A 143,240-nucleotide genomic window follows, 5' to 3' on the forward strand; every position below is an offset into this window, starting at 1 on the left:
TGTGACTGGGAATATGCACACAATTGCACACACAAACACAAAAGCTGATGCCCGTAATTGCAACTCAAGCAATATGAACGAAAACTAGTGGCATGCACATCCTTCTCTGTCTCTTTTTCACCTCATGTATTGTACCTTTGTCCTATCGTCAACGTGTTTACAGTCACAGATAGATAATTATTGTTGGGAGGACTGAAGGAGTCATATTTCCTGTGTCGAAATAGTTACGCTATTTGATTATGTGATATTCTCCTTGGGAATATATGACTCAAATTGGGATTTATTTATCTTTTCGTCAGTTCATTAAAACTTTTTTTTTTCTGCTGTGTATAACCCCCCCCCCCCCCCCCCTCTCTCTCTCTGAGACGCTAATAAAATTCAACCTTGTGGTTATGTAAGCAGCTGATTGTGCAGTTGGCTTGTAGTTCTTATCTTTGTGCGGGGCTTGAATGTGTTGCTTTGTGGAGTTTGCTCCACGGTTTTAAGAGTTGTAAGGAAACTTAATACTACAATGGGAAAGAAGCTATCCTGACTGAAGGAAACACTTACTGGGAAATGATTCAGAGAACCTGCTATATGTGCAATGAGGAACATGTCTGATGACTGAATATAGTGTGTGTGTGTGTGTGTGTGTGTTAATGAGTGTTTTGTTTTCTTTCTCCTCAGGGTAGAGACACTCTGGACCTGGTCATTGGGAATACTCTAGGAATACTGGGAATATTCCATGCTTGAGATGGTCATTCCTTGCTCTCTGTAAAATCTTTGTGAGATTGTGCTTGAAGATCTGACCCTGAATCTGTTCCATATGAAACCTAAAGTCGTGATGTCATCGTCCACCAGTTGGGTCTGTTGGAGTTCTCTTTGACTGGACTGTCTTCTCTTCTCTTCTCTTCTCTTCTCTTCTCTTCTCTTCTCTTCTCTTCTCTTCTCTTCTCTTCTCTTCTCACACTGTTGCAAGGTCTCTTTCTCTGCTGTTCGGGAGGGACACATCGGGAAATGTCCACTAAAGCTCCCATTTACCTGAAGCGGCGGTCCCGGAAGGGCAAGAAGGAGAAACTCCGTGATCTTCTTTCCTCCGATATGATTAGTCCTCCACTAGGTGACTTCCGTCACACCATCCACATCGGGAGCAGTGGTGGAGCTGACGACCTCTTTGGCGACCTCTCCTTCCTGCAGGGAAAGTTCCACCTGTTACCTGGGCAACAGGGGGATGAGTTCCAGTTCAGCCGCACAGCCAGCGTCAGCAGGCATCCACCCTCCACTGAGAGCTCTCCACTCCTGAAAAATGCTCTCTCACTCCCTGTCATTGGAGGTGTACAAGCTCTCACCCTGCCTGTCTCCACCCAGAATCCTACTCCTGTCCCCGCCTCCACTCCCATCCACACTTCCCCCAACCTACAAGCCCCTCCTCCCAAACCTCCCAGACTGCACCTGGAAGATCGGACCTTAGGCCCTCAGGGCACCTGCTCAACCCCGTCCTGTCTACCCTCCCCGCCGAAAAATTCGACCCCCCATGTCAGCTCTCCGGACCCTGAGGACGGGGGGCGCAATCAAGACACGGCACAGGACGAGGAGAGTACGCAGGAGAAACCTTACCTATCCCACGCCGGGTCCTTACTTTCCCTCCATCTGGACCTGGGCCCCTCTATACTGGAGGAGGTGCTGCAGATCATGGATAGCCAGAAGATTGGAGGGCTTAATGGTGGTTTCACATCCGGGGGACGACAGGAGATCTACACCTGAGAGGGCCTTAAGTTGCAGGTCTTTCTGACTGTATGATAATATGGATAAGTGACTGAACACTCAAAGTGTAAAAGTGCTCTCTGTCCTGAGAGACTGTTTCCTTATTGAACATTACTTTTACTCTAGACTGTGAAAGACTTTGTGTTGCCTCTCCATGAGTCTTCTGTTCTCTCTAAAGGTTCAGAGATAATTGAATATTGTGTGATTGGCACAGAATGAACCAGCTGTGTACGCTCTACAAAACCAGTCGTCCTTGACATGTCAGTCTTCTCACAAAGGACTGTAAATTTATCATACTCGGATTACAATCGGACCTGTTCGACAAAATAGAGACGCTGGATCGAGATTGAGATTTCGGTTGGAAAGGAGACTTGTATTACCTGTTATGATCCTTTTCAGTAGGAGGGAACAACGTATTGCAACAGCTTTTAACTAAAGTTTAACCTTTCCTGCCTGTAATGCATCTGGTTTTGCAACTCTCAAATCTGGAGGCGTGTGAATGAGAGAGTGTGAGGAGGTCTATTTTAACAACGCTGCAGCATGCTGGATCAGGAATCTGTCCACCCTGGCTTGGATCAGGTTGTTTGAGGCTCATGTGAAGAACACACTGCAGGAAAAATAAATGGCCTCTTTTCAAAGTAAGGGTGACGTCATCCTTTTTTTTTTTCTTCCTTTTTTTCTTTCTTTTTTTTTTGTTGCTGCTGAGCCAGATTGCGTGAGGGGGTAAAAATGTGTACCTCCGCCCTATTATCTGGGCCATTCACTGTATAAGGGTGTAACCTTAATTATCTATGTGCAAGACAAAAGAAAACAAACCATAAAAAAAAATTTTAAGCTTCATTTGTTTGTCATTGAAGTCACAAAGTCATGATTGGAAACAAATGTTTAGACAGCTTGATGGAATAGATAGAACAACACTAGTTAATAAAATTCTTTCTTTAGAATCCTATCAACTTCAGAGAGACATGTTTTTTTCAGTGGATTAGTTTTACTTTTTTTAATTTTTTCATTTTATTTATTTTTTTTCTGAATGTATGGTTTCCACATTCCCGTAGCCTGTGAAAGCAAATCCCCCTTCTTTTGTTTTTATGACAACAATTCTCTCGTCTGTCAAATGGAGGAGGAGTACCATTCTGTCAAGACGTAAAGCTTGGATTGTTTTTTTTTTTTTTTTTCCAGAGTTATCCGGCCTTGACCTGCCTGTTAAAAACTGAACCCCCCCCCCCCTTCTGCTGCAGAGCAGGATGTCAGAGAACCATAGAGTATCAGAGATACTCTCTGTGAACGCAGAGCAAGATGCAATAACACGGGGCTGTAAAACTATGCCTCCACACACCACACTGCAGTGAGACGCTCGCTGTGATTTACGTCACTTCTAGGAAAAGTCAGTTTGTGAATACAGCATCTGAGATTACACTTTCTAGTAGTTTTGTTTATGTGAACTATAGCAATTCATTTGGGTATGGTGAAATATTTTCATTTTTTTTTTTTTTTTATCAGAGTAACACAAATTTATGCTTATTCTATGATGAAAGGATACTTTGCACTTGACTCTTACTGTACCAATAAAACTTATGTACTTATTGTAAATGGTGAAAGTAAATATAGATAAGGACATGAACACTTGTCTTTTTTTCCCTTTTCTTTACAAAATATGCATGCGTTATAGTAACTTTAGTCTTACCTCAGCAATGCAGAACACAGAGCCCACCTAAATCCAGAGGACAAAACCATACTGATTCAAAATGAGCCTCTCATAGGAACCCTGTATCAATTACAGTGGAAGTGAATCCTTTAAACAAGAAACATGTAAAGCCAAGCAACAGAATATCATTATCACAGAATGTTGAATCTCTATAGTTTGTGTATTTGAAGTGAGGTGTGTCCTAAGTGGTTTTGTAGACACAGAAACGGAGAATCATATTGATGAACCAGGTGCATTGACATGTATTACTCTAAACAGCCACTCCGCGTCTCTTAGTTTCTCCACGCCTCAACTGAACAGATCAAATTTAGGAGTTAGTTACAACATATCTTCTGACCTTCTGTCTATAGTACACCCAACTACTGGCATTTTCTCCCCTACTTCCCTGTATAAACAATTTCATCTTCTGTTACCAACACAGAACCAATTCCATTAGCGATGACGTTTGCATAACACACATTTCTGTTGTTGCTAACGTCAAAGCCTCTGGACTACCTTATCCCAACACTCTCTCTGAAGTAGTTTCCTTTGGCCGCGGAATGAACACTGAATGCTTGTATTAATAGCCTGTTATGACACAAATGCTATATTTTTCCTCGTGATTAGAGGTGCAGCACGAGAGAGAGGAGTTGGCTGAAGTCTGGCCACTTGTGTTAGCAACCTGGCCAGAATAATAGCATACGTCTCCACGGAGACTGCTGCCATGGAAGGCTGAACCTGTTGGCCTCCACAATGCAGTCCAGAGACAGTGAATGCCAGTGTTCCCATGTTCCCCTGGTTCTTCCTTTCAGCACTGAAGGCTTAAAAAGTTTTACAAGACAGCTTTTCATAGGGTTATTTTTCCTAAATATTTCTCATCAGTAAACGTCACATACATACGATAATCCAAACGATGATTCCTGATAACCAGATACTTCCTAACATTTGTTTTAAAGCTGTGAAGATAGTGTATTTCTTTAGAGGAATGGGACTATTTATCATTTTTTTTTTCTCGTAGCACTGCTTTTTATTGACTTTCTCAACTGGGACCTGGACTTTTCATTTCTCTCTTTTTTTTTTTTAATTTCATTTGCTTTGTCAGTAGAAACACTTCTGACCTTTGTGTTGTGCCTTTGACAAAACTCTTTCAAAAAAGTTTCCTTTAAGCAATAAAGTAGAGGAGCAATTTCTTGTTTGGACATATATTTGTGCTGTAAAATGTTAAACAGAAATTGTAACTGTGACCTTTCACTTGGATTCTCTTGACCAAACCCAGCTGTCTTCTGACCACCTTCCCCTCAAAGACTTCTGACATTACTCTAGACCTCCACAACTCATACTACTGCTACTGTATAAATCAACTGATAGATTTTTAGGTACTACATTGACCTTTGCACTTACTTTGAAAGACAAACAAGTAGGCCAGAGTTAAATGACATTGAATAAACGTCTATTTTTATTTGTCGAGAACTACTACAAGTTTTTTAGGGTCTTTTCATTCAGTGGGAAACTCAAGGAGGGGAAACACAATGGGTGTCTGTATTGAGAGCTTGTTTATTTTGAAAGCTTTTCATTTGACCTGTTGTATGTGCCTTGTCTTTTAATGAGCTTGATTATTAATTGATGGCAACTGATACTAAGCGATAATTCTAATTATGGTGTTAGGGGCAGTTCCACTGGTATCTTAATCTCAACTCACCCATAACATAACAAGTTACACCTATGTTCTCAGCTTCTTAGAACAAAATATCAATGAATGCAAATTTGTTTAGGTGAGAAAAATGTTAAACCTACATCAGAATCAACACAGCTAAACCCTGGTGCTGTAACACTATATTTGACCATGGAAATGCACATGAATAAACTTTTATTATTTCAAGCTCTGGTTTCTTTGACAGTTAATCTCTTTGTACAGCTGTACAGCCTTTAAACTAGAAATGACACAGTTGTTTTCCAGATGCGTCATAAAAGGAGACGAATGTTCTTGAACATGGAGAGAAATATTGTTTGTTCTTTAAGCACTGCCTGACACGTGTTTAACTGTCTCAGCTGTGTGTATATAATTGTCAATCTCTTAAGCTATTGCAAGAAAAATATGTGTCATCTAAATTCCCCTTGTGTATCTGAGATGTCTGTCTTCATGGTTTCTGTGTGTGTATATATGTGTGTGTGTGTGTGTGTGTGTGTGTGCGAACTGCTGTCTGTGCTCTGGGACAGCATGTGGCCATGTCTGCTCCCTATAAGTGTGTCTTTGTGGCTTCCCTGTGTGTGTGGTGTGTACATTTGCTCTTTTCTTGTTTGCAATGGCCTGTGAGCAGCCCTGGGAAAGGTTCCAACTGCCTTTATTAACACAGAGAACAGCCCCCCCCCCCCACCATTGACCCCTCTAGCACCGCAACCATGGGAACAAGACAGAGGGGGGAAAAGGAAGGGGGGGGGGCAGTGAGCAACAGGATGAGGAGACAGTGAAAGAGATTGATTAAAATACCAGGGATAAGTTTCATCTCAAGTTTTCCCAGGAGGTGAGTTTTGCTCCAGAGGGCCTGTTATTTTACTGCTAGAGAAAAGTGTTAGAGAAAAGTTATAAAAATGTATGGAATACTTTGATGTCATCATAATATTCCATAATTAACTAAATAGAGGAAGTTTGTCTCCTCCACAAGGTGTTCATTTTGATAAAGCAAAACTGGTTTGAAAGTCCATGTATAATTTAGTCATCCTGGATTGTTTCTCATACATGAGCCAAGTTTAGGGCTTGTATCAGCATTGCAAAACATAAACGTAAAACAGAAACTGTGTAACCAAACTTTCCAATCACTCAAGTATGGCTTCTGTTTATCTATGTTGACCTTGGAATAATCTCAGTGTTTCTTTGTTTCATAGTCAAGAGGCAGTCTCTGAATAGATTAATCATACATGTGAAGGCTAATTAAGTAACCACCAACACAAAACAGAGCCACTGGTTGTAAAATACTCATTCTGTGTGTGTGTGTGTGTGTATGTATGTATGTATTTCTATGAGCAGGGAGAGAGTTGGAGGGAGATTTGAAACACCTGCCACCCACCCTTTACAGTTTGTAGGCAGGAGTGAAGAAAGGTCTAAATGAAGAAAAGTTTTTATTCCTTCTAAGGTGTGTGTGTGTGTGTGCGTGTGAGGCAGCAAGAGAGAAAATTTTACACTCCCAATGACCAGTGACCTCTCTTTCTCTCTGTCTCTGTCCCTGTGTGTGTGTGTGTGTTTGTGTGTTAAATAACTCTCTGTGTGAGCAGCAACCTGTTAGTGTTCTTTGAAGAGAATTTATGAAAAGACCAGAGTGATTATGCATCCATTTAAATTGTCATATCCATTAAACCTATATATTAGGCATACACATTTTTAGAAATTTCTAATTTCAAGTCCAATACTAGAAAAGAGGACAGTTGATTTTGGCTGTTTAGCTAGTAGGAGACACTGGCGTGTTCGTGTATGGGTATGCATAAGACTGGAACTGAACCATGTTCACTCTCTACAGGCTCGTAGAGGGAAGTCTCTTCTTGGCCCTTGCTAAGCCAACCTAAACAAACAGGATGTTGCAAAAGAAAGCTTCTGGAGAGTCGGTTCCTAGAGAAAGCTCAGTCTTTCCATCTGTATTTCCCAATTCAAACAAACGAGTAGGAGTGGAAAGATCTGAACGCTCATGTTAACGTTGCCATCTACTGGGCGATAAGTGCAATCACACCACTGTAACAAAGTGGAACTATACTAAGCAGGCACGTCGCGGGTGTACAGAATATACTCTGTGGTCGTTTCTTATTGTTGTGTCCATCATGTCAAATTGTCATTCTTGGTTGATTTCAATATGCACCCCTGCTGTGTGGTTCGTCCCTAATTATAGTCTAAGTTTCAAACGTGTTGAATTTTTAAAGGGATGTCATACTCCCAAATGAAATTCACACGCGCTTAACTTAGCTTTAAATATGAACACAACTTTCCATGTGTGCGTAGCAGTCTTGGTAAGTTTAGTGATTTCTCTAAAAAAAAAAAGTTTTGGTACTTCGTGTCAAAGTAGAAGCTGGCGAACCGTTCCGGTCCCCGACCTCATCCTATCACGTTTGACCTTTCTCACTTCTCTGCGCTGTCCTTCCATTGGCGCATGCGCGAAGCATCAACTGAGTAGCGTAGGCGAACGAAGATGGCGGCCGTAGTGGAGAATGTTGTCAAACTGTGAGTGTTTTTCTATTTTTTTGTCGTTGAAATCAACGCACCGCCTTTAAATATAAGTTACAAGAAAGCATATAGTAATTAGGAGCTACATGCGTTCGTTTTAGTTGTCCATACTATCACATGAAATACACCAGCGGTCGACTAACACATTTAGCTGGCTACTACTAGCCAAGTTAGCATTACTAGCTAGCTATCAGCTGCTGGCACTTAACTTATTTGCTTGCCACCTCACTAGACAGCTAACTTGTCAGATAACATTTGAATTGCGTCTTAGAGAAGTCATGTCAGAATTTTAGCCACTTATGTGTAAAGCGACCGTGACTTATAATGGTCTGGGTCATCGAGAATAGATCCTTAAACGGAGCTCTCTGATCGTCTTAGTCTTGGAAAGTGCTGTCAAATGCTTTTCTGACCACATTGCTGGGTGTGTGGTGGTTCTCTCCCAGAAGTAACGAAGAAGAAATCAACCCGACTTCGCGTGAAGCTACTTTCCATCTATTTGTACACATTTGAAACACTGTCTTGATCATGGTACGGCTGAGACGTAGTTTTGATGTTGTGTATTCGTCTTCAACCTTTCATGCCTTTGCTAACGATGGGTCGCTTGCTAGCTCTCTGGTTCACGTGAACCTCTTCACAACAGTTCGCGGGTGGGATTGACACTGTCCGATTGCTTCTTGCAAAGAAAACGGTTGCTTTATTTGAATGTTGTTATATTAGTTATTGGTTAATAACCTTCTTTTTGACGTATCGTTTGTGTTTAAGTACAAGAGTCATTTATTTTTCAAGACACCAAAGTCACCAACAGCAGGAAGTAGCTTTTCCAGGGCAAGCGTTTCTGCTTTCTGCCCCCTCCCTTTACTTTCAATCATGCTTCTGTGTGAAGATAATAAGTTACTGATGCTAGGCAGCCGGTGTCATGACAGCTTTCTACTTCGCCTTGCGTTTATCGAATAGATTATTTAAACCCTTGATGCTTTATTTTTTAATGCAGCCAGCATGCGGATACACAAAGCTTGTTAATGAAGGGTCCTTCCTCTTTCATACCAGTCTGTTGTCTACTGGAGAGTGACATAATCAGCACAATGTCTATCATTACTTTTAACAATGTTTTGAAAGGTTAAACCAACAGGTTACATGGCTTGGGTGTAGAAGATATTGCTTTATTGGACATGTTATTCTCTAAACTTTGTTAGTGAATAGGGTCTTTTTAGTAATTATAATTAAGCTGTAGGCAGCATGGTTAACCATAACATATCTTGTTCCTTTAGAGACGTTGCTGACCAAGCCATCCACCGTTAATTGGTATTCTGAAGGCACCAGAGAAACGAGAAGATAGCAGTAAGGTTAGAGAGTGTCTGTGAGAGACAAAGATGGAGCCTTGGGTATCTACACTCATAAACATTAATGTTTGCTATCAGTATGTCCTCTGAAATATTTCCATTTGTTTGGAGGCATGGAGACAGACAGTGTCTCTAGATGACTTTGTGCTTCAGTCCAGTTCTGTTACTAGGGGTGCAACCTACGTAATATGCCCTTTTCAAAGACATAGGCCTCCAGCTAATGTAACACTCACAGACTTTTTTTTTAAAGAGTCAGCACTTTATATTTCACAACTCAATCATTTAAATCAGGCTGTCTGGTTTTTGTCCATCTGTGTTGACTAGTCCAGTCTCAGCTGCAGCTCAGCTCAGCTGCCCTGGAAAAAAAAGAGAGAGAGAGTGTGTTGAAAGCCAGAACTGGCTGCAGTGTTCTCTTCCAGGCAGTTAACTGTTGCCGGGACAACAAAGGAACACCTGCTGACGCATTCCGTGCCTGTGAGCTGAGTGCGGAACCACAATGACACTGCTCGCCTCCCACTGACCAGAGCTAGCCACACACAAAAGCCTGATAAAGCCCGCCTGCAGGGTTTCCACACAGTCCCGCCACACTGCCTTTGAAGCAGAATCATCGTAAGCTGATTCTAGGAGCTGGGTGAGATTGCCGAACCCCCCCAGCCCACCCCTCCTGGTTAAACTGTTGTGGAAGATTGAGGTGGGCAGATTTAATCTGCAAAGTCAGGGTGACGTTGTGACGTCGTTCCACTGCTCTGAAAAAAAGTCACAGGGGATCTCATTGTTAAGGCCAAATGTAAGGACGAAGCAGGCAGCCAGCTTTTCTCGATGCTCCCTCTTTTTGTTTATTGCGTGTTTGCCTTACTCTTTCTCTCTGTGTCTCTCTTTCTTTCCCTGTCTCTTGTTTGTGTGTGTGTGTGTATGTGTGTGTGTGCTTGTGTTAACTAGGCTGGGGGAGCAGTATTACAGGGATGCTTTGGAGCAGTGCCATAACTATAACGCCCGACTGTGTGCAGAGAGGAGTGTCAGAATGCCCTTCCTTGACTCGCAGACCGGAGTCGCCCAGAGCAACTGCTACATCTGGATGGAGAAGAGACACAGAGGACCAGGTGAAGACCATTAAAAAAGCCATGTGCAGCTGCAGCCCCTGAGAGAGAGGACACAATAGTGTTTGTCCCTCAGTGGTCATTGGGCATTCACATCACAGCACTTGCTTGTCTGACTTCCCCCAGAGCTAAAAAAAAAAAGATTATCTCTCTCTTCAGAAAAAAAAGCCAAACCAGGGGCCAACATGTCACCCCCATCCTGATAAAAAATTAAAAGATTGTTAGAATGTTCCTCCTTCCCCTCGTCTTAAAAATAATCAACTGTTTGCTGGTTAATTTGAAGCTGCGCTGATTTATAGATACGTCAATTATATAATATGATGTCCCAAACATAGAGTGAGGAGTCTGAATGCCTGTTTGTCTCTGGGAGCATGCGCTTCATCTAGTGTGATACATGAAAAAGCTGTTTGTGATGGTTGGAGTGGTTAACGTGTAGAAGGACATGTCATTTGTAAAGAGTAGTTTCATTGCAGTTCTGACTGTGTCTGTGGTTATTAACTGGTGTGTTGGGTTGTCCTGAGTCATCCACTGTGTTATCCAGTGTGAATTCTCTGTAGTAGTGATACGCTCAATCTGAGAGTAGACGTGAAGGCGGGTGTGAAGTAGGTGTGAAGGCTCATTAATGTCATCAGGGGTGTTACGCTATGCTGACATCAGCTTACGCCTCATTCTCACATCGAGAGATGCGCTCCAGTCAAAGCCAAATCGTTTTTGACAGCAGTGAACCCCTGACTGGATTCAGGAGAGAGTCTGTGTCATTTGCACTGCGTCTCCTCCCTTTTCTACAGGTATGGCTCCTGGGCAGCTCTACACATACCCCGCCCGCAGGTGGAGGAAGAAACGACGGGCTAACCCACCTGAGGACCCCCGCCTGGCCTTCCCTACTCTTAAGTCAGGTACCCCCCCCCACCCCCGGCAACAAACACACACACCCCACCCCAATCCCCTTAGGTACAGCTTAGCCTGCTCCTTCATTAAGTCAGAACATGGATGATGGGTCCTGTATTCAGTTTGACAGGACCTAGACCAAGAACCTGTCATCCCAGCCTTACAGGTGACTGTGTAATAGAAACAAACCATCAGTGAGGGAATCCTTGAGTGCATAAATGTACCCAGGCAAGATTGGTTCAGTTTGTCACAGAATACCATACACTTCAGTTTAAGCAACAACAGTTCTATGTCTGCACCTGTTTGTCAGTTATGTATTCACTTATGTCCTGTACACATGAAGGATTTTGTTCCACTGCACTGACGTCTGGCTAAGTGTGTGTGTTGTGTCTTTCTGTTCTGTGTGTGCTTGTGTGTGTGTTTTTTTCTGATCTTTGTGTATGTGTGTGTTTCTGCCCTGTCTGTGCTTGTGTGTTTGTGTATCTGATCTGTGTGTGTGTACGTGCATGTGTGTGTTTCTGCTCTGTGTGCGTGTGTGTGTGTGTGTGTGTGTGTAGAACTGGACCTGGGGCTGAAGAGGGACCCTCTGTCGTCCAGTGACGGCAGCAGCCTGGAGGCTCTGCTAAAGGCCGAGCCGTTGGATAAGAGAGGCACACTGGAGCTGCGAGGGCCTGATGACGAGTCCTCTGCCGCCGAATACTCCACAGGGAGCCTCAACCCTGCCACGCGAGTCCGCAAGGTACTGCTGACACATCCAACCCCCCTAACCAGTACTGGCTGTGAACCAGGATGTTTCAGGGCCGAGCTCGTCTACACAGAGTCGTTCAAACCTTTATTATGAACATAGTCACTGGGAAGCTGATGTGCTATTACTTGTGCCAAAGCTTGTAAGGTAGCATGTAGCGCTATGCTAATGCCTGTACGTGGAAATTGTTTTTGGCTAACTGGCCAACATATGATTCAAGAGAAGCAGTTTTATCTTGCTCAGATCCTGAGGTTGGTCCTAATCCTAATAGTGGAAATACATACTACACCAGTTAAGTGAAATGTACCTGTATGGTGAGCAAAGGGTCTGAATAGTTCTCAGTAGTTTACAGTGGAGAGGGGGACCAGAGCGTCCCTGTGGTCATTGGCAGTCTGGTCCAGGGAGAGAATCTTAACCTCTGCCATTAGGTCTAAAAGACTTCAAGTGAAGAGGCCTCGCGAGTCAAGTTCAAGTTTAAGTTTATTTAGAGCCCAATATCACTGTTTACAGTCTCAAAGGGCTTTACATGCCCACAGGATTACAACAAAACAGAGCAGGGTGGCACCCCCTGACTTGATCCTCATAGTGGGCAAGAAAAAACTCCTCAAAAAACCCAGACGCTAGGGAAAAATAGGAGAAATCTGGAGAAGGACCACAAAGAGAGGAGACCCCTTCTAGGCCAGCCAGGTGTGCAGTAGGTGCCAGCCCAGAGGGCAAATTACAAAGCAACACAGTGATAATAAAAATGAAAACACAACTAGTAGGCAGTATGAAGAATGACAAGACAGCATGAGTCCCATTAGACAGAGTCCCATATCTTTGCAGTATTTTACTTTGTTGTAATAAGAGTTGAGGAAACTGCATAGGCAGTGAAAATCTGTTGTTGTACTGAGTCTGGTGCTTTTCCCTCCTCTCCCCAGCGAATCCTGGAGCCTGACGACTATCTGGATGACTTGGACGATGAAGACTATGAGGAAGACACCCCCAAAAGACGAGGCAAAGGCAAGGGCAAGGTGAGACCTCACATGTTGAAAGACAGGGCTGAAAATAAGATGTCTCACACAGACACAGTGTGTTTTCCTTTATGTGGTATTGATCTCAACCTGCACATGCTCACTGGTGTGGACCGTAATCACTGTGCCAGGAATGTTGATTAGGATGGTTGTGGAGATCACGGTCCTGATGATAACAATGCTTTTCCTCACCTCAGGGTCGTGGGGTCGGCACCGCTCGGAAAAAGCTTGATGCAGCCGCGTTGGAGGACCGGGACAAACCCTATGCCTGCGACAGTGAGTCAAAGCACAGTATTCTGGGAAACGTAGTCAGCAGTGTTATAGTCAAGAATTTTTGGGGGGAAAGTCCAAAGATGTTATTTTTTTCTTTACCCAAATAAGGACACACATCAGAGCTCTGGAGAGAGAAAATGACTCCAAAGATGCTAATGACTGTGAACCAACGATCATATGACTTAGGGAATTATGGGAGATGAAGTTTTACTGGGGAATGGCAAAGGAAACTGAGAGAGAGGGGATGAGGGACAGTGTTAGCAGAAAAGCCCAAGAATTGGGGTTAAGGAGTCTTAACATTTCCAATATAACCCCCTCCCCAACTCTGCTCTCTCTGCGTTAAAACTGTTCTGTTTTAAACTATGAAATTTCCATGATGAGAACTGTACTGGACAGAACCAAAGACTTGTCATTCCGTCTATGTGTTTGTTCTGGGGTAGCCACAGTTACCCTGCCTCTCTCTCTCTCTCTCTCTCTCTTTCTCTTTCTTTCTTTCTCTCTCTCTCTCTTTCTCTTTGTCCATTAATCTGTCTGTCTGCACTGTCCCAATAGAAAACCTACATTTAGGCTCTTAGGAGGACACATGTAATAAATCAGTACCTTCAAGTTCTTAACCATTGGCCTGAAAATGTACTGAAAAAAAATCCATCCGCTTGCTTCTGCTATACATGCAGGTAGTCATTAAAACATATCCCACCCAAGTATTGCCAGTGTGGTATCACACCAGTTACCCAAATTCATTCAAATATTTCTTTTAAAGTGATATAAGCTTATTTTTCTAACACACAACACTGCTTTATTTATTTATCTGATAGCCTGCATTGTTGTCAATGCATTGTTCTCTATAGGATAGTTGAGTTCTGTACATCTGTATGTCCCTTAAACATGTCATTAGACTGTCATAAGTTTTTAATTTCTCTTACTTCAACTGATTCTCAGTGTCAGTGTGTGAGCCTCTCTGTCTCTGCTCTCTCTCTTTTTTTCTTTCTCTCTCTCTCTCTGCCTCTCTCTCTCTCTCTCTCTCTCTCTCTCTTTCAGACACTTTCAAACAAAAGCATATTTCAAAAACTTCTGAACGAGGTATATTTCTCTCTCTCACTCCTGTTTTTCCTCTGCCTCTTGTCTGCTCATTGCTTGTTCTTTTTTTTCCTGTGTCCTTTCTTTTGTGAATGTCTCTGTGTTTGATGTATAGAAGGCTAACAGGACTTTTGGCTTTAATTTTTTGTAGAGTTCCATCTATTAGAGGCACCCCCACGCCATCTCAGTGCTGTCCCAGGGCTTTAGCATCCTCACGTCTTTACTGGTCTGGACAACCAGTTAAAACCTTCCCTCTAAGTCCCATCCACAGTTAGTCATTACTCAAGGCAAAATTTCTGTCCAAACGCCTGCCTTCAGTTGAGGTTAAAAAAAAAAAAGAAAAGAAAAGTCAGGTAATCCAAAGTGTTAATGCTGATGTTAATGACTGCAGGACATTTTTCAAGATCTCCAGTTTCAGTTTTAATCCAGTTTTGTGTTGGTGTTGACTTTAACCAAGCACCCGTAAGCAGAGCCTAACGCCGCGGAAGGTGGCGCGGCATGTAGTGAAAAAGTACCAGTGGGGTACGACAGGAAGGACGCCAAAAGATCGACATGGTGCTTGCTATTCAGGCGTCACGAGTGTTTTTCTTCCCGCGAATTCTTTTTGTTTGTTTCAGTTTTTTTTTTTTTTTGATGAGTTGTCTGCTCCACACCCACGGCTCAGTGGAAATCGGTCATGCGGTTATGCATGACAGCAGAAAAGCTGAGTGAACTTCTCAGGAAAGTCGAGCGTGCCGCCACATGACCGCTGACGCTGAATTGAGAGCAGTTTATTTTGTAGTCTGATGCGTTTGGTGCAAGTCCTGTGCGTAGAAGATCGGATCTGTTTGCACTGCAGGATTAGGAAAGTAAAATGATTGGTTCTCTGTCGCAGTACCGGCGTCTGGCCCAGAGAAGAGGGCCATTTTCATAGAGAAGATCGTCCTTGCTACGTCGAGAAACCAGTATCTTTTTAGGCCTGACCTGGTGGCTTAAGTCAGTAACTGGACAGGCCAGGTGGGAGATGGGACATCATCCAGAACACCATGTTTCTTTTCCCTCCTCCCTCTCTCTATTCTGCTCTCGTTACTTCCCTCAGCAAGACGTCCTCTGTCTTTGACTGTGTCTCGTTTTAGTTAGTATTCCCCATAGTTTGTGTGGTTGTTTACATTTGTTGTCTCTTGTCCTGTTTTTTGTTTTGTCTTGTTTGCGTTTTGGCTTGTCAGTGCCTTACCACTCTCCTCTTGTTTTGGTCTCACCTTCATCCTTTGTTTTTCCCCACTCTCCTTTCCCTTTTGTAGAGTGAAATAGTGCCTCTGCTTTTGTTTTAAGCCGGTTTGAGATGTAGTGTTCTTTTGGATTGCTCTCTGCATCTCTCAGCTTGGCTTTCATGGGTAACAAAATCGGAAGAGAAGATCAAATATGGGCATCGCACGACATACTGCTGTTTTATTAAACGGTGCCGATTTTATAAACCTCGGTAATAAGTGGGACAGAAATGTGTGCGTGTTTCTGATGTCTTTCTTGCATGCTACCGCTCTAATACATCCTTCAGTTTTCCAGCTGAAACACTCTTGGTTGATTGGATGGAGAGTGAATGAGTGAATGACAGAAGGAGGTGAGGGGGGCAGAGGAGAAGAGCGAGGGAACTCCAGTTAGCTTGAAGGAGAGGACTGGCCACGGGACCGTGTCATGTTGGCGCAGAATGGTAGAGCGCACGATGAAAAAGTGGAGGAGAGATTGAGCATGAAGGTGTGAGAGAAGAGGAGGATTTTACAGAGCACAGTCAGGAGGGGGCATTTGCCACCAAAGACGCGCCTGTACTCACCTAACCTGTAAACACTGTCTGAAACGTTAGTCATGTGTATTTTCATAGCATCTGCTCAGTAGTGTTTTGAAGCTGGAATGGATTGTCCTTTGGGCACTGTCATGTTGGCAAACCAGCTCTTCTGATTTCGGCTGGCAGTGTTCCCCTGCCAGGACATCCATCTCAGAACCCGCCTGGCGTACGGATATGTCACGTTTGCCATACCGAGACCTGTGCCAGCCTACACAAAACTTGAGGGTCTATGTGTTAGACAAAGAAAACAAGTATAGTTAACTTGAAATCCCTCAAGCAGTGTCACCTGGGGATTATGAAGGATAGACCAGAGACCAGTGCCCTGTATCAGTGGCTACTTGAGTACCTCCTCACTCCTTGGTTAGATAACATGTCTGTCCTGAGGTTACCAGCCTACACACACACATGTTATTGTCTAAGTTAAACATGCCATGGCGCTTGCTGTAACCTGTTGTTTTTTGCTGTTGTTGTTTCTACCACATACTGAAACTGTTTACGAAAGTAACCGTGGATGAATTTGTGAATGTAATGACTTTAATTTGTTGAATGTGTGTCTCAAAATGACTCACAGTGAATAACCTGATTACTAACGATAAATTGTAAAGGATTTATCAGGTTTGATGTGACAAGTTCACCATCAGATTTTCCCCTTCGTTGCATATGCAGTGGTAGAGAAGGACTTTTTAACTTGGCGTTGGTGATTGTTTAGCAGCAAAAATCGCCTGTCGCATTTTCAGTTTTATTTGCAGTAATTGAAGCCATAGCGTTTGTGAGGCTGCAGGTCCGTGGGGTCAGGCGCATTAGTGGCTGTGCCGTTGCTGTCTGCAGCTGGGGTCACTGCAGGTCATTCCCATCACTCACACACCTGCACATTTTAACTCGCATTCAGACTCTCAGCTCGCTGCCGCAGACGGTCGGGAAGGATTCGGAAAATTTCATTTATTGTAATGTGCCGTTAGATGGAAACGGATCAAATGTTTTAATGAGGTCACCTTTTCTTTTTTTAAACATCGGTTTATGCCTCCAGATCTCACCCACGGATAAAACTGTAAATATTTCCTAAGCAGAGAGACTAGCGTTACTTATTTTAACAGCGTGAGTAAGTGCAGGAGCACAACGCTGCATGGAATCTCAGTGGGTTTGCCAGGTCGGAGAGAAGCATTCGCCTCACTTCCTTAGCAACCAATAGTAACAATAGTAACATAACTTCTGACAGTCTGATTAACCTCCCTGTCCTGTACACACTTGTCAGATCTTTGTGATTACCGTGGCGTGACAGGGACGTTTTTACCACATCAAAGGAGGAGCAGAACTGCTGTCTGTCTGTTTCTCTCTCTCTCTCTCTCTCTCTCTCTCTCTCTCTCTCTCTCTCAAAATAGTATGGTCATTTTTTCCCCAAACCATTAAAGTTTATGACATACTAATACTAAGCTGGGTGAGATTGCGGAGCGGTACGGAGACTGGATTATTTAGTGAACTGATACAGAACGTTGCCCTGATCTGTGCTACCCGTCCCCCCCCCCTCAAATGCTCGCGCATTGCACTGCACCGCACCAGGAAACTGTCCCTCCTACAGCTGCAAGCTTTTAATTATCTGCATTGTGTGGAAATGTAACATTTTTTGAACTGTGTGTAATGTTTGTACTTGTGTGTGACCTATTTTTGTGTGTGTGTGTGTTTATGGTGTGTGTGTGTGTGTGTGCACGCGCATGTGCTTGTGGTGTGTGTTTATGGTGTGCGCGCGCGTGGGTGTGTCTTGACAGTCTGTGGGAAGCGATATAAAAACAGACCAGGGCTCAGTTACCATTATGCTCATTCTCATCTGGCTGAAGAAGAGGGTGAGGACAAAGAGGAGGCGGACATTCACACGCCAACGCCACCTCAACAGGAGGAGCCTAAGAGTGAGCAGCCAGTCACCTTTACATCACAAACATTACACACTAACCAAAACTTCAACTATTTCTTGATTTCTTCCATTCAAATGGTCTCATTCTCAAACTTCAGGGCTTCCAATTGGAGCTCTTTATGAAACCTGCGTGTACTTTTGCAAGAGGTTGTTTTTTCTTTAATCCTGGTACTTTCTGTTTGTTCCTAGCTCCTAAGAAAGGTCCGGATGGTCTGGCTTTGCCCAATAACTACTGTGATTTCTGCCTGGGTGATTCTAACTTGAATCAGAAGACAGGACAGTCAGAGGAACTGGTGTCCTGCTCAGACTGTGGACGCTCAGGTGACACACGCCCACGGAAACACACTTTCTCTCTCACACACACACACACACACACACACACACACTTGCAGTCTTTCTGTCTGTCTCTGTCACACACCATGTCCTCCTCCACTCTGTCTCCCTCATTTTCTCTCCTTAACCCCATACTCAGCTTCTCCCTGTAACTCAGCTCCATCTCTATCACTGATCTTTTCCCAGAGTTTTCACCATCTCATTATTATTCTTCCTTAATCATTTCTTCATTAAACCCCCCATCACTCACTCCTTTCCCACTCCTCTTCCTCCTCCTGCTCTAATGTCCACCTCCTCTCATCCTTTTCTCTTTCTCTCTTCTCTTTGCAGGTCATCCCTCTTGTCTGCAGTTTACTCCAGTCATGATGGCTGCGGTGAAGACGTACCGCTGGCAGTGTATCGAATGCAAGTGCTGCAACATGTGTGGGACGTCCGAGAACGACGTGAGTCTTATACGATGTCGTTTTTTTTTTCTCTAAAAGAGATCTTTACGTTGGATGTGATCGTGGATGTTGCACAGTAAAGTATGCTGATCTGCAGAGGAGGATAACTTGAAGAATAATTCATGAACAGGTAATGCAAACTGAATGGGCAATCACAAGCTGCATAGAAGATTCCACACTTACAGCTGGAGATAAAGAACTGCCCACAACAGCTGTAAGACACAGATGTGCATCGCAGGACGTTTTGGGGGGGGGGGGGGGGTGGCTTACAGTTTTGACATCTCTGTTACCTTTGAAGAACCTGTGCATGTTGGCTTTTTCACAGGCAAAGCTGCCACTAGAAGTAGAAAGTCCATGTTATGGTCATGGTGGTGCGTCCTGCGTGTGGATGTCCACTCTGTCATTAGCATGCAGGTTTTCAGTGTGGCAGAGTGCAGACTGTTTCGGTCTGTCAGAGTAGATGTAAGTGTGTTTGAATGTGTCTCTGTCTACAGGATCAGCTGCTGTTCTGTGATGACTGTGACAGAGGCTATCATATGTACTGCCTTAGTCCTCCCATGTCTGAACCCCCTGAAGGTAACACTGCATTTCACTCTCAACACACTTAACCATTAAATCAAACCCATCTGGACAACCTGACTCATAGACAGACTGAACCGTGGTTTTACAGATAGTTTTAGACTAAAGCGCATGCTGTCGGGGTGTGTGTGTGTGTGTGCTGAGCAGGAAGTTGGAGTTGCCATTTGTGTTTGGACCTGCTGAAAGAGAAGGCCTCCATATACCAGAACCAGAACCAGAACGCTCCGCCGTCGTGATGATCCCACCACCAGACGCTCTGGCTCTCAGCCCGGGGGCCCCAGGCCCTCTAAGAGAGTGCACACTCGTTTACGGAACGAGGGAAGGGGAAGGAGGAGAGCTTTTTGGGGATCTGAAAAGGGAAGTGTCCATAACCCAGCCCTTTAGCGACAAACAGACGGAGAACTGGGGCGGAGCGTGAGGGACTAGGGGTGGAGTGAAAAAGTGGAGTCCTATTCTAGATCTAACTCTGTCTCTCTCTCTCTCTCTCTCCTCTCCCTCTGTCTCTCAGTCTCTCTCTTTACTCTCTTTCCTTGTATGACTGTTACACAGTTTAAATTTCGAACTACCCAGCGCTCTTTGTTTTCAACTATTTGTCTAAAAACCAAATCAGCACCACAAGAACGACAACAAAAAAACACATGAAACAATAGTTAAAAGCTCCACATGACTGAGCTGCCAGAAAAAAAGAAAAAAAAGAAACAAACACACGTTTCCACAGTGAGATAGTATGACTTTTTTGAGCTTTGCTCATAAGCCAACAAACCACAAACAGCAGTTTCAAAGAACAGGCAAAACTGTTGACCAGTATCACAGAGCTCACTCTGGCTTCTTCACATTTGTTACTTGCATTTAGCAGACGGGAATAGTTGAAATCAATCAGCATGCCAATGCTTGTTCATAATAAGAGAAATAGAAAAAAAAGGTTGTTTTTTTTGTATATTTATATATTTGTATAGCATATAAAGGTGTGATGTATTTAAAAGCTGGAATGATAGAAAATGATTGGTTATTATTTTAACAATCTTTGCTTAGGGGTGTGTCTTTTATGCAGAGGTAAGAAAATTGTAGTCAGAGTATAAACCACAGGGTTCTCTGTGTGTGTGTGTGTGTGTGTGTATGTGTGTGTGTGTGTTCCATCTGTGTTTTGGATGATAATGCTGCTTCTCTAGGTTCAGGGTTAAGACGCTGGGAAGGGCAGCTTATGTCTGGGGATTGTCTCTGAGCTTTTTGCATGAGCGCAGAAACGCTGAGTGTCGGATCCAAAGAGAATCTGTATGGAATGTCCAAATGAACAGACGGTCCACTGTAATCCGTGTCAGAAGATGTAGAAGTAGAGAGCAAAGCTGGTCTTTCACAGCCATATCTCTCATCACACACACACTAGCCCAGATGATTTTCCATAATCGATGAAGTGGCTAGTTTTTGGATGTTTCACTTCAACCTCTCTTAACCCATTGTACGATTATATTAAAAAAACCTCCCCTATTATGATTTTCTTTTCGTATAATAATTTTTTAACTCAAATAGAATGAAAATGATCTCATGATTTGTGAATATTGTACGTTTTGACGTGGCTCAGTGTTAATTGGTTATTAGATTGTGTTTTGATGCTGAGGAGCAAGTCCTGCTCTTGTTAGTCCATTGCTGTATGCTTGGCATGGAAAGGGGCTGACTGGACTCTAGTCTCAGGTTTACCAAAAGGACTCAGTTACCCATAAGGCTAGAGGGGGATAACAAGTTAGGAAGAATCTCTGTGATAGTGCTACCAAACTACATCCTTGGAAAGGTGATGGATTCTGTTTGTGTAGTTGTCCAAATACAAACTGGCCTGTTTATTAGAAGAATTTCATAAATGTGACTGTAACCTGGCCCTGAGTTTTCATTGTGATGATGCGTCTCTCACTGCAGTAATCTTTACACTGGGTGATGGAAGTTAAACATAGCAGGAGATAGCCATGAGGGTGTCAGAAAAATAACTGATGGTTCTAAGATGCTTAGCTAGCACTACGGTCCTTTAGAGAGACTCACTCATACGTCAGAATGATAAAACACAGAGCATTCAACTCTGCCCCACGAGAGACTCTGACGACGCGGAACTTCATGTCAAATTCTGCATCCGTCTGGACACAGTGTCATTTCTGACCATTAATCCCATCAGTGCGTTCACAGCTCAGACCACGCAGAGAGAGAAAATGACACCAGACTCTGGGTATTCTTCTGGACCCCTCTTAACTGAGGATAGCCCACAGAGCTCCAACTGAAAATCTGTCCACAACACAACTGTGTCCATGCTTAGCAGAATGCAGCGCACAGATTATAAGCGCTGTGTTCAGATTTGAATTTCAATGCATCATCTGTGACGTTTGGAAAGAATGGAGTTCTATATCTTAAACAATTTCTCATTTTAAATCCTGAGATAAAATTGTTTTTACAATAATTTGAAAAAAGGAAACTCTCCTCATAGCTGACTACAATTCCCAAGGCAGTTGGAGAGCGTTTTCAGTAAAGAGCTCAAGGTTTGCAAGTCAGCACTAACTCTTTGTTTAGGGTCAGATGTAGGTTGACGCTGACAAATGAGGATCTGGATTTGGGACAGACCTACACCCTCAGTCTTGGGCACCTTATAGTGGATTACTGCAGCTGTGAACAAACATATTTGATATTGCTACTGTAACTGTCCATAGCTTCTGGGTTCCATTTGCTTCGCTGCAGTCAGAATGATGAAATAAAGATGAAAACACATACTTTAACTCTTGCTTTTGTTTTACATGGCTCTCTCAATGCTAGAGGCATAGTCAAGGTTAGGGGAAAGTTTTTGTAATATAATTTAGCTCTTCTATCATGTTATATCAATAGTCAACTAACCATTATTACAGCATTAAGCAAATATTCAGAATTTTGTTTTTCCACTTCTTTTTTTTCTTTCTTTCTTTTTTTTTTTTTAATAAAAATATTACTAGAAACAGTGGCCATTGAAATAACACTGTTTTTGATTTTATTTTTTTTTTCCCTTCCTCATATGTGTTAATTATATTTACTAGCTTGATGTACAACATTTTAGGGGTATACTTGATTCATGGAATGTTTTGTTTTCTGGTACAAGGGTTGTCTTTTTTTTTTTTTTAACAAATAAAACTCTTTGGCACTGAAGACCTGTGATGTTAGAGTGCTTTCTTTTTTTATCCTGTGCAGCTTGGTGTTTGTATCAGCGGTCGCAGACTTTGTGACCATGTTAGCGCTTCAGTCTCAGCCGTTAAGTCAAGAGAATAATTTATCACTCTGATTCAGATGCAGCGGATTGTTTTTTCCATGTATGTACTGGATACAACTGACTAACAAATACCTGTCTTTGATCCCTGCTGGGTTTGAAGACTGTGTAAAAAAGAACTGGTGTAGCACACGCTTCAAATAGCAGTTGGACGGACAGTAGGTAGAAATACTTTTTATGATGCGAAGTGAAGTGACATTGCACACAAAGCCTGCACATAACAGTACAGTGTTAAAGTAAACAGATCATAAACAGAACTGCCTTCTCCCTGACTTTTACTGCTGGCGAGAGGGAGGGAGGGAGGGACGGACAGAGACAGAGTTCTACTTAGCAGAGTGGCAGAATTACATCCTGAAGTTGGATGAGGTCGTCAGACAAAAAAGGTCGGTGACAAATGTGCCGACCCTCACCGTGCTCCTGAGGATCTGTTCCAATGTCTGTCTCATTTTTGAGTGGCATTTTTACCACAGAAATTGTGGTAATTCTCACAAAAGGCAAACGATAGAGAGAGTACAGTTTATCCTGTCACCTTTAAATCAAAATTAAAAATGAAAACATGATGTCGTTGGCGTGCTTTGGGATATGAATTTCTCTCTTTGGCCAGTAAAGGGCTGTAAAATTAGCCACTGCTTTTGGCCGGGTGCTAAAACTCAAGGAATGCGCAGTACAGCTATTTTAGGACAGGTCCATACTGAGCTCTGTGCTATTACAGACAGTTCACCAATAAAGACCACTGTTATTTTCACACTTCTGTCAATTGTCGAGCACTTTTCAGCATGTGAGGCAGGAGTGCTTTCCAGGGCCCTGGCTGGACTAGAGTACGTAGCATAGATAGAATATCCCTTCAGACCTGCATTCATTTAAAAATGGTGTACTCTGTCAGTGCTACAACTTGAGCAACATACACACAAAAGTTCTTTGAGCAATATCTGACAGCTGGAAGAGGGCAGAGGTGCCTGCTGTTCTGTGTTATAAAAAAAAAAAAAAAAAGAGAGAGAAAAACGGTTTTGCTCTAAAGAGCATGTGTTGGCTGCTTAGTTGAGGTCATACAGTTTCCAGACCTTGTGGGGCTTTTGTCTTTTTGAAATATGCCCAGTCTCGGGGTGAACAGAAAGCACTGTGCACAGGTGAGGAGTTAAGCGTCATATCATACTGCACGACTTCTGAAGCCTCACAGATGCATGGTAACCGTGGCGACTGCTCTGCCACTTCCTCCTGTTTCCGTACCGACAAAGCAGAAGCCTCTTGAAGGTGACTCTGAAGGACTTGTTACACAGAGCGTAGCAGACAGGATTGATGGTGCTGTTGACGTAACAGAGCCAGTATCCTAATTGCCACAGCTTGTCGGGGATGCAGTAGGAGATCGACGCCAGCACCATGATGTTGTACGGCGTCCACGTGATAATGAACGCGAGCAGGATGGCGCTAAGGGTTCGAGCAGCTTTTTTTTCCCTGATGATCATGTTTGCCCCCTGTTTGGCTTTTGACATCTTTCGGAGGCTGAGGTCCAAAGATTTGGAACATTTTTTGAAGGAGGAGCCTCTGCAGGGTGGACTGTCTTTCGGATCTGCTGCTCTAGATGTTGACAAGTGGGTCCCATGACTCCCCTCAAATTTCCCTTCTTGTAGATCTCGTAGCCTGATGACTACGGGATTAGATGCTCCTAAGCCTGAGCCCTTCATACTCTGCTCTTGCTCTTCTTCTGTGGACGTGGACATGGCACCATCATCGTCGTCATCTTCCTCATCGACGTTCCAGCTGCTGGTGCTGCATGCCTCCCTATAGTTCTCGCCTACTATTTGCGACAGCTTGGCTGCTTTTCTATTTACAACCAGTGGAGACAGTTTCTGCCTCTTGGGGAAACATCCAACTGGTCCCTTCCAGCTCTGCTGATGGCCTTTCCCAGCATGCATCTCTCTTGAGGGTGAAGGGCCACTGTTTGAGTATACAGATTGCCTTGTGGATCCATCAGAACTAGCCTCTCCAGTGTTATTAGACCCCATAAATCCAGCAAATCCTTTGGACCTGTTCTCAATCTCCCAGTATATTCTCCAGTACAAGATGATCATGATGCTGACAGGAAGGTAAAATGCCGCAATGGCTGTACCAAACGTTAGCACGGGTTCATTCAGGAAAGGAATAGAACAATTCTGGACCACCTCTTCATCTTCGGATGAACGGCCAACTACGTGAGGCCAAAACAAAATAGCAGGGCCCCAGAGCACAAAGGACACCACCCAGGCCAGAGCTATCATCACAGCGGCTCTCTTGGTTGTCCGCTTGGCTCTGTAAGTTAACGGGCGCGTTACAGAAAAATAGCGGTCAAAACTGATGAGTAAGAGGTTCATTACTGAGGCGTTACTAGCCACATAATCCAGGGCCAGCCACAGATCACAGGCCAACTGGCCAAGCGGCCAGCGATTCAGGATGATGTAAGCTGTGTAGAGATTCATGGACACGATACCCAAGGTCAGGTCCGCCACAGCCAAGCTCAGCAGGAAGTAGTTGCTGACCGTACGCAGCTGTGCGTTGACTCGAAAGGAGATGAACACCAGGAGGTTACCCAGGATGGTGACAAGGGAGAGAGGTCCAGTTACGAGTACAATCAGGACCACCTCCCAAATCTGATGACCCCCGAGTGGATCCATAGTCAGGTTTGTTGCTTGGGAGACACAAGTGTAGTTCATGTTGCTGAGGGGAGACACAGCTGAGAGTGTTTGAGGAGAAGATGTCATTCTTCAGGAGGTTAGCTGGAGAGAGGAATCTCTGATATCAATGACTGCCACCATCTAAGGACCAAAGCAACAAACAGAAAGTGAAAAAGTGAATTGAGAGGGTGGAGAAAAAAAGATTAAAAGTGGATCATAACTGAGTAAACCAAAATTTTTCAGACTCCTTTTCACTCTCAAAAGCCTTTTTTTCCAGGGGACCTTTTAACTAATCCCCTTGAGATACTGTAGTTTCATTTGGGTCAGTTTTAAAATGTGTTATGCTACCATATTCATCAACCAGGGTCTAGCAATAATGGTTACACTATTTTTTTTTTCACAGGATTTCATGCAGTAGTAAGAAATTCTCAAACAGGACATGTGAAATATTGCAATCTCATCCGGGCCTATACCGTCTGGGTTCTGGTTTAGAGGAAGTTCAGATGGATGCCATTTCATGCTCACTTAGGTGCTACCTGAGAAACTCATTAAGTATTGGAAGGCTGTTAGTTTACACACAGTGTTTGATGTACTGTGTCTCTGTTGACATGGGTAACGCAATAGAGATATTTACCAGGCCACATATGCTTTAACATAAGTTGCTTTTTAATAACTCAATGTGTATGAAGGAAATTGATTTTTTCTTTTAGTGACGTACTGTCGGTTATATTACAAAAAGGGGAATTTTCCCTCTATTTGGTTATGTCCCATTGTGGTGTTCAATGTACAACCCCAATTCCAAAAAAATTAGGACAGTAAATAAAATGCAAATAAAAACCGAAAGCAGTCATTTGAAAACTTACTTTGACTTCTGTTCAAAGAAAAACAGTATAAAGACAATGTATTTCATGTTTGACTTAATCAACTTCATTGTTTTTTTGAAGATATAGGCCTTCGTGTATTCTCAAATTCATGCCTGCAAAACGTTTAAAAAAAGTTGGGATAGGGCCAATTTAGGACTAATAACGATGTGATAAATTGAAATTACAAGGTGATGTGAAACAGGTGCTGTTAAACACGTGTGACAATCATGTTATAGTATACAAGGAGCTAGGTTGAGGCTCGCAGATTTGGCAACAGATGCGAATAATCCAGTATTTTGAGAATAACGTTCCCTAAAGACAAATCGGTAGGATTTTGGCCATACATCAGTACGGTCCAGAAGCGCCGCCGACTTCTCTGGGCTCTGCCTCTTCTGAGATAGACAGTAGCACAGTGGAAGCGTGTTTTGAGGTCTGACGAGTCAACTTTTCAAGTAGGTTTGGGGAAAAAAAAACAGCCATCGTGTTCTCCGGGCCAAAGAGGAAAAGGACCATCCAAGCTGTTATCAGTGTTAGGTCCAAAAGCCAGCGTCTCTCATGATCTGGGGGTGTGTCAGTACCCACGGCATTGGTAACTTGCACATCTGTGAAGGCACCATTAATGCAGAAAGATATTTGTAAATTTTGGAGCAACATATGCCGACATCCAGACGTCGTCTTTTTCAGGGATGTCCTTGCATTTTCCAGCAGGACAACGCCAAATCGCATTCTGCCCAGAATAAAAGTGCATGGCTGTGTAAACAGAGTGCAGGTGCTAGACTGGACTGTGTGCAGTCCTGACCCGATTGAGAATGTGTGGCGCATTATGAAGCGCAAAATACTGCAACGAAGACCCCGTACAGTTGCGCAGCTGATGACCTGCAAAATGGAAGAATGGGGGAAAATCCCATTTGCTGAACTTGACCAACCAGTGTCTTCAAGTGCCCAAACGCTTAAGTGTAATAAAAAGAAATGGTGATGTTACACAGTGGTAAACTGTCCCAACTTTTGAAGCATGTTGCTGTCATCAAATTTGGAATGAGCATATTTTCAACAATAAAATTCACGGGGTAAAATATCAATCTTTAGTAGTGTTTTCAATATAGTACAGGGTGAGCAGAATTTACAAATGACTACTTTTTGTTTTTTAATAGCATATTCGATACTATCCCAACTTCTTTGGAACGGGAGTTGTAATTAAATTAATATCTTGGATTGCAATGGACTACCAGCACATTTCTGGCAGCTGGACAAAATGTAGGAGGTAATGTAATTCATGTTTACCTCTTGACCCTAGCAACTCATGTGGATCCTTAGCTACATAAGTGAACCACACAAATCGGGTGGAAAATGGTATTTGGGGACACACAAAGCGCATGCAAGAGATAATCACTGATTTTTAAAAAATGTTTAAAAAAGAAAAAAACAATTAGAATAGCATTGTGTGGTGTAGCAAATGTATCCATTAGCTTTCCCACCTACATTAATAATAATACAAGTTTATTTAGAGCCCAATATCATTGTCTCAAAGGAGATGGCGTTCCAAAGGAATTTGATTAAATATGCATGTGTTCATTCGCTCCTGATCTGCAGTATGCAAACGGGTTATTCGTCTCAGGGGCTGGGTGTGATTCTCGGTCTTCACGCTGTTCCACGCTCATTACAAGTTTCGTCACGTCATCATAAATACCGAATGACTCCAGGAGGGTTAAGCACACTGAGGGCACTGGTCAACTTCTTTCAGAAAGAGATTTCATGATTAAACTGACATATCTATATTTTCCCGAATCTGTCCAATGACAGACACGAGCAAACATTTGAAATAATACAGCCTACTTAAACAAGACAGCGTCACTGTACATTTTACGATGAGGCTGCTCTAAACCAGTCTGACTGCAACACGAGCTCGGTCACGACATTTTATCCCTTAATTAAAAATTTCCTTATTTCATGCTATACTCACACCTTCCACCCACGTCCCATAATACATCTCAAAACGATAATTAAGTTTTGCAATTTCTTTCATGACATGACTAATCTCATAATCTTAGTATACCTGTCATTTATAATGTCTGAAAGTTCAGGACAATACTTTAGGGAAAATCTGAGAGACTGCTTTTACTGACTAGCCAACTAGGCTATACATGGGCCTATGTACAAAGAGGTCTTACAATGTGGCTTGTCTCCGAAGTTTACACTATTGACATATTCCCCTTTACACATCATTCTTTCGGCTTCCATTTGGGACATGCTCTTTTACTTGTCATAAGCGTTACGCATAGTCGCATTTGCGTTTAAAATGCATTTTCTGTGACATTAGCCTTTTTCCCCCCTAAATTTTCGTATACGTTTTAGAATTATCTAATCTATGGGTAACACTTACTTCTTCAGAAATGATCCATAAAACAGCTCAAGCATCTCTTGGAGTCTTTGGAGGTAAAACGTACAGCATAAGACATTACAGCCCATATTTCCTAGTGCCGCTCCACAAATTCGCGGTGAGGAAATATTCGAAATCCGCGATGCATATGCGAATTTAACGAAGTGCGCTTCTGATGGGAGGACGCTCTTACGCATAATCTCCGTCTACCAACGTCCATGCCCATGTGCTTGGAAGTCTCGTAAAAGTTTGATCTAGTTTGATCGCAGAGATGGAGCAGTACTAATGCTTCATCACCGGTCGGGTTGCCTTAAGCGGAGACATGAACTGCCCTCTCCGGGGACTTAGCTGCTCTGTGCGGAGACGAGTAGAACCCGCTGTCAGAACACGTGTAAATAGTGTGTGACTCGCGGCCAACTGTTCAAACTCAAATCGTCTGTGACAACCTGCAGACACCCATCGCTAGGATTTAGACTGGATCGTTTGATAGTCAAAAACATATAATCGGGGGGGACATGATCTGGAAAAAGTTTACTTCTGATTATGCTACCAGATTAAAAAATAATAATTAAAATGCAAACAGTTTCAACCACTTTCGCCTGATCAAGATCTCTGCAATGTGGAATCTAACAATTAAAACTGTTTACAGTTTAACACTTTTTAGCGACAAAAAAGTGGATAATGTGTTTGGAGATAACATACTTTTGTCAGTAAAAGAAACGTTTGAATAATTACACCTGTTTTTAAGTCTAAAGGCGAGGGAACAAACAATGAACATTGTTAAAGTTCGTTTAATCCACAATGAAATTGTGCACGCGGATTTAACAGTCTATGTTGATTATCTGCAGTGAATAACGTTCTCTGAACGCATCAGCTTCCGAACTCTGATCAGTTCATTACTGCTATCTGAGCATACACATGGTTAAATATCCTAACGTGTTAGTTTGTTGTACCGCTGCTTATAATGTAAGCATGGGTAACTTTTACAGGGACGCTATCATGGCTCTGGGCCTTGTCATGCAGCCTTAATGTTTGTTTGGATACAGCTGTACGCGTTTCACACCGGGGGTATCCCAGAAAGCGGGTTTAGTGAAAACTCTGAGTTAGTTACCTCAGAATAAGAAGTAAACTTCCTAATAGAAGAGCCGTATGGCTTCATTCTCCCAGCAAAACAAAGCCATAGGGCTCTTCTATTAGGAGGTTTACTTCTTATTCTGAGGTAACTAATTCTGAGTTTTCACTAAACCTGCTTTCTGAAATACCCCCAGGATAAGCCAGTTACCTCGCTTCATAGTACAGTCCTCTGGAATACCCCCCCTGGTCAGACATTCCCATAGGAGAACTGCACAGTTATACAAACATTAACACTGAGAGAGCAGAATCAAAGGAAGCTCCAATGAGGCTAATGAGAGCTAGATTCACCATAAAATCAGAGGCTGATTGATACCTGCCAAACAGGTGTGTAGCTATATACCTCAGCCAATCAGAGACAAAGTCCACTTGGCCTAATCAAATTCAAGGCCTGTGTTTTGCACCTCTGGTCTAGACCTTAGCTTTGTGCTAGCATCAGTATTGATATTAGATGGGATAATGGTGCAGTTTACCTGAAGGTGTTGGGGTTTTTTTCCTGTTTAATTCTTGTGGACAGAGAAGTGAAAGGGAGAATAAAAACGATGCTTTCATCTCCTTGCAAACTATTCTAATTGTATAAAAGGGGCATACATGGAACTTTGTAAATTTGGCTCTTTGTGTAACTGTCAGATTACTTAATGGTCTGAGAGATATCAGTTTTTGGAGTAAAACCTTCTGTGGTTTGTGTTTGCTGTCTTCAACTCATTTGCACATGCAGCTCTCCCTCATGAGCTGAGTGTTGGGCAGTCACATGAATAGAAACTGCTGTTATTGTTCAAACATTCTTTGATTCTTTTTTGTTTAGAGTGCTGTGGACATACTGCAGGCCTACCAAAGAGAAGAGAGCTGGCTTTACTTTCAACACAGCTCTCAGTTAGACTGATGGCAAGAGGGAAACTATCAAGGGAGGTAGACATCCAGTAAGATGAGATGTATTGTTTTGTTAAACAGTCTCTGTTGAGTGATTTTAATTCTCTGACTTATTTATCCTTTTGAGAGGTTTATTTCCCGTGTGTTAATTAATCTTTCAAAGTACGTACAACTAAAAAACTTTTTGATCAATTGTCATATAAGATACAGTTAAAAATCTCATATTCCATTGGTATTAAATGTTGTTTTTGCATGTTTTTTGTATTATCTCGTGTCTCATTCTTTGCTGGTGTATTAATTACAAAATCAATCTCTTATACAGGGCAATAAAGAGTATTACTGACCAAACAGGAATCAGAACTGCATGAGACGTCCTGCGTTCAAGAGGGCTGTAATGTACATTTTTTTTCATAGCACACTAAACTTGTTATAAACTTCATTAATTTGGAAGTTCTCAATTTCCTAATCTTCCTTTCAGATGATCAGTGAAGCACCCTTGAGTTGATCATAAAAGGGACACAGAGCGAACAGAGAGGGAGTAACAGCCAGGGGAACTCGTGTTCACTTTTAACAAAATGGTGTTTGTACAGGCTGTGCTCCTTTTCAGTCAGTGCTGACACCTGGACTGAAGCTCCTGCCCAGTTAATCAGTAAACATCTCACTCACACTCCGTTCAGTCCAACTTTATTACCGGTCACGGTTTACGCCACTTTTTACGCTACTAGAAAAGAAACGATTACTTCATAACAGTCAGTGACACTTTGTGTTTTCACAGAGCAAATCGCTGATGATATTATAATATACTATGCTCATTAGTGGTCACTGATGGTCAGGCATCTGTGTGGCTGAGGTTGAGGTGACCTTGGTGTGAGCAGGTCAGTCACTGGACAGTTCATAGTGTGGATAGATGCAGTTGCAGGTTTTCCATGTGTTAGACTATGTGTGTTGTAGCCTCACTAAGTATAATCATCTTCCACAAGAGAAAGGGCTTGAAAGTCATTAAGATGGTGTTTAGAATTGCAGAGAAAATAGGAAGTAAATCTTTAAAGTGGAACGTGTATTATGAGGTGAGCACCTGTGTGAAAAGGTAATAACTGTCCATTCTTTTATTCTCTTAATGAATCATTTGCTGAGGAAGTGTGTGTGTGGGTGTGTATAGGTGTGTGTGTTGGCACACACATGTAAATATTCAAATCTCAGTCAGTAAGGATCATTTGCATACAAAGACCAACTTCTAACAGGACTATGTTTCTTACATCCTTGCTTACAGACCTTTTGGTTTCTGACAAGTCATTGTCTTTGAGTTGTACCCCCACTAGGAAATGGCTCATTGTATTATCTTGTAACAGCTGAGATGTTGAATCTGTGGTACATTAACTCTCTGGGAATAACAGTATCCACCACAGGAATTCCCCTAGGCAATGCTGAATTTAGGAACACATGAGAGAGGGAACGGAGAAGCCAGCGAGAAAGAGAGGAAGTAAAGAGCATTCCTCGCATTAACTTGTCTCGTAAAAAGGGGCCACACACCTGAAGGCTAGTGTAAGAATGTGACAGGTCACGCAAGTCCGTGAGTTATGCGACCCTCTCTCTGCAAATCCTAGCTCAGCTTCGGTTTATTGTAGAGTGTTCTCTTATCATCAGCTAATATGGAAGAGGTGGGCTCAACTTAGTCTCATGTGGCCAAACGCTTAGCATACAGTAGCTGTGTCTCTTTTATGGGATTTTTGCTGCGTGGGACATGTCCTTACTAGTTATGTCCTAGGAAGGAGCCAGTTCTACTGGTAGATGTTGTGAAACATCTGGGAACAGTCTACGAAGGAACCACAGATACAGCAAAGTCACAGGAAATTCAAGCATAGCAAATGAGAATTAGGCCTGCCGCTCCCGACTATGTTTCTATCGATTAATCTATCGACTATTTTACCGATGAGTTGTTTGGAGTTGCCAGTTTAAACCTTAGCTTTGAACTTTAATATGTAAACCTTTGTTTACATTTTGTTTTGTGCTGCATTATACAATGACACAGTTTGTTGCTGTCAAAATGAAATGAACTTAAATGATATGATATTCAGGTAGATGTTTTGGAGGAAGATTAATCGTTTAGATTAATTGACTAATCAGTAAAATAGCTGATGAATTAATTGATAAAAAAAATAGTCAGTGGCAGCCCTACAACATCATGCACGCAGCAGTTATGTAGTGATATTGAACAGAAAAACATTTGTTACAATAAATTGAGGTGTTTAAAAAAAAACCCAAAACGATGCATCAGTTTAAAATGTTGATGTTAACACATTTTCAGCATCAACGTCATCGATTACATTGACTAATCACGGCAGCCCTAATGAAAATATACTCATAATTATACTTTCACTTTCAAATTTATTGTGCAAAAGCCCTCTTATGACCAGTTGCATAAAACTAATTTGAAATAAAGTTTTTCCCTTACTAAAGCTATTGTTACAGACAGTACTGAATTGTGTATGTTGATATGTTTTTGTCTGTCAGTTTGCCATGCAAACAATCATCGTTAGCATTGTTAAGAACAGCACAAACAAAAACCCTGCAGACTTTAGTCCTCATATTGCCCTTGACAAGGTACGTGGTTAAGTTACACTTAACACAGTTCCATAGTTCAAAGTTGTAACATAAATCCAAATGTAAGGTCCCCAGAGTTTGAACCAGACTGCAGTTGGTCTTCAAACGAACATCAGCTGTGACTGTAAGTTACTGAGACTTTCTCTTACGCTAGGCTAAGCTACATGCAATAAGAGACTGGCCCACAATGGGTGGCTGTACTGATGAGTCATTTACCACTGTATAAGGACACAAAAGATGATACGTTTGATAACTCGACATTTTCAGGGCACAGTGGGAAAACTATCAAAATACTAAACAGTTGGATGTTAAAGATGCAAACATTCACATTGCCACATCATTTATGTCTTCGCTTATTTTCAGTACAAGGAAAGTTGCAGTGACCACACTGATATTCCTTTCATTGAAACATATTCAGAGACCAATCAATTCAATATAAATCAAAGCCATGTGTTAAGTGGAGAACTCAATGGCAGACAGCAAGACCCATTCAACTGCAGTGTTAAGGTTTCACCTGGCACTGCACTTATGCCTTTCCTGTGTCCCCATAACCTATCTATACCAATACCTCCCAATGGAAACTATATTAAGGCAATGGGAGTGATATGCAGTTAACAATATTATGTCTGATGTGTGTGCAGCCATCAGCTGGGGAAAGAAAGGAAGAGAAAGGAAGAGAAAAGAATAAATGAGTAACACTGGACAGAATTTCACATATGTTAGCAGCTCATGTCATTGATAGAGATACAGCTCTGTTCTTTCATTCAGAACAAAACATTCAGTTGCAGGACACAATCAAACCACTCATCCAGCAACATGTCCTGTTCCTCTCTGTGTCAGTGCATCAGAACTGATGTTTTTTTCAACGCAATCCACTCTTGCAATAAGAAAGCAGAATTGACATTAAGAAGCGAGAGTAAATTGCAGCTGTATAAGGCTGACTGAAATTGTTTTTAATTGGCTGTATGTTTAACATGGATGTGTAGTTAGCTAGCAAAAAAAAAAAGTTAACTAACATTAATTTAATTTCAGCTGCTAAATACTTTAATACTTGAATAGTTAGCTTATATTACTACCAGTGTACCCAGGAAGTTCACAACTCAACACAGCAATGAAAAGCAGAACTATGTTTTGTCCACCACAGGTGACATACTCCTGAAGCAGTGGCAATTCTAGACTTTTTGACTCGGATGGCCCAAGTGGTGCACTGATTCATTCAAGGGTGGCAGTCTCGTCTTCTACCTGGTTTATGACCAGTAATAGACTAGGATTTTTGGGTTGCACCCGGGGTGGCCAATCAAATCTCCAGGGTGGCCCGTGCCCCCCTCTGGCCCTGCCCCTGTGTTGAAGCTAATTACTACAAAAGTATTCTCATTCCTCAATCGTGCCAATGGTTGTGTCACCAGTTGTGAGTGGTGATGTACATGGATGTCATCCTTGCGTATTGCCGTACTGCAGAACAAAACAAGAGACAAGACTGCACAGCACACTCCAGACACTGGAAGATGCAGGTTTGAAGCATAACAGAGATGAAGGTCTACTACAGCAGAAGCAGGTTTAGTACCATGGACACTGTATTCGTACAGGGTTAACAGGCATTTACCCTGATAAAACAGTAAGAGCAGTCACACAAATCCAGCCATTGAAAGATCTTACCTACCTGACAAGAACCCAGGGAGTGATCCACTTACATGGGGTGGTGACTCCAAAACCTTTCAGACACGTTTACAGCTCTGGCCACCTTACACCTTTTTGTGTAGTCTAACACAACATAAATCCTGGGACACAGCATTAGAAGAGGTCTCTGAGCTGGCCAAGCAGCTCGCCACAGAGGTTTTTGTCCGGTCATTCTAAGATGAGGCAGAATCAATCAGCAATGGCCCTTGCGCAAGCAGTTCCAGTCTGGGCAGTCTCCTGTTACAGGAACACAAGAGACAGTTCAGGCCCGTGACTCGAGTGTTCCAGAACACACACTGCTGCCCAGTTATGTCATGTGCAGTTTGCAAAGGGACATTTAGCACCAGCAGCAGCACAGGCGCGAAGGAAGTTCTCCAAGTCCCTCTAGGGCATGAAGGTATTAACCCTGCACACTGACCTAAAACCACTGATTCCCCGGATCAGCAGCAGATGTCTTGAGATGCCAGAAGCTGCTCTGGTGTGTGGTGTCGTATAGTCCAGATGCAGAGTGTGTGGTAAACCGTTCATTCTAAAAATGCTCTTAATACACCTTCAGTCCAGATCATGTCAGTGAGGAGTAAGGTATGGCTGAATTCCGAGTGGATGACATCAGATGGACAGAGAGCTGCAGAGGCTTTGTCGCTCTATGATGACAGCTCTATGATGATGATGTTGAGGTATGCTACAGACATCCTAGCTATTGTCAAAGCTTCGTCGTCTTCAAGAGAACATGTCCCAGTCTTTAAAAGACCAGTGCTGGTGAGAAGATTGTAATGCCAAGGAACATGGGATAGCACCTGCATGGGGTAGAAACAGGGCACTATACAAATGGAGCGGGCGAGCCAGCCAGCAGGAGCATCTGGTGGCCTGGTACAGAGAGGGAACTATAGGAATTATGTTGAGAATGCAGGAAGCCGAACCAACGCAGAAAAGAACTCATGACTACACCGCTGCCAGGATGCCCATGTCAGAGAGTGGCAACAGATTCATGTGAGTTCAACAAACAGCACTATGTCATGGTGATAAACTATTTCTCTCACTGTAGACTGAAATCACCTGCCATTAGGACATGACTGGAGACACACGACTAATCTTGCTAGAAGAACGTCCTTGCAGGACAGGGCTGTTCTAAGGCTCTGCATATCTTCCATCTATCATTGCTCTGAACACACCTGATCAGATTAACATGCTCTTGATTAAATCAGGTGTGCTCAGCTAATCAAAAGTGCCACTGCTGAGTTCAGTCAGGTAGGTAGAGCAGGGAAAGATGGAAAATGTGCAGAGCAGGGGTCCCCCAGGAGCAGGACTGAGAAACTCCTCACAAAAATGGTTCTCTGTTCTCTGGATAAGGATACAAAAAGCTTAAAAAAGACATTGATGTTCATGTTCAGCAGCAAACCCCCTTGTCGCAGTCATATGGGGAGAGCGAGAAAGTCATGCAAACAGCCAAGAACATTCAGAGGAATGAGCCCCCCCTTTTTAAATTTTATTTTATTTATTCTGTTTTGTTTTTTTTTTTTTGCTTTGATGAGCTACATGGCGACAAATGTGAAACAAGCTCAACTCAGACTTTACAGATAGTTCAGGATGACTGATCTCACTGTGGATAAAAAACCTTCAGCCAAAGTGTTCAGATTTTAAAACAAGTATAGCAAGCCAATGAATTGCGGAAAAGTCAAACCACAGCTGTGATTTCAACAACTGTCCAGGAACGTACAAATTCTAGCTTAGGGTTCAAAGGTCACACTAAAGCTGCACAAAGAAAAAATCTGGACAAAGTTAACATGAATTCCAACAGTAGTGTGATACTTAAAGATCTTGTCTTTTCATATGGAAAAGAAACCACTGAGGACCCCTCTCCAACGTCACTGCCACTAGCCAAAAAAAGGGGGTCTAAATGGATTGGGTAATAGGTAGAAATATAAAATCATTTTCAAAGAAAATGTCATAAATGTCATAAATAAACCTTCATGTTTATGTTCATTACAATGGTCAGTTAACGTTTGACGTCAATGCAATGGTTAATGATATTCTGGTAGCTAATCCAACTTTGAGAGGCATTCATTTTAAATGAATCTGCAAAGGCTATGAGACGTGTGTTTGCCTATAGGCAGGATTAGAGTTATTAAAACTCAGTGCCTCTCTAACTCCGTGGTGGAAGTCCAAACAGTACGAGTACTTCTCAAACTCAGCATATGTAACTGTGCTTTTGGGCCCTCAGGATCTCCACCAGTCAACTCAGATAAAGATCATATGGAGCAGTTGGGGGAAGGTAAAAAGTACAGGTAAAACAGAAAAGATTTTTGTTTGGTCAATGAACATCTCCAGGTTTCCATGCCAGCTGCCCTGGTGCGGGCAGATGAAGGACCTCGTGAGGATATTGCTCCAGGCAATGGCCCAGGAGAATGGACACCACAACACACCAGAACAAGAACTAACGTACACCACCATCAACATATTGCATAACTGACCATGTGAATAAGTCTTTAGTACAGTAACATTCCCAAGAAAGAAAAGAGATGCAGGTATGACGTACTACGCTTGTTGACATTTTATACACTGTTTCATACTTTCATAGATGTTTCCTGTACTGCTCGTGTCTACTTCTCAGATTTCGTTGTATGATATGTCATGTGTTTATCAAGATGGTTCAACACTTCAGCTTCAAACGATTTGGGTAGAGCGTATCTTATTTCAAAAGGAAGATGTGCATGTAGCCTTCAGAGGCACCTGCCCCTGTCAAAGATGAAGCTCAACTGTATTTTTCTTTGCTTGGCTTGTTGTCTTGCTGGCCAAAAAAACCCCCAAAAAACGGCAGACCGAAGAAGCTAGCACAGACTGGTTTAATAGGAACGATCAGTCAAATGGTAGTTAGGTCTGTTGACAGCGGATGGCAAACACAGTCAAAGTATGGCTTTGGAGACATCTGCTTCTCTTCCAACAGAATATTTAAAATGTACACAGTAACATGTTCTTCTGCTAATATATTGTGTTCATTTCTTTTTTCTTTCTTTCTTTCTTTCTTTCTTTCTTTCTTTCTTTCTTTCTTTCTTTCTTTCTTTCTTATTTTACAAAGAAATATGGATTTGTTCTGAAGTATTATATAATTATGTGAAAGCTGGGATAAGTTCCACACTGATGTCACTGTGCTCAGATGACTTTTCACGGGTGCCAAACTAACACTGTGAGCATGTCCAGCCGAATCCACTGATCAGTGGCCATTGCCGGAAAGCAAAGTTATACATGGAGCTATACAAACCGAAGCACAAATAAAACAACGAGTTGGTGTGCTTTACAAATGTCAACAGAAGGACATGCAAGGAATCCCACACCTACTCAAACATAAACTGTGAATGGGCAAACATCCTTGTCTTCTGTTAAATTGATAAAAGGCGAACAAGATAAACAATGGCCCACAGCTCAGAAATGGAGGCAAAAGTCACAGCCAATCAACTTTCATAAAGTTGGTGAATAGTTATTAGTGTCATTAATCTTTATTACATTAGAAAGTCCCAAGTTCGTTTCTAACCCTTGGAACCTGATAAAGGAGCTTCTACAATGAACGGAGGTTATAGGGGATGTAATTTGCTGTCAGGAAGGAGAGATAATGAAAGACTGTACCAATAATTGTTTTACTGATGAAAATGTTCCTTTTTTTTTAAGTCTGAAGCACAAGGGACAGGTCCAAAACAACTGCGGGTATAGAGAGAGCTGTGATGAATGAGAGGTTTTCATAGAGTCATAAATCTCACAGCTACATGATTTAACGTGTCTGGACCCTGCAAAATGCAATGCTGAGTTTGTGTATTCAAATGACTATCCTGCAAAATCCAGGACCTAGACAAACTCGACAAAGAAATGCTTCTTCTCAGCGTTAAAAGAAAGACAAATTTGTGTCTTAATTAAGCAGAAAATAAACGTTGTCCATGAAACTTCTCTGTCAGATGATCCATGTGAAATTTAAAGCTCAAACTCTGATGCAACGAAGGCACTTGTTATTTAAAGCGCTTAAAATGATATCATTAGTTGAGCATTTTATCATAAAGTATCAGGGATTTAGTGTGGATCAAAGTCATGAACTACGACCTTTTTGGCAGTTTACTATTTTAGTGTTCCCTAAATAAAGCTCCATCATATTTGGACAGTAAATTTCATATCTTGAAAAGCTGTTTGCTCAAATTTAAATTCCTTCTGAAAACCGCTGTCTCAGTTCAGGTTGATGTTGTGTTTTAGTTTACACAGAAATTTGTGCAATTTGTGATAATAAAGCATGTTTGGAAATGATGAATACATTCAGAGCTGCTTTGAAAAACTTTTTTTTTTTTTTTTTTTACTGATGGTACTTGTCATAAACTGTTATAACAGTGTGTTCCAAAGCTTAGGTATATAAAAACACAAGATTGTTTCACCCCTTTGTCTGTTTACTGCTTTGTATATAAAATAAGCCAACACTGTCTTGCTTAAGAGCTTGAGCTGGAACTTAATCAGACAGGCATTGAGATGCATGAGACTGTGTGATGAGATCCATCTAATGGAGTCTGTCAAAGGGGGAACAACAGTGTCCTTACTAGTATCTTTATTAAGCATTGACACTATGTCTGTGATAAATGACAACACTTCTTTAGATGTGTATGCCTTCACTGGAGTTTAAACATTCTGAACTTATTCAGCTTTTGGAGGCTAATGTTGCATAGACTTGTTCTGTATGAAAGCCAAGGCTGTGCAGGTGGTTCGTTAAGAGGTTTCTTCTCAGATTGACTTTTACAGTTTGTTTGTTCATGCTGATTTTCCCTTTTTGTTGACTGTGCTCCCTTTTTGACCTCGAAAAATAAAAATGTTAAGTTTGTTTATTTGCTATACATTCTGAGCTAAAAAATCTTGGTTTAGCATGTGATGAATCAATAATCAAGCATTCTGATGAATTAAGAAGTTGATTTATGAAAACTTGTTCCATGAATGCATTGCAAAAATAAAGGACCCCCCCCCCCCCCCCCCCCCCCACACACACACACATCTAACATATAGTTACACATTCCTTACTTACACGAATACTGAAAATACACAAAGCTGTATCCCATATACCATGCCTTATCATCATCATGTATCATGTAATAACTGGAAAGGTTTGATCTTTAATATAAATTCAGAAAAATGGACATTTTAGAGGAGCGCAATTTTAGCTTGAATGAAACCGTAATTTTGCTCTGTGATGATATTTGTCAAGTTATGGCTATTCTGTGTGCACATCTAAAGAAATGATGAACCTGTTATTCTTGTACTCTGATTTATGGACACTGATACATGGAATTTAGATGCAAAAGTTCTATGTCTAGTACAGCAGTTGTCCCAGGGAGAATTTAGAAGGTAAAATCCAGCTGCTATTCTGGAGTGTTGGCTTACATCCCAACCATAACAAGATCAATGCTGGATAGCGTGACTGCACGCTATTACACATTGTAATGGAGCCATAATGAAGTCAGGTGAGGCAGTTGCTTCAGGCCAGGGAGGTAAGGAGGTTTTTATGTTGTTATTAATATACACCAAGAAAGACAAATCAAAAATAATGTCACATCAGACCAGAAAATTTCAAACAAAATCATAAAACAATATATTCCAACTCACTAGACCCCACTGACAGCTCTGTGAGTCTCAGTTAGAGAATTTTAGACTGTCGGTTTGTCTCAGACTCATGTGGAAAGAGGACCACTGGGGCTCCATCTCAAACATACGCTCACACAGCAACGGCAAACTTTTCAACAAAGTCGCCTATCGGCTATACATCGTTATCTATGCAAGTCTATAGCTGCCATCTCTGCATACAGTAAATCCCTAGGAGCCTATGAAGAAATACTTGTAAAAAGTAGCGTGATGTACTACATTACAACTGTACAAACTTGCTTAATGCACTACGTTGTTCACTGCAACTTGAAAATCCCAGAATAGTAGTTCAAAGGCCAAGTTAAAATTCAATAGTGAGTAACAGGAGAGGAGCTGCTCTGTGAACACTAGAGGGCGCCAAATTATTACTCTTAATTTGTCGTATTACCATATTTATTTTATTCCTTTATTGCACAGATTTTTTTTATTGTTTCTGTTTTGTTTTGGTGCGTTATCAAAATGCAAGCCTCTTTTTGACATTAGTATTTTCATATGATGACTTTTTTAATGAAATGAATGCCCCTGGAGAATTCAGGGATTAAGTTTCGGAATGTATAAGGCTTTATGAAGTCACAGCGTAACCAGATATTGGAGCATCCAAAAGGTTTTGTCTGGTTGAATCCAAACGCTAGTGATTTCCTAGGCCTTGGGCTACCAGAACCATGTTGTTAGGATCGGAGCACTGTACTCATTCCCCTGTCGTTTTATGTTAAACATATTTACTTGAGGTACATTCTTTGAAATTCAACCGCTCTCCACTGACCCCTCACATAAACACACACACACACACACACACACACACACACACACACACACACACACACACACATATATATATATATATATATATATATATATATATATATATATATATATATATATATATATAAGAAGTATTTTAAGAGTTTCAAGGCATATAAGTTAACAGTTACACTGTGCAGTGGACTGTCGGGTTTTCAAAACAGTCAAATAACCGTCCAACACAGTGAATTCAAGCTACGTTTCCTCCCACAGGTGCGTGTTAGGCTGAAATGTGACGCGCGCCAGTAGACCAGGCCATGAACAGCATCACTGGAGCGAATCGGACAGTCGCCATCATCACGGAGGACGTGGTCGCGCATCGGACCGTGTGACACTCTTACCAGAGTCTGAAAACCTTAAGAGGAAGACCTGACCACGTTCAGGTAAGCATTAGTTCATTTAGAGCCTTGGTCATCGTATTGTACCTACACATGAGTTTGCATGTGCCATGAAAATGCATGCATGTACCAAGGTTTTGAAACGACAAAGGATAATATAGTAATTGTTTTTTTGTTGTGGTTGTTGTCGTTGTTTTGTTTGTTTTCTATCACTCACGTAGAGTAAATAACTCATTAGGGTACAGTCATGGTGCCTGGAGTTGTGGGTAAACCTATAGCAAATGATTGTAGGGTGTATGTTAAACTATCTACCCATCAGTCGCCTCTAGTTAACTCTTTGTAGCCGCTAACAGGTGCTCTCGTCACGGTCCGTTAGAGCGTCTCCAGTTTCTAAACGGCTTCAGGAGAGAGTAACTAATTATGAACGATTGTGTTACGCGACTTAGTGTCGAACATGTAGGTATAATATAGATGATACGTTGTACTAACCAGTTTGTCAGGCGCATCTTTAACCTGAGCATTTTACCCACAGGTATATGCAAAAGTGTATGCGCCCCAGAAACAGGCTTGTGCAAATGCGCTTGAAGTCAAACGTTGTGGTCCCAAGTCAAAGTAGCAATTTTCATACTGGTTATATAATGTCAGAGTTTCTTTTTTTCTGTTTGATCCTGCATACTTTGATGAATGGTGTGAATAATACTGTGAGAGAGTCGCGTTCGTTGGATGGTCGTTGTGACGTTCTTCTTCCCCTCTGTCATAAGAATATTGCGTTCATTCAGGGTTCTTTTAATGGCAGTTTGGGTGGATGTGTGGGAGCGTTTCGCGAATTTATTTAAAAACTTCTGGATTCTTTTTTAGAATGACGACCGTGTGTTTGCAGTTCTGTGAACCAGTTTTCTCTGCTTTTACACCTCAGAGCTGGCAAACCGCTAGCTAATACATGTTTATACACAACACTGAGGAAATGACTGTTACTATTTCAACCTCATTGTGCTCTAGCACACTCACTGCAAAAACTTTTGCTGTCCCCTTCAGAGGAAAATGTGTACTCTAAAAGCTAAAAGACAAGCCCCCCTCTCTCTCTCTCTCTCTCTCTCTCTCTCTCTCTCTCTCTCTCTCTCTCTCTCTCTCTCTCACATGCACACACAGGCTCTCTACATCTGTTTCCACTTTTGGTCTCATAAATCAATTTCCAACACATAACCAACTAACACCATTCTTTATTTCCTCTAGCCATTCAGAACAAACCATGGCAACAGAGACGGTAGGTATGGCACCAGTGCATGAATGACTTCTCATCCCCGTGTGTTAGTAGTATTTTGTATACATTGAGTTTGACCTCTGGGTGACCTCTGTTGAATACCTCAGAGAGGTAACTCCTGGGCTGTTCATCAAGATCTCTAGATGTTTCTGCCTTGATTCTTATTCTCAGACTTAGACTATGTCTAAATTTTATGTTATACTGAACAAATACAATGTGTCTCATTGTGAGATACATGTAAAAGGGAAAATATGAGTGGAGGAAGACTGAGGAAAGAATCCCTGTTGCTTGCCTCTCCTGATGTATGCCATGGAGGCATGCTCTTGTGTTTTTCAAGTGTGTGTGCTGTGATTATTATTGAGTTTTGGATATTTTATGTGTTGTAGTGTCATACAGACCAGCTAGTCACCGTGTTCCAAAAATTTTTTTTTTGTCTTATTTGATTTTTTTATGCATTTTGTCAGCCCTAAGTATAGCATGAGTACAAAAGGCAGTGATGTTGCACATGCCCATTAGTGTATGTGTGTGTACGCGCGCGTGTGAGTGATATCTGAGTAAACTTCTTCTATTTTTTTGTGTTGCTTTTTGGATATTCAGAGTAGATGATAAGAACTGAGGACAGGAAGAGGTACATGATAATGTGTAATTGTTTGACCCACTTCAGCAAAGTCTGAGGTTTGTTGTAGGGTTGGGTGTTATAGTGACTTTAGTTCTAGTTTGATGAAGTCAACATATGGATGTTGTAGAGACCCCAGGTGGTCAATGAGGGAGCAGAAACACACTCTCTTACACACACACACACTCACACACAAAGACATACACAGACATAGACACAGACACACAGAGACACACACAGGGTCACACACTGGGATGCCCTGTGTCTTGAAGATCAGATTCAGCCAAAGATACTCTATCCCTGTTTTCCTGCCAGCATGTGGGTAGTGTGTGTGTATGTGAGTGGGTGTGTGTGTGATAACGAGAGACAGAGTGAAACAAACCAACAATGAGTACTATCTTATCACATGTTCATCATGGGGTTGATGATATAACTGATGTTTATTGCATGGTTTGGATTTTCTGGGCCATGCTCTCAGTCATCACAATACGATGGAAATACTGATAATGTCACATTATATCTAATATATCTATTATATCGAGCTGTGTATTTTGTTTGTGTGTGTGTGTGTGTGTGTGTGTGTGTGTGTGTGTGAGGCAGAGAGAGAGAGAGAGAGAGAGAGAGAGAGAGAGACTGCTGGTGAAATATATTTCAGATGTCATCACAGCACTGTCAGTTGTGTTGTAACTGTTGCTGTATCTGCTGACAGGGAGATTCCATTATGGTCTCCAGTGTTTTCATGTTTGTCTCTTAATTACTTGCATTCAGCTCATGTTAGCAGCCCAAACTCTGTTTTTCATTGCCTGTGTAACCATGACAATAGTTCATGAGTGCAAAAGCCCTTGTGACTAAAGATATGTATGGTAGTAATGAGGGGCAACTCATAATCTCCAAAAATTCCCTGCCTGGGGAGTAATAAAGTGATATCTTATCTTAATGTGAATTAGGATCGTGTAGTTAGCACAACCAAGGTCAGTTAAATAGTTACTTATTCAAATTATCCCTGGGTTTTGTTGGATAGACATACAAAAAAAGCAAAAAAGTCAATCAGTGTCACTCAATCAGTATCTCCATGCTATTAAATTTATTATTATTGAACTGGCTTGGAAAGGCCAACATACTGTTTATTTTATTTTATTTGTTATTACTTCCAAGAGTTCCAAGCAGAGGCCAGCAAAATGTTATGGCTGTTCCCTTTTTTCTCCCTAACTGCTCTAGCTCATGAATGCCTTGTCCCATCCTCGCTAAATATTTGACAAATGCCAGGTGGGTCCCTCTGAGGTGGTGCTTTGACTGGGGATCACTGAAAATGCCACAAACATTTGACCAGTCAAGCTCAGACCTGTGCAGTTGGTGGCATTCACCCAGTCTTCATTAAACTGTAAAAGACATTAGCAGACTCTTTTTTATTCCAAACCACATGGCTATCATGAGCCAATGACCAATAGCCAATGGCGTGGACTTTCTGACAAAAACACCTCTATCTAACAAATGCATTGTGCAATTGCTACTGAACTGGGTATATATGTACCAGGACACTGGAAACCTACATTCGAAATGTGGTTGCAACATGGCACAAAAACAGAGGATTTAGTAATAATGTTAATAACTCCTCAACTGCTGGTCCTATCAGATTGAAACTGCACATTTGATGACTGAGGAAGGTGATTCTAAGTAGAGACGCTGACAGCTTAAACAATGTGGCCAAACAAGTCTTCATGAACCTTGGTAAGTATGTTGACCTGTCAGCTACATACTACAATGTAAAATCTGTGATGAATGGATCATTTGTTGCACTACAGTGTTAAACCATGACTTAAACAAGTGTATCTTGCACTGCATTAAGTGTAGAGTGGTGTAGCATTAAATGATAGCTAATGTACCTAACAACAAGCAGATAGCCACCAAGGATCCATGTCAACAAGGATTTCTGTTTTCTGCTATACTGAATATTTTGAAAAACCTACTTTTGTGAACTTCTCACTGGGCATTCTTTGATTGTCTACAATTTTGGGGTGCACCATCAATGGAACTGTCCCATCAAAAGTTGTTAACAGAATATTTGGAGTCTAGTCATGTTCATTGGATGTGTACTTTTTAGCAGAAATGTCCCCATCTCTTGAGTGCATTGTATGAGTGCCAGTGAACTTGGTATGACCATGTTTGCAATGTGATGGCAAAGAGGCACACAGGGTTTGGTGATTGTCAGTCACTTAGTTGTGCAATAACAGAATTTCCAGCAACAATATTGCCATTCAAGAATTCCTCATCTACTCTCACTATCTTTGTGCTAATCAGTCTGTTGAACGTCAAACACACTACAAAGACACACTTACATTATGCACACTGTACACACATCACAAATCCACTATGGTCAACACTTAACACACTCTACTAATGCCCATATAGCTCAACCTGTAAGGGCTCCAACTGACTATCCTGTTTATCATGGGCGGGCGACAGAATTTTTGTTTTGGTGCCTTGATTAAATTATGTTTTACACCTGTTAATTGATGATTGTCTGCATTTGTGTAACTAGTAAGAGCTTTCACCTGTTATTTGATTATTTAAGTTCCATCCCAAGTCTTGTTCTGGGTTGAGTCTTTGACAAAGCTCATCCCCGTGTCATCTGGAAAGCGTTCATGGTTGTGTTTTAATGTTTTTGAATTTACCATTCATTCATATCAGTCATATTAATTAAAATGATATATTTTATCTACTATATTAGTGTTGATTTTGCATTTGGATCCTCTTAAGCATCTGACATCTTCCAAAGATGTCCCGTAACACGGTCTGCTACATGCACATGCACTTAAACATACCCAAATGTTGATTTTGAAATGTTGGCATAGTAACTGTTCAACAATGCCTAAGCTATTAAAAGTGCCATTCTCTCCACATAAGTCAGCCTATTAACGGTCACACATACACAGTGTGCTATGTACACACACCTTGGATCTACACTCAGCATGCAGTACGCACCCTAAAAACACTCTGCCAACACAAAACAAAACTACAGCCCACATTTGCAAGCACAGAGCATCAAAACTACACTTGGGCCCAATCCTAATTGCCTTCCCTTGGCCCTACCAGCTGGCCTTACCCCTCCGTTTTGTATACTCCCACGAAGGGTAGGGTGTCCCGTTTCTTTTTGAGATCGAGGGGTAGTGGTCATTTAGCCCTCCAAAAGGCCCTCCAAAAGGAGCATTTTCAGATGCAGACCCAAACAAAGTGGTACAAGAAAATTCCCAGAATGCTTTGCGAACTGAGGCAGTGTGACATGGAACATGGCTACCAATGTGGGGAAAGAAGCTCATAACTTTGCAAATAATCATGCCAAACTTTTTAAACCTGTTGGAATATCTTAGTTTAATGTAGATGCAAAGGAATGTGTAACTGGATCGTTATAAGACACATTTCAGAAAAATCGCTATTCACAATGTCAGTAGAACTTAAAGACAATTTTTGAGTGACAGTACAGTTATTTCCATGTCCTGTTTATGAAGCTTGAGAAATAATCCAGCAGTAAAGTTTCTGCACTTCCTCATCTGATGTGAGAGCAGGGCAGAAATTTCTATTGGTAGGACTACACTGAAATAGCCGATGTGGCTATTGATGATGTAACGAGTGGTGTCCCATTTGCTAGGTAGAGATTTCAAGCCCTACCCCTTGTTTCTCCGTTCTGAAGGGCCACTACCCAGTCGAGGGCGCTCCAAAAGTAGGATTAGGGCCAAAGGAAGGGAATTAGGATTGGGCCATAGTCTACTCAAAAAACCATCATGCAGCACTCATACTACGAATAACAAACCATGAACATACATAAACTAAGCTGTTATAAATGGCATTCTCTCAGGTCCTGTAGGCCTGTAATGGCTGAAACACTCCACCTACTGAACATGCTCTACACAATACAAACACTTTGCATACATTGCAAATGCATACACACACACACACACACACACACCAGACACAATACACAGCACTGCATTGTGGACATTATTCCTCAAACTCACTTACAAATGGTCAACAAACACAACACCAGTGTTGGGGGTAAGGAGTTACAAAGTAACGTGTTACTGTAATTATATTACTTTCCTCCATAATGAAGTAAAGTACAGCACGACCGTTCAAATTTCAATAATCACATTACAGTTACTGGATTATTAAAATGTCCCTCACTGTGTTACACATGCCTTTTCAAAAGAATGTTTTTCGTGCTGAATTTAACTTATAAAACGGATAGCTCCAGTCTTGAGTGCTAATTGGTCAATACAGTGTTCCAGTGATGTTAAAACACATGATTTTAGAAGCAGCTATGACGTGACACACAACTGTTCACCTTTACTGTGTATAGTATGACTACCGCACAGTCACTAAGGAGAGATTGGGTCCTTGACAGTAGCTCCTGTTAAATGGGACAAGACCGACAACTGTTTAGTTAGCTAGCTGGCAAGGTCTGCAACATTTGAGAAAACCCGAAAATACGGTGTAGCCAACCAGGACAATAATATGGAGAGCTTTAATGTTACTTTTAATCACAAAATACAGATAACACAGCTGCGGGCTTATGATGATACCAAAACGTATTATTAGCTACCTCAGAAACTACCAGTAGTTGACCACTGAAGCCAAGTGACACATCCTGATGAATGTAGCTACACTATAGTTATCGTTAGATGACTAAGCTCGTGTGTTTCTGTTTTTTGTCACTGGTCAAAAATGTGAACTCAAGAATGAGGCCATCTTTTACAGTTATTTTATAGCAACTAGCAACTAAGGGGTGTTCTTAAGCATGATGTGAAACTTGCACTGAAATAAAGTAATGAAAGGACTATGATGTTTGTCCCTGTATTTTTATGTGGTAAACTGGGGAATTTGTAGTTTTAGAGGGTAACTCAAAAGTAAAGTACTGAGTAGTGTAATTACTTTTCAAAAGCAGTAATAGGTAAAGTAATCCCATTACAATTTAAAGAAGTAATTGGTAACTCATAACTAATTACTTTTTTTGAGTAACTACCCCAACACTGCACAACACACACACATATACACACCACACAGATCACAGGTACTACCCTCATCACACACACGCACACACAACACACACACACACTTTCCAGTTTTCTCATTAGCTTACTATTTGCATTTTTTATAATTGCTCCCACTCTGCAACTTTACGGTTGAAGCTGCCTAAACCTGCTGTGGAGCCTTGGGATGTTAGCCCGCTGTATGTGACTTTTTCCAGTTCCTGAGAATCCAGTTGTGTCCCTTCATCTTTATCTCCTGCTTTTCATCCCTTTACACCTCCATGTGTTTTTTAAACACCTATGATTTTAAAGATAGAATCTCTCCATTTAAGACACAACTTAAAACTATAATAAGTAAAACTGCTTAATTCATTCAGCTGATCTCTGACCAGTGAGTCTTCCCAATTCATAAATTTGACCAATACAATTGTGACATTATTACTATGAAGGTTTTTAAAGACTCTTGTAGCTGTAACATGCCAACTTAAAGGCCAAGTTAAATTTTGGTCACACACTTTCTAGTTGTCATAATTTGCTTTGCTTATTCATGCCCCAAAAGGTGATGATTCTTTTCCTTTCTTTATGGTTGAGGCTGTTGGCTTTAGTTTGAGTACATTATCACATTCAGTGATTTGGGTATGAACTGACAATAGACTTGACTGTTTGGTAAACACTTACTCATATTACTGCTGCTGTTTTGAGCTTTGAATGTTTGAATGCTATGTCCTGTCTTTCAGAAAAGTGTTGACAGACAGTCCCAGGGTAAGAAAAAAGGGAGCCAAACAGCCAATGAGAGAGAAAGAGAAAGAGAGAGAGCAAGAGAGAGAAAAGAAACTGGGCAATATCCAGAGAGAGAAACAGGGAATGAGAAGCAAAGAGAAAGAGAGAGAGATGGACCCATGGGCCCAATGTTAAAATTAGTGTGTTGTGTGAAAGGAAAGTACAAATTCTGTGAGAAAATGCAAATCCAAAAGGAGGAAGATACAAGAATGAAAGGATTGGGTTCTAGTATAAAATAGTGAGTGATGTCATGGGTATATAAGGTATGAGAAGAAAAGGAGAGAGAGATAGCAGGGCTTAGAGAGAGAGCAGTGGGAAGGGTGGAGGAAACTCAAATTAAGTGAACAGCAGCTGGATTTGGGATGGAACACAGATTCCAGAGTTGAGAGTCAAACCTAAATAGTCATGTTCTCTGTTAAAAAAAAAAAGAAAAGAAAAGAAAAAACAACCAAATAACAGTCACCTCTTCTGTGGCTAATCCCAGTGAACCACTCCCCACAGCTTTTTAACAGTCCGCGCAGAGTTGTAGTTGTGACTGAAATGCTAAACATGCACAATGTAAGTGAGAGAGAGGTTATCAGCAGTGCATTGGGAAATAGTGACCATTGCATTGAGATTACCCCAGAGACGGGTCTGTAATAGAGTTCCCACATTCCTCAGGTCTAGACAGACGTGGTGAAGGGACAGGACGGTGAAGGAGGGGAAAAGAAAAAAAAGTCACGAGTGACGATGCATGAGGTGACATATGTACCGACAACATGGAGACTAGCTTAAATAATACGCACGTCAAATAAACGGGCACAAGATGATTTTGCTGGTGACTGTGTCCTAACGTGTGACAGCTAGGAAGAGGCAAGAAAAAAAGGGAGGGACAGAGGAGGAGAATGAGAGGGAGAGAGAAGGGTGGGAACAGGGAAGAGAAAGAATGTAGCCACTCAGATGTTGTCATGTGATTTTTGTTTGTATTTTCATATACTGGTTGCGATGAGAGGATAGCGGTCTGAGCTATTAGCAAATTTTTCCAGGACTTTTTTTTTTTTTTCACTCATTCCTTTTACAGCGTCTCATATTTGTGGACCGGGTCCAACAGCATACTTTCTTTATAACTTTCTACTTTCTTTTCCTCACCTTTTTTTTTTTTCTTTTTGAAGAAACACGGTTCAGTCCAGCTGTGTGAAACGTGAGTGGAAAAGCTGTCTTTGTTTTGGTGAACAACCGTTGCTTGAGGAAAAATCAAACGAGATAAAAATATGTGGAAGAAACTGCAACAGACAGGAAAGAACAAGTTATAGAGGGAAAGATGGATAGGGAGGGACAAAAAAAGGAAGAAAACTAGAGTGGGAAATAGTGAAAGACAGATGTACTACAGAACATATGAGAGAGAGAGAGAGACAAAGAGGGAGGGAGAGTGAGGTGGGGGGAGTTAAATCTTCTTGTGAAACAGTAAAATGAATAAACCAGTCAGTGTTTTCAGTTATGTCTTATAAGGGGTGTGTGAATGTGTTTTGCTCTCATAGTTATTTGGAATGGAAGGGAGAGGGGGAGGGAATATCTGAGAGAGTGAAAGAGAGAGGGTGTGACAGAGGAGAAGACGAACAGAGGGAGCTGAAGTTGGGGAGAGGGAGAAAGAGAGAGAGAGAGAGGGAGAAAGAGAAAATGTAAAAGGAAAACTGATAGGGTGTTCAGTGCACATGTTTGTGTGTGTGTTTGAGACTGTATAGAAGGGACCCTGATGTGGATTAACAGATCCTCACTCACACAGAAACTGGCAGATGGTCAGACAGCGAACTGAATACAGAGACTGACACACAGGCTGCGAATCAGCACTGAAGAGCTAATTGACGCCCCACGAACAAGAGAGAGAAAGAGGAAAGTGAGAGAGCAAGAGAGGGAGAGGAAGGAGTGAGCAGGATGAGGTACCATGGCAGGGTAAGACTTAATGTCTTGACAACGTTTTTACATAACAAGATTTGTCCTTGTTTGTTTGTGGTGTGAGGGTGTGCATGCGTGTGTGTGTTAGTGTGTGTTTTGCTGGCTTAACCAAGGTAGTGCACAGTAAAAAATACATACACTCAGCAGATGAACGATTATCAAGTCTGCTCTGGTTCTTGCTGCTGTCTTAGACATTTCAGCTCTTAATACAGTATACAGTGTTGGCTGTTCAAAGGAGAGTAAGCCACCCTCACACTGGTGAGCGTCCAGTTTAGTGTGCTCTCCACTGGGCTGTGAAGTGGAGCACCTGGCCTTATATGGAAGAGTCCTATAAACTTAGAGAAGTCCGATGTAACAGTCAGCTGCCAAATCCCACAACGAAGCCTCATTATTACTCACATTACCCACAAGGCCTGCAGCTGGAATTGTACTACCCACATGCCTTTACATAGGGATTACAGCACCCACAGGCCTTTGCTTAAGGACTATAGCACCCATTGGCCTTGGCTTGAGGACTATAGCACCCATAGGCTTTTGCTTAAGTACTAAAACACCCATATGCCTTTGGTTAAGTACTACAGGACCTATAGGCCTTTGCTTGAGAACTACAGCACCCATAAGGCCTTGCTTGAGAACTACTGCACCCATAAGGCTTTGTTTAAGGACTACAACACCCATATGCCTTTGCTTGGGGACCATGGCACTCATGGGGCTTTGTTTAGGGATTCTAGTGTCTATAGAGTCCAGTTGCCTGCAATTTAATTATAAAACTACACTATCCACATGCCAGTTCACAGGGACCACTAGGGAATATAGTATTTATCAACCTCATTTAAAACATATTTTACTCCGATGCCTCTATGCATGGCATTAGAGACCACAAATTCATCTTTTTAAAATGATACCACTCATAGACATTTACACTGGCATCATATTACTGACTATTTTACTTGCAGGCCTCTTCCACTGGACTACAGTAGCCATTGATTGGACGTGGAGCAGTGGGTAGCATGTTCGGCGGCATGTTCTCCTTGTGTTGGGCAGCCGTGGTCTAAAGGTTAGAGAACCGGGCTTGTGACCGGTTCGATTCCCAGGCCCAACATCCATGGCTGTGTGCCCTTGAGCAAGGCACTTAACCCTAATGCTCTCTGGGCGCAGAGGAATGCTGCCCACTGCTCCTGCGTCTGTTGTGTGGGTTAAATGCAGAGGACAAATTCACTGCTCACTGTTCACAGCGTGTGTGTGTAGTCATGGAAACTTAAACTTATAGCCCACTGCTGAGGGGCTATAGTTCCTGTCTAAAGTCAGAGGGCTGTATATAGCACAAACATGGGCATGATTCATATTTCTCTCATTGTGAATATGGGCTGGTCTGTACCTTTGTAGATGTTTTGCTGTTTACTTCAGTTACATTACGTAAGTTACGGTACTAGTGATTATTTCTTCTGTATGGGGAATGGGACTGTTTTAAGCACGATGTCTAGCTTCCTCTGCACCCAGTGCCCAGCTAGAGCACTCAGAAGTCTATAGACACCTTTCATATTTTCATATCTCAAATCCAGCTGTAGTATAACTCTGTGCAGAGCTGGTCTAAAACTCAGACAAAATAGGATAGTAAATTCTATTTCATATTCCGAGCTATTACAGTAAACAATGAAGGCGTTATATGCTGCTCTTGAGTAGTGGATATTTTTACTGGCAAATCCCCCTTAGTTAAACCTTAGGCTGTCCCTCCAGTGTAGAGAAATATAGGGGATATTCAAATTAACGTGAATGAATTAATGTGTGATCATGGAGAGAACATGTTTCTCACAGTTGAGGAACAAATTGTGAAACATTGCAGACAGAGCAAGAAAGACAGAGAGAGAGAGAGAGAGAGGGAGAGAGAGAGAGAGAGAGAGAGAGAGAGAGAGGGGATGGCAGTTGTGTTGGAAGGAAAGACTTAGCCAATGTAAACATGCCAGTGTTAACTGTGAGATCTGCTAATGGAGTGAAGATGAAAAACAGAAAAAGGTAGGACAGGAAGAAGAACAAGGCCTGGCCCATCTTCCTCTGTTAACAAGACAGAAAGAAGAACAAGAAAGAAAGAAAATAGTGAGGTTATACGTCTAGTTGTAACTTTAGGAATATGCGTGAGACTGGATGGGAGTGTGAGGAGTCAGTCAGTCTGACCTTGCCAGAAGAACCACGTTATCAACGTCTCACTCAGGTTTAAGTGGGATCTCAAAAAAATTTCAACATTTAGCAGTGCTCAGTGATCAATTTAAGGAAAACAACACTACCCACAATACCGTTACAGCATTTGGTTTGTGTGACCTGGGATGACCTGACCAGAACCTGACCTCAGCATAGGGTCGGAGCTGGGGGATACTTTGTTTTAGCCATTGGAAAATCTGAGCAAACAGTTAGGGAAGGTGTGTGTGTGGAAATATGGAAGTATGGTGTGTGTGTGTGTGTGTGTGTGTGTTTGTGAAGATATAAGTATTTTTGTGAGAGAATCCAAGTGGGTGTTTGTTTGCAAGTTTGTGTGACAGAGGGGATTCAAAGTATGCTGGTGGTAATAGTTCCTGTTTTGGAGTGTGTGTGTGTGTGTAAAGCCAGGGACAGGAAGGCCACCTGAAGAGGGTTGCGATAGAACAATGCTGTAGGGGAGCAGTGGACAGGCAGAGTGGATGTGCGTGGCTTTATTTCCCTCCTCTCTGTTCTCTTGGCTTTGCTCCACTGTTGTTCCAAAGATTTTTTCCCTCTTAGTAGTTCAGAGATAACAGCTTTCTAACGAGCTTAATGAGGTTTTAACAACCCCCAAAGGAAGACGTGTCTGGGAGAGTGCCAAAAGCTGTTTATCGCTCACCAAGGAGTGTTTTCTCTTTTTTTCTCTCACCGTCCTGTGGATGTATGGATCTGGATAATTCAGGATGAAAGGGGTTAATTAAATCATTAACTGATATTTTAACTGATTTATTGCATGTATGTGTTGGTGTTCGAGAGTTTGTCGGAGTTTGTTTACAGCATGCATGCTTAGGTTAATGTCTGTGTGTGTGTGTGTGTGTGTGTGTGTGTGTGTTAAAAGTTTGTGTGTGTGATTCCTCATGAAATCAGCTTGTCTGTGAATCTCTTTAGCCATTTTGAGTTTGCATATAGGTAATCACAGCCACATTGATTCAGTCACTGTGACTGTGTGTGTTTGTTTGTGTGATCTTTGTTTATCTATCTGTCTGTGTGAAGTTTATATGTACACACACACACACACTATCTGTGGATTGGACAGGTCCTATCGGGTGATATAATGGAAGTGTACTGTATATACTAAAACAGACAGATTTCTGAATGACAAACAGTGATAACAGTTCCAATGGTCATATTGACATGTACAAATGTGTCAGTTTGAACTCCTGTGCCTTAGTTAACACTGGCTGTATTGTTTGTCTGTCGACAAAGAGGGTTATAATGCTGGTTTAATATACAGATTGACTTAGACTATCTGTTTAGTAACTGCAGCCTCCTGTGATTACATTCCAGTCTGAACTAAATGAACTCTACACAACCAAACATAAAAAAACATCTGAGGAACTTCTTGGGCAAGTGCCCTGCTGTTCAGACTGGGAACATGTATTTGAATTTGCCATCTCTCTGTCTCCGTAGCATTTCCTTTCCTTCAGTTCTCCTCATTTCTCCTTCTCTCTCTCTGCGTGCAGGAGGTGGAAGTGGAGGGAAAGATCCGTCTGGTCATGGAGAGCGCCCTGAGTGCCAGGGATCGGGTGGGAGTCCAGGACTTCCTCCTGCTGGAGAACTACACCAGTGAGGCAGCCTTCATCGAGAACCTCCGCCGCAGATACAGAGAAAACCTGATTTATGTGAGATACACACACACACACACACACATGCAAAAGAGAAATCACAGCAAAGCAACCCTCACAGGGCACCTATTCAGAGATGCAGATGGCCATATATGCCAAAAACATTTTAGCTGCTCTCTCTCTCTCTCTCTCAGACATACATAGGTTCAGTCTTGGTGTCAGTGAACCCATATAAGGAACTGGAGATCTACTCCAAACAGAATATGGAACGCTATAGGGGTGTCAACTTCTATGAGATTTCACCACATATGTAAGTGTGTGTGTGTTTGTTTGTATCTGCGAGCATGAATATGTGTGTGTGTACATGTACATGTGTATGGCGGCAAGCATGAATATGGGTGTGTGTGCGTGCGTGTGTGTGTGAAGGACATGGGAATCCCAAAATACATTCTGCCCATTTTTCTGAGAGTGACTCACTTTTCCTGGTGATTCCTGAGCCTGGATCACATTGTTCCCTGAGGCAACTCTCCATTACCCCACACAGACACACATACACAGACACACACATACACACACACACCAGCATGATAACCTCCCCCTCCATCCTGGCTCTGTTGTTTGCCAAACTACATAATGACTGACTCAGTGCATTGTGGTTGGGGCCAATATGTTCCACTGAGTAACTTCTAAACAGTTCCCTCCTGCCACAGCTGTGTTGCACATTTTCTATTGTTTTATAGTGTTTTATTGCCTTCACGGTCCTTTTAGACCCATATTGATTTTTCCTCTTGTACACTAAAACCCTAACTCTCAAAGCAAAGGATTTTAGCTTATAACAGTAACACTCTGCAGTGTGGATCTTTGACACTTCAATCTTGAACTCACGTGCCTCTGTTCCAGTTTTGCACTGGCAGATAACTCATACCGAGCATTGCGTACGGAACGCAGAGACCAGTGCATCCTGATCTCGGGTGAAAGTGGAGCGGGAAAGACAGAGGCATCCAAAAAGATCCTGCAGTATTACACCACCACCTGCCCCACCCGACAAAATACCAGCTCCATCAGAGAGAGACTGCTACACTCTAACCCAGTACTGGAGGTGGGAGAGACATCTGAAAGACACTCATACACTCACAAACACACACACACAAACACACGCAGATATACACACACACACATTCTCAAACGCACTCACAAACATACTCACACACACACACACACTCACAAAAACAGATAATATAGCCATAATACACCCATATATGTATGGTAACTATTGCTCTCTTGGTGTTCACAGGCTTTTGGAAACGCCAAGACCCTGCGCAATGACAATTCCAGCCGATTTGGCAAATACATGGACATTCAGTTTGACTACAAGGTGAAAGCGCCTGTCTCTCAGTGGCCACACATTAATGGCTCTGATCAGCTTAACAGCTCCAGTCTTTGTCCACAGACTCCGCATTACATTCCTTGGCATTCCTTGTAATCAAGTTTGGCCCCAGCCCATAATGTGTGTGTGCGCTCCTCAAGTGAAAGATCATCCGTATCTCCTCTGTGGAGTCCAAGTGAAGAAAAGTCCCCCTGCAAACAATATATATCTATGAATGAAGGGAAATGTGCCAATACTTGTGTCTTATATCCACTGTTTGAAATGTGAGAGTAATGTGAATTTCCTCTGCCCTGTGTTAGGGTGCTCCCATCGGAGGTCACATTTTAAACTATCTGCTGGAGAAGTCTCGCGTGGTTCATCAGAATCACGGAGAGAGAAACTTCCATATCTTCTACCAACTACTGGAGGGAGGAGATGAGCAACTACTGAAGAGACTGGGCCTGGAAAAGACCAATCCACAGCACTACCACTACCTGGTGAAGGTGTGTGTTTATGTGTATGTGTGTGTGTGTGGATGGGTGGGTGCTAAATCTGTCCAACAAGAATATTATTGCACTTGGCCATAGGAGACTACTGTAGCTAGTCTACACCTGAACCATAACATATTTTTGTGTATTTATGTGTATGTATTTGATATGTGTGTGTGTGTGTGTGTGTGATCTCTCATAGGGTAACTGTCCAAGGGTGAGCACGAGAAATGATCGCAACTGCTGGAGAATCATGACCAACGCTCTATCTGTCATTGGTTTCACTGAGGAAGAAGTTGAGGTTAGATACACTCACAGTCTCTCTCTCTCTGTCTCTCGCTCACACACACACACACACGGAGTGAGAAAGAAAGAGTGAGAGTAGTTAAGTACAATATTTTCTCACTCTTTGTCCATTTCAATGTCCACCTTTCTCTCTGTAGGAGCTGCTGGACATTGTTGCCAGTGTTTTACATTTGGGGAACATGCAGTTTGGAGAGAATGAATATGGAGAAACTCACTTAACCACAGACACTCAACTTAGGTACCTGTCACAGGTAAGCCCCAGCCAAGAGACGAGTCTCTGGTGAATTTCACCGAAGATAATTTCTTTGTAGTGAATTTTACTAAAGGCACCAGTCTGGGGTGAATTTAGCCCAAAGATAACTGCTTGTGGTGTGGTCTTGAATTAAGTTTTGGTGGTCTTAACATAATAACTCACATACATGCCCTTGGTCCTGTTTGACACCAAGTTGTTTTGTTCTGGCTAAACAGCTGTTGAAAGTGGAAGGGTCAGATCTGAGTGAAGCCCTAACTCATAAGAAAATTGTTGCAAAAGAAGAGGAGGTGAGAGAGTCTGTCAGACACATGTAATTCCTATATTATTAAATAAAACATTGTCATCTTAAAGATACTTCAAGCATAAAAACATTGTTAGCTCTAAGGTATTGTTAGCACACATACACGGTTTAATTTAAGATATTGTTAGCATAAAACATTGTTAGCTTTAAGGTATTGTAAGCATAAATACATTGTTAGCTTAAAGATAGTCGCATAAAGGCACTGTTGGTTTAGAGATATGGGTCTTCAAAATATGAAAACGTTTGTTGAGCTTGTGTGTGTGTGTGTGTATGTGTTTTCAGATGATAAGTCCGTTAAGTCTGGAGCAGGCTCTCTCTGCGCGTGATGCTCTGTCTAAAGCCATTTACGGGCGCACCTTCACTTGGCTCGTCGAGAAAATCAACAAATCGCTGGCGTTCAAGGTCCACTTTAACTGTCCCACCCATGACGTGTAATCACTCCAAACTGTATTCATCATCTCAGACTAGAACTCAGGATTCACAAAGGAGAAATGATGTATAGTTACTGCACTCCGATGAGCTGAAATTTGCTAACGGGGATGTTTACTATTGACAGTGAAAGCCTGGGCTTCCCGTTTATGCCGATTCTCTTTAGGCACACGGACTCTTTGTTAAAGAGTCAATGCATCTAAGTGATTGAGGGGGCAGTTAAAATGGCGAGTAGGTATAGTAAATCAGTAGGTTATCATCCTGCTACGCCTATTTCTGCATTTATCTCATCATGCGGGTGGCAAAGTGGCGTTTCCACTAGATCCGAACTATTCCCTGCTTTACCTTTCCACGTGTTGGTGCGTCATGTGGCCATAATATGAAATAGGAACATTTGGGACAGATTGCGATGGCACAAGTTGAACTAACTATTTAGCTAGCAAACTAGCTGGAGTGTTAACGGTTTAACTTTTTTTAATCACATCGCGTACAGCCTGTCATGAGGTTCAAATCTAATAAATAAATTTCTTGAAAACGCACAACAAACCGCGCTTTCACATAAGGTACATAAAACCCTATAGGGCTATAGGGGTTTGGGGGTAGAAAATACAGCTGAGACCCCCTGTGGCGCCGGCCCTGTACTAATGTAGATACATTTGAGTAATTGCACAGCTAATTGTTACGCATTTGTTTCAGTAACAGCATAAATACACTGGTATCAAGCTCTCTTTAATTAAGATCGATTTAGTGCTAGTCTTAGCTTCGTAATGAAAAGACTTCCAGTCGATCTCATGTTATGTAGTCGTGCAGAATCAGTCTGTGACAATCTTTGGCTGCACTGCCACCTGGTGGACAAGTTGAAATTTAGAGGGTCATCACTGTAGTTCTTTGTTCTGGTGCTCACATACTCATGTAAGTGTGTGTGCGTGTGTGTCTGTCTGTCTGTCTGTATACAGGATGAACCATACTTCTCTAGTAAGAGTTCCTCTGTAATTGGTCTGCTGGACATCTATGGCTTTGAGGTCTTCCAACACAACAGGTGTGTCAGTGCGTTCTCTTGTGAACGCTCTCTGTCTCTGTCTCTGTTTCTGTCTTTGTCTCTGTCTCTGTCTCTCTCTCTCTCTCTCACTTTACCTCCCATACATATTGTTCATCATCTGCATTTCTTTCTCTCTCTCTTTCTCTCTCTCTCTCTCCCTCTCTCCCTGACTTTCTTTGTAGTTTTGAGCAGTTCTGCATAAACTACTGCAACGAGAAGCTTCAGCAGCTTTTCATCGAACTCACCCTGAAAAGTGAACAAGAGGAATATGACGCCGAGGGCATTGCGGTGTGTATGTGTGTGTGTGTTTGTCAGTTTGTTGCATCCATGTTTATTAGCATGTGTTTAGCTTTCAGTGCCTGGCACACATTTTTCCCTTGGTGGGAATAACATAAAGTCTTGCAGTGTTATAGGGTGTAATTTAATTAAAGTTGTAACAGTCTGGTACATGTGCATATGCTTGTGCTTAACAGTGGGAGACAGTGGAATACTTCAACAACAAGATCATCTGTGATCTCGTGGAGGAGAAACACAAAGGCATCATTGCTATTCTGGTGAGTTTTCACGCCGGTCTGTCTGTGTCTCTGTCCGTTCACTTGTCTGTCAGTCATTCTCAGTGTTTCTGACCAGCTCTTGAATTGTCTCTATTAGTTTTTATGTCTGTTTGCCCACCTGTCTTTCTGCTTCATTGTCTTTCTGTCTGTTTATCCATTCAAGCGTCAGTATTTTTTCCTCTCTGTGGTGCTTGTACATAACAGTAACAGATGGGTGAGACATGAAAATGATGCTCTTTTACTCAGTTCTCTTCATCTCTGTGATATCAGCAGAACTCTCCCCACTGCACTTGTGCTGTGCTTTCCCTAACCTAGAATCACAGTTCACTGCACATTCTCTTTCGCTCCGTCTCTCGATCTCGTTCTCTCTCTCTCTCTCTCTCTCTCTCTCTCTCTCTCTCAGGATGAGGAGTGCTTAAGGCCAGGAGATGCCAGTGACATCACCTTTCTAGAGAAGCTGGAGGACACTCTAGGGGGCCATGCCCATTTTGTTACGTTAGTACTCCTGTCCCATACACATACCCCCACACACACGCACGCGTACATGCACACATGCATGGACACACACAGACACACACACACATGCACACATGCATGGTACACACACAGACACACACACGCACACACAATAATACAAAATAAACATGTAATCTACTATTTTCTACTCTGTCTCTCAGTTTTATGGCTAATTGGTTGTGTTCCAGACATAAACTGGCCAATGGGAAGACTCGTAAGGCAGTGGGGCGGGAGGAGTTTAGGCTGCTGCACTATGCAGGAGAAGTCAACTACAACGTCAATGGTGAGGAGAGCCATTCTATTTCCATCCGTCTGTATGTCTCTCCACTCATTTGTCTGTGGTTTACATACAGACCGTTTCAAAAATCATGGGCTACCTGTTTTTTTTTTGTTTGTTTTACTTTTGTTTCTGGCAGTAATTGGCCATTTAAATAATCCACAGTCCAATGTGTTTGACTTGAAAGTTCGCTGTGTTATTAACACTATGCATATTCCAGCCTGTTGTCATGTGACATTAGCTGTTTAACCTTTATGAACCTTGTAAGAGTTTGATCCATGCATCCATTAATCCAGCCATTCATTTATAGTTTAGTTGTCAGGTATAATTTCAGTTATTGTTGTCATTTTTTTGTTTAAGGTTTCCTGGACAAAAACAATGACCTCCTATATAGGAACCTAAAAGAGGTGAGGACTCTTAGGATGTGTGTGTCTGTGTGTGTGTACTGTGCACTTGGAGGGATTTCCTCTTTCCGCTGTGTTTGCAAGTGTCACGGTAAATGGGAGACCGTCCATGAGTTTGTGTGAAAAAAGGGAAGTGAGAGGTTATAACCACATATTTAAATAAGGAGAGGAAGCAAGGACTTAAACCACAAAATCACTCTACTTCTCTACTGTACCGTCTGAAGAATTTCCTCGCTGTGTGTTTAATGTCTGTATAGATTTGTGTGGGTGTGTGTGTGTGCATGGTTACGTGAGTGTTTAACATCATGTTCTCACGACATAGGTCATGTGTAAATCAGGGAATCCAATTATGAGTCAGTGTTTCCACAGAGAAGAGTTGACTGACCAGAAACGACCCGAGACGGTATGACACATGTGAACACACACAAATGCATATATACACACGCTTTCCCACGCATGTAACAACAAATGCACAAACACATGCCAAGTTCACAGTCAAATCGAAAATGAATCAGGGAGGAATTCTGTCCCCCTCATACACTTGCACATGCACAAACTCACAGACACACGCATGCACACACCACCACATGCACGCATGTACACACACACACATACACACTAAACTGTGTTTTATCTGCTTTATCAGGCCGCTACCCAGTTTAAGCTGAGTTTGGCCAAACTGATGGAGATTCTCATGTCTAAGGAGCCGTCATACATACGCTGCATTAAACCCAACGATGCCAAGCAGTCAGGTGCGTTTGTGTTAGAGAGAGAGAGAGAGAGAGAATAGAGAGAGTTTGTGTGTTTATTTACACCAGACCTGAAATGTACTCATGTTCTTTGAAATACTGTGATATGTCTAACTCCCAACGGCTTCGTCTCTCTGTAGGTCGGTTTGATGAGGTCTTAGTCAGGCATCAGGTGAAGTATTTGGGTTTGATGGAGAATCTTCGAGTCAGACGAGCTGGGTTTGCCTACCGACGACACTATGAGGCCTTTCTACAGAGGTCACTTTTCTACACATCTTTCTCTCTGTTTCTCTCCCTCTCGCTCTCTCTGTTTGTCTCTACATCCATCACTTCATCCATCCATCCATCCATCCATCTGTCCATTTATTTACACACACACAGACACAAGCACATAAACACACCTGTGCATGCACATACACAAACACACACACACATAAACACACCTGTGCATGCACATACACAAACACACACACACATACACACACACACTCGCACACGCACACACACACACGTGTGTGTGCAAATAATATATCTGAGTCAGAATACAGGGAAGTATTTTGCTCCTTAGGTTAGGTTGCAGGGTGATGTTACTGACCAGTGATCTAATGTATCTGAGTCCGTGTGTATCTCTTTGCCTTTGGACAGATATAAGTGTCTGTGTCCTGAGACTTGGCCTAACTGGGAAGGCAAGCTTGTGGATGGAGTGTCCACTCTTGTCAAACACCTGGGCTACAAACCTGAGGAGTACCAACTGGGCAGGTGAGAGTCCTGAATGTTTCTGTTAGAACTGCATTATTATCAGTGTATTACAGACAGTTTCAATCATGCCTGTGAAGGACTTGTTGTAGAGACAGAAAGAGGGAAGGGGAGTGAAATGTACTGATTAAACCCATCAGCTATCAGTGAGCTACCACTGTCTCACACACCCACACAATAACCTCACTAAATCTTTCCCCACTACACTCTCAGAAAGCTGTAACTTTTCCCATTTCTTCTAATTGGGTCCAGTCTTTGACATGACTCAGTGTTAGGTCTACTACACTGATTTTACCTCAGGGTTTTGAATAAAAAATGATAAACATTTTCTCAGTTTTGTGCTATGCTCATCTCGCTGGTGTAATTTTGTGGTGCTTGGAAGTTCGCACAAATGCAATCATTTGCATAATACCAAGCCCCTGATTTTTTGCTGTTCCCTCTCAAAAGAGCTGGCAGTTCCGCAGGAATGTCCAATATTGCATATTAATTTTAGCACTGTGCAAAAACAACTGTCACCAGTTTAAAACCAACATGCCTCTGGGATACCAGCTTGGCGAATCAGATCAAATCAGATTTCTGCATATGCTCACAACTTGACGCTTACTAAAACTCCATAACAACCTTAAGAAAATCCAACCCTACATGTATTTGCACTTCCCTGTAAAACTCTTGGTTCCTGTTTTTCCCTTTCTCTCTCTTATTCACATTTGCTTTCTCTTTTTCTCTCTCATTATAGGTCCAAAATCTTCATTCGTTTTCCCAAAACTCTGTTTTTTACCGAGGACGCCCGAGAAGCACAGAAACAGACAGTTGGTAAAAAATGAAGTAGAATAGAGATGATGATGATGAAGATGATGACAATGAGGGTGATAATACTACCCAATACTGTCACTGTATGGATAATGTTATGCACCAGTTCTAGGTTATTGGGTAATGTTATGAACCAGCCTTAGGTTATTGGGTAATGTTATGGATCAGTCTTAGGTTATTGGGTAATGTTATGGATCAGTCTTAGGTTATTGGGTAATGTTATGGATCAGTCTTAGGTTATTGGGTAATGTTATGGAGGAGCTTTTGGTTATTGGATAATGTTATGGATCAGTCTTAGGTTAGTGGGTAAAGTTATGGATGAGTTTTAGGTTACAGGGGAATGTTATGGAGAAGTCTTAGGCTAGGTCATTGGGTAATGTTATATGACAGTCCTACATTAGGTTATTTGGAAATGTTATGGACCAGTCTTAGGTTATTTGAAAATGTTATGGATCCGTCTTAAGTTAGTCAATTAGGTTATAGACCGGTTGTGTTATTGTTTTGCACATGATCACTGATTTTTTTACATGCAGTGACAGTTTCCTGATGTTCGATCATAAAGTGATGAAACATTGCAGGGAGTGCAGAGGGCTTTGTGAGTTGGTTGTTGTACACACACTGACGCAGCTGGTTTGTCGCTGCCACTGATCCCCCTCTTTTCTCCCTTGCACAGTCATCACACTGCAAAAGTCCTGGAGAGGCTACAGAGAGCGAGCCAAATACCAACGCATTCGGCATGCAGGTAAGCATGGCAGGACCACTGCATTACCACTGCAAGACCACTGCATAACAACTGTAAGACCACTGTAAGACCACTGCATTACCACTGTAAGACCACTGCATAACAACTGTAGGACCACTGTAAGACCACTGCATTACCACTGTAAGACCACTGCATAACAACTGTAGGACAACTGTAAGACCACTGCATTACCACTGTAAGACCGCGGCATAACAACTGTAGGACCACTGCATAATCATGGCAGGACCACTGCATGGTGTGTACCTCCTAGAGAGCTTGAGATGTCGTCTTTCGAGTAGTAGTAGAGGAAGAGTAGTAATAGTCCTACCCGCTCACTCTGCAGGAGGGATTATGAAAGGGATTGTCGAGGGATTGTGGAAAAAAGTGGTTAGCATCCAGTTTATTGAATATCTTAACCAGTGAAGCTACATGACTGATTATGAACATAGTGTTTAATACCCCTTTCTAAAGTCATTACTGCTTATGAAATGAGACGTTGAACACCCTGAACCGTGTGACCAAGCAGGGCATGGCTACAGAAATGCTTTCTAGTAAAACTAAGACCGGTGGAAACCCCACTGACTTACCATGTGAACCACAAATATTTGGGCTGATGGAAACTCCATATTGTAAGGTTTTTTTTTTTTTTTAGGAAGCTAGGTTCCTCTTACTTTAAACCACATGTGAATCAAGCCCTGAATGGCTTTTGTTACAATGATAGGCACCCAATAAAGAGAAAATTAAAGGAATTTGTTACACAGCTTTGTTGAATACTCGATTCCGATTGGTCAATTATGGCATTCTATGGTCTGTTATTTCTGTATAGCAGACCACTGCTTTGTATAACAGACCGTTGCTGTGGAACTATATTTTTTAGTGGAAGCAATAAAATAATTTTTAAATCAATAAAATCATTTTAAAATCAATATTTTGGGTGAACTTTTTGATTCCTGTGGTGAGTAGCCGTGTAATAAGCGGGAGAACGTGCAGCGAGCGGGCCATTATAACTTAATAAAAGTCCACGTGAATGAATAATAATGTTCATTCACGTGGACTTTACATCTGAGAACAAATTGGACCACATTAACAGAACAGAAAGAGAACTATACAGACCACACGGGAAAGCATGACTGCGTGTTTTTTTTTTTTTTGCAATTATACACAATGTTAAAGAACCAGACTAGCACAACAACGACAACAAAAAAGGATCAAATACTAACCGAACCGAAAGAAAACAGAAAGATGCTTGCAACACCAGAAAAGAAAACTAAAACCTAAGAGTGGTCAGCTCTGGTGTAAGTGAGGAGAACTTCTCTCTTGGTCATGTCTGTGTGTTGTGCTGAGAACTGAAAAGAGACAGAGCTGTTTGCATTGTGAAAATTCACAATTAGACTATGAAAATTCCACTGTAACATGGAACGGGGGGATGAGATTTTGCATCAAATGTCATTTGTGCACCATTCCAAGGAAGGAGTTTCCCTCTCACTGCATAGTACAAAATAGCAGGCTTTCTGTTCTGGCTTTGAGTGAAGGCAAACATTGATAGTGTTTTTGGAGTATATAACATTCTTCCTCACAAGCCTTTGGTATTCTGTGAATGACACTATACCACACTGACCGACAAGACTGTAAAACATTGCATGCCGCCCAATGAGACTTGCTGATAACCTCATTACCCAATCAGAAACTTTAAGTTTTAGATGAGGTCTAAGATTTACACTAGCCTATACTGTAGATGCATAATAGCAAAAGCAGCAAGTTAACAGGTAGTAGAAAACAACACAAGCAGCTGATGGGAGGCACAGTTCATCTGATACACCTGGAAAGCACTGGAGCCTTTGTCACCCTTTTCAGTTCTGGTGTGAAAAGACTCAAAAGAGATTGTGCACATGCTGATGTACTTGTGTGGTGTGTGTGTGTGTGTGTGTGAGTGAGTGAGTCTTACTAAGTTTCTTTCTCCCCACAGTGATTGTGATTCAGTCTTGGTGGAGGGGTGTTAAGGGACGCAGAAAAGCCAAACGCCGCAGGGAAGCAGCAGACACCATACGCAAGTGTGTGTGTGTGTGTGTCTCTCTTAGACCTATATTCATATAATTTGAAGTTATATTAATATGACGTCTCTCTCTTCCCACACACTCAGCTTCATCAAAGGCTTCATCTTGCGGCATGAGCCACGTGGTCCTGACAACGAGTACTTCCTGGACCACGTGCGTTTCTCCTTCATCATGAGTGTGAAGAGGAACCTGCCCAAGAATGTTTTAGACAAAACCTGGCCAAGACCACCACCTGCACTCACCGAGGTAATGCAGCTGCTCACACAGGCACCCACGTTCATGCTCACAGCCATACACATGTGTCTCCACACACATGTATATGTGCGTACACACACACACTTTTGTATTTGGTGAAGTTGACACCCCTATAGTGTTCCATATTCTGTTTGGAGTAGATCTCCAGTTCCAAGACTGAATTGAACCAAGACTGAACCTATGTATGTCTGAGTGAGAGAGAGAGAGAGAAAGAGAGAGAGAGAAAGGGAGAGAGATGTTTTTAGCATACATGTCTATATGAAACTCTGGTTCCCCGTGAGGGTTGTGTAACCCACTAGGGTAAGGGTACATAACTGTGCCCAGTGTAAGAAATGGAGTGGACACCTATGTTTTGCAATTAAAAGATTGTTGTGTTTAATTGGCTGAATAGTGTTACTGAGAACACCTCCAGCCTCACTGCTACTCACAAGTAAACAGCTACATGTCCTCATAAATCTGCATGGACTAAGTGCAAGCCCAGAGAGCTCTACAGCCCTTTTCTCTGCCTTTCCCCAGGCCTCAGCACACCTGCACAGACTGTGCATCCGAAACCTGGTGAATGATTACTGCAGGAGAATCCAACCTGAGTGGAAGAATCAGGTATGAAATACACAGAAACACACACACATGCACATACATTGATGATTCATGACATATACTAACTCTTACTCAATCTCTCTCTGTTTCTATCTCTCTCTCTCACTCTTTCTCTCTCCCTATTTTGCTCTTCTCCCTCTTTCTGTCTTTCTCTGTTTCCATCTCTGTTTCCATCTCTCTCTCTCTCTCTCTCTCTCTCTCTCTCTCTCTTTCTCTCTCTCTCTCTCTCTCTCTCCCTACCTCCCTTTCTCTCTGCAGCTGGAACAGAAAGTTATTGCCAGTCAAATCTTTAAAGGTCGGAAGGACTGTTACCCTCAGAGTGTACCCAGACTGTTCGTGGCCACGAGGCTAGGTAGGGTCATCTGCACACACACACGCACACACACACACTCACACACACCCACCCACAGACTGTATAACAGCAGCTGTTTGTTTTATACTTATAATCTTGTGATTTGTGATATTCTGTATATAGAGAATGAGGAGATCAACCTGAAAGTGCTGCAGACTCTTGGAAGTGACAACAAAGTAAAGGTGAGTCCTGTGAGTGAACTGTATGTGTGTGTGGGTGTGTGTGTGTGTGTGAGAGAGAGAGTGTATTGGTACTCTTCTTTGTGTACTAGACTATTTAAAGCCATCTATCTCTCTCATTCACCTTTCTCTCTCTCTCTCTCTCTCTCTCTCTCAGTATGGAGTTGCTGTCACTAAATATGATCGTCATGGCTACCGAGCACGGGCCCGTCAGCTGCTATTGACAGGGTCGGCGGCGGTTCTGGTCCAGGAGGCCAAAGTCAAACAGCGCATTGAGTACAGCGCTTTACTAGGTGAGTTTTTATCACCACTCCTGTACAGTCCTGATGGTATTTATAACCCTTCCACTAGATCATAACCATATTACACTGTTGTCATAGAAACACAATATGACATTATCATTTGATTCAGTTATTGTATGAGTAGGGTTGGGTATGGAAACCCGGTGGCAATATGGCACCGGTTCCCATATGATTGGTATCTACTGGATGAAATCGCAACGCAGATTTCCGTGCCTCATTTTGGTGCCACTTAAATGCCTGAGCTGTCGATTAAAATATTTGCCCTCTGGTCCTAAGAAATGGATGTTACAGGCAAAAGAAGTATTAAATTTTGCCATAGAAATAAAGAAAAGGTTAAAATTTGCCTTAGAAATAAAAAAGACGTTCTTTAATGCCGTCAGCCTTCGTTTTGTGCTTTTTTTTTTTTAAAGTATCGGTTCATGCACCATTAAGGCACCGGCACTGTTTCAGAAGTATCGTTTTAGCACCGATATCGGAAAAAACTCAGATGATACCCATGTATCATGTATATGTATGAGTTATTGTATGTGTGTCTCACACTCATTCCTCATTAGTAGAGAATCATCAGCCATCAGTAATGAGTAAAATAATGTAGAAGGAAAAGAAATTGAAGACAGAACATCTCATGCTTCATGTAAGCAAATCTCTCTGTGTACGGCATTAGAGTATGAAACCCTACTGAATTGAAATGATTAGTATAGGTTTTTCCAGTCTTTATCACTGTGAGTGTTAGAAAGCAGCCTGGAATGTCCATCTTTAATTGTCTTTTTAACTCCTTTATAATTTTGTAAGCTTTTAGTTTGCAATACTTTGCAGGAATCTCTTTAGGTTGTCTTAGCGATGGCTTCTTTGTCCTACACGTGCCTACTACCGACAGTAAACAGAAGGTAAAAGCAAAAAGAAAATAAAAGAAAAACTGAGACACATGCTACATTCTGTGGTTTTACTGGCTATGCTACATTGGCTTGACCTTTGATCTGTGACCTTCAGGGTGACCTCGTTCTTCAATGTGATCATGTAATCGAGACAGTGACAAAGTTGGCCATAATGGCTGACATGATCAACAGTGTCAATATCAGCCAAGACAGGTGTGTTGTTTGTGTGTGCGTCTGTGTGTCTGTTTATCTGTGTGTCTGTGTGCATTTGTGTGTGTGTGCGACGCTCTTGGGGAACTGAAAGACATTCAGTGATGAAAATGAAAGTGTTAGCATTAGCAATATTTATGATACAATATTTCAGCTATTGCATGTTTTATCAGCAACTTTCCACTGTCTCTCCCTCCTCTCCTCTCCTCTCCTCTCCTCTCCTCTCCTCTCCCCTACTCTCCTGACTTCTCCTCTCCTCTCCTGACCTCTCCTCTCTTGACCTCTCCTCTCCTGACGTCCCCTCTCCTCTCTTCTCCTCTCCTCTCCTGGCTTCTCCTCTCCTGTATGCAGTATTAAGTTTGCGGTTGCACGAGGAAAAGAGGGCGTGATTGACTTCATATGTGGAGCAGAGCTGAGAGTGGTCAAGGCAAAGAACGGGCACCTGTCTGTGGTGAGGGAGAAAGAAAGACACATTCCCTTTGTTTTAACTAATCACCTGCTCAGGTTTAGACTGACTGTCATATGCAACTCATTGTCATATACGCATTTGTCTTGCTTTACATTTATGTTGAAAGTAAGGCGAATACAGTTAGCCATTAATTGTGGCAGTTCAATTGATAATGAAAGAGGAAATGGGGTGTGAAGGTGAAAGAGAGAAAGAAAGAAACCAAGGAAAGATAGAAGAGGGTAGAGAGCTGCTTAATTAATGACTAAAATAACGACGGCTATTTTTCAGACTGCACCACGGCTAAACACCAGAGCGTGAGTGTGGTCAGCCACTCACAGCCCACTATGAAGAGGAGTTTTCCCAGTGGACCAATCATTCTTACCAGATATGCTTCAGCCAATCACAACACAGAGCCACACTAAGATAGCTTTTAATGAGCTTAGTGTCTGCTGTTTAATTAAAATATACTGCTACTTTTGGCACTATAGACAAATGAATTTAAGAGTGTTTTGTTTGTTTTACTCATTAAGTTAATGTTCTCTGTTAACAAGACTAATTAAAAAAAATAAGCACTGTTATTTGTTCTTATCAATTCAAAAGTTTCTTCAAATATATTTTTTTTGGTCATAAGTAAATGTTTTCCATCAAGCACAAGCTCCACAAACTAGAAAAGTCTTGTACAAGTTGGAAAAAACGTGTATTGTTTAGGTTTGGGTTTTCTCTACCAAGATATTTCCTAGGTATTATTTTTTTCCTTGCATTTGACAATGGAGGAAGGAAAAAATGGGGAGAAGAGATGTTTGTTGTTCCTACACTGACTCACAATATGTATCTGAAATGATTTTGAGGCTAAATGTACTAATGTTGAGGTCTGAGAGTTTGAGTTCTGCTTTAGCTTAATTGTTAAGTCTACTTTAACTCACTGGATTCATTTTACATGCAAATAGAAATCTTCACTTTAAATGGCAAATGATATAATTACAAATCCACAGATGCAGATGATTCAGATGCCTGTTACTTTTTTTTTTTAATCATTTTTTTTTATGGGCCAATCCAGAGTCTCGATGGTGCCTCCTCCTTTTGAATATTCATAGTGTAGAATTTCCCGTGGATATGCCAAGTCTTAAGCTGTAATGTAATTTCAGAGGCTTCACTTTCCTCATCTGTCCATCAGCTGTCAAATTTTTAGGTAGTTTCCTCACACTTGTCTGTAGTTTTTCTCTTCAGCTTAATGATTTTGACTGAAGCCAATATAGTGTTTTACACAACACCATCACTGATTTAACCAACCTATAAAAAGCAAAAAATAAAAAAATAAATAAAAATGTAATGCTATAGCAGTTTTTGGTTTCATCTATTTGTCACAGTTTTCTTTTGGACATCCTTTTTTTTTTTTTTTACAGACATACCGCTAAGGAACCTCGTGTAGGTTGTTTTGTATTCACTGGATTGTACCAATACAGAACTTTCTGGAAACTCTGCATTATTTGTCAAACAACAACTCAGCCATTCAGTGCTTAAATATCTTTATTCAGTGCATTGTATTCAGTGCAGTACAAGTATGTACTTGTTTTACATTACTTTTAAAATGCTCAAGTTGGTAATTACAGCTCTTTTAGAGGTAAACATGAAATGAAAGCAAAATCACAAGTAATTACTTTCACTTTCAGGTTGTCTTTTTGTTCTTTCACTTAATAATCTTCAAGTTCTTTGCAACATATAGCATAAACGATTTCCAATAAATAATATACAATAAATATGATAATAAATAAATGCAGTGTTGGAAAGTACGGGGAAAAGAACGAAGAAAGGGGATGTTGAGGAGCGATCAGATACTTGGTCCTATGATTGGTTGATTCACAGTCAAGGAAGGAAGTGGGGTCTTTGGGGAATACCTTTTATTGCTGCCATGGAACTTCCGTCACAGTTTGCTTTTTCACAGTGATGTAGTCTTCAAAATCCGCTGAGTAAGCTCTCTCTCTCTCGCTCACTCTTTTTTTCCTCTTTCACTCTCTTTCTATTCGTCACTCCTTCTCTCTCTATTGCTCATTCTCCCTCCCTCTCTCTCTCTCTCTCTCTCTCTCTCTCCCTCTCCCTGATTCACCCTGTTTCTCAGACTCGGATTGAGAAATTTTCAGACAACTAAAGACATTGAGTGTAAACAATATTTAAACATGAACTTTATAAAAAGTATATGATTGTTATCACTGTAACAAAATAAATATGAAACTCTGTAATAAATATATGAAGAGCACTAACTCTGAATCACACCATACCCCATAGCCATATAGCTGCCATAGTTCAACCCTGTAAACACAAACTGTCGCTCAGTGACACTCAACATGGTTACAACCACTTTGTTATGGGTTCTTGAGACTGCACTAGTCCAACATTTGGCTAATGAAGTTTATGAAATGTAAACACAAACTAAAATAATACATAGTTTAAATAGATAGAATGTATAAAAATAAATTAAAAATAAAGTGACAATAACTGAAAAAGCTGCAAAAGATAGATTTTTTTGTTTTTTTTCTTTGCTTTGTGTCTGGTATATGTTTGTTTGTGTGTGTGTGTGTGTGTGTGTGTGTGTGTGATAGTGTGGTCATGTTTTTGCAGAAAGAGATGTGCATTTATACTTGGTTTCAGACTTGACTTACTTGGTTAGCACACTCTGTGGTTGTGTGTTTCGATTAATGTTTAGCTTTGAGCAGGGAGTAATCTCTGGACAGTCTGGTCAGATAATGTTCCAGGTCCCTCAGAACCACGTAACCCTCCAGACGCTGTATCCATAGCGACGGCATAGAGGCCAGGGTGGTGCTTTTGGGACTAGAGGTCTGGGTTGTGCTCAGGAGGAAGTTTTTAGGGTAGGTAAGAGTACTGGTTGACTCTGAGGAGTGGTGGGTTGTCACTGGTGACTCTGTGTCTTCTCCTGTAGACAGCTCTGACTGGAGGATAGCCTCAGTCGACCTGGGTTCAGGGTTCGAGGATCCGAGAGGCTGAGATGTCCAGGGGGCCGGGGAAGGCATAGTCGGGAGAGGCCTTGGGAACTGGACATGGGTCGTGGTTGATAGGGGCTCCTGGTTGGTGCTTTTCAGAGAGGCAAGCTGAAGAATGAGAGAGGACAGAGTATTGAACTGATGCCTTACTCCACAGACCAATTCTCCAATTTTCAGATCAGCTCAGAAAAACTCTCTATTCTAATAGACAACATTTATGTACATTTTGGTAAAGTTTTTTTCCACATTGTTGTGTCTTCCATGAAATGGATTCTGTCCTTTAGGACTACAGATGTAACCAAATTTCAAAGCTAATGTTGGTGAAGCAAAAGCTGGATAGTGAGAAACAGGAGTAAAGAGAAACAATGTAAAAATGGGAGCTTTAAAATCACATTTTTTTTTTGTTAACGTTGCATATGAAAAATATCAAAAATGGTAACTCATGCCCATTTGATCCTGAAAGATCCTCAGAATATATAAAAGTTCCCATTCTAAATCACCAAAACTTCCCATGGAATTTTTTTTGTTTTCTGGTAATATCCCTCAAGTTTTTGCATTATGCAATGGCAAGTTCAAACACGCTCTGATGGAGGGCAAGGGGAGTGCAGGAGAGTCCAATCCCAAAACAAGACTTTCTGTTTGAGTATGAGGTGTGCACAGCTGTGACTTGACTGTCTGTTTGAGCTTACGGCATGTACAAATGTTGGTTGATTTTGAGTGTGTGGGTGCACACATTCATGAGCGGCAGCATGTTTTTGTAGCAAGGTTTCCGCTAGGATTTTTTCTTGCCGATCCGGTGTCCGGAGAGAATTTGTTTTACCGGACAAGTTTGAAACTTACCGGTCACTTTTCAATAACTGTTACAAACGCAAATATAATGTACACCTGAGCTGACGAAAAAATGACAACGACCTCAAATCGGCTTGACCATTTAATGAACAGTAACGATTAAGCAAAACGAACAGTAATTTAGCAAAACCTCAACATTAGCCGCTAAAATGTAGGCTATTACGAAACATCTGTATCCTGTAACATCTGTAGCCTGTTTAAAAAAGGCTAGGGCTACATGGCATCAAATATAGCCTGCATACTACCAGGTAACATTTTATTTTCTCCTTTTTTTTCTTTGCGGCGAAGTCCTCTGCTGCCGACTTGAAATCAAACGTTTGAAAATGTGTCTTTGCAGCTTGCAATGCCCATAAGGCCGCGTCACTCTCTCCTCCCCCAGACTACTTCGCAGCGCCTTCTTAAATGTATGAGCATTATAACCGGACATTTTGACCAGCACATTTTTAAATAAGTGTTTTGTTTTGTTTTTTACCAGGCAAAACCCGGTAACCCGGGTGTGTGTGTGTGTGTTGGCCTGTGAGTTACCTTACCTGTGAGTTGACGTGTCTCATCAGATCACGCAGGTCCATTTGAGTGTTCAGGATGCTATGGCATAAGGAAGAGTCCCGGATTCCCTTCATATCTTTCGCACTCCTCTCTACTCTCCCCACACCGCTCCTTCTCTCACTCTCCAGTTTCTGTCTGAGAGTGTCTAGATGATTCCAGAAAATGCTCAGGTCACGAGCAGCAACGTCTAAACGGTCCACGTCCTAAAGAGAGAGAGAGAGAGAGAGAGAGATAGAACGATTGGGAGAGAGAGTGAGTATTCTCAATACATTTGACTAGAATAGATTATAGCGCTGTGAAAAATGCAGAATCGCATGGTAGTTTCATGAGAGGAAACAACTGTTTTTTGCCTTCATGTGGCAGTGAATCAGCCAATCACAGAACCAAATATCTAATCACTTGGACTTGAATCATTAAACTTGAATGCATTAACTTGAATGCATTACCTTTCTTCAGCACGTTGCTGTTTCAAACAGACACCAGGGAACTTATTTATCAGTCATTCTCTCTATATAGCTCATTGTCCCTTTATTCATCTCAGCACTGCATTTCATATAGGTAAGACTTGTATGAGACTATCAGTCAGTGTCTGATCTTGTGATATTTACAAAATATGCCATCTGCTCGTCACGGAAGGTGAAAAATCATATTTGTTCGAATTCCAGGAGATTACAACACAAAACGCACTCGGAAAAACTCTTCCGATCGAGAGATTTATTAATCTGATGCTCAAACATTTTTTTTTTCAAAAGTCAGGAAATGGTTTTCGAACTGGCAAGTCGGCGAGAAAAGGTCAGTGTTAGAACTGATCCGTGTTTTTGTCCCTCGCATGCGTTAGTTAACCACTTCATTCGTACACACACACACACACACACACACACACACACACACACACACACACACACACACACACACACACACACACACACACACACACACACACACACACACCTTCATTTGAAGCCAGGTGTAGTAGTTAATTTTGGAGGAGGGTAATGTGGTCAACATGATATGTCTATCTTCAAAGCGTTCGTCTCCAAACTGCTGCTCGTTCTGTTTCAACACGAATATAAAATGAAAAATTATTCATTTATGTGCATAAAAATAAATAAGAATAACATAAATTGACTGTGAATATACATTTTGAATTTGTTTGCTGTGTGTGTGTGTTCTTACATATTTGAGCAACAGCTTTTGAACTCGAGCTCTAATGGTTCGTGTTAGTCGCAGGGAGGTGGCATAGGGTTGATGTTTCTTCAAATTTCTGAGTGTAGAAGCATAGCAGTCTGACACTACCATGATTACGAGAAGAAACAGAAAATCCCGTACATTCATCTGAGAGAGAGAGAGAGAGACTTACGTTATATCGATGTGGTATTCATCATTAAAATTTTTATCAGCATGTATAATATTTAATAGTTGCACTCATTCCATAATTCCATATCATCCCTTACCAACAGGAATATTCAACTTTGCTAGCCTTAGGAATAGTGCAAGTTTTGTAAACACGAGTAATCAACAAGTATTAAGGCTTGAACTATAGGCTACTTCACCTGTTTTAGGTGCATGTGAAGGATGGGATGAACAGCACAAGTAAAGATGAAAAAATTTTACAGTTACAGCAAAGTGAAAACCACATCAGTGATCCAGGAAAACAGAAAACACACGTGTCTTATCGCTTTTATTATAACTGGACGCAAATTAATTTACATTTACATCAATATCTATATATCTGTATAGGTAATATTTCCGTCATAGATACTTCTATAACTTTATTTAGGGCTAGATTAAAAAATTCTTCCGTTCCATAATTCATAGTAACCACTAAGGGAATACACACTTGGTTACCCCATGTGAAGCGCTGAAACATCGTTTCAGCATCAGTTAATTTTGACCTAACTGTTTGTTGACATACTAAACAATAGCCCGTATCTCGTTATACACAACAAGACGCAATTAACTCAAAATTGCTGTGGTTAACTCAAAGTACATTTGTACAAACAAATTATGAACAACAAAGACGACAGGACGCAGTAAGCGAAATCCATTCTACGAAAACTGCAGATGTAAGAGGTGGGTATAGAGGAATACTATCTACATTTAAATAGCGAAGAAACGAGTTCTAATTTCTCATAAAATCTACGCGGTTTCTACGTGACATATAACTAATTCAGCAAATCAAATCAGCCCACCAAGAATAGCGATAAGAGGCTAAGAGGAAACTTCGAGTAGAACCGTCAGTCCCTCTGTAGTTTGAATACCGCTAATTCAGGTGACATGTGAAGCAGCCAAAAAGTTCATGGAGACTTACCTTCGACCTCTACACTCAAATACTTGATCCAGAGAAACTTATCGCTTAAACCGCTCTTTGAGGAGGACATGCTTCTCGCTCAGTTAACAACACTATTTATTGCCTAAAGAAACTCTTTCAGTTTCAACCATGTGCACCAGGGGGTTTCTCCGTTGTCAAATGATTATTACGCTTATTGGTCATATTTGGTACTGCTTCCAAGAAATCTCAGGGAACACTTTCAAGCAAGGACAGCTACTGCAATGGATTCATGTTTTTAATTTTTGTGGGTGCCCTTTACTTGACATGACGAAAAAAACAACAAAAACAAAAAAGGCTGAAAAGATACCACAGAATGCATCGCAATTTGTGTCACGCTCTGTATTGCTTGAGTGACTCCCGGGTGCTGAATTATACAATGTTAAAGAGAAATAAAAAAAAAAACCCTCAAAACCTTTGTTTGCGAATACAGGGTGTTTCATTCTCTAGTTTTCATAGTTCCCTCCTCTTTTTCTTCTTCCCCCTAGTGAACGAATGAATGAATGATAGAATGGATAAACAAACAAACATATAAAGAAAGAAAGAAAGACCCCCCTTCTCCCTCTCGCTCTCTCCTCCACCCCCCTCTCTCCCTCATTCATTTCCCTGCTTTAGACTTGACAAGTCGTTGTGGTTGGTCTTTTTTTATTGAAATCATCGGCGTGGTTACTTGAGAGGACCAGTTGAAATACCTGATTTTTTGGCGTTTGCACATAATGTCGAATGGAAAACGCAACTTTTTTTCCTCTATGAATAAAGTGGATTATGTGCACGCGATAGGAATTTAGTCTCCTTTCTTTCAAAAACCCATTCAGTTCGTAGTATGCACAGTGTCGCTTCAGTTACAATTTGATCGTATTATGCTGTCGATATGTGAATGACATGCAACTAGCCGTGCGACTAAGTGTATAGTGGGAATTACGGATACTGTACTGTTTGAAAGACATCTAGAACACGAGTGCATGGCAAAAATATCACTGAACCTCAGTCAAGTACGGATTAAAACGCCGGCACCGCCTTCAGGTGAACAGCTGTGGACGAAAGCCATTGCAGCTTACCTTTTCATGTGTTAATACGTTGATAAAAACACGTTAGAGACCGTCTTTTTCTCAAGACTACAGGACTTATAAGAGTGTGTAGCACTGTTAGGGTAACAGAAATGATTGCTCAAAGGTCAGACTTCAAGGATCACACTTGTAAACCAAAGGGCCGAAAAGCAGCTTAAGCAACACAGGCGGGAAAACTGCAGTTAACAGGAGCGCTGGACTACCCATAACAATAACTAGACCTACAAATTATCACTCACTCACTCACTCACTATCTAAGCCGCTTATCCTGATTAGGGTCGCGGGGGGTGCTGGAGCCTATCCCAGCGCTCATAGGGCGAAAGGCGGGGAAACACCCTGGACAGGGCTCAAAATTATCAGTTAAAAATAATTATGCTGCGTCAACGTCCGGATCAGATTAGTTTCCCTGTCTTTCATAGGTATATTCCAACAATCCTTGATATTCACACACTTCACGCACTTAGAGGAAAAGACAACTACGTAAATAGGATGCAAATAGTTGAGTAAACGTTTCAAAATTTAGGAGACAGCGACTGTTCATATTTCGTCATGGCGTAGCTACATGCTGCAATTCACTTGTTTGGAATTTAAAAGGTAGCTTGTACTTATTTTTATCCTGTAGTAGTGTACAACGAATCATATAGCTCAGTTGTCTGTCTTCGGGCCTTTGCAACATTGGAGCTGTCCCACTGTGATAACTTGTATGTTATGAAGTGTACTGGATGTACTGGATGTAGCAGTTTTGGAACTGATGTCATAGCGACGCTCCATGACTGCCGTACTAACACACTGGCACTTCAAAAGTGTTGAAGAGCATTATAATAACATTTTTAATGTAGCTATAGCGTCCTTGTGTTCTTAGAGAGGGTAAGAGGTGTGTGTGTGAGAGTGTGTGTGTGTGTGTGTGTGGTGAGGTAAACCACCTGAGGATGTGAGAATGCACAGGTTAGCGTGGTTAAGTCAGCATAACCTCCCCAGTTACCTATAGTGTAGCCTAATCAGCACAAAAACACAGTTTACTGAAAATATGAAATGGTACGTGAGGGCCTGTAGGCCTATAACACAGTCTTACAGCTGTGTAAGAACAACAGTTTGATCCAACAATTAATAATGCATTTGAAAGGTGTTATGAATTTTTCGTTTGATCTTTCTCTTCCTAAAACAGATTGACAGGAGTAGGCAGTTTGATAAACTACATTTGTTTGAACGTTTGATGTAATTACACCCATTGGTTAATTACTTTGTCAAATGATTATAGCTATTAATTCATTCTGGTTAATAAAAAGGTTAATAAATTAAGGTTAATAAATTAATTATGCAAATACTACTACATTGTAAATACTACAATGATCAGTTATTTCAACTGTCAGAAACCACAAAAATTGACCCAGTAAAGTTTGTGTAACATGGGAGAATACTAGGAATGTATCAAAGTTGCTGCTTATTACAAAATGTGATTATTCAATATTTAATGGAACTTTTTTATTCAGCATTTAATGGGATTTAATGTATTAGGAGACTTATTCAGGAATGAGATTCAGAGCTGGCAAAACGACTGTAGAAGAGTGGCACCAATGTTACAAATACCACCAAAGCACCTTTACAATCAAATAACATTATCCATCAGTAAAACTAAGCCAATTTCAACCTTTTTTTTCACAGTTAATGTGGATGTTTTGACACTTTCACTTAGGCAGTGAATGTAGAGGTTTGGGCAAATGCAGGAAATCCTGTGGATTCCCACACCATTGTTTCTAAATGATATTGTGATACTTCTCACAGCTGTCTCTCTTTCATTATGCCTAAAGCAGGAATCCCTCATTTTTGGGAAAGATTTCACACAGCGTGGGCTGGGTATAGTTCCGTATAGGATGGGGCTGTGTGCGTGTGTGGGTGTGGGTGTGTGGGTGTGTGTGGGTGTGTGTGTGTGTGGGGGGGGGTCTTTTAGCGTGGCATAAAAAATCTCTTGTTTTCCTACATATATATTAATCTAACAATAAAGTAAGTATACAACATGATGACAATATTTTTTACACACTAAAAAGTTGCACAAAAAAAAATGAATGACTGGATGACCGTCCTGGTTTCATCACATTTTTTCCCTTTGTCAGTTTTCAGTTGAGCAATAATGTTCTACTTCCTCTATCCTCTAATCTACCTCAAACTTCGCTCTTTGCCTCACTTCTGTTCTCTCTCTCACTCTCTTTCTCTCTCTCTTTCACATGGTAATATGTATCTATGCCGGGTTATGGTTGTTTTCTCTTAATGTTTTACCATGGTTAAAAACTTGCTTCCATTCTTACATAATACAAGTCTCTCTCCACAAGACAGAGAATCATCCAAAATTAGACAAATTTGACCAAAGGAACATGTGCAAAATGAACATTCTGATAGATCACGAGTTAAGTGGTACATTCAGGAAAATGGAAGTACCATATCTTTCACATTTGTTCTGTTGCTTTCCCCAGATGCCTAGGAGGGAACAGGAAAATCAGTGATCTATAAAATTTGGGAAAGGGGGAATTATGTCTGTGCTGTGTGCATGGGTGACATTTGACCATATTAAACTGATGAAAAGTATTAAAAAGAGCTTATGACTAAATCTCGTAACTCCCCTGGATCCTTCACTCACCTGTAGACGAATACACAGCAGTAGTAGTAGGCCGTTCTTTGGAGACAATCCCTGGTTGTTTGCAATGCAAGGCTAAATAAAGAACTGGTTGTTTGGGTAAGTACAGTGTTTTCTTTACTCAAGAAACACTAAGTCTTTGAAGGCTACTGTTTTATGTATTTGAGGCCTGAGACATGTGGGAATGGAGAAGAGTGCAGGCCAATCACGGTAGGTGTTGGAGTGCAGTTTAGTCTGGCTTTTGCCATCTAGCCATTGCCAGGACTGTCTTCAGTAGCCTGTTCATAGCACTTAATATTTTATAACAAGGGAGTTTGGCCAAATGTATTCAACGGCAGGAAAAACTGAGCGCACACAAAGCTACAATAAACGTTGTCACCTGTAAGTTGATAACATAATGCAATACACTTACTGCCTCCGATGTATAATGCAATACACTTACTGCCTCAGATGTATAATGCAATACACTTAATGCCTCAGATGTATAACGCAATACACTTACTGCCTCAGATGTAGCTGTTCTAATCAATGACGGACAGAACATGTATCTCCGCATTCGCTGGTCAAAAACCTCGTAACTCCATTTGAAACTGATTTTGATAAAAGATTGATAATATAATGACACATGCAAGTATCTAACCATATTAAGACACAACACCAAATTTGATGACGTGGTGTTCCATTATTTTAAAAACACAGGGTTTTTTCATTTCCTGAAAAGTTATGGTGTTGGACATCTGAGGTTTTTTCTTTTATCTCTGTCGGGAATATAAAAAATATATGAAATGTATCTCTGTTGGGTGTGTGTGGGGGTGGGGGGGGTACAGGAAGCCTGACTACACTGGTTGTAAATGACCACATGCATACACCCACTCTAAAACAATCATGCTCAGCTTAATTAATTACACACACACACACACACACACACACACACACACACACACACACACACACACACACTTTTTAATGTAAAAAGAACTTTTTTCTTTTATCTGTGTTGGGAATATAAAGGGGATTTTTTATGTTATGAATTTGTTTTGCACTTCTTTGTCTTGAAGCTCAAAGAAATCTGAAAACAAACAAACAAACAAAAATCTGCTGGAGAAATCTAGCAAATTCCAAGACCTTTTGGGGCCACACTGTTATGTAACTGGTATTTTTCTATGAAAGATTCTTTCAGCATAATGATCTAAAACTTACATCTAAAAAAGCTTAAAAAAAAAAAAAAGAAATGTTTGACAGAACATTTCTGTAACACAGGAGCACAGCAAGCATGTTGACCCAACTTACAAAATGAAACAAAAGACAACTCATGTAAGGGAAAGATGCACAAATTAGTGAAAACAGATTTATGCATTTATTTATTGAAAATGAAATCATTAATGAATGAGATTATACATATTTATATACAATATCGTCCACCTACTTTAAATTTAATACTACAAATAGATCAAAACTTTGAGAAAATATATTTTAAGATTGTTGTTATTTGTTGTATAACATAGAGAGCTCATTAAATGACCCTCAGAAATATTATGGTGAGCTCATATTCATTCAGTTCTGTAATAAGCATGAATAACAAGAGGACTGTTCACTGTTCATCATCATCTTCATTGTCACCATTGTCATTATCATCATCCAACATTTTGCTCATCTTTATGACAAGCCCTGTAGAATCTTAGCTTTCAGACCAATATTGAAAATACATATGAAACTGTTATTGACTAAATGATGAATTCTTGAAGCTCACGCACTTTTGGAGAAAGGAAAAGAGAAGTGGCAGGGACGCCACGGGGAATGGGCGGGGTCACCGATGACAGACAGGTCATCATTTCCCTGCTGAGGCAGAAAGGGGGAATCATTACAGCGGTGGGGGGGGGGGGGGGGGGGGGGGGGGGGGTGATTACGGCAAATCTGACTGTACTAGTTGTAAACAACCACATGCATACACCCACTGTCTCATGCGTGAGATTAATAAGCACACACACACCCACACATTTTGGGGAGGGGGGTTACCCTCTTTTACTGCTGCTTAACCTTGGCTTGTGCAGTTAGTGTATAAGGCAGTTGACTGGTAATGATGCAATGGTGATAGGAAACATTATAAGGAAGAGCCAACCGCTTAGCCCTATTACATTTACATTTGTTCTTTTAGTAAATGCTTTTATCCAAAGCAACTTCCCAAGAGAATCAAAAATACAAACCAAGCATGTAGTCATCAAGGAGCGGAGCCGTCTACTGCGTAAGTGTTTCAGCTAAGTTCAATATTAGGCCAGATACAAGTGCAAGAAAACCTGAGGGAAGTAAGAGAGTGAACTACGAACAGATATATTTATAACAGAAACAAATAAATATCATATTTTTCCATTTGGTCTTCTGTCATATTCATGAATGGGACCAAAGATGTTTGTGCCAACTAGTGGAGCAGACTTAGCATCAGCTCACACATTCACTAACATGTTTGCTGTGTCTTAGTTATGTCTATCATAAAAACTTTACAGTACAAATGCAGTAAAAATAGCTCGATATGGGTCTGTTTTGTGGGATTTTACACACTCATTAATCACATTATTCAACTCATGGGATTATATGACAGGCCTACTCAATTTACCATGACAAATCAATGCTGCACACAACAAATCTCACAGCAGCTGACAAACATTTCCTGAAACGATACTACTTTCCCCCTGAACTGTGAATACGACGAAATCAAATAATTACACTGAGCTGGCCTAACTCAGACTTTTCGAACAAAATCAAATATTCTGCTCTAAAAACCATGTTATTTTCCTTTTGAATTCAAAGCCTTCATATGGTTCACAAAAGCCATTACAGTCAGCTAATATGAACAGCCTCAGCAGTGCATTACGGATAGTCAAAACACACTGCAGAGATCAATTTACTACCCTGCTGCACTAGGTGCCTGTTACTAGTGTTCCTGCTCTCTGTGGGCCTAAATTTATATACGAGGTACAAGTACACAATTTATGATACTCTACAGAAATCAGGCATGTATGTAGTTCTTACAGTAAAACAATACACAAAATTAAGTTTCGTTAAATGTTATTTGTGACACTCTTTGCCCAGCTTCCCTTTAATGTTGGACCATGTACAAGAACAGGGTCAACTACAGCTGTGTGAATTATCCAAGACTATCCCAGATGGTTTGTGCAGCCTTTATTTCCACAGCAAGATAATTATCTGTGATAGTTATTCTTCCTGCTCTTCTTTGTCCTAACCCACCACCTCTCATTTGTAGTTAACCTTTAACTTTCTCTCCATTGTTTCTATTCACTTTTTCCAATGCATGTGAGCTCCCCTGCAATTTTATTCATCCTAAAGCTCTGACTGAATTCCCTGTTAAACAGTTGAGCTACTTGGTGTTTGTTCTTTTGTGTTAACTGTGATGAACTGAAACTCCATTGTGTTTGAATATTGAATAACAGTGCTACTGCTGTGACGGGGGCAAATTTCTACTGATTTTGCAGTCTTACTTCAAATTGCCTTACTTCAAATTTCAAAAATTATTAAACATATTAATCAACTCAGCTGTTATAATAAAGTACTCCACTTTTTTAGGTGGTTAGTGACTGAATGCTGCATAAATGGGATAGTTTTCCATTTTATTAACCAATGAGGACATTTCGTTGTTTGTGGCCATATTGCGTGTATCTTACTGGGCCATTTTACGCGGAGCCTCCTGAATACTTGTGTAATTTATGTGGATGGCTTTGGAAGCTTTAGGTGGCCATCTTGGATCTGACAGGCCCAAGTGGCTTGTTTGTTTCAAATTCACTTGATACCACTTTCCAGCGGCACGTTGGGGTGTGAGCAAAATTGATTGAATTAGTCTAAAAAATGCACTGACTTCGATACAGCAGTATGCAAAACATAGCTATGCTGTGTTAAGTGAATTAGACACCCTAGGAATCAACTCTGCAATACGGGTAGGTTACCTTCGAAAATACGTGAACACAGGCTGTTATTGTAACATTGGACCCTGCAGTTACTGATGTCAGCATTGGTGAACACTTCTGACACAGATTTTACGAGGAACAAGTGAACTTTCTCCTTTACACCTATTGTGTAATTTCTATTTGAACATACTGCCCCATTAAGTGAAAGAATTCTGCACATACGTCTACAACACCTGGCAGCTGTGGCCTAAAGGTTAGAGAAGCGGGCATTTGACTGAAAGGTCGCCAGTTTGATCCACTGGACCAGCAGGAAAAAGTGGGGGCGGGGGGTGAATGAACAGTGCTTTCCCCTCCCTAAATACTCCCTTAACACCCACGGCTGAAGTGCCCTTGAGCAAGACACTTAACCCCCCGCTGCAGCTGCCCACTGCTCACGGATGGCTTAAATGCAGAGGATGAAATTTGGCACAGCGATCAATATGTCGGCACGCCTCAGAGCGCAGTGGCTTCAGGTCCATGGTCCATCATGGCGGCACATGTGAAGTGCTGCGGCTACTTAGCATGGTCCTGAAGACACGCAATTTCGTCTCACTGTGTACTGTGTATATGGCTGGGATGACAATAAAGAGAATTTCATTTCATTTCGATGATAACGGTGTCTCTGTGCCCCTGTTGCTACACTCATTACTGTGTTGAACTTCGCCAATGGATCCAAAATCGCGCGATAGTTTCAGTGAGACACAGAAGAGGAAAAAAACCCCCACAAAATACAGAGAAACAAAATAGACAGCAAATCGTGAAACTTCGCATTGACTCATTGTAGACCAGGTGAACGTTGCATTATACTGTGATTGCCCAGTGTCATGTTGCCGAAACCGACTCTCAGCGTTCCTCAGAATAACTCACCACGAAGTACTAAAAGATTAAAAAATGACCTAACTTCGGCAAACAACAGACAAAATAAGAAGAAAAACGAAACTTCCCCAATCTCTGGGAAATAAAAAGGCACCTTTCTTTCTCCGTTCTCTCCTCAATTCTGAAAGAACAAAAACACATATTTCGTGTGCGTTTGACTGCTGTCAATCTGTTTCTTCAGACCCATCTCCCCTATTCATCTATGGTAAGCTGGCCCATGGCAAAAGTGACCACATCAAAATCATTACACGTCACTTACAAACAAACCCTGAAAATTCTAGACGGATAACCACGGACCCATCACTGTAGCGTCATTTCAAAAGAGAATTTGCTGGAGTTTGACAGATTTTTATTTTTAATGCTAGTCTGATACGGATGACAACGACTGTCTGTCTTTAGGGACAGCAATAGCGAAATAAGCATCTCAACTAGAGGAAACCGCACAGCACCATTTAGAAGTACCGCATCTGTCAATCGAAGAAACAGGAAAATGCCACCGACACCCGGGGTACAAATGCGCAACTTTTTTTTTATATTAGTCTATGTAATCACCAAGACTACCCCTGACATGACACTGTTTAGTTGAAAGTTCCTTCCAGTTAGCAAAATAGTATTATGAGTAGTCTGAAAGGAACATTTTGAAGAGTACGGAAAATTTCTTATCGTGTCTTTTCATTTCTTCTTTTTAATGACATGTTGCTTTCTCTAAGAACTGATTTGCATACACACTGTGTTAAAACTACGTTTGTTGTGGAGATTTGAATTATTCCTCTAACGTCACGCTCCCCTTGTCCCTTATAATTCTGCCATTACTTTCCATATTCGCCACAGGGTGGCGTGCTTGAGCAGAAATTAGATCAGTACTAGTAGGCCTACTGTAGTTTATCCTTTCGTTCTGTTGAGTTCAAAAACCGGCAAGGAATGACGAAGACAAGGAGAGAATAGTATATAGGGTCTGACAGGCTCAGGCTTTTTGGTGATACATATTTTACCTTTGTTTTTGACTTTTCAGGGCAATCCTCTACACTAGATCACCCTTCAGAAAATCTCCCAATCTCCTCACCACTCTCCCTGGTCTGTGTGTTTCTCTATTTCTTCCTATACACAATCTGTTAAAGTGAAAATGAGCATCAGCCTTTTAAAATATTACACGCTCCTTTAGGTCTACCACCCAGATCGAATTAACACTGATTCTAATGCTACAGGGGTAAGCACAGGATTCCCTCTCATGTTGAAATGTGTTGAGTTTATATTGCTTCAGGAAAGGACTGCATAACCTACAGCACACACACACACACACACACATTCTCATTGTGTCATTCATTTGTCTCACTCTCATTTTCACTCCTCACTCATGTTTCACTGACACACACACACGCACACACACACACACACACACACACACACATTCTCATTGTGTCATTCATTTGTCTCACTCTCATTTTCACTCCTCACTCTTGTTTCACTCACACAATTCAGTTCACTTTTGTTTGTATAGCACTTTTTACAATCATAATTTTCTCAAAGGGGCGATCAGTGCCTAAAACCCCAGTGAGCAAGCCCACTGAAGTCACTGTTAATGACAGCTGGGTCATTGTGTATGTTTCAGTCAAGCTCTCACTCTCCTTTCTCCTTCTTTCACCCACTCTGGAGCTTCAAAATCTTACTGATAATAGAGCACATTTAACTAGAAGGTAATAACATTCCTTATTGATGATGATTGTAATTAATAACTTATAATGACAAAGCAGTGACGTTTGATAACAGCAGGAACAGAGTTGAGACCTCAGTGGTTTCGCAGACATGTTGTGTTATCAGGCTACTTGGTAATGTAATGATGTGGCCGTAATTTGTGTTAGCATTTTACTATTCTAGTTTAGCAGTTTTTATGTTGGTGGGAGAGGGTGATATTTCAAAAATAGCTGGTAATACAGAGTTTTGTTTTAAAATTAATATTTCAAAGTAATGTTTTAACAAAAAAAAAAAAAATATTAATTTCAGTATGGGATAAATGCTTTAACCTTTTTTCAGGGCTTATTTGTTAAACAGGGTGTGTCAAATTGTACAGAATTTTTTTTTTTTTTTGAAAATGAATGGAGGGCAAATGATTCATAGCCAGGTACAGCCTTCGTTTTTTTATGTTTCATAATGGTATGAAAATATTAGTAAAATGGTTGTGTAAACAGTTATGAAGTTTCTATTCCTTAACGTAACAAACCCTAATTTTTACTGTAAATGGTGTTTTTTTCATACATCCTGTGGCATTTGAACAGAATGACCCTCTTAAGATGAAATTAAATGAAATGAGAACTGAGAATGAAGAAATGGCAGCTCTTAGCGGACAGAATGTAGAAATCCAGTCCTTTCTAATATTGCTGTTTTTCCCGAAATATCAGTGTCTGACATGTTTTCCTATAAGACCAAGACATGAGTGAAATAATGGAGTCAGAGCTGGAGAAAAGTCAGTTGTTTCTGTATGCAAGGAAATTTAAAAAACACATTTAGTATTTTGCAAAAACCTCCATTTGTGAAAATTTTCTTTTCTTGCTCTGTTGACATCCTGTTATAGCATTTTTGTTAAGAAACCTGTACTTAGACCTCTACAAATGCCACTACATTTACCTCACTACCTTACTACTCAAAGGATATGTCCTTAATTATGACTGTCTTGTACAAATTGTGGATGCACACACACACGCACACGCACAGTCAATCGAGGGCAGCCGTGGCCTAAAGGTTGGAGAACTGGGCTCATGACCGGAGGGTTGCTGGTTTGATTCTCAGAACCAACATCCATGGCTGTGTGCCCTTGAGCAAGGCACTTAACCTGAATGGGCAAGGAATGCTGCGTCTGGTATGTGTGTTCACTACTGGTGTGTTGGATGGGTTAAATGCAGAGGACAAGTCACTGCTCACTATTCACGATGTGTGTGTGCAATCCTGGAGATTTACATTTTTCAGTTAATCTATCTATCTATCTATCTATCTATGTATCTCTCAGCTAATGTGTGTGAGAGCGTGTGAGAGTGAGAGAGAGAGAGAGAGAGAGAGAGAGTGTGTGTGTGTGTGTCTGTGTGTGTAGTCTGTATAAAGGATGTTGTCTTACTGTCCAGGGAGACAGACCTGGGGTGTTGCAGAAAACAGCACTGAGATCCATGCACCTGTGATAACACAAATGGAATAATGTGCATTCAGCTGACTACAGCTGGAGTTTATGCCCTGACACAAGCCACACGACAGCTGCAGTTCGACTCAGGGCATTCACAGAGCTAGAAAACCCCACTGATCAGACCCATCACCTCCTTCTGTCTGCTTCTCAGTACCTATTGGTCATTTGCATTTACTGCTTATTTCTATATATGCATAATGGATATCTTTTCATTTCTAATGAGACTCAAACTCTTCTCTTCTACGCTTGAATTCTAATGGAACTAGTGAAACTCTTCTCTTCTACTCTTCTAAGGTTCTAAATTTAAGTGAACAGTGGGTATAGTGAGTAATCGCTCCTTTAAAACCTTGTTACTTTTTCTTGCATGACACTCTGAAAATAAGAACAGGTTAAATTAGGCTTGTTCCATTTTTATTTACACACAGTAACCCACATTGGCCAAGTGAAAATAAACTTTTAAAGCATTCTGGAAATTGATTGATGTTACAACAGTAAAGCATCTTATTTGGATAAGTGCACCCCTCCCCCCAACAGACATAGACATAGACACCTTCCCTGAATCAGGAGACTGATAGGAGAGATTTTGAAGGAGCTACACTCCTTTACTGCTAAGACTGGTCATAATTTGCATGTAGTAACAATGTCCCTACATGCGAGAGTGGGAAGAAAAAAGGCACTCCTTAAATAAAGCCAACTCAGCCCTCCTTCGTGTTTAGCAAAAAAGTTCCTAAGATACTCTGTGGTCAAGTGACAAAAGGTTCTGTGGTAGGCTGAATCCAAAATCGAACTTTTTGGCTGGAGTGCACGGGAATGGAGTGTACGTTTGGTGAAAACACATAAATCTTACCATCCAAAGAACACTGTTCCTACAATAAAGCACCGTGTTGGCTGCATCCTATTGTGGGGATGTTTATTTTCGCCTGACTCTTCTCAAGATAGGATAGTACAAAATACAGACAAATTCTTCGTTAAAACCTCCAGCCCTAAGCCAGGAGGTTGAAAATGGGAAGATAATCAGGTTTACTTTTCAACATGACAGCGACCTAAAGCACACTGCTGAAGCAATCGCGCAATGACTGAAGGACAAGAATGTGTGTACTTAACTGGCCCAATCAGAGCCCTGACTTAAATCCCACTGAAAATCTTTGAAATGACTTGAAGAGGGGAGTCCATCAGTAGTCACCGCACAATTTGACTAAGCTTGAACTATTCTGTTAAGAGAAATGGGCAAATTTTTCTTCATCTAGGAGTCAAGCAGACTGAAAGCTATAATTCAAGGAAAAGGCACTTCCACCAAGTTTTAACTTATATGTGTGTCTTATCCAACTTAGCTATTCCACTTTTTTTTTTTTAAATTCTAGTTGATTTTTTCCCCCAAAAAATTTACTTAATTTCACTTGGATGTTGGAAAGTACAATTTCTAACTAAAAGTAAAAAAACTAATTTTGAGCTTTGTGGCAACAAAAGGTGAACATTTTGAAATAGGGTGGTGATTTTTATACCCACAGTAGAATTGCTTTTTATATAGATTATATAGATTAGATTTTCAACATGTGTTTCCACTCTCTAGTAAAATAGGGTATATGTTCTCCAGTAAAAACAAAGAAATACATCTAAATTTCATTCCAAAGCTTTATTCCAACCAACCATCTGTTTGTTTTGCTGTTTTGGTATGTGATTGCTGCGCTTCACCTAGCCATTACTTATTATTTCCTACAGTTGTGAGACTGTCTTTGCTTTAATGCTGCAATAGAAATTGCTGCAGTCACGTACCCTGCATCACATGGTCATTCTGTCTATATGTTTTTGTGAAAAATTAAGATCAAGACCTGGCTTTTTTTTTTTTCCAGACCCAAGCCATCTTCTTCAGAACACTGCTTTTCTGTAATCCATGTATAGTACGAATACTTAGTACTAGTCAATATTACAATCGTGATAACATGCTCTATACTAGAGATAGTGAAGAGTATGTGAAAAACTCAGAAGTCAAACTGAGCTCAGAGAGACCTGAGCAGGTTCTGAAATACATTATGTTAATTTTGTTAATTTTATATATAGAAATGTACATTATATGATGCTGTTATTATCAGCCACACCTGGCTTTCACTATGCAAACTATATATTTTAGTTATATTATCTAGTTATTTGACAGCCAAACGCTAAATTCCGAGAGAGATTAGTGCTGTTTTAATTGGGGATGCACTGTATTAGTAGCAATTCTTATGAACAAATGAGCGTTCTGTCCATCATTTCTAATTGTACATGTGAGTGAATTATTATAACATTATTCTATCATTGTATTCCATATTATTCTATATTATTCTAATATTAATTTGTGTAAAGAAACTTAAAATGCTCTAAATAAAACGCCTTAAGCATATTTTGATGAGAGTCATCACAGAACAGTTTATGTTCAGTGAAACCACCACTAACAGACTGTACATTAAGATACAGAATGACGTAGCATTATGTATTGCCACATGGGTACGGTTGTAGTACAATAGCCTGTTTGCTAACATTTAGATATTTGCTACTTATAAACTGTCGTGTTTATTTATTTATTCATTTAAAGGAAATTGTCAACTTGATTCTGTTTGCTCAGTGAGGGAGGAAGAGACACAGAATGAAAGAGGGAGAGGGCGAGAGAGAGAGAGAGAGAGAGAAAGATTAAACTTAAATTGAAAAAGTATAATTATAGTGAAATAATTATAATTAATTAAAAATATATATATAGATCTACAGGTCAACAAGGATTCTTAACCAGCATGTTGGATAAGCCTCACACAAAAAAAGGTTACAGATGTATATTCTAATTTCATCACAGAACTTTCTGTCTCATTTCGCTGTAGCTGTTTCATCTGAACTGCAAACAATTCCCCACAGACTTTGAAGGAAAATTCACCGCTTGTTTTTATTATTTTCTGACCTTTTCTGACTATCATAGGTCACTTCTGAGTCAGCAAAGACCATACAGGGTTTTTTCTGTTACCAGATGACTAAATGGGATTGTGTAAAACAGTGCTATAGAAAGTGAGAGACCTTGTGTTCCCTATTTTTCCCCAGAAAAAAAAAAAAAAAACTTAAGCAGGGATTCACATGGTTGAAAAAACAAACTGTCCAGTGGCTGATGTCTCTGTCTGTGCCAGTTTTCTGCAAGTCCAGTTTATCTGAATTGAGAAACTATATCCAAGCTATATCTAAAAGATTAGAAAACTCAGCTCATGCAATGTCTCTAACACCTCCAAATATGCAGAAAGTGGGGGGGTTCATGTGGGGTTGGTGAGGGCTGATTACATATCAGCACATGCACACACACACACACACACACACACACACACACACACACACACACACACACATACATATATATATATATATATATATATATATATAATGTAATTACATATTACAACCCACAAGATTTAGTACCCTAGTCCTTGCTGGTAATGATATAGTGTTATTGTTGACAGATGATTCTGAACACATTCAAAGGCTTTTGCAATGGAAAATAGCGTGTTTATTCTCGGACATATTTCTGTAGGCACAGACTTATGTTGTAACATGGCATCCGCATTGCTTAAATGGTGACAAGTAGCCTATCAGTGGTTGTCGGTAACCACACCTTACGGCAGTCTTAACTGAACATGTAGCCTAGCCTATAATTTAGCGTCCATTTTACCACTTCAGTTTGCTCCTTGAGATTAGCGCTGCTGGCCACTTGAGGATGCTAAGGCCCAAAGAGTATGTCAGGTTTTTTTTTTTTTTGTTTTACATTTTGAAGCCTGTGCCTCTTATGCCCGCTTCCCTTTTTCTCTCATTTATTTGCCCCCCCCCCTTTACTTTTTGACATTTTCTTGTCCATGGCTTTTGTTGGCCCACTATGGAAGCCCATTTCTGCTACTTGAATTAAAAAAAAAAAGAAAATGTATCCCATAATTGTGTCTCACTATCTCATAATTATGACTTACTGAGCGTATCTAATAATTATGACTTTGTATCTCATAATTATGACTTTGTATCTCATAATTATGACTTTGTATCTCATAATTATGACTTACTGAGCGTATCTAATAATTATGACTTTGTATCTCATAATTCTGAGTTACAATCTCATAATTATGACCTACTATCTCATCATTATGTCATAATGATGAGATACTAAGTCATAATTATGAGATACGTTCTCATTATTATGATATACCATGTGACATGATTTTTTTTTCAAGTGGCAGAAACAGGCTTCCATAGGTAAAGAGACAGACAGGACTGGTAAAAGCTTTATGGATTTTTTGATGGCCCACCAGCCCACGAGCCACTTGGATTTGTCCTGGTATGCCTGATGGCCAGTACACCACTGCTTCCTTCAAATTTAGGGTTTGTTTCACACTTATCGCTGATTTGCTATAGTCTCTCAGTTCTCCCTTTTAGGATTCAAGTTTCAGACTGATTCTGAGCTACACCTGGATTTCCACACAGTTTTGCTGGTCCAGGTTGAAAAGATGAAAACAATTTAACTGACAGTTTATACAATCTCAGTAGGCTTTTGGGGCAGTTGCTTTTTTTTTTTTTTTTTAATAAATAAAGTCATTGAAAACATTGCAAAAAGAAAGGTTTCAAATTATTTAGAATTAAAAGGATGATCAGAGGATGTATGGTACAGAAAAAGAAGTAAATAGTTATGAACACAGGACAAACTGGAGGCTCTGAGAAGGGTGGTGAAATGGAAAGTTGAAAATTAGTATTTGAACAGACGGATCAAAGGACTGTTATTCTGATTAATTTACAACAAGTTTTTAGTCAATTTGTGTCAAAGCTTAATTATTTTAAGATGGAAAAAAGGTGGTTTCAAATGGAAATCAATAGTGTGATGAATTTCTGGATGGAAGGAGGAATTCTGCAATATGTTTAGGATATGTCCTATGAAATATCAATCTGAATGTCGAGATTCCTGGATTCTGAGGAAAGATAAAACCAAGAGGATTCAACACCTGCAAAGTTATTCTAGTTCAAAGGCCTGACAGCAGTTTGCCTCACTTGAACTGAGACGATGTTGTTTTTTGTTTTGCATCTGCTCTCATTACCCCTAACCGAGGCTAGACCCCTGTGGTGTACACAGCATAAATTAAGGAGACGGTTTATTTGTGTTGTTTGCTCTGTTGACCTGTTGTTTGCCATTGTTAGTCTACACTGGCTCTGAAAAAACAATGGCATAAAGCCTGAATGATGTTTGCTCAGCATTTTTATTAATGGTTGGGTGACATTGGAGGGGGGTAGGGGTGGCAGACCAGGTCCTCTCATATATATAGAACTGTGTGCGGTGCATTTGGGGAGTGTATCATCAAGGTGCATCCATCAAGAGGCAAATATGCGTGCTGTTGAGCTCTTCTGCCTGACCTTTTGGTGTCTTTGCGCCCTGTCGTGGGCACGCCAGCCATGTCGTAAGTTCTTGCTCTTTGATAACGTGTAGTTCTGATACAGTAACTGTAGCTCACGACTATTGTCCTTATTGATAACAACGTTTATAGAATTTGAAAGATCATAATTAATTAACTTAAAGCCTGTGTTATTTATTTATTTTGAGCAGAGTCACCCCATATGACACATGGAACGCTAAGTGTGGTGAGTACAGAAAAGTTTTACTGAAGTGAAAAGCGAAACTCAATTAGAGGCCTTGCCTTTGAAATTCTTTACTACTTTTCTTTTTTGTAACTGACGTAACAGAATCAATCTGCTTATGGTTTGAAGTATTGTAAGGACAGAGTGATGGATAATTTCTGTCTTCATTTTCATGTAGACTTCCTTTGGAGGTGAAACTGCTGCTTTTGGAGACTTCAGTTATGACTCTCAAGGAAAAAAGCTTCGTTTTGTGGAGAACGAGGAGTACACAAATAAAACCTCTCATGATGACATGGACGTGCTCATGCTTTTTGAAGAGGTAACACACACACACACACACACACACACAGGCTGTCTAAAATTTCCTCTACTTATTCATTTCTTTGCTTGGCTGCTAAACATTCTTTGAGAATCTTTTCTGCATTTTCTGTTTAATCCACCCTCTCTCTCAACAGGGTGTTTTCTATGAGATAGACAGTAAAAACCAGAGCTGTAAGAAAATGGTGCTGCACTCACGTAAACACCCCATGGAGCTGCCCCCTGATGCCAACCATCTGGCCGAGATGTATCTGGGTAGTGATTCTGTTTCAGACCAGGGTGTTCGGCTGCGGATATGGCTGGGAAAGTTTCCAGAGCTCAATGGTGTGTCAGCCATTACAGATAAGGACTTCCTTCATAATGTGGATTTGGTTATGTAGTTTATAGGGGATTCACTTGTGTTTCAGTACCTGTGTTACTCAATCAATCCCCATTTACAAAAATGAAGCCAGAATAAAATGGTATAGGCTTTCAACTTTAAACCAGAGTAGTCTTAGATTTATTGCACAACTTTCCTTTCCTAGTTTCTAGGTATTTGACCTTGCTGTTCCAATACTACAATAAATATCGGAACTCGTGACTCTCAGGCATGAATATTTACACACTCCCAAATTCCTTAGCGGACAGAGAAGACACAGAGCTTGCTAAAGTGTGTTATATAAGTTAAGCAAGATCCACAGACAAGTACTTGTTTACATATAAAATAGTTATTTGTCTGTGTATAGATAAAAGTAATTAAAAAAGGGAAAAAATGCAAGAAAAAACATATTTCTACAAACCATTTAGGTAAAACGTTAAAATGGGCTGTTTAATTTCTGTGTTTATATGTTATAATCTATTAGCAATTCCATGTGTGCAGTAGAATCTACAGGAGAACACAAACAGAACATATGAAACTAGACATTGATTAAGGATAAAGAAATGCTTTACAGTTAGAGAAACGTTTAAATGGGGCCAATGTCTGAGGACCAGGAAAGTTATTTAAATTGTCACAAAAACAGTGCTTTATTTGTTTGTTTCAAACTGATTGGGAATATCTTCTGTTTGTTTGTGTAATTCAGCCAACTATTCCATAACCACCACTTCCTGCGGCTGTCTGACCCTGAGTACTGCATACAACGGTGAGAAGAAACATCTCCTGTTCAGGTAGACCATTTTATCTTAAAAAAATCTTTTTATTGTCATATTTACAGCCTTACTGTTTTACATCAGTGACATAAAACATCATTCAATTTTATTGTTCTTATTTGCTGAAATCTCCGAAAGCATTTTGTCAGAAGAAAAAAAAAGATTTCCCTTGACTGAATACAGATTCAAATTTTTTTTGGGTGATGAGCAACCAGTTGTTGGTTAGAGACTGTATTAAATCAATAATGCTAATTGTCGTTAAAATGACAAAGACAGATCAAGCCAAATATTCTTGTTGTATTGTTTTACATAACATTCATTAAATGTTGTATGCTGAGTTATTGCTGGAACATGACACAAGATTTTACTAGTGGTCCAGCAATACAATCTGACTAAATAACTACATTCAACAACCGCATTTTGGTAGAGCATGTTTTAACTTTAGGTCTAATTCCTATACTGTTTAAATGGGAACCTAAAGGTGACCTGAACTATTTTGTTGTAATTGTCTTTGTGTTTTTTGGTATTTCTCACTAAGATTAATACCACTTTGCTCAACAAAAACAGACCCCTCAGCTTCTGTGCCTCTGTATTTCAGTTTCCTGAACGTTGAGACTGAAGTGAAAGACCCTCATGTCTTTGTCCCTCCATCTTACTGTGATGGTGTGGCTTTGGAGGACTCCGGAGATGAGAAGAATAGCTTCTTCAGCCTTTTCGAGTAAAATGGAGGGGGTCAACAGCACCATGAACATGAAATAAATAAAAGCATCTAAACACATTCACTGTATGCACCTTGCTTTCTTTCTAAGAAATCTTTTATTTTTAACACTATCACTTTGCTTGGTTAACATAAGTTTGTCATTTGTTAATATTTCTTTCTTTCATCTTTTGACCTCAATAAATACTGTGTACATCAAATTATATCCATTTACCTTTTTCCATTTTAAGCCAAAAATGGTTTTATTATGCTCCAGTTCCTTGTGAATGTGAAATGAACTGTATACATAGGGCAGCTACACACACACACACACACACACACACACACACACGCACGCACACATACAGACACACTCCATGGCCAGTTTATACCACCATGAAAACGAATCACCCCTACAGACAATGAAACGTGTGTCTGGAGATACAGAGCAGGCATGTAAGCTCGAGGGAATCCAGCTACAGCTCAGGTGAAAAGTTGTATAGGTAAAAAAGTGACCTCAAAAAAGTGAATTCATGGCAGCCCTCTTCAGATTGGTGTGCACAGTGTCTTGACAGATAACGAGCAAATAATGGCCAGCTCCTTTAGCACACACACTTCGGAATGGATTATCGAGTTTATACCAAGGCCACTTCCAAAAAAAGAAAAAAAAAGAAAAAAGAGGGCACAAAATGAAGTTATGAGCATTTGCGTCTTGATGTTTACAATTACAATTTAAAATTTGGTATTTAGCAGACGCTTTTAGCGACGTACAATAAGTGCATCAATCAGATCCTATTACCTCATAAACAGAGATCACAATACGGCTGTACGTTAATTTACCCTTCATATTACGCTCCTGGAATTAAGTGACAGTGAATGACAAACACAAACACACACAGTTTTTTTCTAATATATATATATAAAGAAAGGGAGGTTAGGCAGTGGGGGACAGGTGGGTTCTGAAGAGGTGGGTTTTCAGTTTCCTGCGTGAGGGAGGGAGGTCATTCCACCACCGTGGAGCAATGGCGGAGAAGAGGCGTGGTCGGGAAGAACAGCTGCCGGGTTCCCGAAGTTAGGGGACCGTCAGTTGACCAGAGGTTGTAGAGCGGAGGGTTCTAGTAGGGGTATAAGGAGTTATCAGGGACTGAAGGTATGATGGGGTGGAGCCTCTTGTGGCCTGGTAGGCCAGCACCAGTGTCTTGAACCGGATGCAGGCTGCTACCGGAAGCTAGTGGAGTGCAGTAAGGAGTGGAGTGACATGAGAGTGCTTTGGGAGGTTGAATACCAGGTGTGCAGCGGCATTCTGAACAAGCTGGAGTGGCCTGATGGCGCAGGTCAGCAAGCCAGCCAGTAATACGTTAAATAATACGCAGGCGCAGAGATGGTTTTCGGTCTTAGTCTTCTTTATTGAAGTCAGGCTCAGATGATAATGCAGGGAAAACAGGAGTGGAGAGGAGAGAAGAGGAGACTCTCCTGTACACACACACACACGTGCGCGCGCTCTCTGGGTCTTGATGTTACAGACTGAGTCAAGATGGTTTAAATCATATGGACATGAGCGTATGGGATGCATAGGTGTTGTACATGCAGGTGAGTATGTGAGCAAGGGTATGAGAGCGTGGGTGTGAGAACATGTGTCTTCCCTGATCTTAACACCACAGAGAACATTCTGTTGTGAATATTATAGACAACATTCTGTTGTGAATATTATAGAGAACATTCTGTTGTGAATATTATAGAGAACATTCTGCTGCGCCCCACAGGTAATAGTTGGAACGAAAAATTAAAATACAGTTTGACTTTTGGTCGAAATATTTTTGCAGTATGTTTGACGTCATAGACAGTTACTCAGCTACACATTTCATTACTTTTTCACAAACTGGAGATGAGACTGGATGCATTTGCAGACAAACTTAATTTATTTAAACAGATCCACCATGGAAATACAGGGACTACAAATCCAGGTGCCCAAACTAATAGAATAATTAATTGATTTGGAATGAGGAAAACAAGGCAGTGATTTTACAACCAGGTGTGTTACATACTTTCACAACAGTGAAAATTTTGCCATGGCCTAACTGTCCTGTTGTCGGCTGAGTGGAAATGAATTAAAAGTCGAGAGGACTGAATTAACCTTAAACATACTCCATGGACATGTGCCAGATCAATGTAATATTCCACACAGGGCTAACTGAGTTACTAACTGATTAAGGAATTAAACGATCATCTTGCCTGAGACCAAAAAGGGAGGCACCTTGGACCCATGGTTGGAGCCCTCAGAAAGTGTACCCAAAGCTAAGTGATCCAGTGAAAATGAAACTATGCTGTGATTGATTTGGGGCTTTTTTGGTGGAATGAATTTAGAATGACAATCATAGCTAAAGCCCTGACAGCTATGAGGTGGGGAGTAACAAAAAATAAATGATGGAAAACAGTTGGTGAAAAAAAAAGTGACTTAAAAATAAAAACGTATGTGAAATTCAAAAATGACTTGATAAACTGTAGATTTGATTAAATATGAGCCATGGGTTAAAATTCATCTCCATTTTCTGATGCCCATCATTTATTATTCATACCACAAAATTATCATTATCCTTCAAGATCACATATCATTATCAAATATTCTTTGATAAAAAGGAAGGTGATGAAACTGGATGTGACCTGAAGACTGTGAAGTGATATCAAGTGATTTGATCTCTTCAAAAGGAATCTCATTCAGACAATTTTTCATTTAGAGTAGGAATTTCTGTTACCTCAGCATCATTTATCATTCACCATATACTTTTTTTTTAAATTTCCGTTTTATTTACTGTTTAACACAAGTCTTTTTTATTATCATTATTATTATTATTATTATTATTCTGCCTCCCTAAGATTAATATCAGTTAAAAGGTTCTGCCCACTTGTGCTTGGAGAATCATTTTTATAAATTCCATTTTTACTTCACATGTTTTTGCACCAACTCTGTTTTCATCAATTATTTTTCATGACTTCCACACCTCATAGGACATCAAGTTGCCTCACCTGAACTAAGATAATGTTGTTTTTTTCTGTCTTGTAGCTGCTTTCACTAGTGCTTGCCGAGACTAGACCCCTGTGTTCTACACAGCATAAATTAAGGAGACAGTTTATGTAAAGAAACAATGACACACAGCCTGAATGATGTTTGCTCAACATTTTTACTAATGGGTGGGTGATGTAAAGGGGGTGGGGTGTGTGTTAAGGGGGTAGGGGTGGCAGACCAGGCCCTCTCATATATATAGAACTGTGTGCGGTGCATTTGGGGAGTGTATCATCAAGGTGCATCCATCAAGAGGCAAATATGCGTGCTGTTGAGCTCTTCTGCCTGACCTTTTGGTGTCTTTGCGCCCTGTCGTGGGCACGCCAGCCATGTCGTAAGTTTTGCTCTTTGATAATGTGCAGTTCTGCGTAGCTTGTGACCATCGTCCTCATTGAAACAGAGGTCCCGTGCAACTGTGAAATGTGGGAATGCTGCAGTTTTGTGGTCACGTTCTGTGACAGTGCAGACAAAAAGAGCATACAGTTTTATTTATTTATTTAGCAATTCTTCCATAGAGCTTATCCACTGTTGTTTGATAGCAGTTTTTCCACAGAAAGCCTGTATTTGTTTCTGTAAAGTATTTGTTTTTCCAACCTTGCTACGGTTCTGAAAGAGCTTATGTTAAGTTCATGAATTAACTTAACCCCCCCCCCCTTTTTTTTCTTTCACCAGAGGCACCCCCTATGACAAGTGGAGAGCTAAGTGTGGTCAGTGTAATAAGTGTTTATTTTATTTAGTGAAAAGTGAAATTTAATTATAAATGTGTGAAAATCTTCGCTTCTCTTCATTCTGTAACTAATAAATGTTATAGAAAAAGTGTGTAAGTTTTGAAGTATTGTTAGAACAGAGTGATAATCAGTTAAAAAATAAAAATAAATTTAAAAAATCCATCTCTGTCTTCTTCTTCATTCAGACTGGCTTAGGCAGTGCAAGCAGTATTTCTGGAGACTTCAGTTATGACTCTCAAGGAAAAAAGTTTCGTTTTGTGGAGAAGTGGTCCTCAAATAATGCCTCTCATGAAAAAGCGGACTGGCTCCTGTTTTTTGAGGAGGTAACACACACACACACACAGTGAGAGAGAGAGAGAGAGAGAGAGAGAGAGAGAGAGAGAGAGAGAGAGAGAGAGAGAGAGAGAGGGAGAGAGAGAGAATGTCTAAAATTTCCTCTACTTATTCATTTCTTTGCTTGGCTGCTAAACAATTTTCGAGAATCTTTTCTGCATTTCCTGTTTAATCCACCCTCTCTCTCAACAGGGTGTTTTCTATAAGATAGACAGTGAAAACCAGGGCTGTAAGAAAATGGTGCTCCACTCACGTAAACACCCCATGGAGCTGCCCCCTGATGCCAACCATCTGGCCGAGATGTATGTGGGCAGCCAGTCCATCCCAGAGCAGGGCCTTCGGCTGCGGATATGGCTGGGAAAGTTTCCAGAGCTTAATGGTGCGTCAGCCATATCAGACATTTACAAAAATGAAGCCAGAATAAAATGCTGTAGGTTGTCAAATGAATTAACCTTACGCATTCTTCTGAACATTTGTTGGACTTAGTGGTAACTAAAAACATGATATTTGTAAAATAGATTTCGACCTTAAACCAATTTATTCTTGGTGGATTTTAAGGTTTTTTTTTTTCCAGAAATCAAAGTTCTCTGAAGAATGGAGAGGAGGCATAGAAATTTGTTTGGTGCATGCTTAGACATGATATTCTCAAGGAGCTCCTTCTGTTTACCTTGCTGTTACAGCCCTGTGATAAATCTTGGTACCCTTAAACCTCGAGGCATGAATATTCACACACTCCCAAATTCCTTTGACTGGAAAGATAAGACCCAGAACTCTCACAACATGTTAGTTATGTAAGTTACACAAGATTCACAGAAAGTACTTGTTTACATGCCAAATGGCTATTTGTCTTCATGCAGATAACAGTAGATTTTAAAAAAAAGTGAAAAGGAGTCTGGGCCAGAGTCTGAGGATCAGGAAAGTGATTTAATTTTCACAAAAAGAGTGATTTTTTGTTTCAAACTGATTAGGAATATTTTCTGTCTTCTGTGTGATTCAGTCAATTATGCCATCTCTACCACTTCTTGCGGATGTCTGACTGCGAGCGGCATACTCTACATTGAAAAGACAGCTCTTATACTGAGGTAGACCATTCTACTAAAACCAGTCTTTTTAAACCCTAACCCTGACCCTAACCCTAACCTTAACCCTACTCTTACTTATTTATCAGGCAAATTTCTGGGGTGGTGAGCAACCAACTACCCTCACTGTATTAATTCAAACGGCATAGTCGCCAGTCATTGAATGTTGTCTGCTGAGTTCTTCCTGGAACATGGCACACAATTTCACTACTGGCCCAGCTTCCCAGCAATAAAATCTTACCAAACAAGTACATTCATCAACCACATTTTGGCAGAACACCTTTTAACTTTAAGTCTGATTCCAACACTTTTTAAATGATAATCTAAAGGTGACCTGAACTATTTTGTTGTAATTGTCTTTGTGTTTTTTGGTATTTCTCACTAAGATTAATACCATTTTGCTCAACAAAAACAGACCCCTCAGCTTCTGTGCCTCTGTATTTCAGTTTCCTGAACGTTGAGACTGAAGTGAAAGACCCTCATGTCTTTGTCCCTCCATCTTACTGTGATGGTGTGGCTTTGGAGGACTCCGGAGATGAGAAGAATAGCTTCTTCAGCCTTTTCGAGTAAAATGGAGGGAGTCAAGAGCACCATGAACATGAAATAAATAAAAGCATCAAAAACACAATTACTTTATGCATTCTGCTCTCTTTCATCAAAAACACAATTACTTTATGCATTCTGCTCTCTTTCAATGAAATCTGTCATTTTGAACACTGTCCTTTTGCTTGCTTAACATGTTTGTCATTTGTTTATATTTCTTTATCTCATCTTTTTTTTTTACCTCAGTAAATACTACAAACATTAAATTGTGCCCATCGTTTGCTTCAGTGCCGTTCTCTCATCAAAACAAGTCTGAATATGGAATGAACTGTTCAGACAGGGTTGCTGAGTTCATTTAAATGGGGCACATTGAATGTGGACACACAGGTGTTCGCTCTTCTGCAGTCTCCTTGTATTTGTCAGTTCTGCAAGAGTGACATTTAACTTTTGAATATTTTCAGTGATCAACAAATCCTTTTTGACAACTTCATTAAACAGTAATCTTTTTTGCAGCATGACTATACCAAAGCAAAAATTTTGATCAAATTTTGACTGATTGCAACCATAGACCTAAATTTCACCTCATCCCTACCCTCACCCCCAAAATTTATCTTTCAGGTAGATTTTTTTATCTAGGTAAATTTTTCTTAGAAAATCATAGACACCAGGAATTCCTCATCACCGTACCATTTAACGTTCCAAAACTGTGATCACCTTACATTTACTTTGTGGATATTACATAAAAACATTTTCAATTACCGTTACTATCTATTGGCAATGTTATTTGGATTTATGCATCTATGTCTCCTCTCAGAAATTCGCTTCCAAAAGTTGCAATCCTCCCAAAAATTGAATCAATACAGGCATTTTCTCTTGATTTAGCACCTAAGCAGCAAAAAACTTTTGATTATGAAGCAAAGATGCATGAAGAGATGAGTACGAAATGAACAGTTCCATTGTCTGGTATCATCCTCTTTGCGGCAAAATCGAACTGACTGTTGACCGATAAATTTCACAGATTACAGGTCTGGAAGGAAATGGGATTCCAAATATTCACTTTGTGTGTAACTTTGAGTGTTTTGTCATAACATGAAAACCGAGAGGCATTCACGGAAGACGTATGGAATTGCACTATTTGAGTAAGTTACTGGTGAGATCAGAAATATTTTCAGTATCAAAAAACAAAACAAAAACCAAACAAACAAACAAAAAAACGTTGCGCTAAATGTCTGAAAATGTGTAACTTTGATACATTTTCTTTTGTCCGAAATCGATGCTTTCTTGCATTCTTTTGACGATATGATATTAGCTCATTCGTTTAGTGTCCCTTTGGCACGTCTGTATTTGCCGTTTGTTAACGCATTTACTGCGTAATAAACGGTTCTGTTGCCATCACAAATTACTCTATGGTGGCGAGGACTCTGGGCTGAGGAATAAACGCCAGTTCGTGCATTTAGTCTGTCATGAAAAAACAATATGACAGACGAACATTTGCGCGTTTTTTCACAGGGGCTAGTAACGGGACCAGCTCTTGGGCTGTGACACCCCAAGTAAGAACCGGGAAAAGTCTTAGAAACGCATGACAATTGCACATACACACCCTTTTAAAATATGTCTTTGAAGAAATATGGTTTTCTTTCTGTCAGTCAGGGCTGCCTCGTTTTCTGTCGAAACTGTCCTGCGACAAAGTGGAGACAAACACAAAAAATGTAACCGTTTCTGACCGACTTGCTTCCCTGTTGTTAATCGACAATTGTTCTTGAGTCCACAGTCTGGCAGAGTAGGATGCCATTGTCATTGATTGGTTAATACATAAATACACTCCTCCCCCCGGAACTAACGGTGCACTTGCTACATTACAATAATCGGAATTCTCTATCAGAAAAGCGACAATAATGGCAATTGCTCACGTTGCGACAGAATATGTTTTCTCTGATTTTTTATTGAAAGAACCGAGTGAATCGAAATACAAAGGCGTGCGGCTTGAACTAGCTGTGGATAAACTGGTCACATTTATTGCCGTCGGACTTCCATTGTTACTTATCTCACTTGCATTTGCCCAGGAGGTGTCTGTTGGTAAGTATAGTCCTTGCTATTTGTGTTATTCAACAAATATAGTAAAAACGTATTAAAGGGACAAAGGACCATCCCTTTTAAAGGTGGCTTAATGTTCGATCATTTCCGCCATACCCAGAGGATGGGGTTATACATTTGTTCGTTCTGAATTATTATAATAACTTGAACAGTTTTAGAGTAAGGTCTTTGTAACGACAAAGTTCCGCTTTGTTTACTTTACAGTGATATTCTGTGGTCGTGGTACCATATATGAACTGATTCTGTAATTGGACACTCATTCTTTGTGGTGGTGGGGCCATTGGGCTGCTCTGTTTCCTGCGCTTCATTGTCCGTTTAGGCTCGAGTGGGTTGTAGGAGCATACTGTGGCCTAATGTGCAAGCTGTTGTCAACACAAGATTAACTGCTTATGCCTAAGCAACCCGCAATAAACACGCAAAACGTAATAACGGGCTAGCTTGCGCGCCACCGCCCCAAGTAGGCTGCACTGAGCGACACGATCACACTCCGCGCTCACGGTATTGAGAAATGACATCATAAATAAACAACTTATTTATCTAAATAGGCGTTTGTCCTCATTCTAGAAAGTTCAAACAGTGAGCGTCCACTTCTTTGGGGGACATTTATAAGAATGTTCACATTTATTTCGAAGGTTGTAATGCTTTGCGCCCGACAACTTGCATTTCAGAAGTCAGCGTAGCAACAAGATCAGGCACAGGGATTTGGAGTGTTAGGTTAACTGAATGACTGAGGTGAACTAAAGCATATATTAGACTTTTATTTTAAACTAAGGACAGAAAGAAAAAATAAGGACAATACTGCCGCATTTATCTATCTATCTATCTATCTATCTATCTATCTATCTATCTATCTATCTATCTGTCAGTCTGTCTGTCTGTCTGTCTGTCTATGTCACATCCACTTCGCGTCCAAAACAGCCTGAACTTTTCAGACAATGGATTTTAGGGGGTGTTAGGGAAGAAACATTCATCCTGTTTTGTATTTTGTGGGCATGTAAACCCCTTTGAGACTTTATTTAAACAGTGATATTGGGCTCTAAATAAACTTGAAACTTGAACTTGAAACATTCCACAGGGACGGAATCAGGGAGTTGTATAAAGTTGGACGGTGGCACGTTCATACGTAAACAGTCTGTTCTGTCACATCACAGTAATGCTTTTTTATTTGTTTTTTTTTTAAGTCTAGTCAGAGAAGTGTGCAGCCCACTCGAGTAAAGTGAACTCACCGTCATATTCCTGAAACTAATCTGTGACAATGCAGGTTCAGTAACACTGTAAATGATCTGAATGAAATTATCCATGTAAGGAAGAGTAAAACTGTAGCTGTGAAAGGATTAACATCAGTGTACCGATATAGTGCAGCGTCCTCAGTGTCGCTGCATTTTGCCTGGAAGCAATCAGCTTTTTGTCGACGACAACTCTGAAGTTGTTAGTGTTGTGGGAGGTGCTATACACACTTTGTGATTCAATAAGAGAAGAATAGGAGGCGCATTACTGGTCCCTCGAAGGGACATTGGTGGAGCCATGTGCTGCAGGTAGATCAGGTGTATCTCTCACTGTGTGAGGAGATTTGAGTGAATACAAGAGGAACAGTCTGTGTAGAGTAGACAGTCTTCAGGCTAGACTGAAATATAGATATAGTTGTTCTATAGAAGTGGGATGACATTTAGGTAAGTACAGGTGAAGCTGGTGTTTATGAAGGTGATCAGAAAGGGGAGAATAGAGCTGGAGATTATTAATTATTATGCGGTGCAAGCAAGATGCAAATAAAAGTCATGAAATATGGGGCTTTGTTGTGTGTTTGTCTACAGCTTAGCTGACACCTGCTTTCCCTCAAATCATTTTTTTTATCTTTCGCTATAGGTAAATCAGTGCTCGTTTTGCAAAGCCAGAGGAGTGCATATCCCTAACGAAACAGTCTTTTAGTTTTGCATGTGCTTCTTTGTTGTAGGAACACAGATCAGTTGTTTTGCCCCAACTAACTTCTCGTGGAGACAGGCGGCGTATGTGGACTCATTCTGCTGGGCGGCTGTGCAGAAACAGCCAACAGAGCCAGACAACAGACCCCTCTGGCTCCATAAGGTATTACACTATGTTTTTTAAAAGACACCACTGATAAAGTGCACACACACTGACAATGATCATCTTCATCCAGATCAGTGCAAAGAAAGGAGTAAAAATCAGTGCAAACAAAGGAATACTGGAATACTGGAATTAGATTTCTTCTTTTTCCCTTGCTTTGCTGCTCTTCAGTTGCTGAAGAGTTTTTGAAGCTGCCTGAAAATTCCAGAAATCTTACAGGGTAGTGGGGTGCACCTTCTCAATTCACAGTTCCTCTTTGTTGTGTGATTTTATGGCTGGGTAGCACTTTTCACTTTTTTTGTGTGACATAGAGATTTCCTTTGATTTAGCAACACTCTCAAGAAATATACTTGAATCAAAACGTGTCTAGGGTTGAAAATATTTGAATCCACCCAATTTTGGGTGCTTCCTTAGTATGACAGGCTAAACTATTTTAATAATTCTCTCTCTCTCTCTCTCTCTCTCTCTCTCTGTCTCTCTCTCTCTCTCTCTCTCTCTCTCTCTCTCTCTCTCACTCTTTCTCTCTCCCTATCTCGCTCTTTGTTCTTCTTGCTCTCTCTCTCTCTCTCTCTCTCTCTCTCTCTGTCTCTCTCTCTCTGTCTCTCTCTCTCTGTCTCTCTGCAGTTCTTTCCGTATATTCTGCTCTTAGTGGCTATTCTCATGTACATCCCTGCTGTTTTTTGGCGCTTTACTGCGGCTCCTCTTCTCTCCTCTGACCTGAACTTTATTATGGAGGAGTTGGATCGCTGTTATAACCGTGCCATCCGTCTGGCTAAGAGCTTAGCATCCAGCCTGGACCCCAAAGACTCATCAGAGGATCCCCACAGGTAATCACAGGACTGTCTCACTCACTCTCCAAACATTATTCACAATGAAACGTGGAGATTCAAATGACTTACCATAAATCACAAAATCAAATCAATATTCAAATTCCACATTGCTTACCGAAATGTTTTTTTCCCCCTTTGTTTGTTTGTTTGTTTTTAATGCAATTTTTATTCCGAGTATTAGTATTAATATTAGAATATTGGTACTTGTATGTTATGAGTGACTGCTTGTATAACTTGTTCGCTCATCATTGGTTTAGAGTTGAAATCCTTCATTAATTCTGTAATCCATGGGTCATCCAGGTCATCCCCTGTTATTCTGATTTTTTTTATTCAGGTGAAAACTTATGTTTGATGTTTATTCATTCAGAGAGTACCATGGGGACATTTTAGATTCAGACAGTGCAGTGTTATCCACTGGGACTGTCTCCCTATTGTCCATAAGTACATCAGCCAGCACTGCCGGAGGTTTTTGATGTTTGGGGGTTTCTCCATCTCTTTAACTCTTTCAAGTGCACTGGAGCTGACGGAGGGCTGCTTCAAGTACCCTCTAGTGGAGCAGTATCTGCAGACCAAGCATTTTTCTCGTGGTTTGGTGCTGAAATACTTGCTCTGTCGTGGCTTGACTCTGCTCACGCTGCTGCTGGCTTGCCTGTACCTGGCGTACTATGTGCGTCTGGCTTCTCTGAGCGACGAGTTCTCCTGCGACATGCGCACGGGGGTCCTGCTGAACCGCAGCGACGTCCCCGAGGCCGTGCAGTGCAAGCTGGTGGCTGTGGGTGTGTTCCGACTGCTCAGCTACATTAACCTGGTCGTGTACCTGCTGCTGGTGCCCGTCGTCGTGTATGCTGCGCTGGCGCCCACGCGACAGAACTCCCGTTTCCTTCGACCCTACATGATCTTGCCCGGCTTTGGTGTCCTGGACTTGACCACGGGCTTGTACGATGACCTCAGTGTTTACTTGCTCTTCCTGAAGGAGAATCTGAGCGAGCTCAAATCTTACAAGTGCCTGCAGGTAGGAGTGACTCTGTGTTGTATGGGTGTGTGTGTGTACTGTGTTTGTTTTTGTGTTGACCTGTTTATATGTATGTGTTTGTTTATGTGTCTACCTGTTTGTGTGTACCTGTTTGTTTATGTGTCTACCTGTTTGTGATGATGTTCCATTTCTCATAGGTGTTGGAGTTACTGCGGGAGCGAGGGGGAGAGGCTTTTGACACCATGTGTTTGCTGAGGACACTGGGCCAGGTTAAGACAGAGGTGGTAGATGGAAAACCAGCATCTGTTATTAAGGGCAACAAACAACCAGTAAAGACAGGAGAGGAGGATAATGCTTCTGAGCTTAAAGGTGAGTGTCACGGTTTGTAATAGTCAGAATGAATGAGACAAATGGAATGGCCTCTTGGTAAATGCTGTTATATGGTGGCAAACAGAGTGCAGAAAAGTAATGAAAGTAGTGTATTAGCAGGTCCTTAGGCTAATGTCTGGGTTACTTGCTTTTCTAGATGTCTCTACAGTGCTGCTAGAAGATGAAAAACAGAAGGATAAACCGTGCAGTTGTGGGAAGAACGTGCGACAGAGGGTGGTTTGAACAGAGTTGCTCACCATTCTTCAGCATGTTAGAGTGTGAGGCAAAGAACAAACAAGCCAGCCATATGTGAAACACAAAGAGAGAGAGAGGGAGAGAAGTGTGTGTGTGTGTGTGTGTGTGTGTGTGTGTGTGCATATGTTGTGTAAACGCTTGATCTTCTACACAAAGTCTTTAGGTTTGGTCACACATTCTCGTAATCATATATGTGAAGGTACCTATCTGTGACAATACTGGGGGTTTGTGAGGATCTTAATTATGTGCTCGAAGTAAAAGCTGCACGAAGGACAATATTTTATCGGCTACAATGTGAAACTCCACTGGGAGTCTCTGTGGGTGCATGTGTGTGTGTGTGTTTGTGTGTGTTGAAGGAGAAATGTTCAAATGTTAAGCTGAAGTTGAATGTTTACCAGGTTTCATAATGGCATGAGTTGAAGTGTGGCTATGTGTGATGATGACGATAATGATGACTTAATATGAATATTGAAGTGCATTGCATGTGTGTATATGACTAAGCAAGACAATGGTAACTGTCTGGGAATCTATTAAAAACAAGATATATTCTTTTTATATGTTGACACACTGTATCAATGCTTCAAGACAAGAGTCCAATGAAATATTTTGTCTTTCTTTCACACTCAATATTGTTTCTGTTTAAGTACTAGTACTTAACTATACCAGTGCGTCAGGGACGATTGTAGTTGCAGCTGTGGTCTAAGGGTTAGAGGCCTGGGCTTGTGACTAGAGAGTTGCTGGTTTGCTTCCCAGGACCAACATCCATGGCTGTGTGCCCTTGAGCAAGGCACTTAACCCCAGTGCTCCCCAGGTGCAAGGAAAGCTGCCCGCTCCTGTGTCTGGTGCGTGTGTTCACTACTGGTGTGTTGGATGGGTTAAATGCAGAGGACAAGCTCACTGTTCACAGTGTGTGCAATCACAGACATTTACATGCTGTAGATACTCAACTGACACAGATACTCAACTTTTTTCATGTCTGATACCTTTAGTTCACATGGGCATGGAGATTAGGACATCTTTTCTTTTCTTTTTTCTTTTTTCTTTCCTTTTCTTTTTTTTTTTTTTTTAACTTAGGGCTTCTCTAAGCAGTGACATGGTCCACCACTGGTCAGAGTTTTTCTAAATCACCACTCACTGACTCTCATATCATCCTCTTACCTGGAAATGATGTAAGTCAGTCTAGCCTGGAAAGCTTACTATCAGTCCGTTTGCCTTGGAAAAATCAAAAACTGTTCTTACTGTAAGACCACTGATGTGAATAACCTCTGTGAATGAAATTAGCTTCAGTTAAACATCATTTTTTATAGGAGTGTTTCTACTCATGACTTGATAATGTTACCAGTGTTAATATGCTGAATGTGCAGAGTGATGTAGCAGATGTTTTTGTTTGTTTATTTGTCTTTGTTTTGTTTTTTTTTTCAAACTCTTGACAGGGGAGAGGCATTTCATAAAAGAATATTAATATTATTGAAATTTTGTTACTGTTAATGTATGTCTTAAATGCTGAATTTTTATTAGGTTTTAAAGCCTGTTTGAAATAAGCCATAGCCATTGTTTATATGTGCAGTTCTACAGTGTACTTAAAAAATAAAAGATATTCTTTGGTTTGTACAAAATCCCATTTGGTTTGGCTCTACGGGTAATACACAACGTACATGTATATTTTGGTTTTATATCAGTTTATTCAACATTCTTCAAAGGCTAACCATCCACACACAGTTGTTTTAAGTGTAATTTTAAGATTAAGAAAAGTGCTTTTGGGAAAACAAAGACAGATTGATTAGTTAAGACTGCAGAAATGGGTAAAAGAGATTCTAGTTTTATAAGTTAAAACTGAACATCTTTTAAAAATAAGAGACTTATTTATACTCATAAGAGACATTCATTTAAAACAGATGTCTGGGGCTTTGCATTCTTTTTTTCTTAAAGCATTTCCCTGGTGAACAATATGCATGAAATAAAAAGAGGAACCTAACAGAATAAACACAGAACAAAATATTTGGTTCTATTCTATTCTATTCTATTCTATTCTATTCTATTCTATTCTATTCTATTCTAATCTGGACATATGAAGCCATCAGAGTGAAATGGCTGCTGAGGCTCATGACCAAGCACTAGCGCATATTCTGTATCAGGATATTTCTGAAATATCTAGAAAAATTGATCTAAACAGCTGTATACACACACGTACAGTGTCATCACAAATTCATTAACAGGAAAACATGACGGGAAGTCTGGCCCAGAGGCTTGTGTGTAAAATGATACACCACAGGAAAAACAGTGAAATCACTATGTTTCTTTAGAGGTCGTTTATCAGATGTTTTAAGTAAAAGGGACATTGAAATTAAATGCCGATTTTTACATTCACCGATGATAAAATGGTGCCTTAGGGGTGCACTCCTGAACACACACACATACCCACACACACATATACATATATTTGTGTGTGTGTGTGTGTGTGTGTGTGTGTGTGTGTGTGACTTCTAACTAAGAATATCTGATGGTATTCCAAAATTATTGTGTCTGAATGCAGAAAGGCCACAAAAATCAGAGTAGCTGCAGGAAATGTTTCAGAAATGTCATTATACATATAAATACACATGTGCAAGGATTTGTGGATTCTGAGAGGTAATGTCCTCAAAATCAAATTTTGTGTTTGATTTCAGTCCTGTGCCCATTGTCATCTTGTCACCATATCACATTTAGTTTAACAGATACATCATTTTATCCTTTTACTTATCTATGAATGAGGCCCATCTGTCTGGGATATTGCTGCTTATTAACCTGTGGCTGTGTCATAGTCAGCAGCTCTCCTTTCATATATTGGTCTCATGACTTTGGCCAAGAGAGAAAGTAAATCCAGTCACACAAATAACATGTTCTCTATAAGTGAGTTAATACTTCCAGGCCGTTATTAATTCACATTTTAACACCCTCTTTACCCTGTAGTTTTACAGCTTCATCACTCAACTGTCTGTCTTAGCACATGGTTATGGCGGCTTGCATTTTGCTCAAGGTATGATATCCTTAATAAACATTTGAGAAACGCACAAATTCATACATATTCACAGCAATGGTAAAACTTGGGTTAAGCTGGGTTAAAACTTGGGTTAAAACTTGGGCAAGTTTCAAAATAAACATTTGAGGGAAAAGACACTCTTTATCTGTTTGTTAAGTAAATAAAATAATTACTAAATTATCTTTAGTCTACTTTTAGTTTTTGTTTCTCTCTATCTCTCTATCTCTCTCTCTCTCTCTCTCTCTCACACTTTTTCTCTCTCTCTGTGTGTGTGTGTGTGTGAGAGAGAGAGAGAGAGAGAGAGAGAGAAAGAATCAGCTGGAGTTTTGTTGGGGGTTTGATATATAATTTTTGTCAACGTCAGTGTTTGAATAACCAGTGTGGAAGTTGCTTTTGAAAGATGCTTTCAGCTCTCAGATATTGACTGGTGGTGTTTTAGTGGCTAATGAAAGAGATAAAAGACAAAAGCCATGGAAGATTACTGGGATAAATTCATTTAGACAGACAGAGTGAGCGAGAGAGAGAAAGAGAGACAGAGAGAGAAAGGGAGGGGTGTCATTAGCTATCACTTTGTTATAGTTCATCTAAGAATGACTCAGGATTTTCTGTAATGTTTGAGAGATGGATGGAAAATTCAGAATAGATGGGTAGACATAAGAGGTAAGGGTCTCATGGGAAAAAAACAAGCTGCTAAGTTTGAGCCTCAATGCTGTTGATGGATTCAAAGTCAGGGCTAATAACAGTCTCGCTGGGAGCACACAGGTTGGCGTTTAAAAAAAAAAATACGAGGATTGCACTGCCAAGGATAAACATTTAAACATTTTATCTATGTTTGTTCTCTAGCATTATCATTTCTCGGTACTCACAAAAGTACTTGCTGTAATTTGGATGATTACAACATTCAGCAAGCTTTCTGATAACCAGAATTACAGAATTGTCAACTGATAATGTAGTCCAAAGAGTGCCTGTACAAAATATACAAAATGTTCAGCCAACTGAATAAAAAACAAAATTAAATAAAAGACATTCTTCAGTAAACAGAATGGTCCTGAGTGTTTATGGTTGTTCAGTCCTCAGAAAACTTAGCTGACATCCATAAATTTGGGATGATATTTAACTGCACAATGCCGTCTGAGTCAGGTCAGCATGCACACACATGCCTCCTGACAGAGGGATTCTACACTCTCAAGAATCATTTCTTTTTTTGGAGTTATTTACTTTTCAGCAGCATTTGGTTGACCGGGTTTGACAGAGGCTGTAGTGTGCTTTCTTCCCTCCTACACCCCCCCCCCCCCATCTTAAAATGGAATAGATACATTAAGGACTTTTTCCTCAAAGTTAGGATGGCACCTAACTGACACACGTCAAAATCATGCATCTCGAAGCTGTGTTTGCGTCAGATATCTCACAATCTTACATTAGGAGTAGGAACAATCTGGGCGTCACTGACGACTAAAACCACTGCATGGGACATTTAATCTCAAGACCTTCATCAGTCCCATCTGTCATGCACTGCACCTCTCCGTGCCAGAGACAAACATCTATAGTGCTCTCCAGCATGGATAACACTAAGGCACATCTGATCTGGGACCAGTTTGTACTGAGCCAACTCCCAGCTTTAAGAGGGCTTTTTTCAGGTCAAACTGAACCCAAATCAAAGCATAAAGTTAAAATATCTCATTTCAACAAAGCTGGCCCAGTAAAGTGGTAGATAACCTGAGGGGGAGGCCTCTGGCAGACAAGAGAAACAAATTTAGTTTTTTTTCTCATCCTAATTTTCTGCTGCATAAAGTCTTTTCAGAAATATGTACTATGTGTTTAAAAATATGTTTCACATGAAGTCATGAAATTACCTAAAAATGTTACTGACATGATTTCTGAGTCTTATTATCTGCTTGTGTTACAGTCCTTGTATTCATTGTCTGTCTGTCTATCTATCTATCTATCTATCTATCTATCTATCTATCTATCTATCTATCTATCTATCTATCTATCTATCTATCTATCTGTCTGTCTGTCTGTCTGTCTGTCTGTCTGTTTGTCTACTCTTCCTTGCATCCCTCTGTCCATCTATTGATCTCTTTATCCGATGTTATGGTGATTATTCAGGTTACGGTTTGGGTTGATTTAAAAAAAAGCAAAACAAAAGACTGGTGTTGATTTGAAAAAAGACCGGTGTTTGGTTGAAAGACACATGTTCTAAACTGCAAATCCACACTTATTTGTGCTTCTTGGACTTGTGGAAATTGGACAAATGTTTTTGTTTTCTCATAAATGGTCATAAGCGCTGAAAATGCATTGAAATGAATTTTTTAGAGTGAGTGAGCGACAGAGATGAAACTGATCATTGTACACCACTATAACCTGATTGCAGATGGGAACTTTAGAACTTTCGATCAGTCTACATGTAAGCATTTGCTGAGGTAGCCACTGGTGTCAGGAAGCTCCATCTTACTCACTCACGTAAATGTGAATTAGAAAAACAAACACGCTTAATGACGCGTTTGATTGGACCAGCACTTAGCCAATTGATTGTGTTTGCACATGCTGCTCACCTTTTCCGCTGACATGGAGAAAAAAGACCGCAGAACGTCACCTGTGAGAAGTATAAATGGAGGAAAGACCTGTTGTTCGGTCCTAACCACCGCTTCTCTCTTGAGACCTCTTCAACACATCCAGAGACTTCTCCATCCCCATTCAATCGCAACAGGTAAAATAACTTTCTTTTTTTTTTTTTTTTTTTTGCTTTAATAGGTTTAAAAATGCAGACTCATTATGAGCCATTCTGAGCTTCTGAGATTATTTTAGAATCTCAGTGATCATTTCATAATCTCAAAAACCAGACGTTTAGTCCAAGAGCATTTACATTGTTTTGGCTTGTGAAAAGTTGAGGTTGCAGGTTCTGTGACTGATAGAATCGCATGTAGTGCACCAGTGTCTCTGATTAGTTCTTATGGCTGCTGGACCTAGGCTGTGAGGAAATGAATGGTTTTTGTAGTACTCAGTTTCTCTGAGAGACACTGAAGTAAGCAGGTGCATCAATAAAGGTGTGCTCATGAAAAAATATCTTTCAACAATAAGATGTTTCAGGAAATAACATTGTAGGTTTTCCATTCTCATTTTTCCATTCTACATCAAACATTTCAATTATTATCATTATTAATTTTATTTTTACTTTTAATAAGGAAGTATTTACCTTACCATCTATGCATTCTGTTTTCTAAAGCTGTTACTGTCTTATATCAATGTTTCTGCAGTATTTGTTTCAAAATGCTTTAATGAAAATCAAAATAGCCCTCTCTTAGATAACCGTCCTCTCTGACTCTGTCTCAATTCCATATAAATAAAGAACAAATATTCAAAAGACTCAAAATTAATACCAGTAAACATACATAATCCCTTGTCAAACCTTTTCACTAGACCTTTTTACTTAACTTGAACTTTTCAAATATGTAATGCAAAGTTACACATATCACATGGATCTAATCCCAAGCTGTGTACTGTATGTCTCTCTGGAATGCTTTGTTTCTGGTGTTTTCTGCAGGGTGACCATGGCAGTGTGGCTGCAGGCTGGAGCTTTGCTTTTCCTTCTGGCTCTGTCATCCGCAGGGGCCGATGCTGCTGCCCCCCAACACCTGTGTGGCTCTCACCTGGTCGACGCCCTCTACCTAGTCTGTGGCCCCACAGGCTTCTTCTACAACCCAAAGAGAGATGTGGACCCACTTCTAGGTAAGCAGGGCTATTTTTTTTGGGGGGGGGGGGTTGAGATGGATAGGTATCTGAAGGAAGATGAATTCTAAAAACCATGGCAATTATTTATTTCTATCAGAGTTGATGCAAGGCCTATGGTGGTCACACACATAAAAGAGAGGAAAGCAAAAAGAATAAGAAAAACCAGTAGAAATCCCAGACTGGCAGGAATCAAAGGAGAGATTCAGACACATTTCAGACTCATGTTTTTTCTGACCCTTGTTTGTTTTTGTTTTTGTTTTTTTTTGTTTTCGTTTTTTTTTGCAGGATTCCTCCCCCCTAAGTCTGGTCAGGAGAACGAGGTGGCTGAGTACCCTTTTAAAGACCACACTGAACTGCTGGTGAAGCGAGGCATTGTGGAGCAGTGCTGTCACAAACCCTGCAGTCTCTTTGACCTTCAAAACTACTGCAATTAGAGCCTCTGCCTTCTGCAACCTGTCAACACCTACAGCCTGCTCACAGCCTGTCACGCTACACAACGAAGTCGCTCATGTGTAAACAAGAAAATGGTACACATTTTTTTTCCAAGAAAATAAAAATTTCATCAGATGAAAACATACTGCCTCTGAATTGTTTCATTTGTTTTGTCTGTGACTGAGGAAAAAAAAAAACACTGTAGAGTCAGCCTGTTTTTTTTCTGGGAAAAAAGTAAAAGGCAAATACTGAGAGAGGGGTAGAGCAGTCATTACTGTTACTGTTTACCATCTGTTCTACTGAACAGATGCTAAACACTTAACACTGTTGTACTGTTCCACTGAAAAAGAAACTTCCAGATACTCCTATGATCCTTAAATAGCCCCAGGGAGACAGTGCTCCATGGCTCAACCATCTATATGTTATCTTTTCAACCATAAACTTAATATTTCAATCTTTAACTCATATCTGAAAATATCAATGAATAAATTGAGTACTAGCTGCCATCCATAATACTTAATACATACATAGTCTGTAATACTCTCTGTTCCGTTCAAGCTGAGAAAAAGTAATACAAATTTTGCTGAAGCTGTGACAGCTGCTGGAACACTGTGCTGTTATCATGCTACTGTAGATATGGTACCACTGGAAGGTTCTGGAACACTTCTGTCACACTTCTGTGTGTTTCAGAAAATCATAGCTTGTTGTAGTGTAATACACAGCCAATGCTATGCAGGGATCTCCTCTATGAGCTGAATGTTCTGTTGAACTGTTCAACACGTTTCCAAACAGTTCCAAAGCCAAAGGTTTCATGGATTTAAGTGAATAGTGCACATTTGCATCTCCTTGTGTGTGTGTGTGTGTGTGTGATTAACCCAGTACTAATACACCTAAAGAACTTATGACAGAATATGGGTGGTTCCTTCTCCAGTCATCACCAGTGACCAGTCTAATTCAACACGACTTTCTCCCCCGTATGCATAGATAAAATATATATCCCACCATTCCTAACAAATAGCTTCTGCTGGATTTCACTGAGCGCTCCAGTTGGAACACTCATGGGGGTTACATGTTTTTGCTCCTTATGTAGTGCCTTTGGTGGTGTTGTTGGGGTTTTTGTCACTGGAAATCAGAAACTTCAGACCTCCTTTCCGTTTCCTCAGCAGGAGGTAGGTGATTTTCCTCAGGCACCATCCTTTGCCTTGTCTCACTGAATTTACCTTCCCCTTTCAGTAGTAACACAACACAGTGACTGTCTTCAGGCTCCACAAAACGTATAATTTCTTTATGTGACATGCTTTGATTTTAGAGAGTTTGTATCAGATGAAACATATTTATGCCAAAAACAAATTTAAGCTTGGTCACTCCCTAAAAAACCTGGCAAAGGCTGTTATAAAAGGTGAGAATTTTGAAGAGAATGGTGTTCTTTCTGTCTGCTGTTAATGCAAAATATAAGACTTCACTTGACCAGCTCTTTTCACATTCTTTTCTGATTCACTATTTAGGGTGCATACGTTTTCTGATTCACTGTTTAGGGTGCATACATTTTCTGATTCACTGTTTAGGGTGCATACATTTTCTGATTCGCTGTTTAGGGTGCATACGTTTTCTGATTCACTGTTTAGGGTGCATACATTTTCCATTGGCATGGTTCAGACATGATGCTTCATTTACAGAACAATACAATGACATACAACAAATGCTAACAGAGGTAATGTGTGAAGACAACTTGTAGACATGAACAAACCAGAGGAGAGTAGTAACGTCTTCATTTAATGAGACTCTTTTTATTGTCTATGGTACAGTTCCTGTGAGTTCCTTCCATCGATCAAACACACAACAGGAGCTTTCTATTGATGCTTCTTTATCATTTCACATGGTTTACATCTTTAAATACAGTTTTTTTTTTCATCTTAATCTCATTTTTTTCTGAAATACTGAAACTGGCAAACCTCCACCCTCCCCTCCCCACAATATTCATGATTTTCAATCATGCACTACATGGAAACCACTGTTAACATTACTCAAGGAAAGGAAAAAAAAAATTTTAAAAAGTTTTTTTTTGTTTGTTTTGTTCATTATTACAATACAAATGAAATGGGTTTCTATCACCACTGACTACAAAGCAACGTGTTAAAGGCCCTAACATACAAATGAGCGACAGTTCATTGTTCAGTACTCCTTTTAGTTTAATTTAACAGACAGTTCGTCACAAACGTTGCCAAAGCATAAGAGAGCTAAGAGCATGTCCGCAGAGGTTTTATTACGTCAGCTCCAAAAAGTCTTTACATCTCCCAGGTCACACTGTGTGTGTGTGTGTGTGTGTGCGCACGCGCATCTTTTACAATCACCCCTCATGAGTTTTAATCTCTATGATAACTGCAAGTGTCTCCCAATAAATCAGAGAGATTCACCAAAAATAAAAGGTCTTAGACGTGTGTTTGGAGGTTGAAGAATTCTGGAACCTCTAGAACAGTTCTCAGCCTCATTCTTAACAGGTTCCTGGTGAAAATACAGATTTTAGTCCACAGTTCAGTTCGAGTGCTCTCTAAGTCAGAAACTAGGCTTTAAAAGTGGACAAGCCAATGAATAATGGGGTGGGGTGATGCGACTGGCTCCCGTTATGTGAAATCATATTTGGAGATTTAATATCTGCCCTGGTGCAGACAGGTGGCTCTGAGGGTGAGAGAATCAGGATCCAAATGTGAGTTTAATTAAGCAAACATTCACAGCTAACACTGTTAGCTTTCAACAGAGACTACCAAAAATGAACGAGTGAACATTCCATGTTTGTAAACATGACAGAAACAACTACTGAGGATCCCTTTCTTCCCCAGAACACTCACATAACACTGCCTTTATTTACTGTTTAACTTAGACTGGGCCATAAGTGCAGAAAGCAGAAGCTAACAGACAGGCGAATTCAACACAGTACTCTTCTATGTAAGAGAGGATGGACTGTCTGCATGTGAGTCTCCAGTACTCACTGTACAATATGTTTTTAGACTGTCTCTCATACGTTTGTAAATATTCAATACAGCATCAAAGAGCAGTGAAATTCATTTTCACCAGCACAATCAGCATTAAGACAAGGGAATTCATATCTGAACATATTCACAAATGATGTACTAGGTTATCAGTCATGTATGTACGGTTGGCAGTGGCATATTTTTGTGACTTATCACGTGGTGGTTAATATGATAGGACAATGGGGTTGATCCTGACTGAAAAGTTGATCCTGGTCTAATGCTTCAAAACAATTTCAACTCTATGTTACTAGTCATCCTGTTCTGTATTGTGTAATTTGGAATTTTGTCCAGTAGGTGGCAGCAGTAGCATTATTTCAGAAGGGGGTAGTATTTCTTGAACCTTACAGACATTTAAGAGAGCTACAAGCTAAAAGCCAGCATAATTTCCAGAGTAAGAGCCCATTCAATATTGTTCAACATTCTGAACATTCAAGCACAGGCAGGACATGTAAAAGCCATTTCATGTTGAAAAACAAAACAAAACAAAAAACAGAGGACATGTTTGTTTGGTATAGTCTACTATTCTCCTAATGCACTAATGTGGCATTGAACATACCCCAGAGTGAGTTAGGCAGCGGGGACTACAGTCTCATATTAAAAAACAAAAACTATAACAAAAACACTACAAAGATTTGAGAAAGCAGTACGTGAATTTCTAGGAATCCCCATTTTAGTAAATACAGTGAGATTTTAACAGTAATATACAACTGTACGATGCTGTGACAAGCTAGCATATGTCCAAGGGCCTTTGTGTCTAATGACTCTCGTTAAAAAAACCAAATGTTTCTGTAACAGGACATTGTTTTTGATGTCATTAGGATCACATTCTTTTATCCCTCTGCACACACTTCAAATATACATTAACTCATAAAGAACTGGATGTTCCACAAACATTTCACTCAGTGGGTTCAGCCAGGACCGAAAAGATCTTTTCTAAACCTACTGAAAAGGCCTAGTTACACCTGCAGTCAGATACGTCTTTTGATAATTCATATCAAAAGATCACTCCCAAGCAGGAGTTTCATGTAAAACTAAGCGTGTCAAGTATTTGCCTCCAAAAACATAAACAAAACATATCTACCCAATTATCAAAACACTCATGAGATGTATATTACCCTAATCAACCGCCCTGGACTGCTTTGGTCCACTAGCTATGGTATCTTGGCGTAATTTTTTTTCCTTTTTTTTTTTTCTTACAAAGGGCCATTTCAACCAAAACATATTATGTTATGTTTACATATTAAGTTGCTCATGATGAGAAGTTTCATCTTGAGCAAGACAGGGTAATATACAATCTACACAAACAATAAGCTACTGTTTCTGGTGATCCGATCTGATATTATCATGTACAGGGAGATGATGGCAAATTGAGACAACACATGAGACGGCAAGAGCTAAGAGGCAAGCAAACTCTACCTGCTGTATCCAGCTACATGATCCTATGCTGAAAATGTATGATATGAATTTATGGTACTTTCAGCCCATCTCCATCGATGTCAACATTGATGTACTGGGAAATCCTAAAGAGACATGACCTAGTGACACTTCTACACATTTAACTTACATTAAAATAAACAATTCAGTGTTGCTTTTTATAATACAGATCTCCAAAAAATCAAAGTGCTTACTTACTAGTCAGTGGAAAGAATGAAATAAAGGTTTAAAAACAGAGTGAACCTCATTAGAAGGCCTATGAGGTGGCTGTTGGGACTCCAGTCCTAAATTAAGGTGTGAGGGCATTAGGGTCAGTGTTACAGGTCAGGGTCATAGCTCAAAGGTCAGGGGTTCAGGGGTTAGGGGTCAAGTTTAAGGGTTAATCTGTAGTCTTGGCACACATGAGCCCTTCACCAGCAAAAGCATTAAAGTGCATCTCTGGGTTCCCCTAAACCCACCTGACTCTATGGCTGTGGACAGCCAATCAAATCCCTGCCTTTAGAGAAAAGGGAGGAGTTTGAAGATAAGCAGGGTGAACTTCCACTGGGTGAGTTTAAGGGTACAGATCCATAGGAACCAATAAGAGAAAAATAAGTCTTCATAAATGCTATCCTTCTGCCTCACAAACAGGCTTTATACCTTATGGGAGAAACTGGAAGAAGATGAAAGGACCTTTAAAATACAAAATAAAAAATAAAAAAACCCACACAAACACAGTCCAATGGATTTGTCCTCCAATCAGGTCCACATATTGTACAATGACAGCAAGTGTGAATCAAAGCCACATGAAGTGTCAAAGTTCAATAAATCAATCAATCAAATAATCAATCAAGGGCAGGCAAAGTGGTGACAGTGGTTGCAGCTACAGTGATTCCATTCATTTATTTAAAAAAAAAAAAAAAAAAAAAGAGAGTTCACTTTCGTGACACATGAACAATCCTAAAATCTCCCAAAGCGTTGCCTTCCTTTGCACAAGCAGGGGGGTGAGGTCAGAGGCCAGGGTTTGGGTAAGTGCTTTTCTTTTCCACCATATTTGTCCAATCAGCCACTCCTTCCCTCCTCCTTCCACAGTGTCACAACTTGTCAGTGTTACTCATCGTGTAATTTACTAGTGAAATGACGGATATATCGCTTCACAAAGGACTGACAACTCACAGGTGTGTGTGTGTGAGTGCTATCGTTCTTCAGATCAGCACGACTGGGCCAACCGTTTTGATCAATCTCCATCTTTAAAAAAAAAAAAAAAGGGAGGCAACAGCCAAACGCTGCATCATGCTCTCGAATGATCTACCTCATCACTGATCTCACAAACACGAAATTAGGACCTTGATATTTTCCTATTATGCACCATGAGTGTGTTACCGAACTTAAATATGTGCATGACCCTCTCCTCTGCACAGAGGATCTTTGAATACAGCCGAGTAAGCGTGAAAGACGCATCTGACTACCATTGTTCACTAGCTCTCTCCCTAAAGAGTGCAAGTCCCCTGGATCACTACCACCTAATTCAACACTTATGTTAACATACTCCTGCGATTTGTATGCTGTGATAAGAGAAATGTTTTAGAGTGTTTGTGTGAATGTGTGTGTGTGTTATGTGAGTGCGTCTCAAAGTGTAATTTAAGAGTGTTTACATTGTATTCTGTGAGCATCTGCGTGTGTGTGAGTGTGTGTGTGTGTATGTGTGTAGTGTTAGGAAGTTGGTGTGCGTGATTGAGCTTGAGTGTGTGTGTGTATTTGTGTGTCAGTGTGTGTGTCTAGAGTGTGTGTGCAGAATGTGTAAATGTGACATGAGTGGCCCACAGTTCAGGCGCTCTGTTGATCACAGTGTCTGTGGTTCAGCTGGGGTGGTGTGGGGGCTCTGAGGGGGGGAGTGAGGGGGCGATTGTAACAGGGGGCTAAAATGTTGGGGTGGGGGACAGCAGGAGGTGGTTGGGGAAGGGGGCAGGCCGGAGGGCACCAGAGGTCCAGGAGGTCCAAATGGGCCCGTGGGAGATTCAGCAGGAGGCTGGTTGTAAAAGAAGAAAGCGCACTGGTGAATGAAGGTTTCGATGATTGTCTGGTAGGTGCGTGTGGCTGTCAGAGCATCCATAGTGGTGAAGTCAGGACGCATCAGCGTGGGCCAGAAACAGATGGACAGATTCTCACTGGTCATCAGGTTAACCCTATTCCACTGGCTCACCCTTTAAGAAAGAGAGAAAAAGAGAGAGGGAGAGAAAGAGACAGTAAGTGAGCAAGAATGAGAGAGAAAGGTGAGCAAGAATGAGAGAAAAAGTTTCAGGCAAAACAAATGGAGACAGAGACTGAACTGGTCATCAACATGATAAGATGTGGAACTTTCCATAATGCAGTTTGAAGGGAAAGTACAGTGATAATACAGACATGCTGTATTTAATGACCATGTGAGTCTAAAACACTTAAGGCCTATCACAAAAAAAGGGTTTTATTTTAACACCAGTGAGTAAACAACCTCTTACGTCTTTGTATGAAATCACAGATACTTCTGAAAGTGTGAATCTCACTTGTTTAAGTGGCTCATGACATGCTTGAAGACATCATAGTTCTCACGAGGAAACCTCCTCAGCACATCTTTCATGGTGTGTAGCCTCTGCTCTCTGTCATTGATCTCTGAAGAGGAGAGACACTATTAGTAAAATCATCGTTAGTGACCTCAAGCCACTTCTATTAACATTTTTTGAGTACCATATCCAGATATAATTTCATTATGTGGCAATTTCTGGTCTTTTCAAACGTGCTTTTATCTAGTAATTTAATCCCCGTCCGGGCCCAAACGTCAAAACTGTGTTGACAGAATGAGTCACCATTTCCTGACATTAAGCCCAGTTTAACAGTCCCATTCATGAGAGGCTGATGAAAATCCATAAGAAAAACAAGGGTAAAAATAAACCGCAAAAGGATGTGGGCATTTGAGTGGGTGGGTGAGTGAGTGAGTGAGTGTCCTTACTGAAAGCCTCCACTAGCTCCACCTGCAAACTGTATGGTACCAGAGGCTCAGGAAGCTCAGAGAAGAAGCTCTTCAGGGCACCTGCCACTGTATTTACTGTAAAGTCCTTCTCTACCAGGTCCAAGTTATGGTCTGAGACAGAAAGAGAGAGAGGGAGAGAGAGAGAGAGAAAGAGAGAGAGAGAGAGAGAGAGAGAGAGACGGGGGAGAGAGACGGGGGAGAGAGAGGGGGAGAGAGAGAGACAAAGAGAGACAGCGACAGAGGCAGAAAGAGAAGTAAAAAATGTGTGTGTGCATGGGGGGAGATAAGGAAATGGAACAGTTATGGCATGAAAATAAAGGACAAAATTTATAATAAAAGGAAAGCAAAAGCAAAAGAGAAACAAGCAGTTATTTTTCTCTTCACATTGAAATCACCACACAACATGTGGGTCTGACAGGGCATGTTTGGACACCATGTTCTGATTTAGTCAAAGTCTCAGTGTTTTGACAAAAAAATCCCTCACTATTAAGTCTCTCTCTAGTCATCGATGAAACACCAGTCAAAAACAATTTCCTTTCTCCCATTTGCTATTGACAACCAGTGCATTACAAACTTGCTGTCTTCTGATCATTAGGCCTAAAATCAGAGACCTTCCAGCACTGATCCAGAGAATGATTCAAACACCATAATTATGAATTCAAAGTGCAACCTGACCAGGGCCAAATGACAAAGTTTGTTACAAAATATCTTTCATTTTTTTCCCCATTTCATCATATTTTCATCAATAATGTGACTGAATAAATTTCAATCTGCTCATGACATACTACTGTCATGTTGTGAGATGGTTTTCATCTCAAATTTCACTGGTTAGGTTAACACTGGGGACCAGTACCGTATATGTTGTAATATCATGGATTTTCACTGTACAGTCATATGGGGCAGTTTTGTTTGCGGTTTTTGAAACTGAACTCACCTTGTTCAAACTGTCTCTGCATGCTTTCCATCTCAGCCTTGTTTCCACTCACTCTGTATATGCCCTCAGTGGTCAGTCCTGGCAGAAACCAGAGCACAATGTCATTCAGCAAATTACCTTTGTGACATCACAGAGCTACTCATCACATGACCACACAGTACCTCATGTCATTTCATTTTACGTCCTCTAAAGAATGTCCATCTATTTCATTTATTTGAAACCAAGCTTTAAGGGATTTACAGTCCAACAACTGCTGTGTGTAAAACAGGACTAAAAATAGCTTACACACAGCCATGTCACATTAAAAACACCCACAAATGAGACTCATAGGCATATGAAGAGCAAAGGGGAAAAACATTAGCAGTGTGATAGGATTTTACAATGGCAATGGCAAATTCTGTAACTTAAACTGAGTCTATACAGAGCTTTCTCTCACTGTATCAATAGGATGAGTAATGATCATAGCCCTATGACTATGAAAGCCTTTTCAAAATAGCAATACATTTTGTAATTACAGTTGATTTAAAAAGAGAATTTAGAAATCTGAAAAGTTCCCTAAGACAAAAGAGAGGAACTTTGTGTCTGTGTGTGTGTGTCTGTGTACACTGACACACACAGAGGAACTTACTGTACATACACACGCACTCACTCACACTCAAAGTCAAACACACATATACACAGTTATTTTCCTCATTCAGGATCCAGCAATTTTACTGTACTACTTTTCAACACAGGAAAAGTCCAACAGAGGATGTAAGACCTTAGTCTAACCAACATTCGTCTCTGGAGGTTCAAAGACAGACTTGAGTATTTCTGAAAGGAAAACTTGGGTGTGAAGGTTGGCAACACATAAATACAACACTGTTAACTCTGTTTTTGATCTACCAATGCAGACAGGGGAGCAGACAATTCCAGACAGGATGTAGCCAGAGTCTGTTCCTATCTGATAACTTATGAAATAACCTGTTGCCTACTAAAAGACACGGCCATTTCTGTTTTACTGCAGAATGAGGAACCTGCACTGACAACACAAATGAAATTACAATCATAAGAAAAACTGTGATATGGGTCACAGAGTGCTAGAATAATGGTATGCACTCTTCGGGGGGTTAATGTTTTGTATTATCAGAGCTTCAGACTACATAAACATGGACTGGCGAATTCTTTTTGCTTTTCTGATTTTTTTATGGGTTGTTTAATGGGAGGGCTGGTGAAGTAGGTGAGACAGAACTGATGCAAGAACAGTGACTTACCAGTTGCCTCTATATATCGGATGCACTTGTCAATGAAGACTGGAATAGGTCTGTCTGGGGAGACAACATTAACCAAAGGCACTCCAAAGTAGTTGCTCTCCATAGGCTTAGAGATAGAGTGTCGAGGCTTTGGTCTTGTTTTCTGGCAACGAGAGTGATCAAAATAGTTGGAAAAAGACCGAGGGCATTTTTAAAATCTAAAGCCAGAGTATAACAGGTAAGGCTGTTCTGCCATGACAATGCTAAGTAAGTAAAGAAAAGCCTGCACACTTTGACTGGTCAGAGAGTTGTTGGTAAAAGACAAATAAAAAAAGAAAGAGAAGACTGGCAGATTTTACAAACCTAAATACAGCATGACAAAGAGCACAGCTGAAAACACAGGGACTGGAAATGGACACTCACCTTTCCCGGTCGACGCAGACTCCAGATGTTTCTCTTCTTGGGATCTTCCCCTTCCTCGTTGAGGGAGTCACCCTTCAACACTGCCACCTCATCCTCCTTCGTCTTCTGGAGAGCCCCAAGCTCATCATCACTGCCAATAGAGAAACTGGTACGGAAGCTGCTGAACTTCCCCAAGCGCTTGGAACGATCCCGGTACAGTCGGGGCTTAACCCCTGCAGCTGACAACTTTCGTCGGCGCTCCAAAGAGCTTCCATCTCCCTCACTGTCAGAACTGTTGCCTCCACCATTGGAGTGCATCCTGTTAGCATTGCGAATAGTGATGATCTTACCCTGAGTGCTGTCATGCGGCACAGAGTAAATGCTCTCCTCATGACTGGGACGAGGCTTCGAAACAGCATCCATCGGCTCTGCATAGTCTGAAGGGTCATACAACCCATCCCCACTGGGCGGCCAAGTTACATTGGAGGTAAGTGATCGACGATGGCTGACTGGATCCATGTAGGGGCTGAAGTTGGTCTTTCGAAGGTCGAAGCTGACACAAGGTTTGGGTTTCACTTGTGGTGGGACTTTGTTGTTGAGTTTATTCTCAAAGGTGCTGAGATCAGAAATGACAGAGAATGTGTCACCTGGTTCCAGATCATGCAGTTTAAATCCACCATGAGAGGTAAGCGTACCTTCATGGTAAGGCGGGGAAGCCTCCATATCTTCCTCAGAGTCTAAAATCATTGTGACAGGGCTTGGTGAACCACATCGGGGGGAGTACACATTCTCATTTGTGCTACAAGCCTCAGCTACATTATCATACATGTGAGTAGCCTCCACAATGGTCCGTTTCTCTACTACTTCCATGAAGAATGATTGCAATAGGTCTATTCTGTGTAGTCCTCCGACAACTCCACCTGGGCCGCACACCACACTGCTGAAGCGACCCTCAATCTCTTGAGCCAGCTCCTCACCTTGGACTAGCAGCTCTCGTGCAGTCTCAGAGTCTGTAAGCTCAGCTTGGGTTTCCCCTACAGCCAGGATCTGGACTGGAATTATGTCCTGAACCTCACACAAAAAGGCACACAGAGTCTCCAGCGAAGCCTTGCGGCGAGCAGAGTACACAACAATATAGCCGTGCACCAGTCGACTCTTGCGCATGGTGAATGATGCATGGTAGGAGAGCAGCAAAAGCTCAATGGTCTGCCTATGACCAGCAACCATCTGTTCCAGCAGTACTGATGTACTGCTAGCTTGGGGAGAGGTTGGTCTACAATGCTGAGGCAGTAAAAATGGTGAAAGAAGTTGGTCAACGTCATAAGAGTCTCCACACATGAGGCACATGACGATTCGCAAGTCTGCCTCGGGACTGGGATCCTGTTGCAAGTCTTTGATGCTTGGAGGTATAGGGGGAGGGGGTGGAGAGCTGTTGCGAAAAGCTGCACTCCTTCTAATGTCAAGAAGACCTCTCAAAACCTGATTAATCTGCTTTTCATTCACATTGCGTCCATAGCCTGTGCCTAGTGAGCCAGGGTCCAAGTAGTTGCACTGTAGTTTTATGGCTACCTGTTGTCCCTGTGAAATTAGTGACTGGGCAGTATCCCCACCTATTTCACCTAATCCTCCAGCACCTCTTTTTGTGACTAACAGGAGGGATAGAGGAAGCTGAGTTAGATGGCTATCCCTCCTGCCAAGCGTTGATTCGCGTAACTTCTCTGTACTCTCTACAATATAAGAGAGAGATTCCTTTGAGTTGTACAAACACAGACACCCATGGGGAGAAAATGTGGCAGTGTGGAAGGAATTAACTGGAAGCCTCACATTGCCCTCAATGGGACGAAGAATCAACTCATACATCTTTCCATCCAGCACGTAACGGTCATCACTAGTACACAATGCTCTAATCTCATTGGCTAGTTCTCTTGCTAAACCATCTTTCCCTAAAATCACTAGGTTGATTCTGTCTGCCTTGCCATCACTCATGTGGGATCTTCCATAGGAAGGGTACCGTGTGGGGAAGCATGAGGCTAATATCTGCTCTATTTTGTTGTCAACACAGTGTGGGCTACTAGGACAAGTCTCTTTAGTAGGATGGTAAACAAAATGGATATGTTTCAACACCAGAGCATCTCTTTCAGCTTGCAGTTTCTGCAGTGCCTTGAAGCGTGGTTCCTCACCGAGCACTTCTTGAATTGCACTCATCTTTTCCTTACTGGGCTTGGCATCCACCTCTAGCTCATAGAAAAGCTCAGAGTACTCCAGGAGAAGTTCTTGGAAGTCCTCCTTTGCTCTATCAATGATTGCCTTCTGGTGCCTATTGTAGATGTCCAAATATTCTGGTTCCTCAAGCCACTGGTAAAAGTCTTCATTCATTATGAAACTGCGGGCCTCTTCCCAGGGCCTACCTGGGGTCACAAAGGGTGAAGTCGCTAGTTTAGCCTTGAATTCCTGTCGCATCTCGGCACGCTTGCATTCATTGCGCAAGTGCTCGAGATGAGCATCAAATATGATCTCTGCTGCAGTTGTATCCAACACATCAAAGGGGATACGTTCGTCTTCCATGTTGTCAAGGTGTGGTGTCTCTTCCCACGGTGCATCTTCAAGTACCACAAACCAATGGTCAAAGTCCTTCTTGGACTCTAGGACTTTCTGAACCCCTGACCAACTCAAATGCTCTATTTCGTCCAGCTCTGATACTAAGGAACTTAAGGCCAGTGGGAGCATGCTCAAATAGGCCTTGCGACGCTTCTCTATGTGTTCTTGCTTAAGGCGGTGAATATGCTGCTGGAAAAGCTTTTTGGCCTTCGCTGTACCTTCTAAGAAGACATACTCCTTGTACTCTGGGGAGGTCTGCATACGCCTGCTGATGTTTGGCCAGGTCTCATTGTGATTTTTAACAATGTGGTTCACCAACCATTCATAGCGGTCCTTTGCTGAAGCTATCAATTGACTCTGATGTTTGAGTGCTTCAAAGTAAGGTATAATTTTAGGCTTGCCCCTCCCCTTATCAATGAGCTGTATCAAGGTCAGGAAAGCAAGGTCTACATTGACATTTGACCGTGCTGACGTCTCAACAACCTGCAAGTTCTTTTTAGTAATGGCAAAGGTATGAGAATCTTTGATGTAGCGCTCCACACCCTCGTCACACTTAGTGAGGACCAGAACAACAGGCTTTTTTGTTTTGCTCAGATGATTGTACAGGTTGGAGACAAATTTCATCTGGTCATCGAAGTTACGGTTCATTCCCCTGCTCACATCGACACAAAGCAGAAATCCATCCACCTGCAGCTTTCCCTCAGGCATCTGTTTTTGTTCGAAGTCCTGCTCAAGACCCAGCTGGTCCGTGCAGAAATACATTAGCTTCTCGGCAGAGGCTAATTTAGTGGAAGCAGCCCGTTTGATGTATGGCTGCAAGGCAGTGCTGCGGTGTGGTTGGAACGTCTGGTCATCAATAAACTCGGTTTGCTCAACCACATGCATTCTGCACTCCGACCCATCCTCTAGAACTCGGCCGACTTCTCCCCAGAATAAAAAATGGTCATTGTTGACAACTCGACCACCAAAGTCACTAGTGCTCAACACTGATGTGTGGTCCAGGTGAAAATCATCAGCACTGGGACGAACAAAGCGATTACAAAGGCAAGATTTGCCCACACCGCATTGGCCCTTCTCTTTTTCTGTGCCCGACAAGCCAACTACAACCAAATTGTAGATAGGCACCCGGGAATCTTGCTTTTTAGCCATCATCATCGTATGAAGACATTCATCTTGCCATGCCCCAAAGGTAGATGGTAGGGGATAGAGTGATTTGTGTCCATAAAGTTTTATAATGATGGTCTCTTTAATAGGATTACATTTGCTTCAGCCTGATTTTTCCTCAAATGCTGATTTTTTTATGTTAAAGAGGCTGACACAGTGTGTTTCTTACCCATAGTCATTAGGGGGGTGAGATGGGTAAGGCTGGAATTATTCTAATGAAGGGTCAAGCGTTTTGATTGGGGCTCCTTGTTTCCTTTACTGAAGATCACAACCCCACATGCGTAGAAACACTTCAGTCTTGTCAAATCAGTCTCTGAAAGGCAAGGGGGAAAAAAGACAGAAGACAGAAGTGATTGCCTCTCTAAATATAAAAGACCTGTTGAACAGTCTGTCACACAAGAATGTTCACGTCCACACATATATCTGAATAATACACTACCACACTTAACAAATAATTAATTCAAATATAATCACATGAGGATCAATTATACCAATATAAATCGCTTAGACCAGTCAGGTCTATGTTTTCTTCATTCTTGATACAACTGTTAAAATCTGGGCCTTAAAATATGAAACACTAGCTATCTTGAATTAAAGTTTCTGTCTATATACATTGAATAAACATAAGATGAGTGTGTGTGAGTGTGTTTTACAGTTACACTTACATTACTTTTTTAAACAATATGAGAATGAAGAATAAAATGGGGGTTTTATCATCAATGCCTTCCATTGAAGTCACTAAAAGACAATTTCAGGTCATGGTTTATCTTTTATAGGGAATGCCATCAGCAATGACAGTGAAAATCTGTTACTGTGTGAATTAAATTATGCCGTGATCCAATGGATGATTTAAAATAAAATCATTTGAGTCTACTGAAAAAAACATGACTGCTAACTCAGTAAGCTGACAGAAAACACTCAGTCACAGGAACAGTATGCAATACTGCTATAAGAAATCAATATGAAACATTAAAACAATGCATTAAACCACAAGTGCCTCTGTATACAATGATCCAGTTACTACTCATAATGTTACTACTCATAAAAATCTTTACTGTGTAGCACCAGGTAACTCAAGTGCTTTACTGTATATTAGATCTGAAATCAAAATAAAGACCATAAGGATATGTTTACACTGCAACTTAAAGCTCCCTGATGTTACGCTCTGCGTTGTGTATACCACTGGACTCAAACCGGGGACCCTTGGGATGGGAGGCGGGCGTGTTAGCAAGGAAGCTAAAACCCATGGGCGCTAGCATCAGTCGCTAGTACGCCTCTTAAGGTGTTGGGGGAGTGAGGTATACTCACTGCGCAGCACTCTACTCGCTGGCTACCGTTACACTGACATCCAGCCCAAATGTAACAGAAGATGTTTTAGAACAGTGAGAATGGTTACCAACAACAAACACACGGAGTCATATAGTTTCAGTTTCATTTTGGAGCATATACGAGGTACCAAACTTCATTCCAAGTCACGCATTCTACACGAAACACGGCGTAAGATGTCCACTTTACTGCCAAGTTAGTCCATGGCCCTTCATTTCTGGTATGTACACTCAGTGTCCAGTTTAATATTTGTGAATGCACAAACACGGGTCCATCAAACTGTGAGGCATATGTCCGTGGCCCGCTGAAAAAAAAAAACGAAGCAGGCAGACAGGCAAGGAATCAAAAACACCATCTCAGAATGAATAATCTGTTAGTCCTTACAATGGATGGGCTACAACACCACATGGCCTCACTGGATTCCACTCCCATCAGCTAAAAACAAGAAAAACTAACCCCAGCGGGCATACCATTGCCAACACTGGACAACCGAAGACTGGGAAACCTCACCTAGCCCTGTGAATCCAGGTTTCTGTTGCATTATTCTGATAGGCATAAAAAAAGCCATAAATTCATATATGCAGTATAGGTGTGTGAACCCATGCTCTTCAGCATGAATACCACACAATCATTTCCTTGATACAGGGGAAATTGGTGTGCAGTCATAACATATGTCTTCTGGCATGTCACAGAAATTCAGAACATTGCTGTTGGCCAGGTGGATCCATTCATGGCTACAGTTTAGCCGTTGTTGCACGGACACATTTCCAGCAATATAACGTACCATTTCCATTTCAGAAAGCTAATTTTGTCTCAGAAGGTCTCCAGGAACATGAGCTCTCTTCACTTTAGTGGCCAATGCAGTGCCCAGACCTCAACCTAGCAGATCATCTGTGGAGTCAGCTGGAAATGTTGGTGGCATGAATGTCTCACCATGCAATCTGCAGCAAAAGCATGATATGGTTGTGTTAACACAGACCAACATCCCAAAACAACCTGTCTGTTACCTTGCTGAATCCATGCCCTGAGGAATTAAGGCTATTCAGGAGGTGAGGTGGCAGATGGTCTGACTTACAGACCTCTTGTACAGGAGACACTAGCCACTAAGTGCATGCGCTGGACTCAAGATGGCTCCAGAGAAGGAAAGATGACAGGCTCTTGGAACTGGTTCTCCTTTATGGGCAAAGAGAGCCAGACTTCACTTCAAAACAAATTCTAAATGATCTTACCACAATTACCAGGAAAACATTTTTATACAATTGTAGCAGTAGGAAAATCTTTGACAAATGCAATATTCACACAACCCTAGAAGTGGGAAACAGAATTTCACAGTCAAAATTCTTTCTTTGCACGAACATATTACTGTCATTACTGGAGATGAAATCCTTGAGAAAGCCCTCTCCAGGACTGAAAGCACAGGCCGAAGTAGCAGTCTCTCAACAGACACAAGCCCTTTACTTCCCATCACTCCATACAACTCCTTCCAGTAATTAATTAGCCATCATATTTAAGCACCAGGTTGACAACAGTGTTTAAAGGCCTCAATGAGAGAAGTCCATGAGGACTTAAATTCTCATTCTAAAATTGTCACATAAATTGGTTCTAATGTAATCCCTTACTCATACGCCACCCTCCTGTGAGAATTTTGAGCTTTAGTTAGAACAGAAGCTATTTAACATTCTCTTTGTCATTACCGTAAGTTTTAAATCACTGACTATAAAGGTCCGCCTGCTTTCGACAATAGTTCACTGCTTCTGGGTTTATTTTTTCGGATAACAACAAAATTTTATAATAATAAGTATTAAATGCATTTACATTATCATAGGTTAGGCAGCAAGCGATCTAACCACTTGACTGACTTAATTTTCAGAATTTCTGCTAGTAAAATGAAAGTAAACATAACATTCCCTTTTCAAGAAATCTGATTTTTAACAGAACCAAATTACGTCGGAGAGGTCATTTTGAATGTATTTCCGGTATTATAAACACACATCTAAATTTGTTGCACCCTGTCACATAGAGGTTCTCTGCCTGTTTTTGACATAGCGTGCTGACATTATATGGGCAGCATTTGAATGCTTTTCAGTACTGTTCATGTTGTCTGTTTCACATGCAGAAATACCACGGGAACAAGGAAAGACGTGCTGCGAGGTTACGCAGCAGAGTCAAAGTTTATAACTGTACTTGACATCAACGACTGAGCCAGCTGTTTTGGAAACATGCTTTTTTGACTGTCAGACAATACAACAACAGACCATTCTGCCTGTGTAGTCTACAGAAAGGGCATTCTGCATGACAGATGAGCTAGCAGGACGCAGCTACCTCAGCTAATAAACGTTATTTCTTGGTTTATTTGTGTTTCTGTCATTAAGGGAGGGGGGGGGGGGATCTATGACAATCGTTTTTAAAAAGCCCTGTTTTCAAAAACCCATGTTCAATATCAATACATTGCGAAAGCTTACAAATACTTCTGTCCATCAGAGGGCCCAGTCATGGCCTTGTGTGAGAATTCTTACGCATTTCGACAACATGATCAGCAGTTAAATCACAACTTGGATCCCATCATTTGTGTTGCAACAGCTTTACAGTTTAGCTGGTTCCCTCCGTCCAATGTTGCACAAAAGTACCCAGCTGATCCTGAAATTGGAAACAATTATTTTACTCCGCTAGACAGCCTACACAACATGTTTAGAGTACCACTGCAATAAGCTGTTATTCAAGCTGAGCGTACCAATTAGAATAAACGCAGTACTTCAATAAACCAAACCTGAAAAGCGGCCAGAACACGAATGATGAAACTAAAAACATAGAGACCATAAGAGGCCTTGCAGCCTATATGGAATAAAGGTTGGCATAACCAATGTCCAGTCAAGCCTCTGTATGATTCTCTCAGAAAATGACTTTTTTTTGTTACTGCCTCTCCTTTATACTCGGCAGATTTTGCTCCAGATGTGACGCCAGGACCTATTTCCTAATAGCTGTAGCGAAATGGATTGGTCAAATTGTAAGGAAAACCCGATAGCATAGCTTAATCCTTGGGTTTAATTAAACATTCAGCGGAATACATACCATTGCATTCGTCCTTCCTTTCCCTTTCCAATCCCTCCTCCTCGCTCCATAGCAGCAATGACGGCTTCCTGACGGCTCAATAATTTTTTTAAGAGATCAGGGACAAAAATTTAAACACGTTACGTCTAAGGCGAGTAAAGATAAATGCATACGTTTCCATCGGCTTTTGTTTGTTTGTTTTGGTCGCTTGACAGATTCTGTCAAGCTAACATAGCCTAACCATCTCGTCTCAGCGTTTTGTCGTATTGGTAGCGGTAAGAAAAACAAAATGCATCAAAGTCCAGTAATGACTGATGTTCAGATACTCCTAAGAGAGATCAGATGTAGGCTATATAATGCGTTGAGAGAGAGAGAGACTTGGTTCACTGTCTTCGTCTGGCCTCACCACGTTGCTTTAGACCAATTATTATGTCCTTTGTTGTGCCCGTAATATGCCGATTAAATTGTGTGCAGCCTGCATGAACCGTAGAATTTGCTGTGACGGACAAGTTCGGCTTCATTGCCAAATCACACGAACCTCGAAAATTAATGTCATGAAATGTTTGATCTATTGCAAGCCTCAGCGTATGTTAGTGGTTTCCGTAGCTTCCCGATAATGGCGGTCCCTCCACCCGATTTCAATTCCGTTCTCCTTTTTTCGAGGAAAAAATGAGGGTTACCGAGACGGCAAACTGCGAGGACTCGCCCAGTGGCGCATGGACAAAACTACAGCGCATTGCTTATTACAAAACCAAAGCTGACACAGTCGTTCTTAACACAGGACACACCTTTGATAGAGCACGCTGCAGACAACGGCAATTTCTTTTTTTTCTTTTTTTTTTTTTTTTTTACGAATTGTGTTTGACTTTTGCTTTGTTCTGTTTTCCAAGAAAAATATCTGGGATGTACAAGAAAATATCATTAAAATGTTTAATACAGCGATAGCTGCCTGAACGACACAGTGCTATTGTATGTAATTCTTCTTCAGCTAATAAAGTCCTGACATTTCCTGACGACTGTTTTTTGTATACTCACAGTCCTTGTAATTCACTGCTTTAAAAGAGCTTGCAGCATATGTCTGTGTCTAAGACAGAGAACGATGTTTCCCTAAGTACAGTGCAAAAGAATTACATCCAGTTGACAGAACTCCGTTTGACAACCTCAAATTTATTTGCAGCTGCTGTCATTACAGCACTTGATCAGGTTAGATTTTAACTCAGTATACACTCAATCCAAACAAAATGTAATATCCAAAACCAACTACTTCAGGAGTTTCCACATTTTTTAAATTTATGAGTGAGTTTGAACTGATAGATTCATTGCAAGAGACATTCTCTGTTTACACATCCATTTCTTTACAATATTCGTGACCTGTATGTTCATAATATCGTAGTTGTAAGTCGGTAGTATTTACTATCTGCAGTAGTAGAGTAGACAGGCTTGTCCCTGCGTAGACACAGTACACGTAGGCTTCTGGTCCAGCACATGCATCTCGCTCCGCTCCTCAGAAACTCATCAGGACCTTGCTTTGCTGAATCAGCCGTGTTATAGTAGGAGTAGAGGAAAAAAGCCCACATACACTGATACACATACAGTGGACCACAGAGGGGTGGATATCTACCTCTGCATTGTCAGTGCATTGATGACATGGGAAAGAGCCATCTGTTGGTGAGATAGAGCAATGCTTTACCACTCAGTAAGGTAAAGGAGCTGACATGTGAGAACACATGGTCATTATTTAAGATTCAGTATTTGAGGTCTTTGAAGCTAGCTTCTCTGAAATGTATACTCAGGCAAACTGCCATGTTACCTTGCATTTACATGACAAGAGCATGAGTGGGTGGTTTTAGGCAGGAATTCATTCAGGAAGACAAAATCATATGTGTAAGACTGTCCTTACATGCAACTGCACTCTTTAGACAACTGACACACATAAACACAACTGTGAGACAAGTGAGCAATTGTGCCTTTTATTGAACTGATATTTTGACCTCTGAAATGGTTGATTTTCATTTGACATGATGTAATCAGGTAAAACAGGATTGGTCATCGTTACAGGTGAGAAGAAACATGGGTGGAGGCATCTGTGGAGACATTAGAATATATCTAAGGTCAAAAATGATATTCAGTTAATTTTTGTGACATAAATGTATTAGTCAGAGGTATTAAAATTTAATTGAATGAAATAAAATTCTTTTACATGAGAAGTATTAGGGACCCGGAAACAAAAGAAGTTCTGAAATGGGGAACTGAAGCAGTAAGACTTCGGGTAAATGTAAGTTAATGAGAGAGATTTGAACTCGTTTACCTGCAGGTCAGGATGCCACATTGAATCTCAAGAAGTCAAAGTGTGTCAGAGTCCACAGGCCTGGGGTTAACCAAAAAAAATCACTTTACTCACTTTTCAGTATCAAAGCATATGAGTGTATGGATGTCTTTCTTTGACGAGTAAATGTGTGATAGCGTGGTAGTGTTGTCTCTCCGTGTGTCTATGTCTTGCTTTGTGACTGAGTGAATGTATGATAATGCAGTCTTTGTGAGTCTGTGTCTGTGACTGAGTGAATGTGTGATAATGCAGTCTTTGTGAGTCTGTGTCTTTGTGACTGAGTGAATGTGTGATAATGCAGTCTTTGTGAGTCTGTGTCTTTGTGACTGAGTGAATGTGTGATAATGTAGTCTTTGTGAGTCTGTGTCTGTGACTGAGTGAATGTGTGATAATGCAGTCTTTGTGAGTCTGTGTCTTTGTGACTGAGTGAATGTGTGATAATGCAGTCTTTGTGAGTCTGTGTCTGTGACTGAGTGAATGTGTGATAATGTAATCTTTGTGAGTCTGTGTCTGTGACTGAGTGAATGTGTGATAATGTAGTCTTTGTGAGTCTGTGTCTTTGTGACTGAGTGAATGTGTGATAATGTAGTCTTTGTGAGTCTGTGTCTGTGACTGAGTGAATGTGTGATAATGTAGTCTTTGTGAGTCTCTGTCTTACTTTGCTGCTTTTCTGCGCCCGCAGCTCAGCTTTTTACCTGCAGACAAAACAATATTCAATTAAATAGTTGTGTGTGTGTGTGTTTAGCTTTTTACAGCATTGAACCAAATGTCCCAATGAGGATATAATATCATAGTAGTGAATTCCTACTGGTCATTTTTAAAGGGATATTGCAGCTAATGTTCAGTCAAAATACTGTCCAAATATTTCATATGTGCCACCCCCCCCCCCAAAAAAAGAAAGAAATTGAGGCCACCTGTACATCCATAACAGTTTAACGTTTAAAAGAACGTTTAAACAACGTGTTGTAATATCCTGTGTGTTTGACTGTTTATCTGTCTATCTGAGATTCAGACAGGTGCTGTTTAGTTATGTTTGGATGTGTTGCTGAACTAACACAGGTATGGACAAATATGAGTTCACTGAAAAGAGCATATAAGACATGAGAAAAGTTCTGCACTGGGCAGAAAGGACAGTAAGTATTGCATACTCACTGAAAATAATTGCAATGCCCAGACAGAAGAGGATGGCAGCAAAGATCAGTCCACCTCTTCTTATGAGTTCATAATCTGAGACAGAGTTAGCACACACATATACATTAACTAAACATATACACACATAAATCTCTCTCTCTCTCTCTCTCTCTCTCTCTCTCTCTCTCTCTCTCTCACGCACACACACACACAAAACACTTGTGTACACATTAGAATTATAATCAGTACATTCATGTCACAGAGAGGTGCAATAACCCTTTAAACCAGGTGCATTCAATCCCCTTTCTTGAACTCTGTCCTCTGGCAAAATTTACTTGTACCCTCTTGTAAAACTAGACAGATTCAGTCAATCAAGGCCCTCATTTGACGCATAGCATTAGTCCTCGGCGTGTTTAACAAGGTTTGCCAGAGTGCAGATGATGGAATGAGCTCCTCTGCCTTAAATGTTCGAACATTTCCATATTTTCTCTGCTGTCCACTAGGGGGTAGACAAACACTGACTGCCGTCATTGCTGTGAAGAAGCATTTGTGGTCTAATTGCACAACTACTAAACCCCATAGACTAAGAGGAAATTATTCTTACCGTAGACAAAGTCATCATCCGAATAAGTTGTTTCTGAGGAGGAAAAGAGGAACTTGAACTGTTACTTAACAGTGATATTTCTACACTTTATGAAGAAGTTGTATTGAAATGGCAAGACATATGGGAAATAAGGGGACAAGTGATTGTGCAGATGTTATATAATTACAAATGATGTCAGTTCAGATATCAGAAGAGCTGAGACGAGACACATAAAAAGACAAAAGGAAATCTATAGAGAACAGTCAGAGATGAAAGTGAAAGTGGGGAACAGAAAGAAAGAAAGAAAGAAAGAAAGAAAGAAAGAGGAACAAGACTGTGTTGGTGACATATCAACACATCGATGTTGAAAAGAAAGGAACTAATGCATGATATTTCAACGTTTTTTTATAGCATAGTGTGATTATGTTTGATTATGTTTGAATTATATTTTATTATGTTAGCTGTAAAAGGCAATAGATTGAACAAACGAAAACTAAAATAAATTCCCCAAATACTAAACCTACCTTCTCCCATAACGAAGCAAGGCTGTGGAGCTCAAGCTGCAGGTTGTCTCCTAGATGTGCAGTAATACCACTGATTAACTCCATGTGTGTGAGTGTGTGTTAAAGGAACGCTGGGATTGACTGGGAGGGACGGCCTCTGTGAGGCAGTGGAGGAGGGGGTGAGGTGTCTGGATCACAGTTCTTAGAGGGGACAGTGTTTTTAATGGGCAGGCTAGTTCGTGGAAGTGATTGATTACAAATTCGTAAACACTCAGACATACATGCACATGCACACGCACACGCACACGCACACACACACACACACACACACACACACACACACACACACACGTATACTCACAGGTACACGCACACACTCACACACACACACACACACACACACCCCATTACAACCCCATAAAAGCTCTGAGATGTCAAAGTGTCTGTGTAGTCTCCTCTACATTCATGTACAAGACAAGAGGAGCAGCATCACTCTGAATGATACAAAACTGTCTCTAAATGTTAGGTGTGTAAAAAGAATTCATACAACTTTATTTTAATTATACTTTTTATGGGGCTGATTTTATGAATATCTGAGATATGACTCAGAATGTTCTCACACTCTGGCTAAATGTCATTCAGATTTCCTGGGAAAAGTTGTTTGCTTTGGATTTTATTAGAATATGGAAAGGTTTTAGGTTATGGTTGATTTGTTTTGGAGAAAAATCACGAGTTGGGTTGCGGAACTGTTTTCGTTCTGACTCAATAGGCAGTTAAGTTTTAATCAGACCTCTTGGGAAGGTCATCTGAAGGTCACCAAGGTCAACTTATCAGCCAAATTACTGAGACAAATGTGTTTTGTGTTTATCTTTATGCTACATTTCAGCTTGACGGCATTTCCTAATGTGGGGTGTTTGAAGGGTGAATAGAGGGTGACTACAAAAAGAATCCAGGCTCTTCACTCAGTTTAGCTAAAGCTAACAGTCTCTTATGAATGAGGCTTGTCTTATACTACAAAAAGCCGTTGAAATGTGTTAATGTTTGAAAAGTTTGTGTTGTGAAAGTTCTGAATTTCTTTCTGAGTCCTTTAGCACTTTGGACTATTGAAATTGAAAAGTACTCTAGGAACAAAATGTTTCTTTGATTATGCAAAAAAAGATTTATTATTACTGTCATAATTTTGTTATTATTGCAGTTAAGGTGGGTGATATAACTATAATTCCACATTCAAACCCTCTGGTCATTGTTCTAGAAGTTTGTGTAGAGTCAAAAACAATACATATTCTCTGGTCAAATTCCTTCACACAGGCTGTATTTACTCCTTTTTGTTTTGTATACCCATCCAGTTCTGAGAAACAGTTCAAACATTGTGGATTTCTATAATATTTTGTGTAAAATGTCTCTCTCACACTCAAGGCAGTGTTTCATGGCGTTTAGAAGTGAAGGACAGGCCATTCTTTGGACTGATGGTGTATTACTCATAGTTAAATATCAATAAGATCAGATAGACTGCAGAGTTAATGATTAGGTTGGAATGGAGAGATCAACTCAGGAGGTCAATGCTGCCAATGCTGTCGTTTCACAAACTCTCAAAGATGTTATGACCGTTTATAGGGTTTTCTCTGTGCTCGCCAACATATGCTTTGTAAATAAGTCAACAGAGGTCTTGTACACTAACCCATATACATTCATACCCCGACAATGCTTCAAGAGCCAAAGTTACACCAGAGGGTGTGTGTGTCAGTCTGTGTAATAGCTGCTGTTGACACGGAGAACATTTCCCTACTTCAGGATAACAGAGCCGTTAAAAAGACTGGGTGAGCTATTGATGCCGACAGGAGAATTAAACATTCACTCAGGTCAAGACCTAAAGCAACCCTTCGCCCCATCAGGATGGAAATCACTGGAAAAGGTTTAGTCTACATTTTTTTTATAATGTAATCTGATTTTCCACACATGTGCTGTGTTAAAGATTGCCTGAGCTCTGAAATGTATATCGTAAGCTTTTTGGTAGCATGCAAGTGCATTTCTGGTGACAGAGATGCAAAAGAGTAGAACACCTCTGGAGTTAACCTCACCATGAACAAATATAGTCTAGATCATCGCAGGACAACAGGTGCACCTCACACCTGGTCTGCCTTTCAGCTTACCAATAGACTTTTCCACTCAAGGACCATGCAAAACTGGTAGATAAGCATAACATCAGGAGAGAAAAGAGAAGAGAGAGAGAGACAGAGAGAGAGAGAGAGAGAGAGAGACGGAGGTATGCCATAAAAATGGGTGTGTCCTTGTGTAGCTGGCAGGTCAGAGCTGAAACATCTAATATTGCCTTTAAACAGGTTATAGAAGAACACGCAGTTTGTACGTTTATCCTCGGACAAAACATGAAATGCTTTACAAATTTATATTTATAAAAATGCATTTATGCACTTACATTTATAAAAGTTAATGATTTAACTTAACAGCGCAGTGCAGTTTGTTTCCTGACTGTTCACAGATTGTATCAAACTATTCAAAACAAAAAAGACCTGCACTGTGAAAAAAAAAAGCATTGATTTGACACAGGCTTAGTCATATGATACAGAAATGTTGCTATTTGTGATAAAGACATAAGACAAACACTTGTGGTTCCTGATTGTATCAGAGATTAAAGATAAATTCTGTGTGATAAACAGATTCTCAGAACATTGACAGTATCGTGGTCTTAAAAGGCAAATATCACTTCCTCCACGATTCTGTGGTTAAAAGAAACCTTATTCTGTATTACAGCCAATGACATTCAAAGATGATAATATTACAATATTCCTTCTAATTCATGCTTTTGTAGTCAAATACAGATTTCTGATCAATAAAGAAAATATAAATAAAGAAATAAGTTAGAGACAAAAATTACAACGAGAGACAATCCTGGGACTTTTATCATCCTGGGACTTCATCTTTTATCTTAAGATGACGGTAAAAGTTATGTGTCAAAGTGCTTTATGTTTGCAAATTGTTTCCCAAAATTGTCTTAAGAAACACGCATTAAAGAGTACTACTTGTAAAAGCAAACAAACAAACAAAACCCCCAAACAAACAAACCATTGAAAACAAAACAAAACAAAAACAATTGTGCTGTGAGGTGAAAAGCAGCTCTCTCTCCTAAAGGAATCATGACTTGGTATGGTTTTACACTATTCACCAAATAGATCCACCAAACGTTTCAGTAAATCTGAGGCAGACAGTGAGGCTGAGGTATCATCCAGGTGTACTCAAATGAAGTGGCACTTTTCGAAATGCACAGAAAGAAAATGAATGTCTTTAAGATGGCACTTAGAAAACAGCATTAACATTTACAATCAGTCGTCCTGCTGTAATGGGCTCCAGGTTTGTAAAGGGTGACATGTTGAGAAGATCTAGCTTTATTTCCTCAAAACTTCTTGGGAGGTTGGTCACAAAATGTTAGAGGTGGTCATATAGTTGACCTTTCTTGCTGTGAGACAGAGAGGACAATTTAGGGAGTTGGGGGGGGGGGGTGAATGAGAGAGAGAGAGAAGGAATCGGATATAATTATTGCTGAAACAAATGTTTGACGAAAAGGGAACTGTGTGTGTGTGTGTGTGTGTGTGTGTCAGTACCTGCATTTTGCTGTACACCCAGGGAAGGAGGCGCTGAACATTACTGTAGACTCCTGGCTTATTTCTTTGCCCACAACCAGTACCCCAACTCGTCACTCCAGCCAGATACCAGCGGCCATCGCTCCCCTTACACATCAGAGGACCCCCGCTGTCTCCCTGCACAAAAGCAGCGAGATAAACAGAGCAGATGTGAAAACTGAGACCGAGGGAAACTGAGATGGTGATGATTCAGAATGAGGGAACATAAGTAAAAAGAAATGCAAAAAATTTGCTTTTGATCTCATATTCGTGTTTAATTCACCCTTGTCAACAGCTGCAACTTTAGTGTTGCCTGACTGTAATTCAATCTCTTGTCCCAAGGTGGCAGCAGCTAGATTAATTTACTGAAATGACATTTCCAGACCACAGCAATATAATTACAAAATGTTTGTCAACCAACGATCCATAATAACACTAGTCAAGCCTGTTGCGGTTTGGGACACGTAGACTGAACAACCCATTTTTTAAAATGGTTATTTCTGGCTGGAATTCATAGAGTGCAACGCAAGGTGTAGCACAAGAACCAAAAAAAGTGTGTGTGTGTGCGCGTGTGTGTGCACGCGCGTGCATGTGTGTGCGTGCATGTGTGCTCACAGGTGTGTGTGTATGTGTGTGTGTGTGTGTGTGTGTGTGTGTGTGTGTTTGTATGTTTGTGTGTCTGTGTGTCTGTGTGTCTGTGTCTGCGTGTGTGTTTGTGTATGTGTGTGTGAGACCCACCTGACAGGAGTCTTTTCCACCTTGGAGATCACCAGCACACAGCATGTTCTCTGAGACACGACCTCCGTAGACTTGATAACCATTACAGACGTCTGAGGATATGATGTTTACAGACACGTCGTACAGGTAATGGGAGCTCTGAGCTGAATAAAACACAAAACACACAAACATATACACACACACACTCAGCACTTTAATATATACATCACACATACATACATCAAAATGTCACAGTCCCAAACAAACCAGCCCGCAGAAACAAACCTGCTCCATCCTCGGTGGTCCCAAATCCAGATGTCCAGCACTGTGTTCCTGGAGCGAAGTTCTGATCGAACGCTGGGAAACACACTGGTCTAACGTTCGCTGTAACAGTAAAAGCACATCACAGAATTATCAAATACACGTCACACACATATACGAATTAAAACCCTCAATTTTTTTTTCAGTGTTTGCAGTGATATCATTTATGTTAATTTGCATTACCAGTATTTTAGTGGATCTGAAAAAACAAAATTAAAAAAAAAAAGAAGAGAAAAAAAATGCAGAGATGTCATAAGGAATAGAGCCCAAACACTGCTAAAAACAAAAACGTAACGCTCGAGGAGAGAAAGGCAAAAGCCTTTTCATCTTTTGCCAGAGGAACGCGTTAAGACTCAGGAGTCAACCCACAGCTGTAATCCAGAGGCTTCTCTAATCCCTGGGCTAACATCAGGGCTCCTGTAAAACTTTTTAAATTTTAAACTTTGTCCTCCAAGTACAGTAAGTATTCCTCAGGTGTCCTAATGAATCCTCACTCAGCTCTCGACCAAGACAAAGAAAAAAGCTCAGAGACCACAACAGTGATCAGTTCACCAATCAGCTCTGATCACTGATCAGTTTTTGGATTATCCAATACACAGAACAACAGAGGTCAGACAGATTTGACTGTATAGAGAACACCAGTGCTGAACCCATAATTTAAATAGTAATGACATGGACATATCAAATCTGATTTTTGTTTGTTCATAGATATAGCTTTATGTTTTTAATGAAATATGAATATGTTGATGCGTGACCTATGTGCTGCTGAGTCTGTTGTAAGTGTGTGGTGAGAGAACTAACCAGACAGGAGAGCAGGCTCAGTCAGTTTGAGAAGAGCAATGTCGTAGTTGCTTGTGTCCGAGTTGTAATTCTCGTTTAGGATGATCTTCGATATGTAATATGGAAGGGGAAGGTTGTACTGGGACACCATTCCAATGTAGACTCTCCAGTAACTGGGATTCCGAGCGCCGTCCGTCTCTCTGAGGGTGAGAGGACCAGAAACATTGACAGTCTGGGCAGAGTCATTTTAGAGTCACATCTGGTACATTGCTGATCTAAGGTGACAAACAAAACCTGAAATCTGTCTCATTATGGCTATGGTCAGCCCTGAAAC

At 40.8% G+C, this 143,240-nt stretch overlaps 10 protein-coding genes across 11 annotated transcripts in view; 7 read left to right on the top strand and 3 right to left on the bottom strand.

Moving 5' to 3' along the window:
* The first annotated feature begins 996 nt into the window (after positions 1 to 996).
* On the top strand, positions 997 to 1,743 carry cdc42ep2 (CDC42 effector protein (Rho GTPase binding) 2). The gene has a single exon (XM_030783343.1). It carries the CDS (start codon positions 997 to 999, stop codon positions 1,741 to 1,743), a length of 747 nt encoding a protein of 248 aa, XP_030639203.1.
* A 5,854-nt stretch (positions 1,744 to 7,597) lies between these two features.
* Positions 7,598 to 20,702, top strand: dpf2 (double PHD fingers 2). 2 transcript variants are annotated; one of them, XM_030781402.1, is made up of 12 exons: positions 7,598 to 7,631; positions 9,914 to 10,074; positions 10,860 to 10,967; positions 11,517 to 11,698; positions 12,625 to 12,717; positions 12,915 to 12,993; positions 14,029 to 14,070; positions 17,650 to 17,787; positions 17,982 to 18,113; positions 18,456 to 18,568; positions 19,063 to 19,144; positions 19,295 to 20,702. In XM_030781402.1, the coding sequence occupies exons 1-12, from the start codon at positions 7,600 to 7,602 to the stop codon at positions 19,381 to 19,383; spliced, it is 1,251 nt and encodes a 416-aa protein (XP_030637262.1). In that variant the 5' UTR covers positions 7,598 to 7,599; the 3' UTR covers positions 19,384 to 20,702. The 2 variants fall into 2 exon arrangements, with proteins under 2 accessions (XP_030637262.1, XP_030637264.1); XM_030781404.1 differs by lacking the exon at positions 14,029 to 14,070.
* Positions 20,703 to 23,557: 2,855 nt separating this feature from the next.
* chrm1b (cholinergic receptor, muscarinic 1b) lies at positions 23,558 to 25,102 on the bottom strand. The gene has a single exon (XM_030782480.1). It carries the CDS (start codon positions 25,100 to 25,102, stop codon positions 23,558 to 23,560), a length of 1,545 nt encoding a protein of 514 aa, XP_030638340.1.
* Positions 25,103 to 50,971: 25,869 nt separating this feature from the next.
* On the top strand, positions 50,972 to 69,491 carry myo1ca (myosin Ic, paralog a). The gene is made up of 32 exons (XM_030781750.1): positions 50,972 to 50,989; positions 54,688 to 54,846; positions 54,984 to 55,099; positions 55,690 to 55,888; positions 56,084 to 56,164; positions 56,476 to 56,658; positions 56,846 to 56,944; positions 57,087 to 57,200; positions 57,418 to 57,489; positions 57,786 to 57,905; positions 58,889 to 58,971; positions 59,154 to 59,259; positions 59,445 to 59,525; positions 59,929 to 60,020; positions 60,230 to 60,324; positions 60,679 to 60,725; positions 61,045 to 61,125; positions 61,369 to 61,474; positions 61,612 to 61,729; positions 62,117 to 62,230; positions 62,964 to 63,040; positions 63,711 to 63,779; positions 65,746 to 65,830; positions 65,920 to 66,079; positions 66,605 to 66,688; positions 66,944 to 67,037; positions 67,161 to 67,219; positions 67,374 to 67,509; positions 68,335 to 68,405; positions 68,509 to 68,606; positions 68,955 to 69,054; positions 69,340 to 69,491. Exons 1-32 carry the CDS (start codon positions 50,972 to 50,974, stop codon positions 69,367 to 69,369), a joined length of 3,147 nt encoding a protein of 1,048 aa, XP_030637610.1. The 3' UTR covers positions 69,370 to 69,491.
* A 23,322-nt stretch (positions 69,492 to 92,813) lies between these two features.
* Positions 92,814 to 95,252, top strand: LOC115818033 (ependymin-like). The gene is made up of 6 exons (XM_030781258.1): positions 92,814 to 92,906; positions 93,053 to 93,087; positions 93,263 to 93,403; positions 93,540 to 93,726; positions 94,464 to 94,548; positions 95,129 to 95,252. Exons 1-6 carry the CDS (start codon positions 92,834 to 92,836, stop codon positions 95,250 to 95,252), a joined length of 645 nt encoding a protein of 214 aa, XP_030637118.1. The 5' UTR covers positions 92,814 to 92,833.
* A 3,277-nt stretch (positions 95,253 to 98,529) lies between these two features.
* Positions 98,530 to 101,056, top strand: LOC115818032 (ependymin). Its single transcript, XM_030781257.1, has 6 exons — positions 98,530 to 98,622; positions 98,961 to 98,995; positions 99,202 to 99,339; positions 99,542 to 99,728; positions 100,347 to 100,431; positions 100,875 to 101,056. The coding sequence occupies exons 1-6, from the start codon at positions 98,550 to 98,552 to the stop codon at positions 100,996 to 100,998; spliced, it is 642 nt and encodes a 213-aa protein (XP_030637117.1). The 5' UTR covers positions 98,530 to 98,549; the 3' UTR covers positions 100,999 to 101,056.
* A 1,810-nt stretch (positions 101,057 to 102,866) lies between these two features.
* panx1b (pannexin 1b) lies at positions 102,867 to 107,562 on the top strand. The gene is made up of 6 exons (XM_030782794.1): positions 102,867 to 103,047; positions 105,017 to 105,147; positions 105,772 to 105,974; positions 106,488 to 106,989; positions 107,148 to 107,319; positions 107,477 to 107,562. The coding sequence occupies exons 1-6, from the start codon at positions 102,867 to 102,869 to the stop codon at positions 107,560 to 107,562; spliced, it is 1,275 nt and encodes a 424-aa protein (XP_030638654.1).
* Positions 107,563 to 114,144: 6,582 nt separating this feature from the next.
* Positions 114,145 to 114,759, top strand: ins (preproinsulin). The gene is made up of 2 exons (XM_030782358.1): positions 114,145 to 114,322; positions 114,611 to 114,759. Exons 1-2 carry the CDS (start codon positions 114,145 to 114,147, stop codon positions 114,757 to 114,759), a joined length of 327 nt encoding a protein of 108 aa, XP_030638218.1.
* Positions 114,760 to 121,042: 6,283 nt separating this feature from the next.
* On the bottom strand, positions 121,043 to 128,814 carry arhgap35b (Rho GTPase activating protein 35b). The gene is made up of 6 exons (XM_030781575.1): positions 124,796 to 128,814; positions 124,394 to 124,535; positions 123,141 to 123,218; positions 122,186 to 122,317; positions 121,743 to 121,848; positions 121,043 to 121,403 (listed from the first exon to the last, which is right to left on the bottom strand). Exons 1-6 carry the CDS (start codon positions 128,525 to 128,527, stop codon positions 121,043 to 121,045), a joined length of 4,551 nt encoding a protein of 1,516 aa, XP_030637435.1. The 5' UTR covers positions 128,528 to 128,814.
* An 8,343-nt stretch (positions 128,815 to 137,157) lies between these two features.
* tmprss13b (transmembrane serine protease 13b) overlaps positions 137,158 to 143,240 on the bottom strand; it is a 13,550-nt gene continuing 7,467 nt past the window's right edge. The window contains exons 9-13 of the mRNA XM_030783032.1: positions 142,928 to 143,106; positions 142,091 to 142,189; positions 141,827 to 141,969; positions 141,071 to 141,226; positions 137,158 to 137,166 (exon numbers count right to left, since the gene is read on the bottom strand). Coding sequence (XP_030638892.1) covers positions 137,158 to 137,166; positions 141,071 to 141,226; positions 141,827 to 141,969; positions 142,091 to 142,189; positions 142,928 to 143,106 — 586 coding nt within the window. The remainder of the gene's footprint in view (positions 137,167 to 141,070; positions 141,227 to 141,826; positions 141,970 to 142,090; positions 142,190 to 142,927; positions 143,107 to 143,240) is intronic.

Source organism: Chanos chanos, chromosome 8 (assembly GCF_902362185.1).
Source record: "Chanos chanos chromosome 8, fChaCha1.1, whole genome shotgun sequence".
Taxonomy (NCBI): domain Eukaryota; kingdom Metazoa; phylum Chordata; class Actinopteri; order Gonorynchiformes; family Chanidae; genus Chanos; species Chanos chanos.

What these genes read in the sequence shown, in the direction of transcription:
- cdc42ep2 (XM_030783343.1), top strand. Translation starts at nt 997, where the DNA reads ATGTCCACTAAAGCTCCCATTTACCTGAAGCGGCGGTCCCGGAAGGGC.
- dpf2 (XM_030781402.1), top strand. Translation starts at nt 7,600, where the DNA reads ATGGCGGCCGTAGTGGAGAATGTTGTCAAACT. An exon ending in CAAACCCTATGCCTGCGACA is followed by an intron (nt 12,994 to 14,028) that starts GTGAGTCAAAGC and finishes TCTCTCTTTCAG; the next exon opens with ACACTTTCAAACAAAAGCAT. An exon ending in GTGGGACGTCCGAGAACGAC is followed by an intron (nt 18,569 to 19,062) that starts GTGAGTCTTATA and finishes CTCTGTCTACAG; the next exon opens with GATCAGCTGCTGTTCTGTGA.
- chrm1b (XM_030782480.1), bottom strand. Translation starts at nt 25,102, where the DNA reads ATGAACTACACTTGTGTCTCCCAAGCAACAAACCTGACTATGGATCCA.
- myo1ca (XM_030781750.1), top strand. An exon ending in TTGTTGCAAAAGAAGAGGAG is followed by an intron (nt 57,490 to 57,785) that starts GTGAGAGAGTCT and finishes ATGTGTTTTCAG; the next exon opens with ATGATAAGTCCGTTAAGTCT. An exon ending in GAAGTGACAACAAAGTAAAG is followed by an intron (nt 67,220 to 67,373) that starts GTGAGTCCTGTG and finishes TCTCTCTCTCAG; the next exon opens with TATGGAGTTGCTGTCACTAA.
- LOC115818033 (XM_030781258.1), top strand. Translation starts at nt 92,834, where the DNA reads ATGCGTGCTGTTGAGCTCTTCTGCCTGACCTTTTGGTGTCTTTGCGCC. An exon ending in GTGGGCACGCCAGCCATGTC is followed by an intron (nt 92,907 to 93,052) that starts GTAAGTTCTTGC and finishes TATTTTGAGCAG; the next exon opens with AGTCACCCCATATGACACAT. An exon ending in AAGAAACATCTCCTGTTCAG is followed by an intron (nt 94,549 to 95,128) that starts GTAGACCATTTT and finishes TCTGTATTTCAG; the next exon opens with TTTCCTGAACGTTGAGACTG.
- LOC115818032 (XM_030781257.1), top strand. Translation starts at nt 98,550, where the DNA reads ATGCGTGCTGTTGAGCTCTTCTGCCTGACCTTTTGGTGTCTTTGCGCC. An exon ending in GTGGGCACGCCAGCCATGTC is followed by an intron (nt 98,623 to 98,960) that starts GTAAGTTTTGCT and finishes TTCTTTCACCAG; the next exon opens with AGGCACCCCCTATGACAAGT. An exon ending in AAGACAGCTCTTATACTGAG is followed by an intron (nt 100,432 to 100,874) that starts GTAGACCATTCT and finishes TCTGTATTTCAG; the next exon opens with TTTCCTGAACGTTGAGACTG.
- panx1b (XM_030782794.1), top strand. Translation starts at nt 102,867, where the DNA reads ATGGCAATTGCTCACGTTGCGACAGAATATGTTTTCTCTGATTTTTTA. An exon ending in TGCCCAGGAGGTGTCTGTTG is followed by an intron (nt 103,048 to 105,016) that starts GTAAGTATAGTC and finishes TCTTTGTTGTAG; the next exon opens with GAACACAGATCAGTTGTTTT. An exon ending in TAATGCTTCTGAGCTTAAAG is followed by an intron (nt 107,320 to 107,476) that starts GTGAGTGTCACG and finishes TTGCTTTTCTAG; the next exon opens with ATGTCTCTACAGTGCTGCTA.
- ins (XM_030782358.1), top strand. Translation starts at nt 114,145, where the DNA reads ATGGCAGTGTGGCTGCAGGCTGGAGCTTTGCTTTTCCTTCTGGCTCTG. An exon ending in AGATGTGGACCCACTTCTAG is followed by an intron (nt 114,323 to 114,610) that starts GTAAGCAGGGCT and finishes TTTTTTTTGCAG; the next exon opens with GATTCCTCCCCCCTAAGTCT.
- arhgap35b (XM_030781575.1), bottom strand. Translation starts at nt 128,527, where the DNA reads ATGATGATGGCTAAAAAGCAAGATTCCCGGGTGCCTATCTACAATTTG. An exon ending in CCGATATATAGAGGCAACTG is followed by an intron (nt 123,219 to 124,393) that starts GTAAGTCACTGT and finishes GGTTTCTGCCAG; the next exon opens with GACTGACCACTGAGGGCATA. An exon ending in GTCATGAGCCACTTAAACAA is followed by an intron (nt 121,404 to 121,742) that starts GTGAGATTCACA and finishes TCTTTCTTAAAG; the next exon opens with GGTGAGCCAGTGGAATAGGG.